We start from the raw sequence: 144,179 nt of genomic DNA, 5'->3' as shown, positions 1-144,179 counted from the left end.
CTTGGAAGTTTATGCCATGGTCCAAATATATACATTTGCCATGTAATAATGCTCAATGATGATAAAGTGCACAAATGAAAGCTCATTTCATCACTATTCATACTTCACTTCTTGCTAATCTTTCTTTTGGCTAACATTTCTTCTATCAATCAATTTATCAATTGTCTTATCAGTTAGTTAATCAGTCAACTCGTCTATCATTCTATCTCTCAATAAATCAATCAATACCGTACTATCTATTCTATCAAATCAATCAAAAAATTCTTCATCTAATATCAATCAACCCTTCTCTACAACCAATCAACATTCTTCACTTCTTGCTAATTATTATTTTCTTCTATCCTATTTCCTCTTTCATCTAGTCTTATTATTCTTTTGAGAGATCATGCATGCCTTTCATACATAATCAATCTCTCGAGGGGCATCTTACCTCCATTCTATTGCCACTGGGGCACGATCTTTCATTTTTTCTTTGAACGAACACTCAAAAGCATATTGTCTCAAAGAGGGGCAAAATGTAGACACTGAAAATTATTGTAGGTCTTTGACGATATTTTTTACTAACTTTTCATCTAAGATAATTAAATAATTTTATTATTTAATTAGTACTAATATTCTTCTTGTTGGAAATATGCAGGAATTGATTATGTGTTGTTGTTGATGTCAACACTGCTCCGGTTGGTTGTCAACATTGCTTTGGTTGGTTACTGACCTGCTCTGGTTGGACATGGTTTTGGTAGAGGTTATCAGAGATTTTGCTCTGGTATGTTTGGATTGTTGGATTCGGTATTGGTAGGATATTCATGATGATTATATGCATGTCATATTCAGTTGGTTCATGATTTGGTACTATGGAAGCTTTTGATTATGTTATAGATTATCGGTTAATGTTCTTGGTCTCGGTTGATGATATTTGATGAAATGGTTAAGTGGTTTTGATCCGGCTTCTAGAAATGGTTCTTAACGTGTTGAATGTGTTCTTTATCATGTCCCAATTGTTTGGTCGCTTCGCATTGGATGACGTGAAGATTTGGTGATCCTTTTTGGGTCCGGTTGGATATTCTATGTTATTGACACTGCGGGTTTTTCCCAGTTGGTGTAACATGTTGCGATTGATCTTGGCGATATTTTTGCTAGATGTAATTGTTTGAGAATTTGAATTAGGTCTATTCTATGTAATGTAAATCATAATATTGGTTCGGTGGTTGATCTTTGTATCGTGTGATGTAATTTTTGTAATTATGACTTGAGGGTTGAGGGTTTAGCCTACCTTGTTATCAAGGTTGATGATTTGTATTTATAAGTGATATGTTCATGTAATTTGGGTATCGTGATCGTTATTTTGTCTGCATTATCTGAGAGAGGTAAATGTGTGAATAAGGATACATCATTCAGCAAAGTGTTGTGGAGAGTTTGGTGTTGCATGGCAGACATTTGTGCTTAATAAAAATTGTAACCAAGCATTAGGAGATGCTACTTTCATAGTGCATTTCCTCTGTATTGTAGTCCATTGAATATGTAAGTCAATGAGACTTCCCTTTTGTTTTGAGGAGTGCCCTCAAGGCTATTGGCCTTAATGCAAGTGCAGTCCCCATTGTAATATTTTCACATACTACTGCAAAAGTATTACCTGACTATGGATAGGGTTTCCCACCGTGGTTTTTTCCTTCACAGGTTTTCCACATCAAAAATATTGGTGTTGTGTGTTATGTACTCTCATGCTTTAACTTTCGCCGTGTTGTTTTAATTTTGCTCTGGTAGAAGGTTTATAATTTGCAATAATTGTTTAACTTGTGGAAGATTGATTCACCATGTTAGATACTTGATCAGTCCCAAAGACACTGAGAGGGGGGGGGGGTGAATCAGTGTCTAGCCAGTAAATAAAAGATTTAAACTTGTTTGCAAATTTATAACCCAAAGTAATATACTGGTAAGCAAATAATAATACAATAAAGAGAAACAAAAGTATAACCATCAATGCACACCATAACACAAATTTTTTTGGCGAGGAAACCCAGTAGGGGAAAAACCTCGGTGGGATTTGTGACCCACAATATTTACTCACTAGCCAATATGAATAAATATTACTTATACAATAGCGGCCTGCACATGCAAGAAGGCCAACAGCCTAGAGCTCATTGCTCAATACAAAATGGAGTCCCATTGACTACAAAATTGGATGATTAAATCCAATGACAATGTACTGCTCAAAATAGCATTTGCAATGCTGGATTCAAGATAGAAGAACATTTTGGGGGAGATTCAAGATCTGTAGAACCAACAGTTGAAATGATTATAAATGAACTGACATAGATTGCACCAGTACAAAATGTAGACCCAGTCACACTAGCATCATCAAAAAACTCAACAGTGACTGAAGAAAAATGACATGTGAATGTTAATCATAATAAACCCAAGTATGTAAGATTGAATCATTCAAAGAATCAAATAATTGGAAATAAGAATCAAGGTGTTGTGACTAGAGGAAGACTGGTAAATGAAGAGGTATGTTTAATTTCTCAAGTTGAACCAACTTCTGTTATTGAAGCGTGTGAAGATAAACATTGGATAACAACAATGGAAGATGAATTAGAATATATTGAAAAGAATAATACTTGGACATTGGTTCCCCGACCTAAATACAAAAATGTAATTGGAACTAAATGGGTATTTAGGAATAAACTTAACGAGGATAGTGAAGTAATCAGAAACAAAGCAAGATTAGTTTGTAAAGGTTATTCAAAGAAAGAAGGAATTGATTATAATGAAACCTTTGCACGGGTAGCCAAAATTGAGGCAGTTAGACTATTTCTTGCATTTGTAGCTCATAAGAACTATAAAGTTTATCAGATGGATGTAAAATGTGCATTTTTGAATGGAGATCTTGAGGAGGAAGTTTACATTGAACAACCTAATGGATTTTCATTGACAGATGATAAGGATATGGTTTGCAAGTTAAGGAAAGCTTTATATGGATTGAAGCAAGCTCCCAAAGCTTGGTATGCTAGATTGGATAAATATCTTTTGAAGCTTGGTTACACAAAAGGTAATGCTGACAGTAATTTGTACTATAAAGTTACCAATGATGACATTTTGGTTAATGAAGTATTTGTTGATGATATCATTTTTGGAGGTGAAGATGGATTATGTAAAGACTTTGCTAACAAGATGCAGGAAGAATTTGAAATGTCTATGATTGGAGAGATAAAAAAAATTCTAGGTTTGCAGATTTCGCAAATAGATAAAGGTATATTCATATGTCAAACAAAATACTTGAAGGAAATTTTGAAGAAATTCGGTATGGAGAACTCTAAACTGGTATGTACTCCTATGACTACAATTGATAAATTAACATTGAAGGATGGTTCGGCTCCTATTAATCTGATAAGGTACAAATCTATGATTGGAGGTTTACTGTATTTGAAACAAACAAGACCTGATAATGAATGCAATATGTATTGTTTCAAGATTTGAAAGCAATCCTAAAGAAAATCATGAATCGGCAATTAAAAGGATTTTATGGTACCTACAAGGCACAACAAATCTTAGTTTATGGTATCCTAAGAATGAAATTTTCAAGTTATGTGCATACATAGATTCTAATTGGAGAGGAGATGTAGATGACAGAAAGAGTACCACTAGTAGTGCATTCTTTCTTGGTTTATGGTATCCTAAGAATGAAATTTTTGAGTTATGTGCATACACAAATTCTAATTGGGCAGGAGATGTAGATGACAGAAAGAGTACCACTGGCGGTGCATTCTTTCTTGGCAGAAGATTGATTTCATGGATCAGTAAGAAGCAAACTTGTACATCATTATCAACAACAAAAGTAGAATATGTTGCAGCAGCAACTAATTGTACTCGGGTATTATGGATTAAGAAAATGTTGAAGGATATAAAGGTAAAATTCAAAGAACCAATAATTATTTATTGTGATAATTCAGCAGCAATTGATATATCAAAGAATCCAGTATTTCACTCTAAGACAAAGCATGTTTCTATTAAGTATAATTTTCTAAAAGAGAATGTTGAAGCAAATGATGTGAGATTAGTTTATGTGAATACTAAAGAGCAAATTGTAGATATCTTTACAAAGCCTTTGCCCAAGGAAACATTTGAATATCTCAGAGAGCAGCTTGGGGTAATTTCCCCACTGACAGAGACTTGGATGTTGAAGATTGGCATCAAACTGGCAGGAACTGACAGAAAAATCTTTTTCTAGCTTTGATAGAGTAGAGCTACTGCTCAAGGGGAGTAGTTAGTTGTATGATATGTTTTGATTCTTAATTGCTTTGGCATTTGATGTCAAAGGGGGAGAGATATCTATGGAAAAACTATATTTGGGAGAGATGGTCATTCTACTTGGAGAGATGTACTTTGTTTTTGGTTTATGTTTTTGGTTCAGAAATTTGTGACAAACTTTGTATTGATCTATCTTTGGGAGATTTATTTGTTTTTGGCATTCTATTTTTGGCACTTAGATGTTTTTCCATCTAGTGTTGCCATCAATGCCAAAGGGGGAGATTGTTGGTATTATGGATGACTTTATCATGTGTTTGGTTTTGTCATTGATGTCAACACTTATCTTCATGGAGATCTACATTGTTGGTTTGGCACTCTGGTTATACAGGTTATGTGTTCAGCGGTAGATTAAATTGTTCACCGACAGTGATGATAACTTGTTATCACCTGGAGATTATGTGGTTATGTCGAAGATATGGATTGGATGTTTGGATTTTGTGTTATGCTTATTGGTCTAATCGGGTTACCATGTTTGCCTTTACTGACAAATAGGACTAGGTTAGGAACCGATACATGATATCTATTCCAGATCAGTACGACAGGTTATGGAGATGGTTTATTGATTGGATATTATATTGAGCCGACATATTGTATCCAATCAAGACTTATTTGTAATTGATTTAATTGTGATATCTTTAGTGAGTCGACCTTATGATCTGGTCTAAGGTTTTGTATAAATAAATGTAAATCTTATTTGTGAGATATGGTAAGGAAATAGTATGAGTGTGTGTGAATATTGAAGATAAAAAATAAGCAGATTCTTATACGAATCACGCAGACATTAGCTGAAGGTTGAAGGAATGTTATGAAGGTGTTCAACACTCATGTTTAGAGCTTAAACCGGTATTGAATCCAGCATTGCAAAAGCTATTTTGAGCAGTACATTGTATTGGATTTAACCATCCAACTGTAGTCAATGCGACTCCTATTTTGTGATTGAGCAGTGAACTCTAGGCAGTTGGCCTTTCTGCATGTGCAGAGCCCATTTGTATACACTTACTATCTGCAGTAGTATCACCGGAAACACACCCCCCTCATTTTTCCTTCGATCAATTCTAACAATTGGTATCAAAGCAAGGTCCTCTCTGTAGAAGCTTAACCACTTGAGGAGATCTGATGGAATCAAGTTCTTCATCTAATTTCTACCGGAAGGAGAGTCCTAGATTTGATGGTACATATTATGGAAGGGGTGAATGAAGATTCATCTGAGATGTCTTGGAGCTGAGATATGGGAGATAACACAAAAAGGTTATACACCTCATGATCCTAGTTCTGAAACTTTAGCACCTGCTGATGAACAAAAGAATGATGATAATGATGTCAGAACAAAAGAAGCATTGTTAAATGCCCTATCAGATGAAAAATTGTTGAATGTCATAGAGATGGAAAATGAAAAGCAGATCTAGTTGAAGCTTGAAACTCTATATGAAGGCAACCAAGCAGTAAAGATTACAAAACTTGAAGGTTACCAGATGAGATATGAAAATTTGAAGATGGAAGAAGATGAGAGGATTAGTTCTTTTATGGATAGAGTGAATGAGATTTTCATGGGAATCAAATGTTGCGGTAGAACAGTTAATGAGGATGAGGTTGTTTCAAAAATTATAAGAGTTTTACCTCTGGCTTACAAAATGAAAGCTACTGCAATAAATAAACTCCGGACATTGCCAAATACCCCTGTTACCAGAGATACATTACTTGGGAAATTGACTGCTTTTGAACTTGAGGAGCTTGGAGATCATAATATTATTAAAACATGAACTGCATTTAAAGCATCTACCTTCGGTAAGCAGAAGATAGATTGGAAAAAGTTATATGCTAAGGAGATGGAAGACGTTGAAAGAGAGGACAAATAACTAGAATAATTGGAAGCCCTAACTGCCAGAAGAATCCCTAAAGGACCGGTTGGAAGTAAGTATGAAGGAAAAGTTCCATTTAAATGTTTTTCATGCAATAAGATTGGTCACTTTGCTTCTAGATGTCCCGAAAGAGCTTCAAGGAATCATGAAAGATTTTCGAGGAATTATAAACCTAATCCTGAATATCAGATCAAACCTAAATATAGAAGGAATAAGGATAAATCATGTTACTATGTTGGTGATGATGATTTTGGTACTACTGATGATTATGATGATGATGATGAACCTGTAAGTGTATCCTGTAATGGAAAAGATTGGGTCTTCATTGCTATCAAGGATGAATCTCCAGAACCCGTCAATGATACAATTCACACTGAGGAGAAAGCCCTAACAGCTAAAATTTAAGAGAAAGATGAATGGGTTATAGACAGTGGCTGCTCACACCACATGACTGATGATAAGAGGAAATTCCAAACTTTGCAAGAATTTAATGGTGGACTAGTCAAATTTGGAGACAATAAGGCATGTGAGATCAAAGGAAAAGGAATAATATCCCTGGATGGTAAGACTAATACTGATAATGTTTACTATGTTGAATGTTTGAAGCATAATCTCTTTAGTGTAGGACAAATGGTGGATAGAGGTTTTCATTTGCAATTCAAAGATGGAAAATGCAATATTATCAATAGATCTGGATTGGAAATTGCATCTGGAACTCATACCAAAGGTAATATCTTTAATTTGAACTCCGGTGAGAAGACTTGCTTGATTGATAAGATTGATGAAAGTTGGCTATGGCATAAAAGGATGTGTCGTGTGAATTTTGATTGCATAGTAAAGATCAGTTCAACCCAAGTTGTCAGAGATTTTCCCAAGATCACCAAGCCTTATAATCTGGTATGTAGAGAATGTCAAATGGGTAAGCAAGTTAGAACTTCTTTCAAAAGCATACATGATAGATCTAATAAAATTCTTGATCTTATTTATACTGATTTGTGTGGTCAGGCAAGGACTAAAATCTTTCAAGGAGATAGATACTTTATGTTTCTTATTGATGATTACTCTAGAATGATGTGGGTTGCATTTTTGAAAGAAAAATAAGAAGCTCTAAAAAAAAATCAAAATATTTAAAGCTATGGTTGAGACAGAATAGGTTTGAAGATAAAATGCTTAAGATCAAATCAAGGTGGTGAATTTACATCCGGTGAACTCAACATTTTTTGTGAGAAACATGGAATTAGAAGATAATTATCTGCACCTAAAACTCCACAACAAAATGGAGTAGTGGAAAGAAAGAATAAAACTATCTTAGACGCTGCAAGGACAATGATGATGGAAGCCAAACTGCTTGATATCTATTGGAGAGAAGTTGTCAATACTGCAGTCTACACTTTCAACAAAATACACATAAAAGGTGATACCAGTAAGACTCCTTATGAATTATGGTTTAATCATGCTCCTACTGTCAAGAATTTCAAAATGAAGTAAATGCTATATCATAAGAGATGATGGAATAGGGAAATTTGATCCTAGATGTTATGAAGGAATATTTTTGGGTTATTCTACTAAGAGAAAAGCATATAGACGTTTTAACAAAAGATTGCTTAGGATAATGGAAAGCATAAATGTCAGAGTGGATGAGCAAAGCAACAATCAAATTAGATCATATAACTATGAACCAGAAGAAGAGATTGTCACATTAGAATTGGTAATGCAAGAATCAGTTCAAAGCATTGATCTAGTTGCTCCGGTAATATTAGAAAATTCCACAGTAACTGTTGAAGAGCATAAAGAGTCAGAAAGTCAAGATAATCCAAAGACTCCCAGGTACGTGAAACTTAATCATTCTGAAGATCAGATCATTGGAGATAAGAGAAAAGGTGTGATGACAAGAAGAAAATTAGCTGCTGAAGAGGTATGTTTAATTTCTCAGATTGAATCGAAATCAGTTATTGAAGCATGTAAAGATGAGAATTGGATGAAAGCAATGGAAGAGGAATTAAATCAGATAGAAAAGAATAACACATGAGAATTGGTTCCTAGGCCTAAAGATAAAAATGTTATTGAAACTAAATGGGTATTTAGAAACAAATTAAATGAAGAAGGACAGGTTGTAAGGAACAAAGCTAGATTAGTTTGCAAAGGATACTCACAGCAAGAAGGAATTGATTATGATGAAACTTATGCTCTGGTTGAAAGGATTGAAGTAGTAAGACTATTTATTATCTATGTTGCACACAAGAACTACAAGGTATATCGAATGGATGTCAAATGTGCATTTCTAAATGGGGATCTTGAAAAAGAAGTCTACATTAAGAAGCCTGATGGATTTTCACTATCAGAGGACAGGGACTTGGTTTGTAGATTGAGGAAAGCCTTATATGGATTGAAACAAGCCCCTAGAGCCTGCCATGCTAGATTGGATAAGCATCTTTTGAAGCTCAGATTTAGCAAAGGTAATGCTGATAGCAACTTATATTATAAGATTGAGTGTGATGACATATTGATCATTGAATTCTTTGTTAATGATATCATTTTTGGAGGAGAAGAAAGTTTATGCATGGCATTTGCTGATGACATGAACAATGAATTTGAAATGTCTATGATTGGTGAGATAAAAAATTTCTTAGGTCTGTAGATCACTTAGACTGATAAAGTTATTTTCATTTGTCAAACTAAATATGTGAAATAATTGCTAAAGAAATTTGGACTTGAAAACTCAAAACCAATTGGAACCCCTATGATAACCAACTACAAATTGTCAAAGACAGATGAATCTCCTAAAGTGAACTCAAGTAGATACAAATCAATGATTGGTGGAATATTGTACTTAACACAGACCAGACCGGATATAATGAATATTGTCTGCATTGCTTCTAGATTTCAGTCTGATCCAAGAGAAAATCATGATATTGTTATTAAAAGGATATTCATATATTTGAAAGGAACAACAAATTATGGGTTATGGTATCCAAAGGATGATGATTCCAGATTATGTGCCTATACAAACTCAAATTGGGCAGGAGATGTTGATGACCGAAATAGCACTACAGGCGATGCATTCTTTCTTGGAAAGAATTTAGTCTCATGGCTTAGAAAAAACAATCATGCACTTCATTATCTACTGCTGAAGTTGAATATGTAGTTGTTGCAACTAATTGTACTCAGATCTTATGGATGAAATAAATGTTAAAGGATATAGAGGTAACTTATCATGAGCCTATTGTTATTCACTGTGATAATACAATTGCTATTGATATGTCAAAGAATTTGGTATTTCATTCGAAATCAAAACACATATCTATAAGATATAACTTCTTGAAAGAAAAGGTTAAAGCAAAGGAAGTCAAATTGGTATATGTGCTCACTCAGGAACAAATTGGAGATATTGTAACCAAAGCATTACCTAAAGATACTTTTGAATATCTCATAAATCAATTGGGGGTAACCACCCCTCCAAAAGAGACTTAGAGATGCAAAGATGCATCAAACCAGTGAGCTTATCATAAATATCTTTTGATCTGGGTTGATAAGATGGTGCTACTACTCAGGGGGAGTAGTCAGCTAATTGGTTCAATACTTTGACATCAGTCCTTTGTCATTGATGTCAAAGGAGGAGAGATGTCCATGTGAAAAATAGATAATCATATTCCAATTTGGGGGAGTGATCAGTCAATTCTTTTGGAGAGCGTTTCTTGGAGATTGTTGGCATTCCTTGGCACTTGAATGTTTTTCACATTCAGTGTTGCCATCAATGCCAAGGGGAGAGATTGCTGGCAATATGCAGTAATTGATTATGTGTTGTCATTGGTGTCAACACTATTGCGGTTGGTTGTCAACAATGTTTCAGTTGGTTGTTGACCTACTTTGGTTGGACATGGTTTGGGCAGAGATTATCAAAGATTCTGCTCCAGTTTGGGGGAGCGATCGATCAGTTCTTTTGGAGAGAGTTTCTTGGAGATTGTTGGCATTCCTTGGTGTTACTACTTATCAGATTGCCATTAGTTTTATGTCAAAGTTATACTATATACTCTAGTCGGTTATCTATTATCGAAATATTCAGTCGGTATGTACAATCTAGTCGGTTACAGAAGAAAGCAGTCATAGAACGCAGTATACACCGAGCTGTCTACCGAGTATCTTTACATGTTTACCAAGCAGAAAGAAGACACACCGAGTTGATTTACACCGAGTGAAACATGTTACCAGATTCATTGAACCTGGACATGCATATGAAAACGTGTTACAAGATCGAGGCACATCTAACCGTTATCACATTGGAAATTGCACTTAAAGATTGTGTATGATTTTGAGGTTATCTAACCAATAAAATATTTTACATGATTATTCATTCAATAAATCATGTTTGTAAGATCGAAGCAATGAATTGGATCACCGTCATAAGAGATCTATTTATACAACATGAGTTAAGAGTTAAAGGTGTGTGCATGAGTGTAAGAAGACTGTTACAAAGACACAAAGGTCACCGAGAAGGTTTTTAGAGAACAGCCGAAGAACAGAGTAAACAAAAGGGTTTACCGAGTTACTATATGGGTTACCGAGATATGCTATAAGCAAGGTAATCTATTCTAAGCACATAGAATCTGCTATAACATTTTAGATGTAAAGTTGCAGATATTTGTAATGATTTTATTGTAATATTATGAAGTTGAAAGAGAAACCTTTAATAGGGTAAAAGACTCTAATCAAGTCTATAAATTGTAAAGCCTCTAACCAGGTGCAACATTTAGATGAAGTGTTGTAAAATCCTTTAGCAAGGTAGATCTAACAGATCTTGTTACTCCTAACAGGGTAAGCTATCAAAAATAGCTAAACATGTAGCTCTAATTGAGCACCCTTTATTATTGCAGTAGTGAAGTTGTGGGTGCCATCCCCACCGCAGTTTTTCTCTCTAACCAAGAGTTTCTGTGTAACCAAAATATATGTGTTATGGAGCGAATCATGTATGATTGTTATCTATTTGTTTTAGTTTTATATTATGTTACTGCACTATTCGGTTTATGCATAACAGTAAAGATATTGTTGAAGAAATGTTTTGAAGTACTGATTCACCCCTCCCCTCTCAGTACATTAGCTTTCCATATTGGGCCTAACAATCGGTATCAGAGCTCATATCTTGGAAAAGGGTTTAACTGCCTAAAGAGAAAGATCTTATCAATGGAAGGCTATAAACAATCTCAGAGGATTGTGTATCTGCAAGAAGAGATGGATCATGTTAATCAAGTGATTGCAGACATCCAAAGGCAAATGCAAAAATCTTTGAAAGTGAGAAGAAGATTATCTGATGATTTGCAGGACTCTCAAGAGTTAGTGGAACAAATTGAGACATCATCTGAGAACAGTATATCTGAAGAAACTGAAGAAATAATTGGAGTATTGAAAGAAAAGAACAAAGCACTGGTTGATCAACTAAAAGCAATGAAAAGAGAACATGAACATTTCAGCACATAGATGATTGAAAATCTAGATGCATTGAGAAAAGTTGAGGATAAAGTAAGAGATCTAGAAAGAGAGAAACAACAACTTGAAGTCTTAGTATCTGATAAGAATGATGAAATCACAAGGATGACTGGAATTCAACAAAACCTATCAGATCAACTAGGTTATGCACATCATGAAGCAATTCCGAAGAATGATGAGAATCAAGCATTGAAACTTGAAGTATCAAAGTTAACCGATGAACTTGAAACAAAGAAGAAATCCAAAGAAACACTGAAGAAGAGTTATGAAGCATCAAAGATGTTGGATGAGCAACTGAACACAAGACGACCCAACAAAGATGCAGGACTCGGTTACAAAGGAAAAGACTCTACCGAGAAGGGAATTCATACTACCGAGAGAGGAGAATCATCAAAGCAAGCTGGAAACAGGAATAACATCAAAAGAAAGAAGCCTATTTGCAACTACTGTGGAAATCAAGGTCACACTGCCAACATATGTCAAATCAGAAAAGGTAAGCAACTGAATGTCACTAAGTCCAATGGTTATTGTTACAATTGCAATAAATATGGTCACACATCTAATCAATGTAGGACAAAGTCTATTAACAATTATCAGAAGGCAAAATTCAAAGGGTTTTGTAAAAACTGCAATAGATATGGACATAGTACCGAGAAGTGCTGGTTTAAGCAAAAGAACTTTATGTAGTATGCACACCGAGCAAATGCTAGAGGTTACTGAACTCACACAAATCCTTACCGACAGTATTCTGCAGTACCATGGGATTACAATAAAAGGATATGGTGTGAATGTTGTGGAAGATATGGACATATTAGTGCTAACTGCTTTATAAGGTTTGGAATGAACAACCGAAGATCATGGAGAAATCCTGGTATGGCATGTTTTCATTGTCACAAAGTGGGACACTTAGTTCGAGATTGCAGAGATCAACCTAGAAAAGACACAGAGGAAATAAAAGAAAAATTAAAGATGATTTGGAAAAAGAGGGAAATTATGTCAAATGAAGAAAGCACCTTACCTACCGAGTTAGGTGCTCCTATTCCAAATTAATCAGTAAAGGTATGAAGGGACTGCATTCTCTAAAGGTTAAAATCTTAACAGTTCCTATTCTATTATGTACTAAATTTAAAATCTGCATAGTTAAGATGTAATAGTAAGTTTGAAATTCTATCAAAGTCTTTGAAGCACTTTACAGGAAGTCTGTCAAGTCGGTAAATGAAGGAAGTTTGGTTACTCAGTTAAAACGGAAAAAGGAGAGTAAATTGGTTAAAGGTGAACCGAGTGCATTTAATGTTTTTGACCTAACCCGCACAGAGCCCGATAAGGTATTTTGTGTACTTAAAAGCATTTTCGCAGTCATTTACACTTACCAAGTTTTCGAGAAAGCAGAGCAAGCGATTCAAAGGCGATCAAACCTCCTACAAAGCAAATTCAAGGTATTTACATCAAATCTCAACACATTGTTAAGCTGATTTACCAAGCGTATCGAGTTGCCATTATCTGCTAAGTATAAAGCGTCTATCGTTTGAAATCCCAAAACCCTAAGGACTCTTTGTTAGTTGTTTTTTTATCTGAAATCTTCAAATGGCACCCAAGATCCAAGATCCCATAGTTGTTAAGAATGTAGAGAAGCCCTCACTGAAATACTCTTTGACTCCCAAAGTCGCTTCTGAACTAGATGACAAAACCGCCTTTTCACTCATCCCGGACAGAGTGTTGTTAGCCGAGGATGTGAGATTCTTCACCAAATGGCGTGTTGAAGAACTCGGTCATGTTGAAATCAGAGACACCTATGAGGAGCTATGTACCGATGGTATATTGAACAGCAAGTATGAGCACATCAAAGTAAAGGGATTAACTGAAGCCCTAACCTATCCTCGTGTGTTCAAGCCCTAGTGGGTCAAGTTTGTTCTGAGCAGAGTTCACGATGATTTCACGTGGCTAGAAGAGCAACCATTCAAGATTACCAAGGAAATCATTCATTTGATTACCGGTTACCCTATCTATGATCATGCATGAGCCCAGAAGATGATATCACAGAAGGAATTGATCAGTTTAACCGGAGTGGAATCTGATTGCAGAGGATTGAAACTGAATAATGTCACTAATGAAGAATTAAAATTCGCCATTAGAGTAATGGGCTACTGTTTCTTCCAATCGGCAAGGGAAAATAGTGTTCCCTGTGCAGCAGTAGACTTGGCATACAAAATTGTGAAAAAGGGAATGAAAATTGACCTATGCAAGGTATTGTCGAAGAACCTATTTGAAAATCTGAACACCATCAGGAAGCCGAAGAAGAATAACTCGGCTAATACTCTAAAGTTTGGATCACTACTGGTATGCATGTTTTTCTACTTTGAAAAATTATTTCCATCAGTCGGTAAAGTTGTTTGGGAGCTACACCGACCAATCACCCATCAGATTAATGACTTCATTAAGAAGTTAGGAGATAATTTCAATGATATCATGGATGATTACTTCAGTAAATTTCAAGAGAAAATGCATAACAGATATAAGATACCACCCCAGCTAGTAGATAAATACAAGAATGATATATGTTTTGAAGTTGACACCAATTACTGTTATGTGAATGTTGTGGAACTGAGGACTCAATCTTTGTCACCAATGGGTTACAAGATTGATTTTGACATCACAAAATAGCAAATTGATGCACTTCTTACATTGCCTAGACATGGTACCGAGCTAAGGTATGGTACCTATGAGGAAGTAAAGGAAAAGGTAAAGATGAATATTATAGTACCCAAAGCTACAAGAAAGGCAATAAAGATGAATAAGGCATTGTCTAAGAAATTCAGATAAGACTCTTCCTCTACACCTGTCAAAGGCACCATTGCCATTACCGAAGAGGAATCTGGAGCCCAAGAGGCAGCTATAACATTGAGCACTGAATTGCCTAAGGGTAAAGTGTTAAAGAGAAAGAAATAGGACACATCAAAAGTCTCACCGACTCCACCTCTAGTAAAGCGACCTAACACTAGAGCATTTGCAGCCTCACTGAGTAAGAAGACAAAGAGTGTTAATGTTCCTAAGGTAACAAAGACATACAAGAAATCTACTCGGAGACTCATTTTGGCAAAAGAGTCTAGTGATACTGAATCAGAGGATGCAAGCAAATTCCAGATTGTCAAGAGCAAGAAGGTAAATGTACATAGTGTTGAAAACTTTTGTGCTAATCTGAAAGAATATGGTGGATTTGGAGGATTTAGATATGTTAAGTATGAAACCAGGAACAATGATGAAAAGAGACAAATTGAAGAAGCTGTCATCTAAACACTTCTAAAGTTCCGGTTAGCTCCATTGGAACTAGCTAAGTCACTTCCAAATGAACTATATCTGCATATTGATAATAGTGGAAGTATGCAATGGACTCAGAGAAACAAATCAGAGAAAGAAGTCTAGTCCATCTCTTTCCTGATATGTTAGTAGTTGAAATAAAGGAACATTTGACAACCTACAATTCAAAGTTTCTTGTCAAACAGAGAGTCTTAAAATTGATGAATGGGCTATATATTGACGTAGAAAATGAGACAAAAGCAAAGTGGCAGGAAATCTTCAAAATCAAGGATGTTGGTGAGCAAGCTACAGTTGAAATCATTGATGTCACCAAGCACGATCCTGATGTCACCGAGCAAGATCCTGATGCTACTGAACAAGACCCTACTGACACCATTCAAATAGATGAAGATGTCATGGATACAAAGGCCCCGGAACAGGAAATGATAGAAGGCACTACATATGCAAAACTTGTATCTAGTGAATCTATCTTGGAACAAGTTCAGCCTTATCCACTGGTTAGAAACTCCTCAGGATATAGATCAAGGCACTGAAGGTCACAAATCTACAATAGGCAAAGGTACTACTCAAGAGAAGACATCTCAAGCACCTTCTAGCACTGAGAATGTTGCAACTGAGACACCAAGTACCGAGACACCGAAGGATTCTACAGAGACTAAAAGAACCGATCAAAGTGTTGCCTCTATCGAGCAACCTACCGAGGGTAATCAAGCCTCACAAGCAATTGTCTTAATTCCATCGGTGAAAGGTAAAGAAAAGAAAGTGAAGAAGCATAGTTTTAAACTTGATTTGTCAAAACCAATAGTGTTGCCCAATGTTGATATATCAAAATTGAAAGGGCAAGCACTCATTGATTTCGATGAACTGTACAAAGCAAAGGCCGAACAAGAGAAGCAAATGGCCATTCAAAAGAAAAAGAAAGTACTTCAGAAGGTAAAAGAACTCCTAATAGATATGCTACGTGAAGCTACAATGTCAATAGATGCAGCCATCCACATTCAACTAGATGAACTCCTAACAAAGATAGAAACATCTGGAGTAGATGCATCGGAGTATTTGAGCAAGCTGAAAGACAAAGAGCTCACTGCCAAAATGGTAGAAGAGGTACAAAAAGCTATCGCTATTGGCAAAGTTAAACTTGTCAAATTTATTGTTGAGTTGACTCCTCAACTCAAGCACATTCATTATTTATTTCAGAAACTCTGCACATTTTCTTTATTCATTAAAGACCTTAAGAATAAAACAGAGGCAATTGAGAAAGAGATCACCGATCTCTCAAGCAAGTTGACCACAAAGCCAAATTCAATTCAGAATTTTTATACAAAGCTTCAACAACTCATGGCTCAACAATTGGACTTAAGAAATGAAGAACACAAGATCAGGATGGACATAATGACACTTCAGACATTATTCCTTCCACGTCTTTCATCAGTCCAAGAATAGATCAACCGAGCCACATACCTATCTACTACTCAAGAGGGAAGCACTCTAGATGGCTTAATATCGCTATTGGCTGATATTCAAGCACAAAATTCTTTAATGGACAGTGTAAACGATGCACTCTCTATCGCTCTCACCCACGCCCGGACCAAGTACAAATCTATTTTTGACCAGTTACCACCCCCGGATGGAAATTAAGTTTTGATGTTTGTCAAAAAGGGGGAGTAATATGATAGTCTTGGGGGAGCAATACAATATATTTGGGGAGTGATACAGTATTGAGAGAATGATATAGTATTCGAGTATAGTATACAGGGGGGGCATACCGAGTAGAGTAAGCAGAGCATCCAAGAGCAATATACAGAACAACAAGCAAAGCACAAAAACCGATCACCAAGCATGCAAAATCAGAGTTATGTACAGTATATCGACAAGGGGAGTATATCTGATATAGTATTTTATTGACTATTGTATATACTGTCAGTATAGTCATTTTGCAAAGTATATAGATTTTTGAGTTATAACTTTGAAAGTAGTTTTTGTCAAACATCTCAACTAATGTCAAAAGGGGAGATTGTTACTACTTATCAGATTGACATTAGTTTTATGTCAAAGTTATACTATATACTCTAGTCGGTTATCTATTATCAAAATATTCAGTCGGTATGTACAGTCTAGTCGGTTACAGAAGAAAGCAGTCACAGAATGCAGTATACACCGAGCTGTCTACCGAGTATCTTTACATGTTTACCGAGCAGCAAAGAAGACACACCGAGTTGATTTACATTGAGTGAAACGTGTTACCAGATTCATTGAACTTGGACATGCATATGAAAATGTGTTACAAGATCGAGGCACATCTAACCGTTATCACATTGGAAATTGCACTTAAAGATTGTGTATGATTTTGAGGTTATCTAACCAATGAAATATTTTACATGATTATTCATGCAATAAATCGTGTTTGTAAGATCAAAGCAATGAATTGGATCACCATCATAAGAGATCTATTTATACAACATGAGTTAAGAGTTAAAGGTGTGTGCATGAGTGTAAGAAGACTGTTACAGAGACACGGAGGTCACCGAGAAGGTTTTTAGAGAACAGTCGAAGAACAGAGTAAACAGAAGGGTTTACCGAGTTACTATATGGGTTACCGAGGTATGTTATAAGCAAGGTAATCTATTCTAAGCACATAGAATCTGCTATAACATTTCATATGTAAAGTTGCAAATATTTGCAATGATTTTATTGTAATATTGTGAAGTTGAAAGAGAAACCTTTAACAGGGTAAAAGACTCTAATCAAGTCTATAAATTGTAAAGCCTCTAACCAGGTGCAACATTCAGATGAAGTGTTGTAAAATCCTTTAGCAAGGTAGATCTAATAGATCTTGTTACTCCTAACAGGGTAAGCTATCAAAAATAGCTAAACATGTAGCTCTAATTGAGCACCCTTTTATTATTGCAGTAGTGAAGTTGTGGGTGCCATCCCCATCGTAGTTTTTCTCTCTAACCAAGAGTTTCTATGTAACCAAAATATATGTGTTATGGAGCGAATCATGTATGATTGTTATCTATTTTTTTTAGTTTTATATTATGTTACTGCACTATTCGGTTTATGCATAACAGTAAAGATATTGTTGAATAAATGTTTTGAAGTACTGATTCACCCCTCCCCTCTATATACATTAGCTTTGCATATTGGGCCTAACACTTGGCACTTGGATGTTTTTCACATTCAGTGTCGCCATCAATGCCAAAGAAGGAGATTGTTCGCAATATGCAGAAATTGATTATGCGTTGTCATTGATGTCAACACTGCTCCAGTTGGTTGTCAACACTACTCTAGTTAGTTGTTGACTTGCTCCAGTTGGACATGGTTTTGGCAGAGGTTATCAGAGATTTTGCTCCGGTATGTTCGGATTGTTGGATTCGGTATTGGTAGGATATTCATAATGATTATATGCATGTCATATTTAGTTGGTTCATGATTTAGTGCTCTGGAAACTATTGATTATGTTCTAGACTGTCAGTTGATGTTCTTGGTCCCAGTTGATGATATTTGATGAAATGGTTAAGTGGTTTTGATCCGACTTCTATAAATGGTTCTTAACATGTTGAAGGTTTTCTTGATTGTGTCCCAATTGTTTGGTGGCTTTGCATTGGTTGGCGTGAAGATTTGGTGATCCTATTTGGGTCCGGTTGGATATTTTGTGTTATTGACATTGAGGGTTTTTCCCGGTTAGTGTAGCGTGTTGCGGTTGATCTTAGCAAGATCTATGATGGATGTAATTGTTTGGGAATTTGAATTAGGTCCATTCTATATAATGTAAATCATAACATTGGTCCGGTGGTTGATCTTTGTATCGTGTGATGTAATTTTTGTAATTATGAGTTGAGGGTTGAGGGTTTAGCCGACCTTTTTATCAAGGGTGGTGATTTGTATTTATAAGTGATATGTTTATGTAATTTGGGTATCAGGATCGGTATTCTGTCTGCATTATTTGAGAGAGGTAAATGTGCAAATAAGGATATATATCATTCAGCGAAGTGTTGTGGAGAGCTTGGTGTTGCAGGGAAGACATCTATGCTTATCTGAAACTGTAACCATGCATTAGGAGATGCTACTTTCACAGTTCATTTCCTCTGGATTGTAGTCCATTGATTATGTAAGTCAGTGAGACTTCCCTTTTGTGTTGAGGAGTATCCTCTAGGCTATTGGATTGATTGCAAGTACAATCCCCATTGTAATATTTTCACATACTACTGCAAAAGTATTATCTGATTGTGGGTAGGGTTTCCCACTGCGGTTTTTCCCTTCACTGGGTTTTCCATGTCAAAAATATTGGTGTTGTGTACTCTCATGCTTTATATTTCATTGTGTTGTTTTTATTTTGCTCCAATGGAAGGTTTATAATCTGCAATGATTGTTTAACTTGTGGAAAAGTGATTCACACCCCCGCCCTCTCAGTTTTCCTCTGGTTCATTCTAACACTTCTAACAATAATCAAATAATGTTTAATTATTTAATTCTTGTTTTTATAAACCATTAGTTAAATAATCTTCATTATTAAAGTAATGTTCATCATTATCTCTTTTAAATCGATTAACCTCTATTTATTAATCGCTCAACCTAGTTGTTCTTCTATTATTAAATAATTATTTAAATTATTTGAACCCTCCCTTAAATTAAACAATCTTCATTGTTTAATTACCCTAACTAATCTTTCCTCCACGATTAAATAATTATTTATAATTTATTTAATCCCTAATTTTAAACCTCCCATTGAACTCACTAACTTTCCAATATATCTCTCCACTTATCACTTAACTTATTAAATCTCCTACTCTTCCACTTGCCAATTTCACTTCCCATTTAACTCTTCTGCTTGGCAATTTTACCTCCCACCTATCTCTTCGACTTGCTAATTTCCCTCACACTTAACTCTTCCATTTTTTTATTTTATTTTCTACTTGAATCTTAATTTCCTCCGCTTTTAAATGACAGCTTTGCATTAAAAATAAATAGTTTCTTTATTTTTTTCAATTAACTCATTTTCTCTCCTGCTTTCTTCCACTTCCAAATGGTAGATTTGAGTGCCATTCAATACTACCATTAATGTTTTGAAATTTAAATCAATCTTAGTCATTGATAAAATTTAAGTCTTCTATGTAAACCAATCAAATCCTCATTTTCAATCTAACCTCGCATTCGATATCTTCATGTTATCAAATCATCATCTCCCTTTAGAATTTGTCTTGTGCACAGTAATAAAAAATTGAGAGCATATTTACAAGTAGTTAAGAAGAAAAATGGAGGTCATGGATTCAATGCTAGGTATAATCTATTTCAATTTTCATTTGATTGCATTTTGAATTCATTTTTCATCGTTTAATTAAGTTATTTTGCTTAGAACTTGGTACAAATGGATTACCATTTCATTTCATTAGTCGAAAAATCCATTTGTAGTTGTTCACCACTGTTAGAATTTGGTTGCAATTGTTCACCAATGGTAGAATATGGTTGCAATTATTCACCAATAGTACAATATGGTTGCAATTGTTCATTATTGGAAGGATCTGATTGTAGCTATTCACCAATGGCAAAATCGTGTTGTCGTTGTGCACTGGTGGCAAAATCATGTTGTAGTTGTATTTCAAATTACATCATTTTCTCTTTAAAAACGTTTATAACTTGCTTGAATATCATACTCAATAAATCTTGCAAATATTAAAATAATCTGTATTGTAATTGTTTCATCTTCCTCTTCAATGCCACTGTGAAATTCTCTACTAGGATTCATATCATTCACAAGTGTTGTTGGGTTCAATGGCCAAATATTAGTTCTTTTAAATCTTGTCTTGATGTTATCCATGGTGATGTCTTTTTTGAATGCTAAGTTGCATAGGTAGGCAAATTCAAATAACTCTACAATGCTTTTACATCCAATCCAATCTCTCACATTTAAACATTTAGTTTTTTAAAGAAAATATACTTACATCCAAATGGTAGAGTTTGTGAATTGTGTGAGTTGACAACGTAAGGAGACCAATTCCTAAATTTTTGGCCTCTTTAGTTATGGGAAGTGCCACATAGCTGCCATGACCATAAAAAATAAATAAGTGCCTTATGTGAGGTGAAAATTCATCAAGCACAAACATGTCAAAGTGAGCTAATTGAGGAACAATTTATTGGTCATCCATGCATGAGGTTGGGATTCCATACAAACCCTTGGTTCACAATCCACAATATGATTTTTCAATTGCCTTTGACCTTTAAAGATGTAGAATACAATACTTCTGACTTGCAACATTAACACAAGATAATATGATGGTCCATTCTCTACTTTTTAACATTATGTATGACACACTTCTTGAACCCTTTTTGGCTATTTCTCTCATACCATAGTTTCTCATAGCTTGAAAATCGGTTCCATCACAACTCTAAATCCGATATGAGCCATACTATTTTCCTTTATAACTTTTTGTCAAGTTCTTATGAAATGCAATTATAGACACTTAAATTTGATTAAATTAATTTATTCAAATTGAGTTTCCCTTAGTCAGTTGTATTAAATAAATAATCCCTATTATTTAATTAAATATGACATCCCTCTTAGCTAAATTAATCTAATTAATAAGACCATGTCCAATTAATTGATTAAGTTTTTCAATTAATTAATTCCTTCTTCTTCTTCTTTTTTGATAGGTAATAGGTCGTAGCTGCAATATTTTGAATTATTATTATTATTATTATTAGATTGACCCAAGACCTTCCCCATCCTATAGAAGGCCAAGAGTCACAACTTAGAATTCCATTTTAGATGTCCCTATTGGGAATTGAACTTGGGTCTCCACAGTGAGAACCTAGTGTTTTAACTAGTTAAGCTCAACCCCTTGGACAATTAATTCCTTTTTTACCCTTCCTCTACTAAATAAAATAATTAAATTATTTATTTATTTCATGTCACCTTTTTCCTCCTTTTATTTGAATTTAAATAATTCAAATAATTTAATTGAGTCACATGTCTTCTAACCTAAACTTCCCATCTAACCATTCTCCTAGCCTAACCCTTGGGTTCCAACCAACCCTATCCACTTAACCAACCTCATCCCTTCTAACACCCCCCTCACATGGGTTTGCATATTCCCTATATTTTTAATATATTTGAAAAATAATTTTGTTTATTTGGGTGTTTATCTCCCAAATAGAGGACACGTGTCATTCTTCCCCTTGACACTTGTACATGTCAAAGACACTTGCCATCCTTGGTTGAGCCACTTGTTTTCTTTGAGGACAAGTGTGGAATCCCATTCCACATGACACCTTAAGGATTTCCACTTGTCCTCTTTGAGGACAAGTGTCTCATTTCTCGAGCCCTTCCTCTCCATTCCAAATCCTATTTAATCAGTTCCATTTCTATGTATTTTATCCACTTCTTCAAATTCATATTGTTATCATGCCAATTTGCATACTCACATCCCACCATCATTGTATCTATTTTAGCTTAATATCTTGCATTTTTCACATCATCATGGAGCACGTCCAACACCCGTGGAAGCACAAAATTGAGCATACATCAAACCGAATGACAATACAATCAAAGGACGAAATGGAGTTTGTGTTTTGTTTTTTTTCGACAATTATGCTCTATTTATTCCTTTTTAGTGTCCTAATCTTGAGTGTTTGAATAATTTGTGTTTACTTTAGTTGATAATGGTTATTTAAATATATTTAGATTTGCATTTACATTTTTACTCACACACTCATTATCCTTAGCATTGCTAATTGTGTGGTTCATGTATGATTTTGTCCACATTTTGTTGATAGGAGCATTTTTAGATGTAGTATAATCTATAATCATCTACAAATCTAACATGTTAGTTGGATTTGTTGTAGTGCTTGTATTTTTTAGATTACATTGAAGTATAACCCCTCTTTTAAGCTTTGGCAAAGGTCCTATTCTCTAAACTCATTTCTTCTTAGAATTTTTCATGGTGAAATATATGCAATCTTCTTAAAACACATTGTATGGATAAAATACATAAATAAAACATATATTAAATTTTTATTTATTTTTTATTAGTGAGTAGTTCATTTTATTGATAATAATATTTAGTTACATTTTTTGCGGCAGTGTTGAGATTTAAATGATGAGACACCATCCCTAAAAACCCTTACAAAAAACGTACTATGATAATACCTCTCATCCCTAGAGCAAAAAACAACTAGACCATATTGCTTTCTCACAAAAAAACGTAAAGATGCCAAAATATCACACCATTATGGCCTTGCCTGTGTTGTTCAAAGTCGAATCCCAACCATCTAAAATGACCATAGCACCTGCATCTTCCCTGTGAGTCGACGGTTCTCCTATCTATAGTGTTTGCACCCTCCTCTTCTTCGACGAGCCCCTTGATCTGCCTCTTTTATGTTTTGATGAAGAAGCATATGTCTTTAAGGCTAACTGCATCTCATATGGTCCTCATTTTGACAACTCCTCTTCAATGGCATGTGCTTCCATAGACTTCAAAGATGCCTTCACACCATCCATGACAATTCTTGTAGTGGCTCTCCTCACTTCTTTATTGCATTTAGCGCTCCATAATAAGTAAGGTCACAACAAAGGGGTGAATTCACTAACTTGTTACCATTCCCCACTCAGGCATACAAAACCTTTTCCATCCCTTAACATCCCCGTGAAGTTTTCCAATCCCCGACACCATTATCCATAGACATAATTAGTAAATATCCAATGTGCCACCTCTTTGGATTCCAACCTTGGACACCATGCCAGAACCATGAAAGTAGTGTCGACATTGGTTCTATATAAAAAGTTTGCTTTCATATACTTGTCACCAAAGAAATTTTTTACTCGAGTTAGAAAGGTCCTTTCTGCAATTTTAAACACATTTGATAGTCGTTCGTCTGATATAGGACCCCAAAATGCCACCATCGGCCTCGCCACATGTAGTGAAAATTTTGCCTCCATTACTCATTGTAGAAAGCTCCTTCAAATCTATAGTTCTCACCTTCAAACACTGTAAAAAGACCTGGTTCAAACCCTTAATATAAGCTAGTACATGAGTTCTTAACACCACAAAACATTAATACATATTTGCTCAAGCTTTCTTATCACACCAAGCAAATTGAGTTCAAATCTTCCTTAGATACAGTTTCCTTTAAAGTCCCTAGCTTTTCAGGGGATGAATAAAGGGAAATTTTCCCATACTAACAAGAGTAATCTCTACACTGGTACAACAATTGATTTATCCGTCCTGACCACCTCAAAATTATGTAACTATGGTAAAGGATTGTGCAATGTGATCTGTTGTCCTCATTTTTGTTTTCAAAAATGAAGGACCACTACGGTGAAATTTTTATGAAAAAATTGAAAATTTTACTCTATGGCACGCTTCTCGATGCAAAATTTTGACTAATCCTTGGACTGGCTTGATCCTCAGTCCATTCTCGAACTACATTTCAAATTTCATCCAATTCTAGGTTCGTTTGCTATGCCTTTCCTTCAATTTCGGGTTTTAAAACTCAGACTGCAGGTGGAGAATTTTCTTCAAACTGCAAGTTTTAATGATATTCATTGTTATGGTCTTTGTAGGGGAATTTTTGATCAATTACATGTGCACTTTTATTTTAAATATGTCACTTGTAATTTATTTTAAGTTTCCCCTTTAATGTTTTTATCTTTTTATTGTTTTTTGGTCATTTTTAGTTAAAATAGGGATTTTTTGGCTCAACTGCAAGTAAACTTGCAGTTTGTTCAAAAAACCCCTACTTTAATGGTTTTTACATGTAATAGGGATTTTAAATCCCCATTACATATGTGCAAGTGCTTTTAACTTGTTTTAGGGATTTTATTTCCCTTTTACAAGTATTTTTAAACTTGCAGTTTGCTCCAAAAAACCCGATTTTGCCTTGCAAATGCATTTTTGACAATTTTAAACTTGTCATTTGTCCAAAAAAACTCGATTTTGGCTTGATGAGTGAAAAAGTGAAAAATTAAACTTGCTATTTGTCTTAAAAAACCCGATTTTGGCATGAAAGTGGGAAAAGTGAAAATAAAACTTGCTATTTTCTCTCTAAAACCCGATTTGCTTCATTTTGGACAAATCGAACTTGTCATGTGTCTCCCAAAACCCGATTTGCATGAAAAATTGATTTGTTGAAGATTTCAAAGCAATTTTTTGTGGAGATTTTTTAGGGAGGAAAGGCATTTTTGCTTCTACCCTATTTTCATGCAATCATCAACATCTTTCATGCCAAATGGAGGTTATATTGACTGGTTTTTGGAGCTAAATCAGCAAAAATGTGGTTCTTTAAACCCACATTTTGGGCGCTTTTTACTTCATAAATTTGCACACTCCTAAATCGTTTTGTCCTTTCCTACTAAGGCGTGGAGGGTGAGAGGTTTTTCGTACCATATGATGATGTCGTTGGAGTTTATTATGGTGGCCACGTGATTTCCTTTGGCCACGTTTTCTCCCTTTGGCAGCGTTTTCAATCATTTGGATCATTGCTTCTTCTTCTACCTTAGGCGTTTTGCTCTAATGCACACTCTCATTGGCATTTTGGTCCTCCAAGTTTAAGATTGCTGCTATATTTGGGGCATTTTTACAAAAAACGTGATAAGGGTTTGACATTCCAGATTGCTCCTTTTCACCGGTTTTGCTTCTTCATTTCAAGAATTGTTGCATTATTGGAGAAGCATTTTGCATTTTTTAAGAAAGGTATGTTCTCCTTCCTTTCTTCTCTTCATTTTATTATTTTCTTGTTTTCTTTATTTTTCGTTATTAGTTGCATTTTTTGGCATGTGATGTTCTTCCCCAAAAATTTGGTTTTCGTGAAAGAAATCTTCCCCTTCAAATGCAATTGTTGAATTGCATTGTTTTTCTCAAAATTCCCTCTTAACTTGTATTCGGGATTTTTAATCTCGATTACAAGTTCGCTGGAAATTCTTGTTCTTCACCTACGGTTAAGGAATTTAATCATTTTTGGTTAAAATTCCAAGCTTGAAAAGTGTGAAATACCCCTCTCTTGCAAATTCGGGTTTTAAAAACCGGATTACATGTTGAAAAGTTCTTCCCATTTTCATGAAAATGACTTTCCTAGATATTCCCATTTCTATCCATTCATGTTCCCCATATCCATACTTTCCATTTCCATCATTTCCCGCAAGTCAAAATCTCATTTTTCGTCCATTTCTCCATTTTCAAATTTACAAGTGTACTTGTATTCGGGTTTTAAAACCTCGATTGCATGTATGTCCTTTCCAACTTGTATACTTGCGAAAATTCTCCCAAGATCCGAAATTGGTCAAAGTCAAGATTTTCCCATTTCTACATATCTCCCCTCTTCCTCTCACAAAACCGTAAAATTTAGAGATCAAAGTTTTACCCATTTAAAGAAGGAAGAATGATATTTGCAGCTGATTATGATGTTGCCTTAACTCTTTTAAGTCTTCATCACAGCATTCCAGGTTCACAATCAATGTCAGATTTGTCGGCATCGCCAACTCCAAAGAAAATGAAATACATATATGACAAATACCAGAATGAGGTTGCACCTTCCCAGGTTTCTTCTCCTTTGGATCGCATCAGGGACACGGAAATAGGGCATGTTGATATGGCAGAATTCATCAACAGGGTAGAAGATCCATAGGATAACAACTTGCAGCGGCTGTTGGACAACCATATCCATCATGCATCTTCTTTCCCAGTGGCTGCCCTAGAACCTGAGTTTGTTCTTGCATGCGCCCATCATTTTGACAAAGAGTCAAGAGTCATAAAAAATGATGATGGTGAAGCTATAATTCGTCTTGATGCGGATACAATCGAGAAGGTCTTCAAAATACCTCCTGAACCTATTTATATGGAAATCACCAAAGAAAGTGCAGTAGAGTATTATGTGAAAAGGGAAAAAGATTGCAAGCGACACATCAATAGATGGATCCAAGAGCCACGTCCTTCCTTCTCAAGATGGGCAAAGTTGTACCATTGTGATTTCAAGTGGGAGATAGGAGACACCATCACTCTTCTCACCAGGATGATGGGCCTTGAGCACTCTAATGTCTTTGAGCCATGGATGTATCAATTCATTATGTTCATACGATAGTCGCATCACATTTCATGGGGTGAAATCATCAGCGATGCTTCGTGCGAACAACTTGCAGCAGTTCCTACCACTATGACCTTCTTCATGAATTCTTATTTGGTATATTTAGCAGCATCACTTAGACACTTTCCAGGTCTTTCTACCAAGGGTGATCGCTCACTTATACCAGTTTGGGAATATTATGACCAGTTGCCATTGAAACCTAGCAGACTGCATTTCAGAAGAGTCCAAGATGCATTCTTTGGATATTTCATGTGTCAGTTTGACATGGATCTCAGAAACAAAAGAGTATCAGATGAGGCATGGGTCAAGGTGTCTAAGTATGGGTGTTTGTTCCTACAATTTCCCACCTTCACCTATATGAGGATTGGATGCTATGATGGTCAGCCATACATGCTTCCAAGATACCCAACCGATAAGATAATTCTTATGGAGTTGGGAAGACAGATCATGGTTGTTCGTACTTTTCAGTCTGCTAGACACAAGGTAGGAATGGGGATCTCTAGCACAAACCCATTGAAAATTGGTCGATACTCCCTTGTCATATCTGTGAAGGCTAAGGCCATGGAGGTTGAATTGCAAAAAATCAAGCTTAAGAGGTTCAAACCTAGAGCTGATTTTGATTATAGAGGTATGAAGGAGAAGATCAAGAAATCCTTTGTGCATGTTCATCGCATTGAAGACATCTGGGTAGATCTCTGCACGGAAGCCGAAGTTCTGAAGATGGATTACTGCAGGCTCACTGTTGAGCAAATTATTGACTTGAACTTGGCGGATATCCCACAAGGGATGATCGATGACGGGCATATACTTGATCCTGAATACATTTCACGAAGGGTTGAGGAAGCTCCACTTCCTTTGATTCAATGGTCACACAAGGAGTGTGTCTCCATCCTTGACAGATTTCAGCCTATCTTGGCCAACACTAACGCATGGTTGAAAAGTAATGTTGTTAGACTTATCAAAATCAAGGTTGGTAAAGAAGATGATTCTATAGGGCCTCTTGGACGGAAGTCTGAGATTCAGGTTGATAATAAGGAGGGTGTTTCATCTTCAGGCACAAGGATCAAGTTACGAGTTAGTCATAAAGTAGTGCTTCCTCCTGAGGAGACGACTACTTGTGGGAAGGAGAAATCACGGTTCCATGTTCGGGTGATCGATCTGGATAATCTAGAAGAGGGGCAGCAATCTGATGATGCACCTAAGTCTCCAGTTTCAGACTCACCTCACGAAGTCATTCCTCCAATTTCCATTGAGACGCCTCTTTCTCCTCCTGATTTGCTCGTAGATGAGTCTCCTCATAATGCAGTTCCCATTTCAACATATGAGCCTTCTCCTGATCAACAATGAGAAAGTGTGTTGAAAGTTCCTGAAGATAATCCCACTTGCATTCAGTTATCAGAAATTGATACTTCCACTTCTAGTTTTGAAGAATTCATGAGGCAATCTTCATGTCCATTAGTAACTGAGCAAACCGTGGTCGCCATTCAAACAAATATTCCTCCCAGGGTGACCAAGGTAATTCAAACAAAAACTGCTCCTCCTTTGCCTACGGCTGCTACTAGAAGTGGGTTGATGACTTTGCCTCCATGGCTTAGTTCTTTCACCCCGAAAAGAAAGAAGCAAGAGATCTCACCTGATGCCTTTGACTACCAGCAACTCAAACAGTCCAGATCCAAAGTTGCTAAGAAGGCGAAGACTATCTCTAGGGTAACTATTGATAGCAACAAGATGAAAGTAGCTGAAATTGTGGAACCTATTGCAGATAAACCACTTGATGAAATGTCAGCTGCTGATTATAAGGTTACAAGGGTAGAATTGGGCAAGCAAACACATGAGGTCATTAAACATGATGCTCAGTTTTATGTTGCTTCACTAGTGCAAAGGTGTGACGATCTTCTTGCAAAGAAAGACAAGCTAGAAGAAGAAAACCGACAGCTCATGGCAGCCATTCATAAAATCATAAAACCTGCTGCTGAAGGGAGTAATTCCATAGGTTCTTTTGGTTCCCAAGAATCAATTCATGGAGTGGAAAGGGCTGCTCAGAAAGTACAAGCATTAGATTCCTGGGTTGATCAGCTTCATGATCAATGTATACAAGTGGTAAAAGACATTTTTCAAATAATGTCTAAGTTGGAAACCATTGAGGAGAAACTAGATCAGACTTCTAACACTTTCAAAAAGAATCTGGAAAGTGTTGAGAAAAGTCTGGCAATCTGGCGTACCATGCCCCAACAACAGCTGAGTATTTTGCAGGAGCACGCCATCATCTCTTCCAGGGTCATGTACTTGGAATTTGAGGAACTCATGGAAAACAAGACCCTTGTTCTTAAATCCCTCATTGAGGAGATCAGTGATGCAAGGAGATTCCGGGATGAAGTCTATCGAGGTATTGTCTCGCATTGTGAAAGGGCCTCTTGCAATATAGTAAGTCAGGATGGAGAGCTGATTCTAGAAGAAGAAGTTCTTGCTGATTTACAAATGAGGATTCATAATGAATGGAGGAGCGAACAATTCTTGACAGCTTCAATTCAAGCATTGATGAAACACCAAGCCTTTTTGCACGAGATCCAGTCTATCCTGGATAAAGACAATTCTGCGCTCCTCCACTGTCATGACACTATTGTGAAGACTATGGTTGTTGCTAAGAACACCCATGAACCGAATCCCGAGGAACTACAAGCAAGCATCCAGAAATTTCAAAGATTCGTGTCTTCACAAAATGCAACTTAAGTGTTTTTCAACACTTAGTTGAATTTTCCCTCTTTTGTAATCTTTAGTTGTAATTTTGTTTCGACAAGTTACATGTAAAAGTAATTTTTGTAAAATGCAAGTTACACATTACTTGCACTTTTGTAATTACATGTAAAACAACTACGAGTTGTGTCCGATTAGGACTGTAGTTGGAATAAGTCTTAGTTAGTTAGAGTAACTCTTAGTTAATTAATGAAGTCTCAGTTATTTATTAAATGAGTCTTGGTGGTTGAGAGAATCTCTCAAGTTAGTTAGGATCCTCCCACCTTTTTCTCAAGGCTCCTCTTCTATAAATACTTGAGAGGTCCATTGTAATTATCATCTTTTGGGAAAGCAAGCAAAAACTCTGCCAAATTTACAACAATAAGTCTTTGAGCTTATGTATGTGGATTGAAAGTTTTTGAAGAATAATAAAGAAGGATTACTCAAGTTTTGAGTCTTTGAGCTACATGTTTGAGTTTGAATCTTTTATTTCTTCTATGTCAAGTGTTTCTAAAGGAGCTTAGTCCAATCTGATTTGAAGTCTTTGAGCTGCAAGTAGAGAAGATTAATTAAAATAGGAAACTCTCTTGAAGGAGCAGCAAGTCTTTGAGCTTGCGTCTATTCTTGAGAAAAAATTACTGTTTGATAAGAAATAGCAGCAAGTCTTTGAGCTTGCATTAGTTCTTGTCTTTGTGTTGAAAGAATAGATTATTCCAGTCTTTGAGCTATTATCTTTTATTCGTTGTAAAATTTAGTATAGCAAAGGGTAGATAGGACTTCCAATAGTCAAGTCTTTGAGCTTGATATTGTTGTCCTGTCCTGAAGGAAGTGATGGGAGTCTTTGAGCTTTCAGGAAACTTCATTTCCTTTCTCTCATTTTACTTGAAAGTGGTTACTGTTGTTCATATTCAATCGCTATCCTTTTATGTGAAGAGAAAAGGATATTGTCTTTCTTGAAGAAAGAAGGAAGACTGTTGTCCCATCCTGTTTTTATTTCAGTTTTAGTTAGATAGGGGGAGCCTTCCCTTAATTAGGAGAGTTTTTACTCGTGTGCTGTGGTTGAAACCACAATTTTGTATATTTCCCCCAAGTGTACAAAATTTTCAACCAACATAATCAACCTAGCAGTATATAGATATTTTGATTGTCGTTCTCTAGCCTGCAAATTTAAACCACCTGACAAGCATTCAAATCCTCTCACACAACACTGTTTTTATGACCATTTACCACAGTAGACAACTTGAATAGCCACCTCAACCATATGACCAAAGCTAACGACTAGGATAATTTCAAACTATTGTCATCTATAAATGAATCAATGATGCATTTTCAAATTTATGTCACCTTCACTAAGCTCAAAGGCATAATTTGCACACTTATCTGCCTCTTGGTTATCTTCTCTCCAAACATGAGATACTTTGAATCTTTGGAAGATGGCTAGAAGGTTTTTAATACATTGAATATCCTAGTCGAGTTTCCAATTGTTTGCCTTACCCCTAATGATAACATGCACAATTATTTGGGAGTCTCCCTCAAGATGAAGCATGTCTACCCCCAACCTCTTTGCCATTTGCATTGCTAGAAGTGCAAATTTTACTTCTGCCTCATTGTTGGATCCCACACCTAGCTGTTGACTAGCACTGGTTGTAACTCTATCGTGACAATCTCTCGTTATAGATCCAGCACCGAGGGGCCCGAATTACCTCTAACTGCACCATCGAAATTGATATTTATCCAACCCTCTTTTGGAAGAATCCATCTAACTTGGCTTGTCATCTATTGAGGAGGATTAACCCTCAGAAGCCCATTAACGAGCTTGTAATATTACAAAACTAGTCGTTATCACAAATAATTAATACAAACTGGTCTAGTAAAAAATGTGTTGACTAGAAATATTGTTGTGACACCATATAAACAATTCCGATTTATTCTTTGTGTGACGTTTAAGAGTTGGTTTTTTAGGTGCAAAATGATTTATGTACTCTTTAGATAAACTTAGTTGATTTATGTATGCTATCTCCAAATAAAATTGGTTGATTTCTATATGTACTCTCTAAATAAACTTTATTGATTTTTGCAATATTAATATAAATAATCATAATTTATACAACAACAATTGGACCCTATACAACTATTAGTCTCTCCCCCCTATCAAAATTTATGGCATGCACCCTTTTTTTTACTATAACATGAAAACATGTTCAAATATAAGTATAGGTTTGAGTTTATAAACAAGGGTTGTCTACTATATTGATCATTTACAAATTAAAACCTACATTTGCAATTTTATATTTCTACTTCCTAACTTTTTTAGTCTCGTTAGTTCTAAAAAAATAGAGAAATAGTTAAACATTCTCGAAACAAAAATTTATGAAAAAAAACCTACCAAAAACACGTATGCAAATTGCTCTTCCAACTTTTAACAACAAGAAGGATTAGATTATATCATTTATTTTTAAAAAGATGCATGAACATAGACTAACAAATCAATAAAATTTATATCTTTCCTTACTACAATTCAAAAAAGAATAAAATAAAATATTATTTAGTATTTATTTTAACATCTATAGGTCTTAATGTCTACGGTGTTTCACTTAGAACAATACCATATTAAATATTTTTTTGAGTAAGAAAAAAATTAAAATATTGCGCATCTTCCATGTTTAGTTGATATAAACAATAGTCATGTGATAAAACTGTATTTCAATTTTTCAAAATAAAATAAAATTATATAGTTCCTTTCCATGATAGGATAGTATAAAATACTTTATTCCTTTAATGAGGGGCACACATTAAGAAAAAAATGTATATAACTGAAGATTATGAAAGTTACTTTTCTTTTTCAATTATACACTTCTTTGTTTAGAATTTATATACTATTTTTCTTTGTTTGGCAATTTATATACTATTTTCCTTTCAACTCTTTGGACACTTCTTATGAACAACAACTCCCTTGACTCTTACAGGCAAATATTTTATCCAAGGGCTTTATGTAGTTCTTTAATGAAAAAAATCATAGAAATTGTTTGATACATAAAAGAAAATCTATATGATTCAACAACAAAATGTGATTGAATAGACAAATTGAAACTTGAAGGTAATATTTGAATAATGCTCAATATAGTTGATGGGAGCACTTGTAATTTGGTGCTTCTATATAACCAATAGTAATGTAGGAGCAACCAATCTAGAGAGAACTATAAATAGTGAAAATTGTAAATAGATATAGTAAAAAAATGATCACTTCCATATTTGATATTTCTACATTTTTTGATCCATGAACTTGATTTTTATTGACTAGATTTTGTTGCCATGGATTGAGTGTTTTGAATTTTGATAGGTTGATTATTTATTGTGCGCTTGATTTCATTGATTAAATATTTTTATTTACATTTCTTTTATTAAGAACTTGCATTTATTGTGTTTGAACTTATGATGACTCTTACATGTCTATTCTTAGAGAGCGGAAGAGAAATTAAATAATTCGCATAAATGTACAATTGAGAGCAAACTAGATTGACAAGTTGGAAAAGAGTGATAACATTTAGATAATTTTGATATTAATACTTGGAAATGTGTTCTATGATAATGTGTATATAGTTACATTTTATATATGCCATAAGATATTTAAATTTGACAAGTACTTTTTTTTTTTAATGGTAAGTGCTATCGTTTATGGGGATAGCGCCCTATATTAACATATAAAGATTACAAAAGTTTGTCATCAAAGTCTGACAGTAAAAACAAAGAAAACACCACTACCCATCCATCACCCTGAATACATAAACTTGAGCCTAAACATGCACACCAGAAGGCAGAGCCGGACTTGGACCAAATACAAATCATGCACCACCATTAAAGGTTTGCATGATGACCCTAGCAAATTCTCTGACATTAATCACAGTTTCAGTAGCCCCATCCGAAAACCACCATTCCTCTGAGTTTGTTATCCTGCGAAATGGAGCCATATTCCCATTCAGCACTGCACACCTAAAAACTTCCCAAGCGCTCTCGCCGAATGTTCTCATCATCTCTCTTACCTCTTGCTTCTCTAAACGCCTATTTTTGACCCTTATCCTTTCACTGTTGTCTGAATCTTCACTCCCTTAATTTTCAGACTCCTCCCAGTCGTCCTCTGAATCAGTGGGCAAAAATACTTCCGGCTGGAAGTAGGTCTTCAGTATGCTCATCCATTCATTCTCTGGAAAGCTTAAGATGGAGTTGGCAATGCTATTCCCATTCGCGGGTTTGACAAATCCACACAACAACTCCACGACTCTCTCCTTAGACTCAATAACATCTACAAGAGGCATGAGAACAACTTCATACACTATGGAATCACACCAATGGCAGTCAAAATTGAGCGTGATCCCAAAAAGTCCCTTAATAGCGTCATAGGCATACTCCTCTGATATAAACAAGCTGCAGAGTTGAGCATCCAATGTCTCTTCGCAGTTCATGCATCCAATGTTGCCAAAGTGTGCTATGAGAGAAACCGAAATCAAACACGAACACAACCAGAAGCTTTGTGCCACAACTAACTACCTTTCCACACAATGAGGTCGAGACTTGAAGAAAGCCAATTAATAGGCACTCAGAGATCTAGATGTTTCCACTTGGAGCAACGCATGCCAAATCTTTCAAGATCACTCATTCTTCAAAAACCTGTCCTTCTATGACTCTTTCCTATCACATGTTGCTCAGAGCACCATCGATGCGAGTATGAGAAGACAACCTGCCGAAATTTATGCGAATCCACTGCCACCTATCCCAAATTTTCAAGCCTATCTACAAGGACATTATCCAACCCCATCACATTTATTTTCCAATAAGTCTTTTTTGTTCAGATCCGTAATCTCCTTACTTATCAATGTTTAATCCACTGTCACTTCTGCCATGTCCGAATTGACACCAAGGTTAGCAAAGAGATCTACCAATCGATTACCTTCTCGGTGGATGTGAGATATTTCATATGGACCAATTGCTTGGAGTAGAGTGTTTATGCGTGGAAGCCATTTATCTAATTTCCAATTTAGTAACCTGGAGTTAGTAACACCATTTATAATTATATGAGAATCTCCCTCTATCTGCACATTAGATAAACCTTTTTGTTTGCATAATTGAAGACCAGCCTCTAGAGCTCTTATCTCTGCTTCATTGTTTGTAGAACAACCAATATATCCATAGGCACCAAACAAAATATTCCCTTCATCGTCCCGAATGACTGCTCCAAAACCAGCTTTCCTGGGGTTGCCTCTGCAGGCCCCATCAAAGTTTAATTTTACCCAGTTGCTATGAGGTTTTTCCCATCTGACTTTTTCCTATTTATTTTCTTTTTGGGACAATGGAATATAGTATTTTTGAAGGACCAATTCTTTTCCATTTTCAAGTCCCAATCATTGAATATGAATTTCCTGACATTCCTTGACTTGCCACAAATAATTTCTTCTACAATTGTCTTCAGGTTATCAATGACTAATTCAATTGGTCTAGATATTTCTTTGAATATCCGTTTGTTTCTTTCTTTCCAAATGTGCCATACAACCATTGCAGGTCCAATCAACCACAGAGCACCCCACTTTGTCTGACTAAAAATAGGCCAAGAAACAAGGAATTCCTTTAGAGATTCATTTCTAACTGTGCACAGATTAACCATACTCAGGAACCAATCCCAACACCTTCTAGCAAAAGTACAGTTGAAGAATACATGATCCATCGATTCTTCCCCAGCTTTGCATAACACACACCAACTTGGCCCATGAATACCTATGGACTTAAGCCTGTCACCTGTGAGGATTTTCCCATTCAGAGCAATCCATAAAAAAGCCTCTGCTTTAGGCATTACCCTGTTATTCCAACACAACTTGCTTGGCCAATTCGGATTGATAACTCTATGCCTTTGAACTTTGTAGCCCAACTTAGCACTGTACTCACCAGACTTAGATGCACACTAGAATATACTATCTTCTCCATCTGTGGCTATAATCGTTCTGTTTCACAAAATACCTTCAAGCATTTTACATAACTTCGGGTTGCCAATTGTTATCTATTTCCAAACCTTCTTTCCATGTCAATCCTCATCCTCAAAATAATTAACAACCTGCACTCCTATTGTGGATTCAATTGTGCTAATCCAATCCTGGTCTTCAAAAACTTTTATCAAAGGCAGTTCCCCTTCCCATGAGTCCCTCCAAATTTTTTCCTTACACCCATTACCTACTTTCCAATAAATATGGTCTGTGATGATTTGCCTACTTTTCCAAAGGAAGTTCCAGGTGGAAGACCCCTTTTCTGTGTCTTCAGTTGTGAAAATTCGATTAGGTTCATTAGAGTCAAGATACTTTTTTCTGGAAAATTTTGCATCATAGTTTATTGGGGTTTTTATACATTTTCCAAGATAGTTTCGCACCAAGAGCCAAGTTTTGAGCATTCATTTTTCTTAGCCTCGCACCCCCATCCTCTTTCAACATACACATGGTGTCCCAGTTTATCAGTGGTATCTTCCTTAGGTCTTTAGCCCCGTCCCAAACAATTTTTTTAGAAGACCATCTAATTTTGCACCAACCAGACTAGACATTTGAAAGCATTGGATGCTATAGATTGGAACCGCCAATAACACAGATTTTATCATAATCAGTCGACCTGCCTGTGTAAGCCATCTATTCTTCCATAGCTTCGACTTTGTCTTGCATGAGTTTAGAACATCTTCCTATATCTGAGTTCGTTTGTTACCCATATTAATTCTGATCCCAAGATATTTAATAGGGAGTTCAGCTATACTGTAACCAAGGAGACGAGCAATGCGATTCTGAGAAATTTTGCCTATATTGAAAAAGAGTACTTGCGATTTTTCTTTATTCATTTCTTGACCCAACAACAAAGAGTTTTCATCTAAAACTTCCAAAATTCCTTTGGCTTCCATCAATGAAGCTTCTCCAAACATAATTGTATCGTTTGCGAATTGTGAATGGGTAATGGGCTCAAGCATATTATGGACTCGAATACCTCTCCATTGCCCAGCCGCTTGCTTCGTTTTAATTAGTTTCCCAAGTACCTCTGCCATGAGAACAAAGAGGGATGAGGATAGGGGATCCCCCTGTCTCAACCCATTGGTAGCTTTGAAGAAACCACATACTGCTCCATTTACTAGTAAAGAAAAATTAACTATGGATATGCAGAAGTCTATACAGTCTATCCAGTCTTTTGGAAAGCCGTAGCATTTTAGTACCTTAATAAAAAATTGCCAAACCACCTTATCATATGCTTTTGTAGCATCTAACTTTATGATCATACCTTTGATTTTCTCCTTGTGTATGGAGTGCATGACTTCATACACAAGAATAATATTGTCCGCTAATTCTCTTCCTAGAGTAAATCCGTTATGGTTCTCTGAGATGAGGTTAGGTAAAATCTTCTTCAATCTAATAGCCATTGCCTTCAATATGATTTTGTAAATAGTATTGCATAACGATATGGGCCTGAAAATCATGCATTGAAGTACACTCCTGTTTTTTTGTGGATTAAGGCAATGAGTGTATTATTCATTTTCTTATACAAATTTTCCTTTTTTCCTGAACTCTTCCACGACCAAGCAGATGTCATATCCCAAAAATTCCCAACATTTCTGGTAGAATTCAGCAGTCATCCCATCTGGACCCGGGGCCTTATGTGGATGAAGTTCGAATATTGCTCTCTTAACCTCCTCCAATGTATAAGGTTTGCTTAACATTTTCGCCTCATCCTCAGAGACCAACTCATGTAAATTTTTTGATAGCCTAACATCTGATGCATTACATTTATGATTGTAATTGCCCAAAACTCTCTCGAAATGTTTTAGTGCAGTTTGCTCAATCTCGGCCTCCGTGATTCTCAACACCCCATTGTTATCCAAAATTGAAGTAATTTTATTTCTGGCTCTTCTGACTTTTGATGAAGCATGGAAGAATTTTGTATTTTGATCTCCCTCTGCAATCCATAACACTCTTGACTTATCACACCAATAAACTTCTTCTCTATTCAGTAGCTCAACATATTGTTCCTTAAGTAGTTTTTTTTTTTAGAAAATCTTCCCTGACCATCCCAACTTGCATAACTCTATTATTGATATCTTCCACTTCTTCTTCAATTATGAGTTTTTATGTGAAGATATTTTTGAATGAAATCTTGTTTCATTGTTTAATTTTGTTCTTAATAAATTGGATTCTCTTAACAAATCGGAAGCTAGGGGAACCCGAAAATGTATTGCTCTCCAACCACCAATTCTTAAGAAGATCATTAAATTTTGGTTCCCTCCACCACATGCTCTGAAATTTAAAATAATTTCTATTCTTGGGTGACTCATGATTGATAGACAAAGAAACAGGTAAATGGTCCGACCCAGCTCGTGGAATAATGTTAGTATCAATGGAAAAATTGCCATTTATCCACCATTCCCACACGAAAAAATGATCCAATCTTTCAGAAATTTTAGAGAAATTTAGTCTTTTGTTAGTCCAAGTGAACTTACCATTTTTGGGAATGACATCCACCACCTGACAATTCGAAATGAATTCTCTAAAGTCCTCCATTACTTTTGTGCTCTTTCTGAGACCTCCTTTGTCATCAATATCTAGTATTGCGTTGAAGTCCCCAACCAAGATAACTTTGTTCATCTCCAGAGATCGCATTTGGTCATGTATCTCCGTCCACACTCTTAATTTCTCTTCAGTCTTAATCGGCCCATAGATGTTAAACAAAGGAAAGCCAATACCTCCAGATTTACAAAAAATGTTGCAAGCCATCCAAAACTCATTGGATGCAATTGGATCAACCTCAAAGACATCAGAGTTCCACAAAATTCCAAGACCCCCTGCGGTTCCTCTGATATCTTGAAATAGTCCATCCCATTTGTAACAATACTTAATAAATTCAGTCACCTTCTCACCACTCAATTTAGTTTCCTGTAGCAAAAACATGTCTGACCCTAGCTTGCTCAAAGATATTTTGACCAAGCATCTCTTGTCAGCGATAGATAAGCCCCTGACATTCCACAACGTGATTCTCATTTCATCCCAAGGGAGGGACTACCTCCCTTGGTACTCTTCGTGTAGTCCGAGACATTGACAATACCTTTTTCCTTTGCTTTTTCTTCTCCAATCTGCCTGTTGCTCTTTCTCCCTTTAACCCCCTTTGCTCTGCCCAAAAGAGTATTTGCAGATGAACTAATGCATCTGGGATCGAGGTTGTTTAAAACATCTTCCTCATCTTCCAGATCTGAGTTACTTGCATCAGTTTCAATTGTGTAATCACCAATAGCATTTTCAGTCTGTATTCCCTCCATGGATGAAATGATCCGATTCAGATTAGTCATTCTTTCTGCATTGTCCTGTATTGGATCCATCTGACGGGAATGTGAGTTAGGTTCTGATTGTGTCCTGTCAACCGACTTCGTTTCACTTGACTCTGTTGGCATTTGAGGCACCACATCCTTTTTGTTCATCCAAACCATTTTTTCTTTCCTCTGTTCATTATTATATGCCCCACGCACAAAGATTCTGCAATTTTTGGTTTGATGAGTTTTACTTCCACATTTTTGACATACACAGATTTCTTTCTCAATTTCAATGCTTTGCTTCCATACCCCATTTGCCGTTATTAAATTAATATGAGATAGAATTTGTTTGTCTGCAACAATTTTCAGCCTCGCATGCACATGAGTCATTTTCAATTATGTCATCATCAATCTCCAAAAGGGTTCCAAGTGATCTGCCATTTTTTTTCTAAACTCGGATCCCCCCAATACTCGATTAGAAGATTGAACAATCTAATCCACACGGGGTTATCATATATCGCAAGTTTTAATGGATCAAAATTAGGAGTCCAGGGCTGAGTGTATAGCAAATGACTATCAAAAAACCAGTTTTTCAAGTTTAGGGCTTGATCCCTTTCTTCTTTTTTCGCGAATATTGCAACAAAGAAACCCTTTGGCAATAATTTCACCACTATATGTCTTCCCCAATTTTCCTCCACCCAAGGAGTGATACATTGTCTAGGTTTCTTCAGGGCAACAATTCTGGCAATAATCGCATGATCTTCCCAAACACATTTTTCATCCACCACCTCTTCTGTTAAATCGATGATCACATGTCTCGTTATGTTTTTATCTTCAGTCATTTTTTATTGTGGACCTACAACCTCCTCAACTGTAATTCTTTCATTACTTTAGATATTATGAGTCAGACCGCAGTCATCCCAGTCTACATCCAAAATATGCTATTTTACCAGTTTTTCTATTGATTGCTCCTTCCTTCGATCATTGTCATGTCCATCACCATAGTTATGGTAACCATCATCATTAATCCGTAGTTGGTCTTGCACCTTTTGATGGGTTTTGCCATTCAGATAACACCCTTCGCATTCTGCCTTCTGATCTTCACTCGCCTTCTGCGCCTCGTTCGCCATCATGGTTCAGTTTGACAAGTACTTTAATAGTTGTACATTGTTAGATAATATCAAAAAAGATATATGTATTAAATTTGACAAATACCTTATCAGTTGTATAATGTGTGAATGTTTGACAATTACAAATTAAATGTTAAATTGCAATACTTGTATTTATATTAGTCCATATTGAATCTAATACATATATATATTAATTAGAACATAATTTATTAAATAACATTTAATAATATATGTATATATGATTTTTTATTCGAAGATTATAAGTTTTAAAGTATATATGTATTGATCCATATGTCACATATTTGATAATATTTTGATTAATATATGAAATGAATATTTACATAATATAATATTAATTTATTATACTTCTAATATGAATAATCAGAATTGCTTGTAACAACAATTCTACACCTCTCTACCTTATTTTAGCTCCAGGCGCCCCCCATGTGACTGCCCTTTACTCTCGATGGACCTGCTTTCCCGCCAGAATCAGAAAGTGCCGCCTTCTGAATGCAAATTCAAAAATCCAAATCTCTGCTACCACTTTCCCTTTGCATTCCCCGTAGCACCTCTGTTGAAAACAAAAAATGGGGAAAAATGTAGGGCAGGCTGCCCCGTTAAAGCCGAAAATGGAACAGAAACAGAAACAGAGTCCGGTTGGGACTTTCAAGATTGGAGGAATCAGTGTGGAATTCCCGTACAAGCCATACGGCTCTCAGTTGGCTTACATGGGCAAAGTAGTTGCTACTCTAGAGCGCGCACAGAGGCAGGGCCATTGTCACGCTCTCCTCGAGTCGCCAACTGGAACTGGCAAATCCCTCGCATTGCTCTGTGCAACGCTTGCGTGGCAGCAGCAACACAGCTCCAAGATCGCCAATCTCCAAGCTCAGCCTCCACCATCTCAATCTCTTCCAGCTCAGCCCCCGCGTCCGCCCCCGCCTCCACCTACTCCATCCCAGGCTGAGAATGCACTTGTCATGGGCGGTGGATTCATACCAGAACAAACTCAGTCAGGTAAATGATTATATTTTATTTAAGATTTTGAGGTTTTTTTATAGTACTGTGTATCTGGTAGAGGTGTCCGGAATCTGCTGTGTAAATAGTGGTAACACTAAATGTGTTTATTTCAGAATCATTAAAATTTTCCCCAAAAACTACAAATTCATTTAAAATTATTCAAATTTTTCCCACACATATATTTTCGGGAAGCTCTACGGCAAATTTAAAAATTTGCTACGCCAGTTTGTTTTGCTTGCATTGCATTTTTGATCTTTAGTTTAGGGTTTATTGGAGTTTTTGACTCAAAATTATTAATTTTTTAATGTCTGAACAAGCGCCTATCCATGCAATTTTTTTCGAAGTGAAGATACAATTTGTTTTTTCAATGCAAATTTATTCGATGCTCATTCTTTACTTTGTATTCCGCTCAAGATTTAGAAGGATCGTTGTACACGTTTTTTAATGAACTTCAGCAGCCTACTTTTAAGTCCAGCCCTGATCGCTACAACTCTGAAACCATTTGAACTGTACCGATTAAAATTATTCGATAAGAACAGTCACTTAACAAAAATTTTCATCTTGAAATTCATGTGTGCAAGTTTGCAACTGTGAACACATCTAAGTAATAAAGCCAAACCAAGCATCAAGGACGCTCCTTTAATGTTCATCTGCACTATCATCGATACCAGTGCATCAGAAGCTCGACATGTTATGCTTCATTTTAATTTTCATTTAACCAAAAAGGTCTTTTGCTCATTTCTTTCATTATCCTCCAAAATAGAGGAGCTCAGGGTTCTTATAACGCATAAACGTATCTTGAACAGAGCCTAACAACTAAATGCTCACTATCTTGATGTCATAGGGAATTTGGAGACATTGGCACCGCAGACTTGAAATTGAAGAGTGCTCAATTTGAAGAAAGTTATTTTGTGGAAAATTTATATTTGTAATTTTGTTGATATTCTGAAAAAGAGTCAGAGCTCATCATGTCCGATGCTGTAGAGAAGCTTGTTTTAATACATGTACGAATGTGCTTGAGTTTGCAATTATAATGAGAAAAATATGCTTTCACTGCCCGTCTGCATGATCTTTAAACAATTAAGCCAGCGGGCATATGTAAGGACAATGAAGGGCATAAGCCGAAAGCATTTCAGGAACACAACAATTAGCCCAAACATATGAACTGAAATCCAAACAACGTTACCAAATCCATGGACTATCATAAGACTGAACTTAAGGGAATCAGAAGCTTCAAGTCATCAGGGATTTTGGATGCCGAACAAAGAGCTAAAACTGTAACCATATGATCCAGCTATTATTGCTTCTGTTGAAGAGCTCGACATGCTACATAATTTCACTGAAATATTGGTAGTTGTAGGCCAAGCAGTTGATATGAGGTGTTCCTGGAACTGAATTCTACTGATACTCTTTCAATCTTTAATTCTTTGCCGAGACATTGGATTTTAGCTCTCATGACATTACTTGTGAAACTATGGTATCATTAGCCACAACTAATTGCATATAATATCAGATGTTCGCACTTCTGGTTGCTGACATCATACCAAGTACTTTAAATTATTTCTCTAAAGCCTATCTTGCATCAAAATCAAGGAAAAATCAATCCTAGCCTATTAAGACAGTGGTTTGTGATCTGGTTCCAAGTATATATGCCATAGCTTTGGGAGTTTTGCTGAATTGCTATATGCCGAGGGGTGCTGTTTTTTGTTTGTAATTTTGATATGATTTGTCACATGGCATTGATGGCCAGAGCCTCTTAGGCAGCAGGGCCAGAAATGACGAGGTTAAATTAAACCAATATGTCCATCACATCCATAATTTATATAACCAATCATGGAAACGGCGAGTCAGGAATGAATGCAGCTGCATGCAATATTTGATCTCCCAAGAAAACGTGTCCAGAGACCTTGATTACAAGTATAGAACAAAGAGCCATATTAGCACATAGCCACAGCTATGAATTATGTGTATTAATAACCACAATGTATAACCATTCCACTAGAAATGATACATCTGAAATATTCACCCTTTTTAATTCTTTATTCTGATATGTCTTTTGTGAGGCTTGCAGGGGTCGCAGCAGCAGCAGGGGAATCACAACAGGCTGCTTCTGGGGTTGACAATGGAGCAGAGAGAAAGCCAAAAGTCCCAACTATCTTTTATGCATCGTGTGTACTGTTGCAATGAAGTGTAATTTGTACTTAGGGCTTAAAAGCAACTTTGCAATCTGTTGATAACTGATATTTTGATAATTCTTTTGTAGGAGGACTCATTCACAGATCACTCAAGTTATACGTGAGTATCGCAAAACAGCATATCGAGTGCCAATGGCAGTGTTAGTAAGTATGATAGTCATTATATTGAACAACTAACAATTTCATTCCATTTGCAACCAAATTCTTTCTCTACATACATACATAATCATATGTAGACACAGACATACACACGTAACGAGCTTCCACCACTCCAAGTAAACCTTAATTTGGAGACAGATTCCAGCTTGTAACTACAAGTTGATGAGAATCTACACTTGAAAAATAGTTTTCAAACCATATCAAATTTTAAATATATATTATTTCACATAATAGTAAAATATTTCTCATATGCTCATATTTTAAGCGCTAAATGCAATGGGATTGCAGTTTGATTGGATAGTATTGTCAAGAAATTGGTATACTCATACATGACAATGGAGAGTAAATAATTTAATGTTAAATAGCAAAATGGTGCAGTAAATATTTTTACATATGGCTTCATCTAGGTAGGCCACTACGGTGCCATCTTTCAGTTACATCATTATCATATTTTTTGCATAAACTTACTAATGGAGGATGTTTTAGAGTAATGTTTGTGCTCTCACATTGAACTTCCATTCTCATTCGTAGTGTCCATTTATGTTTCAGATTAGTCCATAGATACAAGTCATAACAAATTTTCAGTCATTATAATGCAACCCTTTCTGTAAATGTGACATGCCACTTTCTGTGTACAGCTCTTGATGAAGCTTAAAAATAAGCCAATGTGATCTTTGTAATGCAACTTTTTATGATGATTCCCAGGTGGACTTCCATTTGAACTGAAAGGATCAAGATCCAACCTTTGACTAACTTATAAGGCCTTGCTAGACACTTTTAAATAGTAGGAGTGCTAAAACTATAATAATCATCTAGCAGAATAAGGACTCACCACAAGTATAGTTTCAATCAACAGGGTTAGTTGAGAAGTTTCAAGCCATATAACCAGAAGATGGTATATCATGGTGGTTCCAAAATGCTGCTCTTGATCCTAGCTATGCGAATGCTCCATGCCTTAGATACACTATCATCATAATAACACAATGTAGGCATCCTAATGCCAAAGAGGGCACATGTCAGGACCCATGTTTGTCTCTTATTCAGTTTACTGCTGTTAAATATTTCAACTAAAATATCCATCATTAGTAAATTTAGCTAAATGTAATAGCAAATGGAGAGGAACGGTTTAATGGCTGGGATACCAATATTTATAAGATGCCACTAAATTCATTCTGAATTTGAAGTCGACGTTGTTGTTTCTATTCTGCATTAAGTTCAATATCACAAATGGTGAGGAAAGGTGGCATTAAAAGCAGAATAACAATTATATCTGTGATTCCTTGAGGGAATTAATTAGTGCTGTAGAGAGTTTAATTTTTCCCTCTTGAACCACTTCTTTCAGATTGAAGGACCATCATATCACCATATTATGTACTTCTATGCTTAAACTGATAAAACAACATTACAATAAGATAATGGCTGCCGGATGAGATGGATAATCATCTGAATGAATTACATGCAATCAGAATATTAGATAGAACAATCAATCTTTAATATTAAATGACATTTCAAGGGAGAAGTGCTAATGAACTAATCTTGCCACCACATCTATTGATGTTTAGATGAACTCAGTACCCCTGCCACATCGGGAAATCAGCAACGGGAAGTCTTGTAGACAAGAAAGCCCAACATGCAGGACAACCTCCATGTCTAAAAGGCTAGCTCCTCATTACTATACCTACTTCTGGTTGGGGTTGAAAAAGGTAAGAAAATCTAAGTACAGAAAGCATAAAATGGTGATTCACTAGAAAGAAGACTTCAATTGACAATACTCCCTTGGGTATGAAAAGCTTGAAAATTGGTAGTCTATAGAGCCTAAAATTAAGTCCATTTGCAGAAAGTCGAAGGCAATAACATCTATAAACTACAACAAATGAAATGCAAAAACAAATACATCCATTTTGTTTATTTAGATGAAAAATTCACAAATGACTAGCAGATCTAGACACATGTATTAAAACTAATCCAATGGTTACAAAACCTGAAATCAAGCATATTCCCAGAAAAATGAAAGACTACCATCTGTAAACTACAATAAACGAACAAAAAAGAACACATCCACTACATTTAATTAAATGAAAAACTCGACATGTTCATATGCTGCAAATGCCTAGCAGATCTAGTCACATGTATTAAATCTAGCCCAAAGGAAAATGCGAGACAAGGCATGTAAAAGGTCTTTGTAGGTATTAGCTCAATGAGCTTCAGTACAATTTGATTTCCAAATTTCTTTGTTTTTAAGCCCCAGAGGAACCTTTGTATGTGTTGAAAAGTTTATGATTTTTCATATTTATAGCTGTACAAACTCATTTTGATACATAATTATATCCAATATAAGGAGTTGAGATTCTTTGTATCCCACTTCTTCAAATTGTTTATGGATGAACTTATGATCAAGCTTTGATTTGGTTTTTGTTGACTATTAGTCAATGTGTTTAATAGCTTTGTAAGAGATTAACAAAGAAGTGTTTGTTTAGGCACATCACCCTTTGATTTTCAGTCATTTACTTTTGTAATGTGGAAAATTGGATCTAGCTATTTGCAACATAGATGGGAGAAACCACTAAATCAATTTTCACTTGGGAAACATTACATTCAAAAGAGGGAAGGGAATCCGCTAGATTCAGTAACAAATCAGATAAGGACTAAATACTAAATGGATTGAATTAATTTTGATTTTCCTCTTTTGTAAGTTGAAATGCTGATTTAGGGTAAAGTGCTGAAATTGGAGACAAAAATGAGAAAATAATGAGCTACAAGTTCGGGATTTTGTTGTGCACTTGCATTTGAGTAATATAAGCTGATTCGGATCTACCCCGTGAAAATGCCTTGAAAAAGCAGGGACCATGGCATGGCAACACGGTCCTTCGATTTTTCTGCACATCAAAAAGGGTTGTTCCGTCTTTGTGTTTGAAGCTTATTTTGAGAAGTATAGCTGCGCACTTGTTTCCTGCACATAGAAAGAAAGGGAAATAGGTTGGGAATAGGGCTTGCCTTAGGTCAAACCCCGGTTTTGGAATTAACCATGAAATGAAATATTGCAAATATTGAAATAAAATGATGGAAGGATATACCTCAGATCTGCAATGAATGATAATGATATTTTGCTTCTTGAATGTAATCACATATGTTGTATGAAATGGCATGAACATGACAAAACCCTAATCACACACACATTCTTGCAAATGAATGATGTAATGATGCTCTACAATTGATCAATGAAGAATATGCAATCTTGAAGGCCTCTAGAAATGCTTGATGATGAATACTTCAATGCTCGAATGCTTGATTGCTTGACTATAATTCTCCCAATACCTGTCTTATGTTCAAATGAGAGGGGAAATCCTCCTTATATACTTGCTCGTCGTCAAACATGTTGATTTTCCGACATAGGCTGACACGGGGAAAGGTTTCCCTCTCAAATTTGAGATAGGGCCAAGGGTTTAAATTAGGGTCCAATTGAGGAGGACTATGGCGTGGTGCCATGGTCTTGGTGAGGACCAAGGCACCACGCCTTGGTCCTACCCCAATTTTGGGCCCGGACAAGGGGTCCAGACATGGTAAAATGTGATATTGATGCACTAAAGTGTGTGGCACCTTGTCATTCAAACAAAGAGCTAAATAAATAAATTGTGGGGTTGTGTTGAAGAAAATAGAGTTGTAGCTGCTACTATGCCATTGAGGGGTCCTACCTGTACTAGTACTAGTGTTTTCCAATAACCATGATTTTTTTTCATCTCGTTAGGGGTAGTCGAGCCTAAGGGAAAAAATAGAATGACTAGTAGTATTGATGTGGTCAACATTGTGGTAGACTTGTTCAATGTGCAAAATGAGGATGAAGTAGACGATGGCATTGGATTCCATTTTGTGTGGAATGTTCTCCTTATTATAAGGCGGCGATGGAAACAATAATAAGAGCAACATCGTCATATGTACCATCGGAGAGACACAATTGAAATCAACAATCTTGGATAAGAAGTATTCCAAGATTAACATTTTAATAGAGACAGTGAAGGCTACTTTGTCCCTAATGGATGTAGCATCCATGGAAGTGTCCTCCTACTAGCACTTGTACTTTCCAATAGTCCCGATTTCCTACAGTTTCATCTAGTTCAAGGGTAGTGGAGCCTAAGTATTGATGTTGCCAACATGGTGGTAAACTTATTCAATTTGGAAAATAAAGATAAGGTAGATGATGCTTTTGGCAAATTCTTCTTTTCCAATGTCATTTTGTTTCATATGGCTTTCTCTCCTTATTAAAGGTAGTTGTGGCAAAGATAATAAGAGTAACACCATCATATGTGCCACTAGGCGAGATACAATTGAAGACAACAATTTTGGATAATAATTATTTCAAGATAAATAATTAAATGGAGAAAATGAAGGTTACTTGGTGTGGATGTAGCATAGTCATGGATAGGTGGGTGAACATTAGGCATTGCCCACTCATTAACATCATGGGCACATGTATACAGGGTCTTTACCTCTTTAAGGTTGTCGATTGTTTGGGGCATCACAAAGATGCCGATTTTTAGTTCCAAATTCTTTGAGATGCAATTGAGGAGGTTGGCCTAGAGAATGTGTTGCAAGTCGCGACAGATGTAATCCATGTGTGTACAACACAAACATTTTTGATGTACTCCTTTGTTTGTGCATGCCATGAATAGTGCACTCAAGGACATGGGAAAAATTAGTTAGATCAAAACGAACATTAATGATCTTAGAGATGTGTAGATGTCAATTTGCAGCCACCACATTTCACATGCACTCTTCAAGACCTTCTCCAAGAAGGAAATTTTGAAATTTGTAGAGACTAGATATGCATCATATCATTGCAACAAATGGTTGTGACAATTGAATGGAAATGTTGGTCCGATTCAAAGTCAAAGCTGATGAAGAAGGTGAAAGAGGTGGTGAAGGGTGACACTATTTTGGCTGATGCAAAATACATTGTCTCCATCATTACTCCAGTCTTCAAAGTCTTTAGATATGACAATATTAATGCACCTAGCCATAGATAGATGTGTTGACAGGTGTTTTATGGCCACACCAACACAGAATAAAGTTTCCAAAGGACACTCTATCCTCTCTTGAGCAAAGACCCCTCATATGCTAAAATTGCGAATATCATAGAGGTGACTCCAAGGTTCCTACTGCGAACATGCAACTTTATGTTGGATATGAGCTCGTTTGGCATGATGTGATATGTTGGTAACACAAAGAGACTTACATTTGAATCGTTCTTCACTTCTTCTGCAATGCTGGTTGGAATTTCTTTAATGGATATTGTAATCTTGTGAGGCTTCTTCTTCAAACAAACACAACCGAAATGAACTAAAATTATAGGGGAATGGGTTATAGTATCTATTCTACTCCTAAGGACAATGATATGAATGGATAGTTCTGTAATGGACGAATTCCAAATAAACTAAGTTCTGCTTCGCCAAGATCAACTACAACTCCACAAGAATTGGTGCAATCTTCCAAGGGTTATGCAAAGAATTTTCATATCATAATGAACACCATCATAACAAACAATGCACATTCAATGATTGAAGTTAAGCATCCATATAAAAGGCTTAGGGTAACTTTACATTGCAACTTATAATCAATAACATGCAAAAAGTACGAGCCATGGAAATTTATCTAACACCATTACATTCTCCATTGAAATCAAAGCACTTTATCTAACAATTGAGAAATTCGAAGAACATCATGCAACAAGTTGAAATAAACATGAATCCACCATATCTTCAATGAAATCAAATTTTATTTCTCCAAGTCTTACAACAATGTCTTCTCCTTCTCCTACTCTACTTCTATTCTAAGGAGCAAGAGCTCTCTACTTGAACTAATGAGCTATCTATCTAATGAATTACAAATGAGAAGGCAAGGTCTTTTATAGAGATCCTCCCATAAATGAACAACCAAGATTGATTTGAAATCAAGGGCTGAGATTACAAGATGCAAAACCAAAATTAGGGTTTAACAAAAAATGAACCCTTTGTGGCGCCAAGTAGTGGGTTTGGTAATCAATAAAGCATCGTGCCTACTTTGCATTAAATGACCCATCATTCCAGGCAAAGCGACCACTATGCATTAAATGAACTACCACTCCATCAAGCATTTATTAGATTCTCGCCCAAAATCACATGCCCACTATCCCTCTCCTTGGCGACGAATCTATTGAATTTGGTCATGACGGTTTGGAAACACGTGATTGGTCGGAGAAGATGACAGGATGCCATCTTAGCATGTTGGATGCCATGTGGACTCGGTGACTCATCACAAGGAATATTCTATTTTGCATCATTTTGTGTTCAAGGTTCTTACTTCGATTAACTTTATTGAAATTATCTTTCCTCAATCATTTTCTTCCTTCCATGTACTTGCTTGGGAATTCACCTCCTTGGAATATCTTTCCTAGTCAACGATTCTGTCATTCTTGACGTCTTTCATACTTGAACTAGATCTTAGGGACTTTGAATGCTTTCCTTGAACGTCTAGAACTGGAATTCTTCCTCCTTGTTCTTAACTGACTGGGATCTTGGACTTCCTGAGGAAATTCAAGATAGTTGTAAATTCTTCTCATTTGTACTTGTTTGAATCTTGAGGTCTTTCAATTGGCATTCTTTGGAATTGGAATTCCTCCTCCAAGAACTTCTCGAGATTGGATTTCTTCTTGAACTTGGATGTCATAAACTAGATTTGCTCATCTTGGACCTCCGTACCTCATGACGTCCTGATGTTGTCTTTGGATTGGATAGATGAATTCTTGATGTTTATCATTTTTTGACTTGTCAAGAATGCCATGTTTTGTCAAAATATCTCCTTAGGAACTTCAATTTTATGTCTCCAGTCACTTTTCTTCTATAGGTGCATTTGAGATAGGTGGAAGGATTCTCCATGCCTTAGCCAATTTTACATGATATCCAAGAATTTTGTCTTGAAGGAAGGAATTTCCAACACTTTGTTAGTTTTTCACTTTCTTGGAATTTTGCATATTTGGGTGCATTTTGGCCTTGAGGAAGGAATTTCGTTGAGGAAAAATCCTCCATGGCATGGAATCCATGTTCTCAACTTGTCCTTGGATGCAAATTTGCCATGGTGGAGGAATTTGTGAAAACTAAAAATTCCTCCTTGACCTTGTTTTGGTGCCATCCTCTTGTTGTGGAGTGCATTTCTGAGGGGGGGAAGGAATTTCTTTGGAGAGGAAAATTCCTTGATGATTTGGTTTTGGAGCCTTGGAGTTCTCCTTGAGCTCATTCTTGGGGTGGAGGAGGAATTTCCTCCTTGAGGAAAATTCCTCCACGACTTGATATTTGCGCTCTCCTTATATCGTTGGGCGCAATTTGGAGGTGGAGGAATTTTGAATTGTTTGGAAAATCCTCCATGCTAGGTGAAATGTGCCCACCTTCCTATCTTGAATGCCATTTTTGGGTGGAGGAATTCTTCCATGCCTTAGAATAGATTTTCATGCCTTTGCCACTTGAGGAACTTAGCCAAATTTTTGATCATCTACCTACTTTTTCAACTTTTTCGGATTTAGAACTTGGATATTCAGGAATGTTTTGCCATCAGTGTCCAGTTAGCTGCTAGAGATAGACTTGCCAAAAATAGACTTACTAAAAATAGTAAGTTCTTCTAAACATCAAATCAGGGCAAAACAGGGCACAGGGACACTAATAATAGACTTACTAAAAATAGACACTACTAAAAATTGGAAGTTTGTTTAAATGCAAAATTAGGCCAATTTGAGATATAGTGAGACTTACTAAAAATAGACTTACTAAAAATAGTAAGTCCTTAGAATTGGCTCAAATTTGTTGGTAGCTTCCTTGAAGGGTTCTTACCTCATTGCTTTGTTCAAATTTCTCAAAACCCTAAGTTACTAACCTCATTTCTAAGTTTGAAGGGTAAAAACCCTAAAATATACTATATAAGCTTAGCCAAATTTGCTCAAAACACTTGTAGACTTGGCCAAAATTTGGTTGTTTCTCTTTCATTTCTTCATAACAATTCTCAGGGTTGTCCTGACACTTAGCCAAATATCCATCATTCCATTTCTTTGCACGTGCATTCTTTGTTCTATCACTGCAATCTCTTCCTTGGATAATGATATCATCCACTTAGTGATGTCCTCCTCTTAGCATCCAAAGTCTCGCTTCCTGCAATGCACCCGAAAAAGACAAGGAAACATTGTAAAGTACAAGTATCAATCAAGTTCATAGTTAGCAAAATGCAAAGTTCGAATGATAAAGCAATAAGCACATTGCATTTCTCAATACATCAAAATCCTAATTCTCGACTTGTTGACAATATTAAGGTTGTATCATGTCTAGGTTGTATATTCCTTAAGAGTCCATTCCTTGCTTAGTCATTTCATCACCTCCAAAGGCAAGAATCTAGACCAACAAGACCTTACAACTCATTCCTCAGGGACGGGAAACGACATAGACTACAAAAGATTTCGTTTATTCAGCAAAAAGAGGGGGTCCGCATTTGCAATGGGGTGATGTGTGAAAACGTCACAACAAGGTTTATGAGTGCATTGATAGCATGCTTGGCCAAATGAAAGTTGATGTACAAGACAAAGATCCCATATTGTAGTTCAAAAATGAAAATATTCAGCCAATCATTTATTAGAGATAGGAGAAGCTCAATTCTCCCTTGTGCATGGTTGCCTATGCATTGAATTCGAAGTGGTACATGTAGAGGCCTTGTAAAGTTGCCCCTATACAAGATGTTGAGGTGAAGGTTGGGTTCATGGAGGCTATTTAGAAGATGTATGATTCTATGGATGTTGACATCATTTATATTGAGTGGTCAAAGTTTGCCACTTTTAGGGGATATTTAGAAGAGGCCAAGTTGGATAAGGAGACTATGGTACAAGAGGACCCAATTTTGTGGTGGACTATACGTTGGTCTACTTTTTTGACAACCACACTAATTATTTGTTTGTTGTCTTAGGTTTTAAGCTTTTTTGTTGTTGAGAGGAATTACTCTACTTAGAGCTTCATCCACTCTAATGAGAGGAACAATTTGACCTCTTGGAGGGTGGTGAAGGTTGTAGCTATACATAGTGCATTGCTTCTCTTTGATCAAATGTGCTTACATACATACAGAGTCTAGTAGCCCAATGGATGTAGATTTAGAGGAGTCAATAGAGGTTGATGATGTTGTTGTACAAATATTACATACAAGGAGATTCTAGTGTCCCAATGAATGCAGAGCTTGAGGAGCCAACAAAGGTTGATGATGCTGCTGTATGGTGTTAGTTGGTATTGGTTTGGAGGAGGTTGACCTCGAGGAGTCTAGTAGTTCAAGTTATATTAGGAATTTGGTATGAACTTTTGGGATGATTGGAGGCATTGGGCCTTTGGTCAATTATTTGAATTTTGAACGTAATTAGCATTTTGAATATTATATAAATATATTGGTAGTTGGCATGTTTATTGTTTAATGCAATGTGTTGAGTATTTCAAAATTTCATTTGCTATTCCTTATACATTTTTTTATAATTAATTTGTCGGCTGCTATGTATATTTGCACTACCATCTTTTTGCTATCCCCAAATCTAGGGCTTTGTTCCTGCTATCCTTGATACCAATCTCCTCATTCCCTTGTCTTTAGACTATATGGGACTATGGAAATTGCACTTCTTTTGAGCTTTCCACCTTATAGGCTCTTTCTCAATTGACAAAAAATTGGGTGCATGTAATGCATTATAGGTTTAACAACTTATCTTGACTCATAATTATTATCAATTTGAGATATTTATTTTATTGATATTGCTAGTACTTGTCATATTCTAATAAAACTTATTGTGTTAGTTCCACACTCCAAAAATATTTTAATTTTTCATCTTGCTGTTTCTAGGGTTTTTCAAAAACTTTTCATAAATGAGTGCTACATCATGTGGTGTACTTTTACTTAATATTTTGCTAGAGAAATTATTTTGACATTAGTGGAGTGGAATGAAATGGTTTTGCTTCAAATGATTGAAATAATTTAAAGAGTAAGTACAAAAAGCTTGATTTTACTTTTCTAAATGAATTATCCATGAAACTGAAAAAACCTAAAGAAAGAAGCATATAACCTTTGGAAAGAATATCGAACAGGTAAAATTATGTTAATTGTATTTAACACAATCTTAATATGTTTAGGCAATAATATGAATCACCAATATGCAACTATAGTTTGCTAGCTTCATATTGACTTACATCATTCTTTGATGTTCTTTTCCATTTTTTTAGAACTATATGTTCCCATGAATTTTAGCTCTACAAAGATACATATGTTGCATTAATAGTTTACTTGACAAAATATTGTTAGAGTGACAAGACTACTTTTGCAAATTGACTAGCTATGGAACATATTTTTGCTTTTGTGCATCTAAAATAGGACAAATTTTTTTCTTTCTTGTCTTAGAAATGCAAGTGTAACAGAGGAAATTTGCTACCTCAAGAATGATGAATCCTAGAGAACAAATCGACCCTTCGATACCTCACTCAAATTGGCGCTAAAGGTGAGCCAGGGGATGAAAATAACAAACGGAATAAACTATCCGCAATCCGAGGCTCTTAGACGACTCTGCCAAGCCTCTGTCCAAAGGATGAGCGCACGCGTTTGGGACACCAGCGCGAGCGCTGCCGTCCTGTACAGACAAGGTACAAAGATCGTACATAAAGTATTAAATGTGATTATAATGCAATAAAACACAAAAAACGATAAAGCTAAGCTAATGAATATAGAATACCAAATGATTAGGACAAAATAAAAGGAGAGAAGGTGAGAGAAATTCACAGTCGGTCCATGATTTGGAGCCTCTTGCAAAGTAACTATTCTTCCACGATTATTCACCTACACAAACAAGAGAGAAAATGTTGAGGGTTGTGTTTTGGAGCCTGCCTAAGCCGACCCCTGTTTTAGTGTTTCCACCGCCACAGACAACCCAAATAAAACCACGGGGAAATAAACGATGAAGATGATGGAAAGACAATGCAAGATAAAAGAGTGATAATGCATAAAATGGATGAAAGAGAGAATAAGTAAACTCCCCTTTCGAGAATTGTGAAGATGGTGCTGCTAGCTATTTAGAGAGCTGCAACAATGGTGGTCTTTGAGAAAAACTATGAACGCTGTCCGAAGAGATTGCCAAAAGCTCCAACTTGAAAGAAGTGATAACAAAATACCAAAAGATCCCAAAAATGCCATTAAACCGGAGAGATATAGGCTTTGGACCAAAAACCGACGTTGTTGGACGCATGCACAAGCGTTATGTTTCCTTCCAGGCAAGCGTAACGCTCAAACAGCCACTTGTGGACTGTCAGATTTGTGGGACGCTAGCGCGCCGTGCGGACGTCTCTGCGCCATGCTATATTCCCAAAGGCGACGAGTCAATAGAGCTGGTGAAATATTAGTTTGAAACTGACAAAGCGATTCCAAGTGGACAAAAGGACAAAGATGGCGGTACACGACCTTCGATGACATGGAGGAAAACGCCATTCGTTGCGATGAATTGTGCTAGGTGCGATTTTTGATATTACAAAAGGTATATTTCATTTTCTTTCAAAATTCAGGGCCAAGTTTTGTGTAATCATTTTATAAATTAGTGTATGAAATTGTGCATTTCTTTCTTGGAAAGTTGGCCTTTTGATAATTGCAACAAGATAATCCTCCACAATCTTGTTTGAAACAGATTTAAACACATTTTTCTTGCCTTTTGAAGTTCATTAAACAGTGTATCTAACATCACACCTGTTTGTTGTTTCAAGGGATAGGATTTTGAAAATTCCTGACTTACAAATAGGAAACATTAGACTAGGCATGCTTTTGGTAGATTTTGTGATGACAAATGGCTCACAAGACAAATGTCTTTGGATTAGTCACAAACTCAATAAAAAAATGCTATTTTGTATTAATGTAATTGAGTAACAATACAAAGAGTAGAGTACAGATACCTTTTGGATGAATGAGTTAAAATGGCACATGTCCATGAGGTCTTCAGTTAACTCTTTAAATAGTCTCAATCAAGAGATGAGTTAACTTAGTTAATTGAGATTGATGTAGCTTTGATTAGATAGAGCTGACGCCTACTGCATTCAATCAAGCATTGACTAGGCAATGGCGACACTTGATGACCTTAGATAAAGTATTACACATATCATTATTTTCTACCTAGATGAGGGATAATAAATACGTTGTAGTGTTGTTACTGATGGCAAAGGTGCAGTCAATGTTGTCATTGATCTCAAGGTATCCAGGGTTGAAGGTTTAATTACTTCTAACATGACATGCAAAACATCCAAAAGATGAAGTCAAGTATGTTTGATAGCTCTCTTAATGTTATCTTTATGCTTCGGTTTTAGTAGTTCTTAATTGTCTAGCACGTGTTCTGTTGCCTAGAAATGTCTCTTTTAGGCTTCTAAGTACACACACCTAGGTGCACTGTCATGGTGGTTGGCTTTGCATTTTGTCGTAATTGAGAGTTTTGGCTTGTATTTTGGAAGTAAAATCGAGTTGGACATGAATTATGTTATTCCAGAGTTTTACAGGTTTTGGTCAAGTGAACAAAAAGTTAGAGATGACAAAGTGTTCATAGTGTTAGCTAGTTGACTATGCAAGTGTTTTAGATGAATGCGCTGAAAAATTGTAACATTTAGCAATTGAAGGAAGCATGTGGATGTTCATTGGGGCTAGTAGAATGTGTGTTGGATAACAAATAGTGTGTCCTCTGGGAGTATTGTGTGGGCTTTAGTATCTAGCCGACTACACGTATGATTGCAATACTTGTATGTGGCCGATTTGCGGATATCATTAAGTATGTTGTAGGCCGACATAAGATGGTATTATTATTGGGATGCATATATATTGATGATCAGATTCATTCCAATTTATATTAATTATAGAAGGTAAACTTGTAACAAAAAAAGACAAAGTTTAGCAGTCTAGAAACTTTCCCAAAAAAGACTCAAAAAGATTACTCTAATTGTTCCTATTCACTGCTGCTGCATTAGAAGACTGCGTATATACTATATACTGAATGACTGACACAAATATAGAGACACATGGAAAATGACTAAGAGTTCCTACTTGCATTGTAGCTGTACCAATCAGCCTGAGCAATTGGGGGTTCAATCTCAGAAAGATCATCATTTGACCTGACAGCTTCCATGGCTGAACATTCCCCTTCGTTCATATAATACCCGCCACCTTTCTTGTTTTGGTTAACTGCTCTAGCTGGTGCCTTCCCTTTGGCTTTCTCTTTGCTTTTGATGTCTTCATTGTACTCTTTGACAAATTCTTGAAGTCATTTTACAAAAGGCTTGTAATCTTCTTTGGTATTGACCCATGTGCACCCATACAACACCTGATATGTTGATCCATATTGTGCCATCTTCTAGTAATTTTTCAAATTTGAATATGGAGATGTTCATGGCAACAGTCACTTGCATTGCAACATTGAAAATAACGAGTCTCTTATATGACTCAGTAAGCACCCTCTTTACCCCATTAAATTTATCCTCATTCCTAATCTTCCAAATTCTTCATAGTAATTCAACATAAAGAAGAATCTAGAAATAATTAAACTCCCTTTTCATATCAATAATGTAACCAAAAATGATCTCAGATTGAATAATTTTATCATTCCATCCAATCAAATTAGCAGCAAAAAGTTTCCAGATTTCTTTGGCAACAAAACATTCTTGAAAAATGTGTTTAATGCTTTTTGGTTCCCTGCACACAATGCAGAGATTATTATTTTTCATAAGTCTTTAACAGGTAATTTCTAAAACAAAAATAACCATTCAAAGAAGGCCTTCTTAGGCTCCACAATATTATTCCAATTGCTACTAAAGACATCATTCCATTCTTTGCTATTGAGAGTAACCTGTCAAACATATCAAATCATCATTACTACAAAGAGCATTATAAATAGACTTCGCATTAACACAGAATAAAATACCAAGGTATTCTATCCTCTCTTGAACAAAGAAACTTTGAATGCTAAACAAAGTGATCAATCAAAGCAACTCCAAGGTTTACAATGCGAACTATGCAACTTAAATGCTGTGGATAGACTCAACGAATATGATGTGATTTTGTTGGAATCACAAGGGGACTCACATTTTGCTTGAACTTTGTTGGGACATGGAAACTAACTTAATTGTGGGAACAACTACACAAAGATGGCGCAATCTCCTAAGGGTAAGCGAATGATTTTCATATCACCCATGCACACCAACATTATGAACAATGAGCATATAATGATTGAAGTTAAGCTTTTAATCAAGTTCACTTTAACCACACATTGCAATCTGCAATCAACAAACTCCAAGTGGTATGGACATTAGGTTCACCATTCATCAACAATGAGATCTTCCATCCATCTAACAAACGTTTACACTATGAGAAGTAGAGACCATGCAACAAGTTGAAATAGCACACCAAAATCCACCATGCCTTCAATGAAAATAGTATGTTTATTACATGCTTTGGAAACGATCTCTTTTCCTAACAACTAGTAACTATTAACCTTTACAAATGAGAAGTTTGACCCTTATTTAGAGGACTCTTTACAATGAATGGCTTAGATCAATTTGCGATCATTGGCTGAGATTTAACAATAAAACCTTGATTAGGGTTTGTTACAAAAAAGTCCCTCTTGATCAATGAAATAATCACAACGAATCGGATACATGTCCATCTTTGAATGTCCATCGATGAGTGATTAGGTTAGGTACATGTTGACGTGTATTTTGTACACTATCAAACACAGAATAAAATACCCAAGGGTACCTTATCCTCTCTTGAATAAAGCCTCTGATTGCTGAAGATATCACGGAAAAGGATCAATCAGGATGACTCCAAGGTTCTTCGTTGTAGGATCTCTACGTGTGGATAAGATCTCTGTGGTATGATGTGATTTGCTGGAATCACAAGGGGACTTACATTTGATGATTGAATGTCTGATCTGCTTTGAATATTGCTGGAACACAGGATCTTACTAGCTTTGATTAAAAAAAGGAAAAAAGGCGAGGGCGAGGAAAGGATCTAATCCTAACACTAGGAATGTAAGAGCAATGATTGATCTTTGATGAAATTCTAACTAAGTCTTGTTTTGACATCCTAGGACCATCTCCACAAGGTTAGTGCGATCTTCGAAGGAAAGCTTTATGATGTTCAAATCATCACTGCAGGCATAGACACCATCAGGTTGATGCATATCAATGAAGAAGCGACAATTGAAGTAAGCTTAAGCTGAATGATTCCAGTTGACTACACAAGGCAAGTTTGCAATCAACAAACTGCTAGTAGTATGGATATACGAATTCCACCATCAATCAAGCACATTTCTTCCACTCATCTAATAACACGAAATCAAATATGAGAAGTATAGAGACCATGCGAATTGTCGAATCGACCCATAAATTTCACCATTTCTTCAATGAAGTTACAAGTCTTTTACAACAACATCTTGGCAACAATCTTTGCCTTCTCTCTCTACTCTACTCTAATTGCTATTCTAATCACATTCTAACTACTCTCTATTCACTAACTCCTTTCTATTGCTTTCTATCTATTGCCTTTACAAATGAAATGCCAGGGCTTATATAGTGCCCTCAATACAATTCGATGGCTTAGATCAATTCGAGATCAATGGCCAAGATTTTACAATGAAAACCCTAATTAGGGTTTGTTACAACCATTACATAACATTTAATGCTTAACCAATGACAAAATTGTATTGCTTGGACACATGTCCTCTCTGGAAAATTCCACCAATGGATAGCTGGGGTAGGTACATCGAAGTTTGTGCCACCTTCCATGAGTTAGGTACATTGAATCTGGACATGCTGAGGTGGACCCATCCGACTGGAGGAGTGATGACTGGGATGCCACCTCATTTGACACTTGGTTGATACTCAATTTGGTAACGTTGAGAAGTTAGCCTTAATTAATTCTTCTGGAACTATCTACTTCTTCAACGAACCCTTGCTCTGACTTCTTGTGTCCTTGATTTGCAGGATGATGATGTACCTCGCCTTGGAATGCTGGATTGGAAGAGGTCGCCCTTATCCTGATGATGTTGGATCGAAGAAGGTCGTCCTTGTCGATGCTTGACTGGAGGAGGTCGCCCTTGTCCTTGCTTGATCTTCTTGGAGGAGACCGTCCTTGATCTGGCCTGATTTTACAACTCCGAGATCTCCATTTGATGCCTACACAAAATATTAAAGTTAGTCTTTTGAGCATCAAACCTTAAAGCATGAAATTTAAGACCTTTCAAAGGTAAAACTTAAGATATTAATTTGAAAAAAGTCATGATAAATCAAGAACTACACATTTTCAAATTAATAATGAATAGAAATTGGATTTTCAAGGCTTAGATTTTACAAAATTGCAATGGGATCACAATAAGTCTTGAATGAGATCTTCAAAAAAGTAATTCTTCATACCTTCCTTTGAGTATTTAAGTACAAAACCTTGAAAAATGAAGGAAGAGGACCGGATTTTGATGGACAAGCTTAGATTATAGTCCTCCCTTGGATGAAGTACACCTCCTTTAGCCTTCAAAAAAAATCTGGAAATTCGCCTTCAAATGCCTTCAAAAATCTGGAAATTATCCTCCAATCCAGCAAGAAATTCGGCTCTCCAATTTGCTCCTCCAATTCGCATTTTAAAACAATGAATGAATGATTTGCATTTGTCCACAACACTCCTCTCTTATAGAGCGCTCACCACCCTACTCCTCCTAGGCCGACTTGGCAAGATAGGCCTAGAAATAAATAAATTTGCAAAAAAGGAGAGGCCGACTTGGCAAAATAAAACAAATAAGACCTCAAGCGCTCCATTTTCAATTTTAATTTAATAAAAAATTAATTTTAAATGCCTTTATAATAAGAATTTTGATTTTCTAAGGCTCAAAATTAATTTATTAAATGCCAATTTAATTAATTTTTTTTTTTTCAAATATTTCGAAGTTGGTGATTTTGGCATTTCATGCGATTTGAAGGATATCAACGTTGGAATATGGCAAAAAAAATAATGAATGCCAATAAAAGTGCTCTGGTCCCTTGGTGAGGGACAGGAGCACTTTTGCCAATTGTCGTCAAAATATGCAACTCTTGCATCTCAATTCCACCTTGAAGCATTTTAATCGCCCTGGTCCCTTGGTGAGGGACAAGAGCACTTTTGCAATTTCAAGCTTGTCTGTCCTTTGCTAGCCTTCCAAATTATCTTCAATGGGCTAATCATGTCTTATTTCATTCATTTCAATCACAAACTTGCCTTGGCCTTGCAAGAAATTTGCACTTTTTGGAAAATCGCTCTGGTCCTTCAGTGAGGGACAGGAGCACTTTTTGCCTTCATGGTATATTTCCTTGTCTTTTAAACCTTCAATCGCATCTAAGGCATAAAACATCATTTGTCCTTCCCATCCAAGTCAAGTTTTGCCATAAAATATCAAACAAAGAGGAGAAACTTGAAAAAGCGCCATGGTCCTTCAGTGAGGGACAGGAGCACTTTTTGTCACTTTGGTTGATTTACTCCTTTGTGGACCACTTAAATTATATTCAATGGATAAATCATGTTTCCCTTGACCTCTTCAAATCATAAAATTGTCTTGATCCTGCAAGAACAGTGCAAATTTGAAAATCAAGCTCCGGTTCTTCAGTGAGGGACAGGAGCACTTTTTGTCACCATGATCAAATTGCCTCATCTTTCACCTCGAAATTCCTTTGCTAATGAAAATTTCATCTTACTTCACGCTATGAATAAGAGTTAATGTCCAAAAAAGGTCTAAAATTGTGCATATAAAGAAAAGCGCTCTGGTCCTTCAGTGAGGGACAGGAGCACTTTTACCTTTCTAGACAAAAACTCCATCATTTCATCGTCTTTGATCAAGTCTGGATGCTCTATCACGTTCATTTCGTCCTCCGCCATGCCTTTGATGTCTCAATTTAACCAAACAAGGTCAGGAATGACTCAAATAAGCTTTTTCGCCCTGGACCCTTGGTGAGGGACAGGAGCACTTTTTCACGTTATCCTTCAAAATTCATTATTTTCATGCCTTCAAAATCTTCAAAAACACCAAGTCACGTCCAATTCTCTTTCTTGGAGACCCTCCACAAAACAAAATAGAAAAGTCAGTGACAAATACGCATAAAATAACATTTTCGCCCTGGTCCCTTGGAGAGGGACAGGAGCACTTCGCCTTGGTCCCTTGGAGAGGGACAGGAGCGAAATTTGCTCTGGATCCTCAGTGAAGGACAGGAGTGAAATTTGACTTTTTGAACTCTCTATCAGGATAATTTTTATGGAATATAACATTTAAGTATAAGGAAATGTCACTTATACTTTAAGTTATGTTCCATATATACTTTCAGGATGTTTGAGAGTGGTTTCAGACCTCCAGGAGTTATATTGCAAAATCTAGTTTTTTGAGGTTTTTCAGTTTCCAGACTTAGTCAAATTTCAGGATCAGGACATTCCAGACTTAGCCAATTTCAGGATCAGGACATCACTCAAGCCGGACTTGCTATCCATGTGATCCCCTTGGTGACACTCAAAATGCAAAGGCTAACTGACAAAACCCTAAAAGACCCAGAAAACAAACCCTAAAAAGAAAAAAAGCAGGGGTCCCCATTTGCAATGGGGCGATGTGTGAAAACGTCACAACAGTACATTAAAATAATATTTGATGAATTGCCTTGTGTCACTTGTTCCATCCCTCTTGGATGAATCAGATTCAATGTATTTGGACGTGCTGTCTTGGAAGAACTTGATTGGTTGGTGATGAACAAGACACCACCACAGCTACATCATCACAAAGTGTTTGAGATTGAGACATATCTCTTGATACTCAACATTATCCAAGCTTGATGCAATGTTATAGGGCATATTCGCAAATTGTATCATTTGTAAGTTATCTAACTTTGATTGACTCTTCTATCTCTCCTTGATCACGCTTGCTCTTTGATGCTATAACTCATGATATCTTGAACTTGTTCTTGCATCCCCTTGAAATGTGGAACATGTTGCTTTGGAATGTAGACTTTGACTTTGATCTTGTTGTAGAGTACTTTGATCTTCATTTGAATACTTTGATATTGTAATGTCTTATGCACCTTGTTGCAAAATCCTCGTGTTATGCTTGCTTGGATCTCGAACATCCTAACTTCTTCTCGACGACCTTTTGTTTTGAAACACACCCCTGAAGTAGCATGTAATCCCTTTAGTCTTTGACTTGAACTCCTCCATGTTTTTACATTTGATTACCCTCCTTGTGTTGCATCTCGATCTTGATGATGAAATCTTTCATCTTCAATGTTCTCCTTCATTGTCGTATAGACAATGATTCTTGGATTTCCGGAGAAAATTCAAGATTGTGAAAACAATTCTTCATTACCATTGTGCGATCTTGAACTCCTTGATGTTTTCCTTGATGGTGATGCACAACTTCATCCATTGCTTTGCGAAATCTTGATTGATGCTCTCCTTCTTTGATGAGGGCAGAATTGCAAGGAGTTGATGCATTAACATTCTCCCTTCTTAACTTAATAATTTTCTCTTTTAAAACTTTGGGCGGATCTGCTGTTTAAGAAGAAAATTTCACATATGTTTTCTTTGATGTTGCTCTTGATTCATCCCATCATCTTCTTGAATATCTCGGCCTTGATTCTTCTTGATAGGAGTGGCATTGCAGCATGGAGGTGGATCAGTGCCCATACTAGTAAGATTCTTTTCATGTTGCAGTACTTCAGAGTGTTGAGTTCTTGATATCTTTGCAAGTTGTATCTTCCTTCTCCTCAAGTTTTTGATCATCATGTTTCTCTTCCTTATATCAGACCTGCAAAACAAACAAATGTTGAATCAAACATCTATGAATGAAAATACCATCAATCTCTTCCAACTCCCATCATTCAAAACCCAAGGAATCCTAGAAATGAAAGTTCAGGCTTGGAAGCGTCAATGTTGCAGGTCTGAAAATTGATGGAATGCTGATAAAATCAGAATGTTTCCTCCTTCCTTCCTTGGTTAGATTGATTGCATTTAGTTAGGTCTGATTCAATTTGCTGCAACCTGCCTCAATTTGTACCCTAGGCCAGATAAGACTCCAGAAACTTGGTAGAATGTCTTCCACATTCAAATGAATCAGCCCTTTCAGGTTCGCTTCAGCATGGTGGTCAGAAATTCGCTCCAAGATGAGAGGAATCGTCTTGCAAAAAGATCAGGTAAAGATTCCTAACGCCTGTGACTTATCATTCAAAACCTGTGCAGAATGCTTATGTTTTCAGGTCTGCCACTCGATTCTTTGGTATCGGCTCCGTAAATTTTCTCTGATCTGCTCTCTTATATTTCGCCTAAGTATGCTCCTTATTTTGAATCAGCTCTGCCTTTAATACCTTAATCTGCTCCTGGAACATTTGTTTGAGATTTTTGATGTTGAAATGAACATTCAATCTTTATTTTATATGATCTCTGCACACTTTAGAATTCATATGTATCCCTCTAGGTTGGCTGGGCTAAGAATCAATTTTTTTTCTTTTAGTTTTTGGAATCCCCTCTCAATGAATGCTAACCTAGGGCTTTCTTGAAAGATCCCTGACTAGAATTCTTATCCAAACTGTTGATTGTTTACAAATTCAAATTCTTTGACCAGCGAAAAGAGTTTTTGGAAGTTTATTGTATCTTCAAATTTTTTGTAGTTTTTTGGATTTTTGACAATACATGGAAAATAATAAATGCAATACAATAAATATACAACTGATAATAGTTTCCAGACTTCTGATTATTAATTGCAGCAAGTACAAATAAACAATAAAGAGAATTCTTGATAGAATTAAGCCATTCAAGGCTTACCAGGAGTCCAATGTTGGGGTTTGAGGGTGAAATTTGAGCTTGGAATGAAGTAGTGACTGGACCAAGCACCTCCAGCTGCTGCTAATGGCTGCAAATGACTTTATTTAACTCTAGGATAATTACCAAAAACTAATATTGAAGAATTATTCAGACCTAGTTGGAATTCCAAATTCTTGCCAGGCAAGATTCCCAAATTATGTTTCTTTTCCTCAATGATTTGCTGCTGCTGCCCAAATCTGATATTTCTTTCACACCAAACTAACTATGATCAATTATTTATACTCCAACAATGAATTCACACACAAATGGAGGAGTCAAAACCCCTCAGTTTATTTAATGGAAGCTAGAGGCTTCCTTAGGTAGTACGGCCAGCTACCTGGAGAGGTACGGCTGCCATAAATGCAATTATCCTGCTGCAATAACCCCTTAAGTGGATCAGATCTGTTATTAATGCCAGTATAACCTGTCACAAGCAATAAACCCCTGGATTATGACCCTGAATGGCCAATTATGAGGTTCCACATGATGCTGCCCAACTAGAGATGTATGGGTTTCTGTCCAAACACCTGCAAATTGGAGATTACTACCCCCAATCTAATCTCAGACCTCTGCAAATCGTGCAGACCTCTGCAAATCGTGCAGACCTGCTGTAGATGGATAAATTCACAAAATAAAAATAAACATAATGATCTCCGAAAACCCTTCTCCATCACTTAATCCTCTTGCCCTAATTCGAACCCCTTAAAGCATATTTTTAAGATTCCAAATGGAATCTTAATCCTCCAAACGTGTACGCCCAACTTGAGGGGTTATTTGTCATTAAAGAGGGGCCAATTTAATACTATAAAACAACCTAGGTAAATGTGCCAAGGTAATTTCATAAAGTTGTTTTACAATAACTTGTAACTTAACCTTTTCTATTTTTAGAAAAAGTGCTTTTATAACTTTAATATATAAAGTTACTTTATTAACTTACCAAAGTCATAAAAATGACCAAGTATAAGATTCCCTTTGGCAAATAGATCATCCCCAAACACTAGAATTCACTTGTGGAGATGGGTGTTAGGTGAATTTCCCTTCTTGATATATCACTCAGGAAGTGGGGACATTACATTTCTTCACCTTAGGTGGGTTTAAAGGTACCTTATGCATTAATCACAACGCATTCAACAAATATTTTTGCACAACTTTGAACGCTGATATGAAGACAATTGCAAGTCGGTCTGAGGTCTAATTCTCTAAATTTGTTTCTTTTTTTATGGTGTTGAAGGCCAGGTCGGCTAGGAGAAGAAAATATGAATCCTGCCTAGCTTGAGGGTATAAATACATGGTATAGTTGTTGCATTTACAACACAAATCACATTTGTAATAATTAATGATCTGCTTTGCACATTAGGAATAGTGTGAATTAGGGCTGATCCTTTAGGATTTAGGTCCGAGTTGTGCATCTGGGTCTGATTTCTCCATTGCTTTAGGTCTGATTTCTCAAAATGGCAGAGTTCGAGACCAGTCTTGCAATTTTGAATGGCGGAGTTTGTGCCTTGTTTTGCATTGCACTTGACCTATGGCGGAGTTTGAAGGGGATCTTGCAATCCGACATTACTCTTCACTCAACATAATTCCATCAAAGCATAATGGCGGAGTTTGAGACCAGTCTTGCATTCATCTCCCTTGAGTGGCAGAGTTAAGAGAAATTTTTACCTTGAACCTCATTTGTGGCAGAGTTGGGATCAAGTCTGCCATTAAATTGACTTAGTGCAAAATTTGAAAACATTATGAGCAGACTTAGCAAAGAGCTGCACATAGACTACCAAGGGCAAAACTTCACTCCATGCATTGATCAAAGCAAGGTGGGGATTTTGTGCAACAAAACTTCAAAGGATGAAAATCCAATGTGAAGGGTAAATGTGAGATTGGGCGATATTGCAAGGAAACCTTGCAATTCCACACCAAAATGATCAAAACACCTATTTATTCCCTCAAGTCATATTCACAACCAGCATTACAACCTCTTTCACTCGACAACTTTTGATGACAACTTTTGCAATTTTCCCTGCAACATGACAACATTTGCAAGAATGACAATTTTGACAACATTTGCATGATTGACAACGTACACTTCCTTAACCTTGTCTTGACAAAATCACCTCATCCCACAAGCAAAGGTTAATGATGCCTAATAAATTGCTGCCAAGCTAACAAAACAACAACCCTAAAAGCGAAAAGTGGGGGTCCCCATTTGCAATGGGCGAATGTGTGAAAATGTCACAAGCGTATTCATAATTAAATTGACATCATTCCATCTATACTTAAGAAATCTATTTTCATTAAAAGAGGGGATCCTAGGAAGGTAGAGATGAGTGCATGATTCCTTTAGGACGGAATAAATTCTCCAATTAGAGCTAGGAAGATCAAATTCTCGACTTAGGCCCAAGACTTCAATTGCCCATCCATCAAGATGTCATTGGAAAACCTAACACCCTTAGTATACCACTTTCTAGAAGAGAACCCTTGTAATAGGGCAAGCGGTCTATCTTTGTGGAAAAGACTCCACCATATAGACTTTTCACCACAAATACTACCATCTTCAACAATGACCCCATTGTGTCTGTGGTTGTTGATAATGATGGATAAGGAAAATTGATAATTGACAAAAGTTGTGCAAAGTGTCTATTCATTGTGCGAACTCAATTGAAGGTCTCATGCATGGCATGAGGAAGTTCTGAAGCAAATCAAATCAGGAAAATGCTAAGACTCAACCTTGAAGGTGTCTTGATGTATTTGAGATTGGTGTCTCATATATTGGGTTGGTGCTCAGATTTTGGATTAGGGGATTGGTATCTCTTGTAGTTTGGCATCTACAAATGTAATTGGGGATTGGTGTCTTCGATAAGTTGGTGCCTATTGAATATTGTAAGTTCTTTGATATCTTTTGTGATGTTGGATTTGGGCAGTGGATCCGAGCAACTATTCTCATCGTGGTTTTTCCCTTTTGGGTTTCTACATAAATCTTGCGTTCTTTGTGTTGATGTGTGTATGTTTCTTGCTTGGATATTTTTGTGATGCTTGAAGAAGTTATTAATGATAGTTAGTGTTGAATCAATTTGGAATTGGTATATAATAATTCACCCACCCTCTTAGTATTACTATAAGTAAACTTAATTGCTAGGTGCAATATTACACTTAGGATACCGTACTAGCCTAGGTGAAGTATAATATTACACCAACAATCTTAGTATGTAATAATCATTGGTCTTCTTAAATATCTTCTTTTTTCAATCTATGTTTCAAAATTTCTACATCAAAATGCAAAAACAATTGCATGTGAAATCATATATAAACTTATATTTTGTCTGTGTCAACACCCATATCGTGCAACAACTTGCATTGTCAATGTGAGAAAACTTGTGGTATTTGTAAAAATGGCATTGAACTAGAAAGTGTAATAAGCAAGACTTTGATGCCATGGTAGAAAAGTATAATGTTTATTTACGTTGACCCATAACCTTCAAAATTCATTGGAAAATTGATGTGCTTCAATCTATGATTGAAGAATAGTTTATTATAAAAGCTACACCATGTTGTTAACTTAGACAACCAAGAATATTTGGTGTTAACGTTGGTATATAAACCAAAAGAATAGAAGTCATCCCGAAATTGTGAATTGTGCATACTCATGATTTTTGCCCAAAAAAATTGCATTTTTCATATAAAACTAGAAAACATCAGCCTTGCCGATTTAAACTTCAAAATGTTGTGGTTTTCATTAACAAAATTGCTTATACATAGATTTTTTCAATTATATCACCATTATCATCATTTTCAAGGTTGGTCAATATTTTTTGGAAACTCTTAACTTGAAACCAATTTTGCGAAAAATCTTTTTCTGGTTTCTTGGGTTTATTTCTGAGATCAATTTTTGTTACTATGGTATAAAAAAACTGTAATTTGAAAATTCAACTTTTAGGTGTTGTCATGCAAATTGCAATCACTTATAATTGTTTTTTTAAGTAAAATTGTACTTATAAAAAAGAGTTTTGGGAATATAAATGAGACTTTTTGAGAAGCTCTTATTTTTTATTTTCTTTGTACTTGAGCAATTGATAGTTAGAGAGGTCTTAATACATTGTTAGTTTAGATAGATTTGAGATTGTACTACTGTATTGTACTTTTGAGGTTGATGAATTGCAAGTCAAATTTTGGCTTACATTGTGTTGTGATGGATAAAGAATCATGCAAAGTGACATTGACTAAACTCGACATCAATATTATTAGTTTATTTCGATCAAATTATTTTCAAAACAATTTCCAGAACTATTGTGGTTACCATTGGCAACAAATGCACAAAATCCATGAACTCAAGTTTACTATAAAATTGATGTACCTCAAATTGTAATTGGAGAGTCGTCTAGTAGAAAAGTTATACCATGCTGATGAAGAAACAATGATTCAAATTTTTTGATTGATATCAAAGTTGAAGTCTTCATAACTGGTTGATTCAATATAGCCAATAAAGCCTTTCTTGTTAGAATATAACGAAAAAATAATTTCAACACCAAGCCACATGTCAACATACTGTCATTGTGATTATTATTCTTAACTTTACAATTGTGTTGACATTATGGAAGAAGTTAGATGAACAACAAAGATCATCTTCATCAATTTAAATATTGTATTGGACACTTAAGTGCTGAAAGTTTTTGATACTTTTAAGTTATACCTAGTTACTAAGCTTTCTATGGCATGGTTGCCTACATGCATACATTGATGCCTGTATACATACATGCACACAAATATGCATATATGGATGTATATATATATTATAATATCAAGCATTGTAAGTTATCAAAGGTAGGTAGAGGGGGTCATTTATTTCTTGATTATAATCTTTGGATAGCATACTATTTGCATATAAATTTTTTGATTAAAATTTAGGAATCTATTATGGGCAGCAATCTAGAGAGGTGAAGCAGGCCAAAAGAAAGATATAATGTCGTAAAACTACCCACCAAATTTTGCACCAAACAACCTAGATATACTAAACCAAAACGAAAGCATAAATAGGATAGGGCTACACAACACACCTTTTTTGTGTGAATGGAGAACCATATTGCTAGAATTAATTTTCCCAGACGTAGATTTCTTATTAAGAATATGAGTCCAATTGATCTAGTCATCCTCATTTGGATTAGAAGGGTAGTGATGTGGGGACATAGTTGTCTCCATGGAAAGATGTTGAACAAAGAATCTTTTGTTGGCCTTGTTGTGACTTTTTCACACATCGCCCCATTGCAAATGGAGACCCCCTACTTTTTAGACCCTTCCAGTCTTTTGGCTTTGTTTTTTTGGGTCTTTTCGCAATAGTCTCGTCAATCTCTCGGCTTTGTAGGTGTTCAAGGGTCATTTGGTCAAGTTTGCCTTTCGTTTGAGCAAATTCAGTTAAGTCTAGGACTTGTTTTGTGAATTTTAGGGTTTTTGCCTTCTGTCATAGATTTTAGGGGTTTTTGTTAGGGTTTTGGGAAAACTGAACATACAACTGTAATCAGGACCCTTCAAGGAACCTCCCAGTAAAATTTGAGCCCAAACGGAGAAACTTTCTATTTTTAGAAAGTCCCTATTTTTAGGGATTTTTTCGGGTCCCAAAATGTCTTCATTTTGCCAAAAATCAAACTTACTATTTTTAGTAATTTCTATTTTTAGTAAGTTTCTATTTATAGTAAGTCATTCTTGCACCCTGTCTAGGGGTCTAATGCTGACACTTTGAAGGTTTCTATTTTTGGAAAGTCAGTACTGGCAGGGTCAATTAGACAAGGCGACAAGGATCAGACATTCGTAGACATTTCTAATTCCGGTAAGTCAGACAGCAGATAGAGAAAGCCAGAAATTGATCAAGTGTTGGAAGCCTATGCCTAAAATGGAAAGCTTTGAAATTCACCAAGGTTCGGGAAGTCTTTCCAAAATTGCAAAGTGAATTTTTTTTTCCATGATTCCATGGCATAGTGAAAATTCTGACCAAGGATGCAGTTGGGCGCCAAAATGGGTCAGGCAAGGATAGATGGACAAATTCCATGAATCCATGGAATAGTGAAAATTACGCCCAAGGATGCAGTTGGGTGCCAAAATGGGTCAGGCAAGGATAGATGGACAAATTCCATGAATCCATGGCATAGTGAAAATTCTGCCCAAGGATGCAATTGGGCGCCAAAATGGGTCAGGCAAGGATAGATGGACAAATTCCATGAATCCATGGCATAGTGAAAATTCCGTCCAAGGATGCAGTTGGGCACTAAAATGGGCTTGGCAAGGATAGATGGACAAATTTCATGAATCCATGGCATAGTGAAAATTACGCCCAAGGATGCAGTTGGGCGCCAAAATGGGTCAGGCAAGGATAGATGGACAAATTTCATGAATCCATGGCATAGTGAAAATTCCGCCCAAGGATGCAGTTGGGCGCCAAAATGGGTCAGGCAAGGATAGATGGACAAATTTCATGAATCCGCCACATAGTGAAAATTCCGCCCAAGGGAGTGCTTGGGCGCCAAAATGGTATACCCATGGAAGGTGTAAAAAATGAAAAAATTCCAAGGCACAGTGAATTCAACGCCCAAGCTAAAAGTTGAAATTTTGCCTAAGGCATGGAATCCAAGGAGTCAAGGAGGAATAAAAAGCAAAATTACCTTCGGGCAAATTTTTGAATTTGCTATTTTTAGACACTGAATCTCGCCGGAATGAGGAAATTGTTATAGATTCGGAATCGTGGCACAATTCTCCATCCAATGAACTTGGCTCCTAAATTTTAGGAGGATCCCTAAAAAATAGGGATGTTGAAAAGAAGACATGGACAATTCACAAAACAATGAATTCCTTCCTCAGGAGGAATTTCCACCCCAGCTTTGTGGAGGGCGCCAGAATGAAGAGTGCATGGAGAAATAGGCAAATTGCAAGAGTCCTTGACCAAGGCATTTCAACGCCCAAGTGAGAGGAGTGCCAAATAGAGGGATGCAAGGAATCCATGGAATTGAAAGAATTCCCCACCAAGTGTAAAATGCCGTCCAGGAACACAGGAGTGCGCTAAAATGATCTTCTCATGGACAGTGCACAAAGAGATGAATTCCTTCATCGGGGAAGAATTGCACCCAAGAAGAAGAAATTCCAGGAAAGGTGAAAAATTGACTAAGTGTTTGAAATTTCTTCCTTTAGGACATAGTTCTTGGAAATCATGAAAATTGGCTAAGGTATGAAGGATTTCCTTCCTCAGGGTAAGGAACAAATTTCTATCCAAAGGAGAATTCCTCCACAACAAGAAATCACATCCAAGGATGAATTGAAGATAAAATTTCTAAGGCAAGGAAGGAATCAGGGATGAACTAAACAAGAAATCCCCCCCCAAGGAAAAATTTGAAAAATCCATTCATGGGCATCAAATCACATCCAAATTTCAAAAGTTTTACAGATTTGGATTCGTAGGAGAATTCTCTTTCTCTTGGACTCGAAACCCTAATTTCTGCAAAATTCCTAAAAAAATAGATTTTGAAAAATCATTGAAAATCTTTTCCAGAGCAAGGCCAGTTCAAAAACTTCAAGAAAATACTTCCAGAGTCAGAGATTCTCTCTCTTGAAGTTTTTCTCTCTCCAGGGTTTTTTCCACCAAGTGGCAGTTGAGTCAACAGACGTTGAATTAATGAGGCATCTCTTTGCATGCAACCGTCACATTTATGGCATTATGGCAGATTCCTTCTGCATGCGACCATCACGTTCAGGAGATGATGGTGCATTTATGGCGTCATGGGCAATTTTTGCATGAGGGCACATTCATTGCATAGTGGGCACTTTTTGAATGTAATGGTTAATTAATGCTTTATGGGTGCCATTTTTGGCAAGATTGTAATGAATTGTATATGGGCATGATGGGTTATTAATTGGAGATTCCCACCTTGTTGCATCTTGAGTGGAGAATCTTTTAGGGAAAACCCTAATTAGGGTTTTGCATGTAGCCAGGGCTTGAGGCCTATATAAAGGGGCGACCTCCCTCATTTGTAAAGGGAGGGAGCTTTGTATGAAATTGTTGCGATAGGTTTTGAGATAATAACAGTGAAACATTGTTCTTTGATGGTGTCCACTTAAGTTATTTTTTCAAGACGTGCATGGTTTCACCTTCCTCACTTAGATTAGAAGTAGTAAAGCGCTTTGATTTCAATGGAGAATGTAATGGTGTTTGATGAATTTCCATGGTTCATACTTTTTGCATCTTGCTGATTGTAATTTGCAGTGTAAAGTTAGTCCGAGCCCCCTAAATTTGTGCTAAGTTCGATTGTGGATAGTCGTTTGGATTGCGCCGTTTTTTGGGTATTAAAATGTACTTTCTCGATTTGAAAATCCTCTAGCATCCTTAGAAGATTGCACCGGTTCTTGCGGAGTTGTAGTTAAACTTGGCGAAGCAGAGCTTGGTTTATTTGGAATTTGTCCACCAAAGCACTATTCATTGTTATCACTACCCTTAGGAGTAGATTTAGATCCTTCTAAACCCTTTCCCTTTTACTTTTAGTTCATTTTAGTCCGTTCGAAGCAGCAACATCGCAGAACTGTCATATCCGATGATGGAGTTCTAGCCACAACAAAGAAGTGAAAGAATGATGCAAACATAAGGCCCCCTTGGATTACAAGCAATCACATCAGCCAACTGAGTTACATCCACGCATTGAAGGAACCTTGGAGTCGATTGTTTGAACTTCTTGCAATCTTAGCATGCAATTGCACTTTGATCAAGAGAGAGTGAAGTGACCGTTAGGCAACTTTATTCTGTGTTTGACGTAGTCATAAAAAACATGTCAACGGGCCCTTGCCCCAATAATCGAAAATTTTCTATCTCGTGCTTATTGCCTTAGATTTATTGCTAGACCATGTTGACCCTTGACCCTAACCCTAAACGAAAGCATAAATAGGATAGGGCTACACAACACACCTTTTTTGAGGGAATGGAGAACCATATTGCTATAATTAATCTTCCTAGACATATTCTTCTTGTTAAGAATACAAGTCCAATAGATCTAATCATCTTCATTTGCATTTGAGGGGGAGTGATGTGAGGACATAGCGTTTCCATGGAAATATGTTGTATATGGAACCTTTTGTTGGTCGTTGCCCCAATGGTTGAAATTTTTCAATCTCATGTCATCTTTGTTGCCTTGAATTTCTTGTTGGACCATGTTGACCCTTGACCCTAAACTCATCACCCTAAATTTTTTTTGAATCTTTTATAATTATGGTTTTTTTTTTGTTTTTTGGCTCTAACTTTTTATTGGGCCCATCATTGACAATTGATAAGAGAATCCTTAAACATGCATCCTTGGGCCTTTTGTGCTTTGCCTTCATTTTTTTGTCATGAGCCTTAAATTTTAAATAAATTAAGTGTGAAGGTTTTTCAGTTCAATTTCCAAGGATTGGGCTGAATTTTGGGTTGGTGTTTCGCTTCTTTGCATGGCTTTAATTTGAAGCCTCCTTTTCTCTCTTACCTTGTCGAGATTTTAGAATTTCTTAGCTAGACATGCCTCTAGTCCCCCTCTTTTTCCCTTACTTGTGTTGAGATTTTGGATGTTCTCATCTTAGCATCCCAACATGCCTTTTCTTCGAGACTCGTTTTTGCCTTTGTTGAGATTTTGAACTTTCTCATCTTGGCATCTCAACATGTTTTTCCTCTAACCCCCCCTTTTTCTTTAACTTGTTGGGATTTCGAGGTGTTTTTTACCTCTTCATTCCTTTGGCATGCAAAGTCTTAAAACTTGGCCATTTGAACAAAAGACCCTATCTTCCTCCTTCCACGACCTAAGATGCCATTAATGGACTTGAAATGGATGCAATTAGATAGGGGAAGACTTTAAAATGCCTCTTGGTACTTGGACTCCTTAGAGACATGATTTGTATACAAAGACATATGGTTGCTGATGTAAAGGGCATGGTGTCAAGTGTATGGCCATGTTGAGATGATACAAGTAGACGCGAGTAGCTTGTGCAATTGCCAATGACCATGGTTCTTCCCCGAAGATTTCTTGATGCCGTTGAAAGACATATATGTGTTGTCCTTGTTTTTGGATTTTCAAAAATGTGACAACCCCTACAAATTTTTGTTTAAAATGCATCATTTTTGTCTCCAAGGCACGTTTTACAAGGTGCAAAATTCACATTTGTTAGTGTCAAATCATCAAGGGTTGTCTTTGCCATCATTGTGAAAATGAGTCTCTATGGCCCAATTACAAGTGCAAACTTGTATTTACCCTTACACATATGAAGTTGCATATTTATCCTCTATAACGACAAGTTAATGCTCTTGTTTTTCCACACATGTAATGAAGTCTTCAAAACCTGCAATTCACTTGTGAGCCCATTTTTGAATCAATTTATCCCTACCCATGTTAGTCTTGTTTGCACACACAACCTACCAAATCAATAAATTAAGGCATGGACCTTATTTTGCAAGCAGATTCCAAGATTGGAGGATGATACAAAGGGAGAAAAACAACATGACGAAGCCACACAAGGAGATGGATAAGTGACATGAATGGTTGAGAGCATAGAATGCTTTCAAGACAGAGATAGGCTTCTTACTTCAACCTTTCAAAGAACTTCTCTCCTGAAAAATCAGTACTACCACAAGCAAGAATATGAGATTGAAGTTCGCTGGTTAAAGACACAAAGACTATCAAAGGTGCAAGTTCTTGTTCTAGTTCAAGATGTCATTTATCTCGATCACAGAGTGTCTTGTAGTAGCATGAAGATTTTCAAAACAGAGGATGATGTAGTTAGAGTTGTGTCTTCAAACACATAGAATAGTTTTAATTATGCATTTGTAATTTTGTTTTGACAAATTACATGTAATGTCAAATTTGTAATTGTGTTGCTTTCACTTGCACTTTTGTAAAATGTAATTACGTGTAAAGCAACTACAAGTTGAGTTAGATTAGGATTGTAGATGGAATAAGTCATGGTGGTTGAGAGAATTTCTCAAGTTAGTTAGGATCCTCCCACCTTTTTCTCAAGGCTCCTCTCCTATAAATATTTGAGGGGGTCTATTGTAATTGATATCTTTCGGCAATGCAACAAAATTTTGCCAGTTTGTATGTACAATCTAAGACTTTGAGCCTAGTTGTAAATCAGATTGCAGTCAATTAAAAGAGGCAAATTGCTTTCAAACTTTGTGTTGATTCAAGGTGTTATGTGATGACATTTTCTAGAGATTGATTGTGAGTTTTAAGATGTTATACAAGAGGGATTCAAGCTCAATTTTGCAGACTTTGACTTGTTTATTGTGTTTGGAATTTTAGATTGGTTTTAAGATTTGATACTGCAGACTTTGAGCTGCTTGTCACGTTTGAAACTATTGTGGGATGCTTAAGCAAAGGGGTAACTTGCAGACTATGTGCTATTTCTATTTTCTATGTTTGCGCATAAGAGGTGCATCATGTGGTTAGACTTTGAGCTGCTACATATTGTGGTTAGTTACCGGAAAATCATCTACAAAGGTTGATAGGACAGTAGAAGTGCTGAAGACTTTGTGATAGGACAGTAGAAGTGCTGAAGACAATGTGCTTTCATTTCTGTTTTCCTATCTCGGGGAAGTGACAAAGGTCTTTGTGCTTTCATGGAAACTTTGCTTCCCTTTATGTTCCAAAAATCCTACAAAAAAGTCTCATTTTTGTATTTGCTGTTATTTATTTTCAATTGCTATTACTTTTCTGTGAAGAGAAAAGAGTATAGTTTTTCTTGAAAGAAGAAGAAAGACTACTGTCCCACCAATATTAGATTAGTTTAGTTTGTAGACGGGGGGAGCCTTCCCTAAATTAGGAGAGTATCATACTCACACACTGTGGCTGAAACCACAATTTTGCACATCCCCTAGGTGTACAAAATTTTTAACCAACAATATGTAGGATTTCAAATCAAGAAGTAGTGTGGAACAAAGGTTGTAGAGCTGAAACAAAAGGGAAGAGTTATAGGCCATTAGGGCTTCCTTCCAACAATGGGTTTAGGGCATTTTTGCATTTTAATTTTTTGGGTTTTCTCCCAAAGGGTATGTTACCACATTGTAATCCTTAAGGAACATTTTAATGTGCAGATTTGTCATCTTTTGAATGTCTCCATGTACATTGTATGTGTTTTGGATGATCTTATTGATCTACTTGGTCACATTTGCTGATTTATGTGTTAATTTTGACTAGTTTGTCAACTCGAGGGTGGAAAAATTCCTTGTAAAGCTTTTGTAGGGCATCTTATCAAATTGACTAATTTGTCTACAGATAACTAAGGTATGTTTAATTGAACGTTTTGCAATTTCATTTACTTGCTTGTTTGCATGCACACATCCTAGCTCGTGTATCCTTATTATTACCTTTATGAGGTATCATAGAGTGTTGTTTAATCAATGTTCCCCTTTGTTTCATAAAACTTGAGACTCTATTGTCCTTGCTAGATAAGTCATCTATCTACTTTGTGTTCAACTTCCCATCTCACCAACACATTCAAAACAATGAAAATTAAACTTCTTTTTGTACTATGTTGAATTTTTATCTTTTACTTCCATATCCAAATGCGTGCAATATCATTAGGGTTTACTAACGCAACATTTTCAAAATCTTTATGTGGTTGCGTATTGTTGTCGCTGATTTCAGCTAACTTGAATCGTGAAACAACCCCTACGAAACTTGTCCATTTCGTAGCCCACGTCCTCCAAGATCAGTTGACTTACCTCGTAAGTTGTGATGTTTTGCATCTTTGCTTTGCGTCATTTTCTGTTTTCATGTCTTGTCCTTTGTTTTATCCCTTAACTGCACTTTAGATTTTAAAACCCGAAATGCAGTTGTTTTTTTGAGTTTTTGTCCGCACATAGGGTTTTAAAACTCGAATTGCATTTTTGCCTGTACGTAGGGTTTTAAAACCCAAAGTGCATTTTTGCCTGCACATAGGGTTTTAAAACCCGAAGTGCATTTTTGCTTGCATGTAGGGTTTTAAAACCCGACCTGTAGCCTTTGACCTACATGTAGGGTTTTAAAACCCGAAGTGCATTTTTGTTCTGCAAACTAGTGCAAGTCGGGTTGGGTTTTAAAACCCGACTTGCTAGCCTCTTTTACTGTCACATTGGTTTTTAAAACCCGATGTGCAAATCATGTCCAACCCCCAATGACGGTCGGGTTTTAAAACCCGTCCTGTCCGTCTTTTTCTGCACATTTTTTAGGTCGGGTTTTAAAACCCGACCTGCAACCTAGGTTTTGCCCAATTGCAAATCGGGTTTTAAAACCCGACCTGCAATCTTGAACTGCAACATTAGCAGATCGGGTTTTAAAACCCGATCTGCTAGTATGACTTATCCTAGTGTTGCTAATTTTTTTGCCTTTGATGTCTAAGGGCAATTTTGATCTTTCAAACATCATTTCGAGACTTTGAAGCTGACGATCTGATGGTGAATGTCGATTTTTGTGATGAAAATGTTGCAGATTCAGGTAGATGACCGATCCTTCTCCGAGTAAATCTGGAGGGAGGAAAATGAAGAATAAAGTGTCCTCTTGACACTGGTTAGTTTAAACTCATGTAGTAGCATTTTCTTTTACTGCAAATTTTTATGTAGATGCATATTTATTTTATGCACAAATTCTAGATATTTTGGACTCTGCAGTTGAATTAGTCAATTGTGCCCACTTTTTTCTCCACTCTTTTCCTATAAAAGGAGGAACCTCATTTGTAAATATTTATCTTTTATATGCTTAGCAACACTTTGCCGAATTGTTGATTCAAGTGAGACTTTGAGCTCTTTTGTTGTGAGAATTAATCAAGTAAATAAAGAAGACAATTCTCTTTGTTTCCAAACTTTGAGTTGGGCAAGAAATTGTGTATATGAGTGAATGTTCTTTCGTTCATTGCTTATATATGTTCTTTAATTCCTTGATGGTATTGGTGTTTGGTTTATGTTGTTAAAGGAGCACTCTAATTGTGATTGTAGACTTTGAGCTATCTTTCATATTTGGAAAATCTTATTATGATACGGTGATTAAGTGGGAGGCTTTGTACTACTGTTGATTATTTTTGGTTAATGAAAGTTTCACCTATAACTTGAAGACTTTGAGCTCCAATTTATAATAGTTATTAGATTGGAAATTGGATTGTACTCACATGAGACTTTGTGCTTATGATGATTTAGGGATATAATTTAATTATTGTAAGCAAGTGTAGTTAGTTTGTTAGTTTGTTAGAAGTTTTATCAAGTGAAGGCATATATGTTAATTCTGAAAAAAGAGAATTATACACCTTGATCTTACGCCCAAATTTATTTTCAAGTTGTTGAAATACCAAAATTCTACTAGGGAACCTCCCCTTGATGAGAGGAGAGACTTTGTCTCAACATAGCTGTGTGTGAAATATATATTTTGTCATTGGTACGCTAGTGACAAAATATTCACCCAACACGTGTTTGCTTTATTTTATGAAGGTGCAAAAGCCTTATATTGTGAAATCAACATATAAGCACTTAGTGATAGACAAATAGGAGGGTTTTGTGCAATGAGTGTGATTTGTTTTAGGGCTTATTTTCATTCCTTATATTTACCCTTAATGCAACACCTCAACGAATACCCCCTTGGCTTGGTAGAGCCTAAAGTTCAAGAAAGCATTACCCACATTAGCAATTAATCCATGTTGTCCTTGCCTAATCATAAGTTATAGGTCTTTTGCGTTGAGTTTGACTCCCTTGGCACTCATACAAGGGTTAGCTTTAGGGATTTGGGAGTCTAAGACTTTGAGCACCAACATCTTTAAAGTCATCTCTAATATCTATCAAAATCGTAAGACATACAACATTCTTTGAAGAAGGGAGCAAACAACCAGCTAGAGGAGGAGAGGTTGATTTAATAGTGAATGCCTACGTAGTTGGACATGTAGAATAAGCCACTCTAGAAGAACTAGCATCTAGCCTTGCATGAGAGGACCGCACCATGTTAGCAAAGAGTGGAAGAGAGTAGAAATCGTTGGAGTAGATTGAACTATTGTAGGAGCAACCTCTAAAGGAACGTTATTGTCACTAGTAAGGCTAGATGGAGTAGTAGATACTATATGTATATAATTATTGTTCATATATTTGTTCTCTTCTTTTTGTTTTTTGATGAGTAGGTGCTGCCTAGAGGGTAGCTCCAATATAATCAAATTTCTATGGGAAGAGTTAAAAAATAGTAGCACCCATAAAAGTGCATTAGACCCTTAAAAATGAATCACATCTTTTTGGAAAATTCTTTCTTTTTCATCTGTACCACTTTCCACATGGAGGGGGGCAAAGAAGATTGATCATTTGTTACAGACGTGCGACCTCCCCAAGAGGAAAAGTATATTTGACATGATCAAAAGGGGCACCATTTGTGAGTTCTCACTTTGAATAGGGCATAAAGCCTTTTGTATAATTGAAAAGGATTTCTTTGGTGTCAACTTGGGCTCTGAAGGTTGTTCAAGTTATCTCTTTTCAACTTGATTAGTTGTGGTGGAAGATAGAGGGCTCTCGAAAGGTCCATCCATAGTGAAATGTCGTAGGACAACATCTTTCCACCATTTAATTTGATTGTTTGCTTAGAGCTTGGAGCATTTTGCAGCGATGTATCCTATTGAAAAAGGTCAGCAACATTGAAAGGCCAAACCTTCATAGTCCAATGTTTGAGACCAATTGCACTCAACGATTTTAAAAGTAATGTTTGTAGGTTGAGCCTTCAAAGTATCAAGTTCAACAACAATGCGTGTGAAATTTGTGTGTAATATCTATAATATATCATGAACAACCACTAAGAAGCTACCAAGAGTTTACCAATAGTCTTAAAACATGCATCAAACCAAAAATGGAGGTAGAGATTTGGAGGACGAATCCATAGAGGTTTAACCATGTAAGACTCGATAGAAGGGCTGAAATTATAATGCCATATTTTGAGCATGAGGAAATTTTGGTCCTAGATGCAGTGTTTTCCGTAGAGTATGACATTTTGATCTCTCTACTAGTCAAAACAACAATAAAGAAATAAGAGGTGCATGGGTACATTTCAATGTTACCATTCAAGAAAGGCTTCCAAACATCAGTGATCCATTTGTGTAGGTTTGGAAAAGTAGGCCACAAATGATTGAATTTGTTGTTTAAACCATGTGTTGCGAAAAACGATTCGCTATGTAATGTTTTTGATACCACCCTTGGAAACAAGGATAGGAGTTTTGATATCATAGTTGAGGGGTTTGTTTTCCCCTTTGCACAAAGAATTTAAGGTAGTTCCTAGAGATGGGAAAAGAGTATTTAGATTAGAAATTGACACAGCCTAATTGAAGCCAAGTAACACATTATTAGGTTGTATTTCCGGCCTTAAGACATAAATAGGGGCCCCACAATTTATATTAGGGCACGAAAAATCCTTCGGAGCAGTGTGCGAAACATGTCATTTTTGCATGAACAACCCTTGCTCATCATAGAATTGAATGAGCTAAAAATGTTGGAGTTATTAGGAGAAGAATTGTCCATACAAAGATGAGTGAATGGATTCTTTGAAGCCTTGAGCACAAGAGAATTCAATAGTATTTCATGTCTCAACATGTAGGATTGTAAACTTGACTACTATGTGTTCTACATTATTTTGAGAAAGTTAATTTAGTTGAAAATAGTTTATATGAAATTTTTTTTGATTAACCCATTGGTTGTATGAAATACAAATACCTCACTTTTAAGAATTAGTTGTAGAAGTACCTACTTGTCACTTTTAAGTGTTGGTTGGAGAAGTACCTACTTGTTTTGAGGTCTCTGCAGTTGTAATTTGCATTAGGACTGTGATTTAATTGATTGTCTTATTCCCTTTCAATTTGATTAGATATCGAACACTCAAATTTGCATACTTTGCCATAGTTTTGGTTGATTATATGTCCCAATGAATTGCAAGAAGATTTAGCTTTGATTTGTGTGCAAATGGTTCTATCCTAATCATAAACTTCTTGGTTTAAAGCAATTTGTATTTACTTCTGAATATATGATTTCAATTTTATTTCGTATGTTTTGAATTTTTGTTGGACACTCCACAGGCATCACGAAAGCATTATTGTACCAACAAACGTGTATGTTCAAAGAAGAATGTTGATGAAGAATGGTAATATCTTGAATTTCATGTTTAACCACTTTCGTTTGAGTTTGCTCATAAAGAAAATTGAACCATTATTGTCTCTGCTGGTATTGCAGCAAACTTTTACTAAGGGACACTGAACAATCTTGTCAGCAATTTAAGTAAGTTGCTACCTACCCGAGTTTGAATTTGAAAAGGAAAATATTAGTTGATATACTCAAGATATGACGATGTTGTTTGATATTGTTTCTGGCATTAGGTATGCATACAAAGTCAAGTATCACGAATCTCTTAAGAAAGGAGGCTGTAATGAAGTTCATGACATTGAGGACCTTGTAAAAGTCGGGCATATGGTGAAAGGTAAAAATATTTTTCAAAAATGCACCTGTTTTACGAGATTAGTTTGAAGTGCAACTAATATAGGGCTTTGTTATTTGCAGGCTGTTCATATTTTGCAGCTCGAGATATGGCTTTGTCAGCTCGACTTGTTTTTTGTCCTTACAGTTACATCTTAAATCCCATTATTCGTAGAGCCATGGAAGTGGATGTGAAGGGAGATATTGTTATTCTAGACGAAGCTCAGTATGCCTTCTGAACTTTAGAATCACTTTGTTGTGTAGTTATCAAAGATTTATAATTGCTCTGCAATAGAAGTACAAAATGGTGTGAGGATTGTTAGCCTTGATTCTATGCCATATCTTGCAGGTTTAATTATTCTCTTTTATATATATATATATATATACACACATGTGTCTGCAACTGTGATGTCCCCGTCTAAATAATCAAAACTTGATAACCTGCTCTCAATAAAATATATATATATATAACCAAATAAATAAATAAATAAAATGAACTAAATAAAATCTTAATAATAATAATAAACATTATTTAAAAAATAATTATCAGATAATAATAGAAATGTTACAATATTACAAGTGATACTATCGGATAGTAAATAACTTCAGTACCGATGCATAAACAGGCAGCGAACCAATCTATATTTTCTATCAAACCAAAGACCACCAAAGACTCCTTATGGGAAAGAGGTAGAGGTCTATATAGTTGTTCGATTAGTCAAGAATATATGTGGCAGCGACACAATCTGCCAAAGATAACAGCAACCACCGTGTGAAGAAATGAGAAGATGTGAATTAATTATTAAATCGATATTATGAGAAGATGCGAATTAATTATGGAGAGAAGAGGTATGTCTCTCGAAGTGCATAAGATGGAGATCGAACTCATTCAGTCAAGTGAAGGAATTGATATTAATTCTCATATTCGTATCATAGACAATTCTGCTCTTTGGGGCATTCAGGGTCATTGGCATAAGTCTCTTGGACATAATTCAGTTACCTAATTCAAAGCTTTTATTATAGACAACACCATTGTCGCAAGCACATATAACAGAGATCAGACACAACATCGTTACAGATTATTGCAGAATAGTATATATTAATATTAATATCTGAGGCAACGACATATTAACACCATTCCCTCACCTTGCATTAACTGTATCCGTTTATGTCAGATATAGTAGTATTCAACACTCAATATACCTATATCATTCTGTGAATAATATCATGACTAATACATAAATCTTATCAATTGCATATTCTATACATTCAAGTGTCATCATAAAACATAATTCTTAATAATATTTGAGACCTGAAGGAAAGAAATCTCTTGCAATTGGATTCTGTAAATAGTTGTCCCTATTTCGTTAGTTTGGAAATAAAGGGGACATCACAGCAACCCAAATATATTGCCTCTGTTTCACTTGATTTCTATTTTTTTGCTATTTTAGTTATGTTAATAGTAGAATATAATGGAGACCTTTGACTCTTATATACCAGGTTTTATTGTATTTGCGTATTGATCTTCTGGCTGCAACTCTGCCACTGCCAACATGTATTTTGACAGTAGAACAAAAACATTGGTCATTTATGTACTTGCAGTTTTGGTTTTGGCATGTTGCTTATGTATCTATGTTTGAGTAAGCTCTCCTTTGGTATTGCCACTACACCCTCGTTAGGTTCTTTCCTTTGGCATTGCCACTCTTCTTAAGTTCTCACATCTTGCATTAATTAAATCTTGCCACATTCCCAAGTCTTGTGGAAATCGTTTTTTAAGCAATAAATTTTCCCCAAATTGTGAATTGCACCTTTATTTATCTGTTGCCTCTATATATCCCTATTTAGTTGGTTTATTTATTTCTTGATTTGTACTATGTGGGCAATGGATGCATTGTATTATGAAAACATGCCTATGAGCTATGCTGAGAGTTGAGAGAGTTTATTCCATTTCTCTGAACTATTTTAAGTATGAAATTCCAAGCACTCTTCTTAGCAATTTGTTAAGACTTTGACAGATTTCACAGAGGCAATTCTATTTAAGAGGACACCAAAATGTTATTAATGAAAAGAAGAAAGACGAAAAATCCCTTCAATGAGAACATTGATGTACAAATTCTTGCAGTAAAATTAACAAGTAAAACTATAAAGGTGAAGAGGTGTACTGTCATGGTAGAGTGATGCCTCCAGTACAGTGCTATGACTTTCAAGTCTTAATCATTTATGATTTATATATATAATAAAATCCATAATTTTTCAGTGATGCCTGCAGTACAGTGCTTGCAAACTCCTATTCTTTTATTTTGAATTGCTACTGGAAGCTGGCTGCTTTTTTGTACCCTGGGTTGTATTTTTTATATCTTCATAAATATATTTTGAATAGATCCTAGCAGAGATGGGATGGGATTTGGTAAAACTTGTTGAACAATTCCCTTTAGCGGTGGACTGCGGAGACTTTGATAATCATTTCAGTTGACATTGCTCATGTACAGTAACATAGAAGACATGTGCCGTGAAGCAGGGAGTCTGGATGTGGAAGAAAATGTTTTGGATGGTAGGTTAATATTATAATATATAATATCTTACCTTTAGGGGTAGAGGTCAATTATGCTTCATATTGAATATTGTATTATGAGTTTGCATTTTTATTTTGAAGAACACAATCAACTTTTAATTTTACTTATGCTTGTAACTTTTTGACAGCTCTGCAGTCAGAACTTGGCCAGTTGAGTTTGATAGAAGGTGTTGTAAACATTTATCAGCCTTTGCTTGATATGGTCCAGGTACTTAATTCCTTATGGCTTAAGACATCTCATGTGGTGGATGTTGAGTATATTAAGTCCATTTTAAATGGTTTTCAATAAACAGGGACTTCTACATTGGATTCGACAAAAATCGAATAACTTGGTGAAACGTGAATTTGAGCGCTACTGCTCATGGTAGGTGATTTGTTCCATTAGCATTACTTATACACTCCTTTTGAGGCTCTGAAATTTTATTTTCATCTACAAGGTGATCTTCATAAAAAAGAATTAAAATGTTTTTTCACATTAATAAAACCTATCGATTGAACTGCTGTACAGATGCTCTAAAGCTTTGTTGATACTGTGACGTCCATGTTATATTAAGAACATTGCCTGGTAACAGTAACATGCCAAAATATAACTAAAAATTTAGCCATAGTGGTGCACTTAGTGTTTTTCAGATAATATAGCCAGGAATCTATAGGGGACCTTGCTTGAGCATTTAAACGTAAAACAACAAATACATCATAAATGGTCATACTCACTGTTCTATGTAACAACAAAATGCCAAGAGGCACAATCCACTAAAAAGATGTAAGAGCCGAAACATCCATCCCTCAAAAAAAATACTAGAACTGAAAACAAGATACCATTATAGATTAGTAGGGACCAAATCTGCCATAGAGACACCCCAACTTCAAACTCCTCCTATCGACCCTTTAGCATGTTCCCCTAGATTCTTGGAGTTGACCCAAGCTGTCAAATTCTCTTGGTACTATTGACGTGGAAGTTACTCACACCTCAATTAGTCCGAATTTTAAAACTTTGGGTCTAACAATTCCAAATACTTCTGCATTACCTTTTAGGGTTAGGTCTGCATACACTCGACCTCTCTTGATCACCATGCGGTCTTTTAAATTGTAATTTAATAGACACAACCGCACCAACTCATGCGCCTTTCTGGCTACAAGAAATCCTGTTGCCTTTACCAATCCGCTCCTGCTGAGGTTCTTCATCTCATCTGTAGCTATGGGTTCATTTATTTGACTGATAAGGTCCTCTAACTTGCAGCCCCCTAGGTGGGTATCTAGTATAAACTGACCTCGGGTAGTACTTGCAGTAATTTCCACTCGAACTCTCTCTCGAATTTAGCTTTCCGGGAACTCATATGTTTGCTTTCTATTGTTCCTAATGAAAGCATTCAATTACTACTAGGCTAACTACCAAACCTATCTAAAACTTATATTTATTGCTATATTGTGTTAATTACCTGTAACAATGCTTAACTTTGAAGCTAGGGTTTTGGGCACATACCTGTGCAGCTCTTAGAATCACCTTTGGATGTAGAAGATAATGCCGATGGTCGCATAGATTTACCTCCTGTCATGTACTCTAACCCATTGCTTGAAAATTTAATCTTGCTGGATTCTTTACTGTTGCTAATTTCTATTTATGGTTCATGAAAAGCGGATAATTTACATCTAAACGTGAGAAAATGATGCGACGTCCTATGAGATCATCAATAACGGGCAGGAGATTTAAAAAAAATGACATCTTTTAATTAAATCTGTACCGCACATCAGAGTGTATCTTCTACTATCTGTGCCACACGTGTACCTAGAGGCTTCTTATTCCGTTTCATGATAATCTTATGGGTTTGATCTTTTATCAAAGTTTTGCGGACTTTTACACTTTTCCGCATTGGCTTTGTTTGGAACTGATTTGCATAATCAGTTTGAGCACCATACTTAGATCTGACCTTTTCCATCTTTAGGGGCTTTCTGAATGTTATGCTTGGCCACAAATTACTTTAAGATATCAAGCACCTCCTTGTTCAGGTTATCTTTGTCATGAGGGAAGAAATGAGCACTTTTGGTCTTGCATTTGTACACAATTGTGAACCCTTCTTTAAATGAAATCATGAATCTGTCTTTAGGAGTGTCTAAGATAGTTGAAACCTGTAAAGGTGAGCCCTCCTTTTGCCTTGGAAACCTTCCTTATTTTTCTTTTTCCAGATGAACCAAAAAAACTCATTGGTAAAAACAAGCCAAAAAATGTTAATTCCACAGAAAAGGAATGAACATAACCAGCAAAAATTTCAGACCAGCTAAAACCATGTTTACAATCCCAACCAATAGACTTACCAAGAAACATAGACCAAGAAGAGAAAGCAGGTTTGCACTCAAAAAACAAATGTTCAAAGGTCTAAGGCAAGTTACACCATTCACAGATTCTAGCAGGGATACAAGAAGTCTGAAATTCAGAATTAGCAACAAGTTTATTAAGAAGAAACAACCATCTGAAGCAAGCTTTTTTTGGCTCACCTAATTTAGATGAAATATGCCCCATCCTAGAAGACCAAGAAAGATTTCAACATATATTAAGCCAACTAAACATTGCTCTCATATCAGTCAAGAAATTATAGATTTTTTGTGCAGAAATTTGATTAAAGATATTACCGTCTTTCCACTGGACCATACGAATGAAGTCTGAATCTTTACTCAGAGCATTCGGAGGACCAGCACTAAGAGAAAGCATTATTCAAAATGGAGAAATTCCTTTTTTCGGGACTCAAATATTATTCCATTTTCAGTTGTTCCCAACTCTTGAGAGCATTAGTTTCAAGTATATCTTTAAAGAGATGGATTTCTTTATTAGCTCAAGTTTTTGTTGAGCACCCTTGAGCAAGTGCTGAGGGCTTATTGTTCCAAATCAAGTTCCACTAGATAGATCTCTGATCCACAAAGTCTACCATCTTGCTAAAATAGAATCCCAATAATCCGAAAGCTTCTCCAAGAAAGTCCAGACTTGATCCAATCTTGAAGTGTTGTTGATAGGAGGATTTCCCATCCAAGAGTTGAACCAATAGTTAGCATGAGACCCATCTCACCAAAATCCCAAGTTAACTTGGAACTAATAACATTACAAGAAATAATCATGAACTTCCAAATGGATCTTCTACTAGGAAGATCATCTTCTTAAAAAAACTAATAGTGTGTCAAGAACCTAAATATTAATGATGCAAGAGGGAACACTAACTTAGATCTCACTTATCGAAAAACTGCCAAGCCAATTTAGCCCTTAGCTCCTTATTTAGAAGTTACAAACTTTTGATCCCACACCACCTTGAAGATTACTCTTGAAATTTTATCCCAACTCAAAAGGTGGAATTTATTGACATTCCCAAATATCTTGCCAAAGGTTCTAAAAATGTTAGAATGGGTAGGACTAATAAGAGGTAGATCAAAACTACAAGTAGTATAACTTAGATTTCATAGTAAGATAATTAACCATGTTGAACCACTTACCACTCCAAGAGGCCAGCCTACCTTGAGTCTTCTCAATTATTTGCTCCCATTGTTTTTCTCTACAATATCTTGTGAACAATGGGATACCCAAATATTTGCTTGGATCATAGAAGATTTTGGATTTTCATATTGAAGAGAGCAAAAGACCTAAGCAATCCACCTAGGAGAAATTCCAAGATAAACAACCAAGCCCTTGTAGAGAGCAAAAGACGTAAGCAATCCACCTAGGAGAAATGCCAAAGGTCAAATGTAACAAGACAAGGAAAGAGGGCAAACCCTACCATAGGCTTTAGCAACATTCAAATTAATGATATTACCTTTGAGCTTATTCTAATTGAGAGAGTGAAGAATCTCATGTTGGAATAATTTCATTAGGAATTTTCTTCCTTGAACAAACCCCTCTTGTTCTTGAGAGATGATATTGGGAAGAAGCTCCTTGAGTCTTTTTGCAATTGTCTTCAAAGTTGTGCTCCACAGGGACTTGCCTCTACCTTGGTACCCCTATCCCCATCCTTGAAACGTTTCAGGGACTTGGGGACTCAAGGGACTTGGGGTTCCATTGCCTAAGTCAGTGCCTTATATTGCTAGTGACTCAAACTCGAGCCCCAGTTTTGATATAGAGCTACCAATTGCATTTTCTTATTAGAGACAATCATATATTTTCTCTGTTTTTGTCATTTTATAATTGAAACTTGGAGCCTTTGGGCGTTTTGTTATAGTTCTTTTATAATATGTATGCACATTGACAATGAAAGCATTTGAATTTTATTAATTTGTTTGTCAATGCTAATGTGAAATCTCAATTCAAGTCTAATGTTATGTATTAAGCTTCTACAATGTCTATGATGAATGCTTTAACAATGTTATGATATGAATATTTGAAATTTCTCTATATTTTTAAAAATCTCTCTAGTTTTTAATAGCTGTCACCTATTGTCCCCTTAAAAATGGCCCAAAAGTACCCTTGTACCAGAAATACATCCCACTCTCCCTTGTCTTCCCCGTCCTCGAAACTTGGTGGAGCACAACTTCAAAATAATCTTGTTGATCATATTATACAACATGGTTGGCGAAAAAATCGTTGAGGACAAGTTTGGCTTCTCAAGGATAAGCGCCACATAAGTACATTTATAATCCTTGAGCACTTGAGCAAGTCATGCACAACCTCAATAATCTCTTTGCCCAATAGATCTTAGAAGAACTGAAAGAAAGCCATCTACAAACCATTTGGATAAGGTGTCCTATCCCCTTCTAAAGCAAAGAGCATGTGCCAGACTTCCTTCTTGCATAAAGGTTCAAGAAGCCTATATTTTGAGAGTCATTATTCAAACTAGGTTATCCGATTTAAGAGCCTAGCTGAGAGATACATATTCAACCCAAAATATATGCTTGAAATTTTTCGAGGTTGATGCCCAGTGACATTGATTGAATGGAATTACTTCACATTTCTATCACCTTCTTGGATGTAATGCACAACTTCTAAAGAAATATGAATCGACGAGGTTAGAAGGTCCCCATAGCCAAAATATATGCATAAAATTCTTGTAGCTTGATGTGTAGCCACAATGATTGAGTTGAAATACTGCACATTTCTATTACATTAGTTTGGATGAGTGTTCCTCCTATTATATGTATTTTGATTGATAAAAACCACTCGAGGTTGCCAAATCGGGCATGAGTACATGAGTATGATATGATGGTACAACAAATAAAATTTTGGGGGCTAGATATGTACAAAAAACATATACAAATCATAAATAAATACATATTTGTAGGTTAATAGTAGGAATTAAATTCAAAAGATGTTGTTCTTGGTATGCAGTGGCTTCGTTCTCTAGGTGAGATCAACTTGAACTTAAAATCCATGGAGTGAAATTTCAGGATGATTTTGTAATGTCTCCATTTTGGAGGTAGAATAATTAATTAATTAAATTAATTAAGATGTCCCAATTAATGATATTTCTTAAGGATAGCTTGATCGACTATTTTAATTAAAAAGTATTAAGTTAATTATTTATAAAGTTATCAAATAAATAAAAATTTAAAGGTAACTTTACATTTAATTAATTTAATAAAGTGACTTAAATTAATTTTATATCATAAAAGTCAATAAGTGAAATAATATTATTTTAATATTAGTTCTAGAAGCTTCTTGAAAAGATGGAAAAAAAAGTATAAAAGAAGGTCAAGCTAAGCTTCTAATAATGAAGAATTTGATATTTGATTTGAGATTGTTTGGTGACGAGACCAGCTAGGGTTTCTACCATTTTCCAGCCATTGGGAACAAAAACTCTCAATTGGTAATGCGTTTTTGAGGTTGTGAAAGATATCCGAATTATCGCTAGTGGTGGGCTTCATTCAGAAGTTCAACTTGAGCATATTGAGGATTCATATCAGTTATTAATGGAGGTCAATCTTGCATACCATATTCAGATTTTTGCTTGTATGGCCTCATTCGTGCATTGTTTCTTTGTGGGTATTTGAGTATTCATCTTGGGAGAGCTTGGCAGTCATTTTGGAGTAGCTATCAGGTTGCTGATAAATAATTACAGTGGTCTGTTATACTACAGCAAGGTTGCCATTGGCAACATATTTTTGTTCATATCTCATCATTGAAGCATCCTATGGTTTTGGGCATTGTTGCATTTTGATCCTCTGGTCCTACCGATCGTTTCAAGTGCCAAGAGGTGGAGTTTAATCGCTGCATTTATTTATCTAAAATACTGCCAGGCAAGAACAGGGGTGGCTGGGTGAAAGCATCATTTGTCCTAAGAGGAGTTCATTTGGCTTGGTTGTTGATGGCTACATCTTCTTCATCATAGGCATTGCTATAACCAGGTTCTTCATGATTTTTGGAGTTGATTTGCATTGTTATCTAGTCTTGCTGCTATAGGTAATCATTTATATCAGATTTGGCATTGTATTGAACATTCATTGTAAGCCCAGAGTCTTGGCCATTCATATCAGCATTGTACTTGATGATTGCACTCAATAAAGGAGGGATACGTTGCATGCCAATTGTTTGATGTAATGCTTATATTGATTGAGCTTTAGATTATCATATGAAAATGCATGCCAAGTGTTTGTCATAATTCTTAGTTGCTGTAGATGCACATTTTCAGTCACTTATATGTATGTAAAGGTAGAAAAGGGTTGGCATAGCATGCTGAGACTTTGATGCTCAATCTTGCATCATTAGAAGTATTCAAAGACATCATTTGCAGCATTAAAAATCATAGCATAACAAACAAAAATTTATATCAGCAAGTACATTTCATGTATACAAACTGTTTGACAATATCCCTTGAGCCTATCTTCAGCATTTTGAAGCCATAGTCAGCAAGGGATATTACAGATTTTAGGATTATAGTGTTGAGCGGAATGTCCAAAGAGAGATTCGGTGTTGCTTGATGCAAAATGTTGCATGGGGTAATTGACTAGGAGCAAGGAACAAAGCCCGAGTAGGAAGGTGAGAATAATTTCCAAACTTATGATAACCCCCTATTTGATATGAATGAAGAGTTATCACTCCCTAATCCTTTATTTGAGATCCATGTTGACATTAAGGGAAAAAAACATTTATCTTAACGATGATTTGCCAGCTACGGTGGTTCATGTTGGATTGAACCATTATGGCATGGAGGTTGGCCTTGTGAACTCACTGCAAGGAGAGGAGTACTATGTTGATTTAGAGGATGGTGGAGAAGTGAGCCCTTGTGTGGAGACTTCAAACATTACCAAATTTTCCCTAGACGAGGTTCACATGATGATGAGTGTAGCGCAGCCCCAACCTGGTGGAGCCACATTGGGGAAAATTTTCTATACCTCGGACCATCAATGAGGGTTGTTGGAAGCAAATGATGATTGGAGGAGTAAGCCATGGGAGGTTTTAGTTCAAAAATGCAAAAATAACATTGCTGTTACACATGCATACAATTATCTTATGAGTCCATTTGTGTTATTGCAAGAGGGGATTCTTTTGAGTTGGTGACTCATGGATTCTTTTGAGTTGGTGACTCATGGAGGGGTGTTTTTAGCCAAGGAAATGATCAGATATTTCATTTGGTTAATGATTGTCAATGTTGTAATGATTGTTCTTCTTTCCATGTGATGAATTTTGAAAAACTTGAACTTCAACAGATCTTTGCAATTTTAGACCATGCGGCCTCTTGACAGGATTACTTTATGGTTTCAAATAAAGGAAGTGACTAGCTAGGCTAACTAGGTTTAGTGTTGGATGGGCGTTCATGCACCAATAGTTGTTATTTCTTATTATCAGCTTGAACTCATGGTTGAGACAGCATATTATCTTACAATTATAGCCATTATGTTGGAGTGTAGGAAGCCAAGAATGAGAAAGTTAACATTAAACTCCAATGGTGCCACAAATTCATGATTGTGGGGAGCAATTTTTAAAGGAGTTGATTGAGATCTTGCAGAGTTTGGTTGCTCTTTTTATAGGACTCAAGAGGTTTTATTTGCTAGTGCCCAACAATACACGCTCCAAGTAGGAGCTACAAACCTCCTAGGTTGGTTTGGGATCTAGGGATTTCATTGCGATTCAAGACTGATTGGTTGTGAGACTGACAATTGCTTGAGGGCACGGAATTTTGGGGAGGGAGGGTTGTAATGTCCAAATTTTATGCCATGTTGTTTCGTGAGCATTGGTCAATTTCCAAGGTTTTGCCTAAGTTTCTAGTTGATCTGGGAGAACTGCAAAATTTCTTTGAGAGCTTGGTACGGGTTTTTCTTGGCTTCTAACAACATTGTTGTAATAGACGATGTTCTAGTTTGTGGTGACATACTTTGTAGCATTTTTGGTATTCTGGGTTATTTTCCTTAATTCTTGGATGGCATAGATACCAAGAATACCAACGTTTTTCTTGGCTTCTAACAACATGTTGTGCGAATCGCACACCCATCCCCGTCTTGGACAGGGACCCCCCCAGTTTTGTGCCTTTCGATCCTGCCCTGAAATTTGGCTAAGTCTGGAATGTCCTGATCTTGAAATTTGACTAACTCTGAAAAACTGAGGAAACCTCCAAAAACTAGAATTTGCAATATAATTCCTGGAGGTCTGAAACCACTCTCAAACATCCTAAAAGTATATATGGAATATAACTTCAAGTATAAGTGACATTTCCATTCTTATACTTAAATGTTATATTCCATATGCTCAATTTCGGACCCAGAAGCCAAAAGTTGAAGAAGTGAATAGTTGCCGAAAGGTGGTTTAGGTCCAGATTTCACTAAAACGCCCAATTTCGGACCCTAGCTCCGAAATTTAAAGTTTGTTATAAAGTCGCCAAAGTGCCCCTAGCTCCGAAAAAAACTTTAAACACCCATTTTCGGCCCTTGGGATCGAAATGAAAAAACGTGATTTTGCAAAATATGTTTCAAGGTCCGAAAACCACTTAACAGCATCTATTTTCGGACCTTGGGAGGTAAATGGAAAGTGCGTCGATGTTTAAAAAATGCGTTTATAGATCCGAAGTTTTTTAAGGGAATTTGCAAAGCATGTTGATGGTCCGAAAATAATGCAACTTGCAGAAAACGCCTAAGGATCCGAAATTCGTAGAATTTGCAAGAAAGGGTAAAGGGTCCGAAGTTTTTTTGCAAAAGTGTTAGATGGTCCAAAAACGCCTTAGTATTTAAAAACATTAAAACCTCCGAATTTGCAAAAACGTTAAAAATCCGAACTTCACTTTAAAATTCGCAGAAACGTTGAAAGGTCCGAGTTTCACTTTAAGTTGGCAAAGTCGCCCAGAGGGCCGAATTTCGGACCCTAAGGGCAAAATTTGAAATTTTGATAAAGTTGCAAAAAAAAAAAGTTCAAATGCTCCGAAATTTGCAAAGGGTGGGTTTAACTCTGAAATTTGTAAAAACGCCTTGAAACTCCAAATTTGCAGAAGTGTTTAATGATCCGAAAATTACCCTTCAGCTGGAACAAAAAACCCCAAGCGCTTCGAAATTCGCTAGAAGGTTAAAAGTCGCGAAATTCCAAACAAGCCAAAGGGTCTGAAGTTTTTGAAAATTGCAGAATAGCGTCTAAGTTCTCCGAAATTCACCAGAAAAAGCATGAGAGTTAAGAGTTTTTTAACAATTTGCAGAAGCTCTTCAAACCTCCAGAGTCGCACTATAAGAAGTTTTCAAAACGCCCAAGACTCCAAAGGTAAAATCACGCAAAAGTAAATCGCCCAAACACCATCAAGACCAAGGATTAGATTTCACATTCGAAGAGAAAGGAGAAGCATTTTCAAGATACATCTCACAAAGAGCTTCTCAAACCAGATGCCATTAAATTTAATATTTGTTAAATTAATTAATTATTCAAATTGATTTAATGAAATGAAATTGGTTGATTGATCGCAAGACGTCATCAAAGAACCAAGAGAAAAAACCTCAAACGCAAATCAAGGATCGCAATCCAAGGCCAAGTGCTGGAAGCTGGAAGAGAAAGATGCAATGCAGGATCAAGCAATCGAGCATTGGGAACCATGCCACTGAACAAAGATGAAGTCCACCATCGGTACCAAAGACCAAAGAACACTCTGAATGCTGCAAGTTTATGCATTATCAAGAAAGTGCATAGCTGGATTTAATTCAAGGAATTCAATTCCTAAAAAGCTGAAATTGCTTTATTGTAAACTGCCTATGGGTCCCGTGCAAGATATTTTTGTGGATAACTATTCCCAACCACCAAGAAGACCGGATAAACCTAAATTAAAGCCAAAAGTGGTTGGTAGTTGAGATATTTGTTGGTTGGATAACTGAGAATTTATTGGGCATGGGTTAAAGCTGCCAACTTCTGGAAGACAGATCAGGACCCTTGGATACAATCCATCCTAGCCTTTGATTCAAAATTGTAATATCTATAAAAGGCAGAGGCATTTCTTTTGTAAAGGGTTAGATGATTAGATAGTTAGATTTTAGAGTTAGAATATGTTAGATCTTAGCAGTAGCATAGAGATGCTGCAGAAATTGTTGTAATAGGCAATTGAAATCAATATATAAATATTGATTTGGTGTTTATTGTCTTGTTTTCATCCTGTTTGCATGGTTTCTCTGAGCATTTTAGATAGATCTTTCTATTTTGGGATGGCAGGTATTTGATAGATTTGGGCTTATACCACTGAGGATATACTGATTGTGTATCCTTTTGTGTGGTTAACCTGAGCCTTCGATTGTGCTTAGTTCAATTGCAGGTGTTCGTCTGAGCTGCGCCAGAATTGGGTGCTTAGCCGTGCGTCTCCAGTTTGAAAATCTTCCAAGTCCCTTCGAAGATTGCACCGTTCCTGCAAGGTTGTGAGCTATTCTGGCCAAGCAGGAATTGGTTATGTGGAATCCGTCTACCCACATACCCGTGTTGTTAGTTTTAGATCTCCTAAACCTTTCCTTTTGCTCTTTATTGCGTAATTTGAGAATCACAGCAGACTAGCTTGTTGTAAATCGTAAGTCCCCTTGTGTTTCCAGCAAAAACACATCAAGCCACTGAGAGATTCCGTAGTCAAGACCTGACAAAAGAAACCTTGAGGTAGTCTCCTTTGATCAAACTTAGAAAACAGCATTAGAGACTTCCTTATCTCAAGAGAGAGAAGGATAATCAGTCGGCTATTTTATTCTGCGTTGGCCGTATGGAGTTTGCAGCAATGCGATTTCAGACACGTTAACACAACATTGTTGTAATAGACGATGTTCTAGTTTTTGGTGACATACTTTGTAGCATTGTTGTAATTGCTGGTGATATTTGCTTATAGTTTCAGACTTGTATATAGCTTCTTTCTGCCATCGAAAGGCTTCTGTACATCAATGGAGGTGTTTTTCTTGAAATTAATCATTAGTGGGTGGTCCTTGAAGCATTTTGAGAGTGTTTTCAGAAGTAACATTGCTGCTCCAGCCTATAGCAGTTGAAAATTTGGAGCTGCTGTCACTCTGTTTGGTAATTAACTTGTAGCAGCCCTTCATTCTGGAAAAATCAGATTTGTAATGCTCATTTTGATGGGTAACAGTCACGCTGGAGTAGTCGTGGATGTTTTGATGACTAATGGGAATTGTATTTGGTTGGCATGTTGTTAAAAAAGAGGGGCCATTAAGTTCTAGGCATGACTAATGATACTGTAACAAACCTGTTCCAGTCTTTCATGGCAATGTGTGATTATTCTGGAGTTCGCTGAGTGGAGTTTATTGCTTGTTTGGTAAAGGAATTAGGTGTTTCTCAGCCGCCTATTTTTTCTCAGACCTGTAACAGTCAACATTGTGGCCATTTACATGGTATTTTACCATTAGGTATGCTATATGTTCTATTCTCTCGTGTATGGACCTCTTATAAATGATATTCTAGCAAGAGTTTTGTATCGGCTATTGTAAGAATTCATCATTTCCTCATTACAGAACTTAATGACAGCTGAGCCTCTTATTGCAAACTCATATCAGAACTTGTGGCAGTGATCATCTTTCATTTGCATGTTCAATTGCTTGTTTCTTGTTGCAGATTTCATTTGGTAAAAATTTCAAAAAAAATTCAAGGGGTAGGTAGTCATTACATATTCATGCCACAATCTTTCTTTTCGTGAGGGGGAGTTAATCCCATAACACCTTTTTAAACTCCCACCCTCCTATTTGGCTAAAATAACTACTTAATTCGTTTTTTTCCAAAGATTTTTTATTGAACTATTTAATTTAAAAAAAAAATTATTATTGTGTTGGTAAACAGATTTGTCACTGTGATTGTGCAAAATTGTCTGTGTTTGCCTTGTGAGCAATGATGAACATTTACAATAGTTGGAGAAATCATTGTAGAATGCCAATCTTCCTTTGTGTTTGAGAGGGGCGACTCCCTTGTATGATAAATGTATTTTGAGATTTTGGGGTATTTAACTCGAAAATGCTTAAAGAAAGTAGAAATGATAAATGGGGAAATGTAAACTAGCTTTTGAACTTCAACATATTGAAGTCAAGATACCAAGAACATGATATGTTTGCCACCTATCTCATTCACATATGATAATTAGGAAAACAAAGGTTATTATTAATGACACACACGACACATCAACAATAACACATAGGAAACAATTTGAATGCACATGCAAAACTTTGTTTTCTATTACTTTGCTTCTAAGTTGCCGAATCGGAATCGGAATCGGAATCGGGTGCGTGGGTATGATACGTTGGTATGGCAAAAGAAAATTTGGAGGCTTGGGTACGTTTGGGTACTTCTGGACAAAAAATATAATAATTGTAAATAAATGTTAAAAAATAAATATATGGTAATAATTATTATTTTATTTATACTTAATAATGTTGTATAATTTTAAATCTATAACTACAATTTTTAAATTATATATATCAATTTATAATTTTACCATATAATTATGAATATATAGTTTAATAAACACTATGTTAATATAGTATATAATAATTTAAATTTTAAAACTATTATATAAATTATAATCAATTGTTAAACTATTTATAACTATATATTAAATATATAATAAATATAAATGAAACTATTACGGGTGGGGACGGATTATAATTATCGCCAATCAAATAGGATTAGATGAAAATATTTCCCGACCATACCACGTCAACTGAGTGTGCATTACCGTTGGCTTTCCCAGACTTACCAAACACGGAGGGCTATCCAGCATCGCTTATTATGATTCCCGTCATAGTTTTTTTCCAGACATAACAAACACTAAGCGTTTTATTATTTTGATTCCTGACATTGGTTTTCAATTCATATATTTTATTAAATATAAACGAAATGCTGACAATTTAAATACTATATTTGCAATCGTAGACTTCGTCTGTAACAAAGCAAGGGTTTTATTTGTAGTGCAGACCGTAAGAGATAGAAGTGTTTGTTAAGGTTTTCCAAAGGTCGGGCTGGCAAAAAAATGTGGCAACAAAAATTCCGAACCCCTCAAACAAAAAGCGAAAAAAAACCCTCGAATTCCGATGTCCGACTTGGATTCGTAAAAAAAAAAGGTGACGAAATCGCCACATCATTCCAAATTCGTTGGAATTCTTGGTTGGAAAAGTGGATGCGTTTCCAGGGCTAAATGAAGGAACCCTATTGGATTCCACAAGGATTCCAGGACGATTCAGATTCAGAAACGAATCGTACTTGGAATCTGCAGGAAAAATGGATGTACCGGTTGTTAGGGTTTCAAGCAGATCCAAAGCAAATATGAACTAACAATTATATGCAGATTTAAATACAAAAGATAAAGAAATAAAACAGGACACAGATAACACAGAGATTTAACGTGGTTCACCCAGAATGGGTTACGTCCACCATACACAGCCATCCAATCTTTCTTATTATCCAGCAAAAACAGTACATCAACCTTACAATGCCTTAAGCATCCCAGCCGCTTATAACATGCGTTTTTAGGGCAACAAACAAAGTCGGCCTTTTTTAGGGTTTTATTACAATGTCGGCGAGGATACGTGCTGAGTGTACAGTACTTTGCTGATCAGTCGCCACATTTCAACAATCTCCCACTTGGAAACTGATCAGGCTCCACACCGAACAATCTCCCACTTGGAGACTGATACTACACAACACCACTGTACATGCAAAATCCGCTAGATAAAACACTAGGACTTGACTGGTATAAATTCCACAATTATCAATCAAGAAGACCAACATAAACTGATGGAGAAATCAGCTTCTCCTGGGGAACTGCCTTTGTGAACATATCGGCAGGATTCTCACTTGTGTGAATCTTCTCAAGCCGTAACTGACCCTCCTCCAAAATAGTCCGGATGAAGTGGTACCTGAGCTGAATGTGCTTTGTCCTTGAATGAAAAGCAGAGTTCTTCGCAAGATGAATGTCACTCTGGCTATCAGTATACAATGGGCTATCCTCTTGTGTCTGACCCAATTCTTTCAGAAAACATTGCAACCAAATCATCTCTTTGCTGGCTTCTGTAGCAGCAACATACTTAGCTTCAGTGGTTGAAAGTGCAACAACCTTTTGCAGCCTAGAAATCCAACTGACTGCAGTTCCCCCTATAGTAAAAACATACCCTGTAGTACTCCTCCGTGAATCAATATCACCCGCCAGATCAGAGTCAACAAATCCACTTAGAGCAGCATTAGATCCTTTGAAACATAATGCCTTCGTAGTAGTTCCTTTCAAATACCGAAGAATCCATTTCACAACATTCCAATGTTCTATACCCGGATTACTCATAAACCTGCTCACAACTCCCACTGCATGTGCAATATCTGGCCTTGTGCATACCATTGCATACATCAGACTGCCAACAGCTGATGAATACGGGATGTTAGACATTTTATTAACCTCTTCCTGTGCCTTTGGGCACATCTCCTTAGTCAATTTGAAATGACTAGCCAAAGGTGTACTAACTGCTTTTGCATCCTGCATGTTAAATCTTTTCAACACCTTTTTTATATACTCACTTCGGGACAAATTCAAAGTTTTATTTTTCCTGTCCCGTGTAATCCTCATACCGAGAATTTGCTTAGCTGCACCCAAATCCTTCATAGCAAATGACCTGGCTAATTTCTGTTTAAGATCATTTATATGTTGCATGTTAGACCCAGCAACAAGCATGTCATCAACATAAAGCAACAGGATAATATAACTGCCATTATCAAATCTCTTAAAATATACACAATGATCAGAATGACATCTATGATAACCGTGTTCAGCCATGAAACTATCAAATTTTAAATACCATTGTCGGGGTGCTTGCTTTAGGCCATACAGACTTTTCTTCAACCTGCACACCAAGTTCTCCTTACCTTTGACCTCATATCCCTGTGGTTGCAACATGTAAATTTCCTCCTCCAAATCTCCATGGAGAAAAGCTGTTTTGACATCTAATTGTTCAAGATGTAAATCATCTGCAGCCACAAGACTAAGTACAGTTCTAATTGAAGTCATTTTTACAACTGGAGAAAATATTTCATCATAATCTATACCCTTTTTCTGTGCAAAACCTTTTACCACAAGTCTGGCTTTATATCTTTTCTGACCTCCTTCCTCCTCCTTCAGCCGATAAACCCATTTGTTAGGCAAGGCTCTTTTTTCTGCAGGTAAAGGGACTAAGTCCCAAGTCTTATTTTTCATCAAGGAGTCCATCTCCTCTTTCATGCCTAGCTGCCATTGTTGTTTGGCATCCACCTGCATTGCTTCTTCATATTCTTCTGGTTCACTAGAATCCGTTAATAAAATAGAATACAAAGAAGGAGAAAATCTTTCAGGGGGTCTACTTGTCCTCGTAGAATGTCTAACACTTGCAGGAGTTTGTGGGACAATCTGTTGTTGCTGAGCATCAGGTACCTGTGGCATTTCATTTCCAGGAATCTCATCCAACACCACATATTCTTGTTTGTCCTGTTCATGCTTCTTTTCCTGCATCTGTTCTTTATACATAACCTTCTCATTGAATATAACATCTCTACTTCTAATTATTTTCTTATTTTCAAAATCCCATAACCGATAGCCATATTCATCTATCCCATATCCAATGAAGGTACATTTCTGAGATTTAGCATCAAGCTTGGTTCTGTTTTCTTTATCAACATGGACAAAAGCTTCGCAACCAAAAGTTTTTAGAAAAGAATAATTTACCTTTTTACCAGTCCGTGCCTCCTTTGGAATACCACCATCCAAAGGGGTTGAAGGTCCTCTATTTATCAAATAGACAGCAGTATGTACAACATCTGCCCAAAAATGTAAGGGCAATCCAGCATGCAATCTCATGCTCCTCGCACGTTCCATGATGGTCCTATTCATTCTCTCTGACACACCATTTTCCTGTGGAGTTCCTGGAACTGTCTTCTGCTTTTGAATCCCATTTAAGGAACAGTAATCTTCAAATGCTTTGCTGCAATACTCACCTCCATTATCCGATTTGAGACACTTCAACTTTTTTCCTGTCTCATTCTCAACCAAAGCTTTCCATTTCTTAAAAGTTTCAAATACATCTGATTTTTGCTTTAGGAAATATACCCATGTTTTTCTGGTCGAGTCATCAATAAAAAATAACATAATAACAAGAGCCACCAAGAGATGATACCTGAGCCGGTCCCCATACATCTGAATGTACAAGCTCTAACTTCTCACTCTTCTTCTCTTTCCCAACCTTGAGAAATCTGACTCTTTTCTGTTTACCATAAACACAGTTTTCACAGAACTCTAAATCAATCTTCTTTAGTCTTGGCAATAGATTTTTGGAGTGAAGGATTTTCATCCCTTTCTCACTCATGTGCCCAAGCCTATGGTGCCACATTATCGAATCTGTTCTTGCAACATTTATTGTTGTTATCCCTGCAGTAATTTTATCTGTAGCAGTTAAGGTAGAGTAAGTGTTACCAGTACACAGATATAATGTGCCTACCTTCGCACCTTTAGCTACTACTAACGATCCTTTAGTGACCTTCCACATACTGTCTGAGAAGGTAACTATGCAACCTTCACTACCTAGTTGCCCTGCAGAAATTAAATTTCTTCTTAAATTAGGAACATGTCTTACCTCCTGCAGAAACCAGTCATTACCATTCTGCAACTTGATCTTTATCTTTCCTTTTCCAACAATTTGACAGGGCTCATCATCACCCAAATATACCTGTCCAAAATCACCTTGAACATAATCTAGAAAATATTTTCTATGGGGTGTAGCATGAAATGAAGCCCCAGAATCTATTACCCAGGAATCATTAACATTATCCAAACATAAGATTAAAACATCTTGTAAAGTATTACTTGCAATATTAGCTTCCTTACTGTCATTTTCATTTTTGTCTCCTTCTTTGTTTTTCCGAGACCAACAGTCTTTCTTTAGATGACCAGGCTTTCCGTAGTACCAGCAATCTTTCTTTCCTCTAGATTGAGAGCGTCCTTTCTTTGACTTCCCTCGTGACTTCTCATTCCCAGGGCGTTTTCCTCTTTCCTTTGATCTTCCTCTGTTCTCCACATTCAAAACACTACCCGATGATGTTGGAGTCTCACCTGTGCTTTTCCTTCGCATTTCCTCACTTAGGATAACACCAACAATATCATCAAATACCAAAGTATTTTTACCATAGACAGAGTTACTTACAGCCATAACCAAGCTATTCCAACTTTCTGGCAAAGAACATAAAATCAAGAGAGCCCTAACCTCTTCTGCAAAGGTAATTTTTACCGAAGACAATTGACTGGTAATTGTATTAAATTCATTTAAGTGCTCCGCTACAGATCCTCCCTCCCTCATTTTCAAATTAAACAAACGCTTCATAAGAAATACCTTATTCGAAGCCGAGGGTTTCTCATACAGCTTAGCCAATGTTGCCATCAAATCTACAGTCGTTTTTGCTTCTGTTATATTGAATGCTACAGACGATGCAAGGCACAATCGAATGGATCCCAGTGCCTTTCTATCTAAAATGTCCCACTCTTCATCTGATATTGTGGTCGGTTTCTTTGCCTTTCCTTTCAATGGCCGCCACAGATCCTTTTGATACAGGTAATCCTCCATCTGCATTTTCCATAACTGATAATTCTGGCCGTTAAACTTTTCGACCTTGAATTTGGAATCCTCCATTGCTCCCACTCAAATCTGAAAGTCTTGCCAATTTACAGAAAACCTCGCTCTGATACCAATTGTTAGGGTTTCAAGCAGATCCAAAGCAAATATGAACTAACAATTATATGCAGATTTAAATACAAAAGATAAAGAAATAAAACAGGACATAGATAACACAGAGATTTAACGTGGTTCACCCAGAATGGGTTACGTCCACCATACACAGCCGTCCAATCTTTCTTATTATCCAGCAAAAACAGTACATCAACCTTACAATGCCTTAAGCATCCCAGCCGCTTATAACATGCGTTTTTAGGGCAACAAACAAAGTCGGCCTTTTTTAGGGTTTTATTACAATGTCGGTGAGGATACGTGCTGAGTGTACAGTACTTTGCTGATCAGTCGCCACATTTCAACACCGGTAACTTAGCTGTGCTTGAACAATACTATTCGAAATCCTGTGTACAATCTCTCATGTGAAGAGTTGGAAACCTTACAACATCTTAGAGCATATATATAGGTAACTTAGGTTGGATAACCACTTGGGTTATGTGGACTAAGAGGGGGGGGGGTAGGGATGAATTAGTCCAGATCTTAAAACATTTGATCTTAAACTTTATCTTTCCAAAACACCGTCAACTTATCTTTAACCTTATCAGCATGAATGAAAAGTAGAACAATGAAACACAATGCACAAGAGAACACTAGATTTACATGGAAAACCCAAATAGGGAAAAACCATGGTGACAGTCAACTCGCAATATATGAAATGATTACAAATCTGTTTTAGGCTCACTGCCAAGGAAGCATATTGCCACCTAAAAGACTTGCAGGTTGAGATGCACTAACCGAGGGCAAGATACACAAGGACTTGCAGGTTGAAGCTCATTGCTCCAGGGCAAGATACGTAAGGACTTTTAGGTTCAACCTCACTACTCTAGGGCAAGATACAAAGACTTGCAGACTGAAGATCACTTCTCTAGGGCAAGATACAATATCACAACATTTGAATCAGTAAGATAAAGTCTTCTCCAAATATGAAGCTGCGCTTGAACCACTATCACAATTAACCAATTGCAACAATAATAACCACCATACTTTCACTGTCTTCGCATCACAAAACTTTGCAAATGATATGATCATGAAAGAACACTCACACATACTTTGATTTTCACATTCACATCACAACAACCACATTTCACAACTCCATTTTGATCTTCTATATATCCCATCTTCATTGCAAACATCAATTAGGTCAGCCAAGACAAAGGATAGGCATAGGTCCTATTAAGCCAACCACCAAACACAATTGTGGCGAATGCGGTCCAATCCAAGAGATAAAGAGGACCTTAAACATCATATTACACTTCTCTAAGTAGCTCCAAATAATACGCATGTTGGTGCACATCATCCAAAGATGACAACTAGGTAATGTGTAGATAAACAATGTAGCACATAACTAGTCGACACAAAAACATAGCATCCAAATGAATTGACTCAATGCGGATTCTATGATGCCAAGGGTAGGACTCAAATACAACTTAATATAGTCTCCAAAGTCGACATTTATCATTATGATCATAGCACAAGCTAGAAAACAAAACTTTGACGGGCCAACCACAATAATTACCCAGAAAGACAACATCAGACACAATGTAGCACCAACTTGAACATTCAACACCATGTAGAAGACATAAGGACATTCCTAGAACATCTAACAACATTCTTGAATACTATTTCTCATTGTCACATCTACACATGTTGGCACAACACAAATAAATACAAAACACTTCATTGCCAAATAGCCAGGAAACACAATCTTGAACATAACACTTGAGACTAAAACTGAGACAACCCGCAAACATTACAAGCATGTCCTCCAAGTTGCAACACCTGTAACATCAATGCGGAGAATTGCGGAGGATTTTTTGGACCATTCAAATCCACTTTTGACAGACAATCAGATTGTCAACGAACAATAATCACTAGCCACATCAGCTGCAATACCAAGAACTTGAAATGGTAGTAGTGCAATGTCTACAGAGCATAAACATCATGTCCAAAGCTACAAGACCAAATTCTCAAATGCTAAGGAATGCAAAGCATTCTTCCAGCTAGACTTTAAATACTCTTTCTTGCATATCACATCTCATACTGCAAACATTTTAGAAACAACACTAGCCTGCACCAGAGTGTCATGGCCAAAGAAAAAACATCCTAACCATCATCATCATGTTACAAATCCACAACTTATTACCATTAACACATCATATTGAATGTAGACACCAGACACCAAGAGGTGCACATCCATAACCCAAAGCAATTGCAATCGGTAATAACTATCTCCTCATATTTTACCAAAACATATATGACAACCTAATATAGATTGCAGGTTGACAACAATTGGCAATACTACCAACACTCTCCTCATTGACATCAACAACAACACAACAACATCAATGACCACACAACAATTGCCCATCATCAAGAAGACATAATCAAAGACAACACATATTGTTAGACACCAGGTTGACATCAATGACAACACATGTTGCCAATAGGTTATCTACCATATCAACTTTCTGTAACCACTTTTTGTAACTACTTGAGTAATCACTTCTTATAACTACCTAAGTAATCACTTTTCATAACTACTTTTTGAAAACAAGTTAGGATTGAACTAACTTTTCTACAAATCAAGTCCAAATTCTAGCTTTTATTTAGAAAGCATACAAGTCATATTACAACAATAATGACCAAAATTATTACTTGTAATCATTTCAACCGAAAAACTATACAAAATGCATTAGAATAATTTCAATCTCATTTTGCATTTCCTCTCGGCAACTTAGATGAAGTGGTTTGAGGCGATGTTCACTCCTAATGAAAAGGAGACTTTGCTTTGAATGCTTCGGAAAGTTCGGTGATGGCAAGTGCGACAAACTTGTTCCTAGGGATGACAATATTAGTCATTCTCAATTTCTAGATACCTTGACTCCTATGAATATCATGCATTTCAAATTGCATATCAAACAGACAAGCACTAGAAGCACTCAAAGCCATAGAGATGCTACTGCACCTTTGCATTGTGTCCATGCTGAAAACTTCTTTATTAAACAACTCCTCGTTAACCATATCCTTGAAGTTTTTTTGTACCATTTGGGTTTAATTCGTCAAAGATGTATTAGGGCAGATTGAGAGGAGTTTATTCTATGTCTTTGTCTTTACTTGATCACAAGTTATCTTATGATTCTCTTATTATGTTGAAACTTGACTAAGGATTATTAATTTCCATTCAACGCCCTACAGCCAAGATTTCAACTAGTTTTCTTCCACACTTGGAAATATCTTCTTGGTTGAGTATGTGGGTGTCTGTTTCTGTCATTTCTTTGAGATCTTTAAGCATCTCCCTCCGAACTACTTCCTCCTTTCTAATTCTTTTCAACTCTTTTTCACCAGCTTCTTTCTTGATTCCCACCTCATCATAAATTGCTTTAGCATTTCTGATGAAGTCAAATGCATCTGTTTTCACTTTTTCAACCCATTTCTAAGATACCCTTCCATATGCTTGATATTTATGGACATTTTCTTTCAATCTCTCTTAGGGCCAGTGACTGCAGATGGATGGTCTACATCTAATGGCAGAGTGATCATATCCGCAATGGACTTTCAATAAGAGTTCAAATTCTGCACTTGTTGCTCCAATTGGTTCTTTGAGTGTTTCTCCTTCTCTATTCTTTGTACCAACTTTGCAACAAACACTTGAAAATTATGGATATTGCCACCATAAGTCGAAGGACGAAGGTCAACCCTAATTATATCAAAATCAGCTTGGGTGGCTTCATTCACATCTTTTTCCAAAATGGGTTTATGCTATTTCCTTGCAGACATTCCTTGACATTGAGTCAATTATCAATCTTGAAAAGACCTTTATCTTCTTTTCCTTCTCAGGCCTTTGAAACAAATTGGAAACCACATTGAATTCAGGAATGATCAGTTCAACCATCTCCCTTTTCTTTGTTAAACTTTGTTCTATCCATGATGGAGAAGGATCCTGTGAGGACTTTGGGATATCGGTATGTTAAGAATGCGGCGGCTCAAGTGGAGTAGAAACAACACGTTCAAGAACTTCTTCTGTGGGGAGAATCATCTCTTCTAAAGATGGGGGTTGCATATCCAATGTTGGATTGTGCACTACATGTGAAGGAGAGATATTAAGGATAGAAGGGGACATTGTTGGTATGGGTTCATTAGCTTCAAGATTGTTCCAAATCTCTGTTGGGTCTTTCACTTTCACTTCCTCTTGAGCAAAACCCATTAGCCTTTCTCTGGGCTCAGATCTTTTCTGTTTCATCGTCATCACTACATGTGCTTTGGAGGTTGCTCTTCTTTGAAGGGTCTTTGTCGCCACCATCCAGATTTGAAAATGTTTTGAGGGGCATTATTTGTGGAATATTATTTTCATTCATAGCGTTTTGATTCAAAATTTGTTTGTTTTTCAAGTTTAGTGCAAAGAAAAAGCATAAGAATTCAAATTATGGGAAACAAATGAAGGAAAGACAAGTTCAAGACATGACTGTTGATGTAATATCGGCGGGAGATGTCTTTCCCACCGATTCTCTAAAGCAATATCGACAGTATTAGTATATTGCCGCCAATATGAATAATGTATTATTAGGTAATTGACGGAACACAAAAAAAAACCGATTATGATTTGTAAGAAAATGTTAAGTGATAACAACAGTTATGAGGTGATAGTCATTATCGGGGTAATGTCATTAAGTAATGATAATAATTAAAAGAGACGAGACGCTTCCATTCATATGTCTTTCCATCTCTTCTCACAAGTATATGAAGACACTTGATTTGTCTTCTCAAATCATTGAATACGGTTTTTATGACTAGTATCCATAGTTGAGCCTGCTTCAACCGAGTATTTGACTTTGGCACTAAATCGGGTTGCATGGATTGGAGTGACAATCAAGCACCGTACCATTATTTGCATACCTCAAAGAACGATCAGACACAATGGACTAATTAATTTCTTATTTGGCAAGATATTATATCATTTGTGTATTCGGACCTAGGAGAGGTGCCTTCACTCATTCAGTAAATTGGTCTTGTGATTGGCCAAGTTGTATAGCAGATTTTTCTGCCTTGTTCAATATATACAAGAGATATAAATTGTTGCTGGGTTTTTTCTCTCAAGGAGGGTTTTCCCAGGGTATAGACCGTGTCTTATTGTTCATTATTGCTTTATTCCTGCTTAACTGAATTTTGATAAAAAACCAATATGGTATCAGAGCCAGGTTTAAGAAAAGGTCTGATCAGATTTGTTTAAGCAGTCAAGTAAACTTTTCATCTAAGGTTGCAAATTATTTCAGACTTAAGGGCGGATCTTTGAAGGAGAATTTGTGCGGAAAAGGAAGATGAATGGTGTCAAGGTAGAAGATAGGCTTGATGGAGCTTCAAACTACAACTCTTGGAAACCCAGGGTACTCATTGCATTAGAGGAGAATGATCTTCTTGATTCGTGGAAAGTGATATGTCCGAGCCTTCTGATGATACTGAGAAAATCTAGTGGAAGAAAAATGGCACGAAGGCTAGAAAGATCATGATAGACTCTGTAATGAATCACCTAGTACCAATCATCTCCAAGTTGAAGTCTGCTAAAGAAATGTTTGATACTCTAAAACGTTTGTATGAGACCAACAATACCAGCAAAGCCCTTGCTTTAAGACAACAACTTCACCATGTAATATTGGATAAGGAAGATTCAGTCATATCATTCTTTATGAAGATTGCTAATTTGAGAGATCAATTGAGCGCTATTGGGGACATAATTGCAGTCAGAGATCTTGTTATGTTGGCACTAAATGGTCTTCCCCAATCTTGGGAGCCCTTTATCCAAAGCATCAGTGGGAGATCTAAGCTGCCCAAGTTTGATCGTCTTCAAGCTGATTGTATTCAAGAAGAGTCCAGGTTGGCAACAAGAGGAATTGGGCGAAACTATCATGATGTAGAAAATCAAGTTCTTGCTGCACATACTTCTAAAGAAAGAGGCAAAAGAAGAAAGAGGGATAGAGACAGAGAATCAGATTTTGCCCCAGAACCGAAGAAGAAAAAGGATCTCTCTCACATTCAGTGTTTCAGGTGTGACAAGTATGGTCACTGCGCTCGAGATTGCAAATCTACTACACAACTTGTTTCTACTGCATAAATTGCCATGGGGACATTTGAGAAGGAGCCAAGCTCTAAAGTTAATTCAGAAGGTTTCTTATTCTAAAGTCGATCAGTTACTTCAAAGAGAAGGAATTAACTTTCAGAGGGAGTCTGACAAACCAACAGAGGCAACCTTGTACGAGGAGGTCAGGAGGTTGATGCTAGTACTTGGAGCTTCAGAGGGAGTCACATCATAATCAAGATTCCTTGTAGTGTATATTTCTTAGAGACGGAGAAATATGAGGTGAAATCCCTTGTAGTGTATATTTCTTTGAGACAGAGACATATGAGGTGAAAGCCCTTGTAGTGTATATTTCTCTGAGATGGAGAAATATGAGGTGCGAGCCCTTGTTCATCTTTGAGACTGAGATGAGACGTCATGTTGAGAGACTCCATGACGACATCACGTTGAGTGTCTTTGTGATGAGAACTTGGGCATATGTTTCTTTCCACTCATGGGAGTAGCCATGGCTGACGTCATGTTGAGTGACTCCATGACGTTATCAAGTTGAGAGATTCCGTGATAAACATTTTTCCACAAATGGGTTTAGCCATTGTGGGTATCATGTTGAGAGACTCCATGACATGAATATCTGGAAAGATATCTCCCTGGATAAGAGGGAGTGTTGATGTAATATCGGCGAGAGATGTCTTTCCCACCGATTCTCTGAAGAATATTGATAGCATTAATATACTGCCGCCAATATGAAGAATGTATTATTATGTAATCAAACACAAAAAAAAACTGATTATGATTTGTAAGAATATGTTAAGTGATAACAATGGTTATGAGGTGATAGTCATTATCGGGGTAATGTCATTAAGTAATGATAATAATTAAAAGAAACGAGACATATCCATTCGTATGTCTTTCCATCTCTTCTCGCGGGTATATGAAGACACTTGATTTGTCTTCTCAAATCATCGAATATGGTTTTTATGATTGGTATCCATTGTTGAGCCTGCTTCAACTTTGGCACTAAATCAGGTTGCATAGATTGGAGTGACAATCATGCACCGTACCATTATTTGCATACCTCAAAGAACAATCAAACACAATGGACTAATTAATATCTTATTTGGCAAGATGTTATATCATTTGTGTATTCACACCTAGGAGAGGTGCCTTCATTCATTCAGTAAATTGGTCTTATGATTGGCCAAGTTGTATAGCAGATTTTTCTGTCTTGTTAAATATATATAAGAGATATAATTGTTGCCGGGTTTTTTGCCTCAAGAAGGAGGGTTTTCCCAGGGTATAGACTGTGTCTTATTGTTCATTATTGCTTTATCTGTGCTTAATTGAATTCTGATCATAAAAACAACAATGACAACAAGAAGATCAAGCATCAAGTCATGCAGGGAGTAATGCATTGCATGAAAGACAATATGAAGTAAAGGACTTCACAACAATGCAAAGGAGGAAAGCCACATGGAAACACACTACAATATGGATGAGGAAAACATTTAAAGAAAGATTCCAAGACATGGAGAAGGATAAATGAATGCAAAGGATTCCACACAACATGAAGTCAGGAACCATACCAAGGAAATCAAAGTCAAGAAAATTCAAGAGAGAAGAATTTCAAGATTTCAAGGATGAGGATGAGAATGCAGAAAAAAGGCATCGCAAGAAGGAAAATTCTCGAATGAGAAGATGGAAAAGTCAAATTTGATCAAGGAATAATGAAGATAGTTTCGAAAGAGTTGATCAAAGTTAGAGACTTGATCATAATGATGCAAATTGGGAATATGAACTATCACAATCAGTCAAACAAGGTGATGATGTTGAATGTCAAGATATATCTACGTTGAGGTGGTGCCCGATCATCATCAACCAATTCGGTGATGCCTCTTTGATGTCTTGATGTATTGAACCTGACTCATCAAAGGAGCGACATTGCATCAAATTAATCTAATATACCTTATCTCATCTCTCATTGGGCCTTTTCTCAAAAGGATAAAAATTCAAAGCAATGCAATTTTCTCATTGGTCAAAGAGGAGTTAGTTGTAACTAGCCTTAATTAGGGTTTTATTGTTCAAATCTTGACCATTGATTTCAAATCAAATCCGGCCCTTAAATTGTAATTCAAAGTCTATAAAAGGTTTGTCCTTTTCATTTGTAAGGGGGAATAGAAAAGAATAATAGAGTACTAGGAGTTAGAATAGTAGTGGGAGGAGGAGACAAAGATTGGTTCCAAGGCTATGTTGGAATAAACATATGATTTCATTGAAGATATGGTGGATCGTTATGTGTTGTTTCTACATGTTGCATGGTTTCTACTTCTTCAGATTTAGTTGAAGTTCATTGATTTTGATGGAGAAATGTGATGATATGTGATGAATTCCTTGGTGTTCATACCATTTCTAATTTGTTGATTGCAAATTTCAGTGCATGGGTAGTTTGAACCTCATTATTGCAATAGTTTGATTGTGGGTGTTCATTTGGATTGCGCTAGCATTGGGTATTTGAAGGAATGTTTACAATATGAAAATCCTTTGTTACCTTTCGAGATCACATCAATTTTGTGTGGTTGTTATCATGATTTAAGGAGTTTGTCTATCTAAGCATCATTCATTACCATCATTGTTCATAGGTCTAAATCAGATTAGATTCTCTATCTCTTTCCTTTTGATCTTTGTTTGGTAGAAGTTAAGTTAGTTTCCAAGTTCTAGTTGTTTTGCTGAAGAGTAAGTCCCTTTGTGATACCAACATATCACATCATTTCACTAAGACTATCCAATTGCATATCAAGACTTGACTAAATAAACCTTGGGGTAGCCTTACTTGATCATATAAGATTTTCTTGTTCAAGAGATGATAGAATACTTAGTATTTTATTTTGTGTTTGGGTGTCATAAAAAACACATCAACAACTACTCATCAAATCCTCCCACTATCAGGTATGTGAACCTTGGGAATTAAATGATGAAGCTGCCATATCTCTTGATGAGTGCTGCTGCTTCTACCAATATTTTGAGTGCTATGTTACCTTGGAGTTCGCTCACTACTAGCATTGTGAAAGCATCATTGACTCCTCTAACATTCTTATGGCTTTCCTCCAACTATATTTGCGGGTGGAAATCATACATTTGTGGTGTACTGTCAAACACACCTTTGGTGTTGAGTCCTAACCAAGCTTTCAATGGGGTACACAAAGTAGGAAAACATATGTAAATGTTGGTTTGCTCCAAAATGAATCAATTGATCGTGTAGGTTATCATTGATGATCTCGCCACGATTGCTGAATTGTTTTCCTAATGATATGATATGATAAAGAGATACATCCATATCTCAAATTCTACAGAATCTCTGCTTCCCATTAGTCGATGAAGCAACACTATCACATTGGAAACATCATCAATGAAAAAAAAGCGATGAAGAGTCTTGGGAAGTTTAGATTTTCCTCCTCTAGGTGTTGATATCGAAGTCTTAGCCAAGTTATTGAGACAATTACTCTTGTTCTCATTGAAGCACCTTTGAGCTATCTGTATGTCAATCTAGGTAAACTGTTGGCTAATCGACAACCTGAGATTAATTTCGATGGAAATCCCATCCATCTTGGCTTATTACTTGCCATCAATTGTTCTGATCTCCCTAGTTTCAAGATTGCATCCCATCACACATTCCAACTCTGGGTTGGGGCATTGAACGACCACTAGAAACTCGAAGGCATGTGCTAACCCACTCTCAAAGGTCTTGCATGCCAAATTTGACCGATTTTCTTTTGTCATTGATTTCCAAAATTCTTGAAGGCTGATATGACCAAGTTTCATATCGAAGATTTCTCAGAGAGTAGTTTCAATCATTGAGAGAAACTCATAACATTGATAACTGTATTTCATGATGTAGGCTGTTTACATGACTAGTACAAATCTCATCACTGGCTATCATAAAGTTGACTTGGTTTGGAAAATTGTTGTGGGACATGTTTGACACACTTCGAGTTTTGAACTCACCAATATCTTCCGTGGCCACTGTTAATATGAAAATCGTACATCATCCTCCAATTATAGCATTTTATGAGAGATGCTTCTTTGAGGTATTCTCGCAAAAGATTCAGGCGTGTGGTTTGCACTATGTATTTTGCAATCATGACATGCTATAAGAATATATTTCTTTGAATCTTTTTGTCAAATAACTCATGAACTCTATCTCTGTTTTCAAATTCTCTGCATATTTTTGAAAGAGCAATGCTACCACAACATTTGGCAAACTTGTTTTTTGTTTTGCTTGGGTATATGTCATTGCATTAATATCGGATGTCTAATACAATGCATATATTATATTATTATTATATTGCAAGCCTTTTTTTCAGATTGTGTTATCTAGCATCAATATTGGATGTCTAATACAATGCATATTATTATATTGCAAGCCTATTTTCAGATCGTGTTATTTAGCATCACAATAATACTATGGTGGCGGAATTTAGCTTTAGACTTGCCAATTGCATTTACTTTAAAAGTCTCTGAAGCATCTTCATTACCCGAGTTGATTTCTCTCCGTGCACATATTTACAAGAACATAATATGCAACATTTTTTAGATCCAACCCAACAAGTTCACACATCCACCACAGGTCTAAATGACATCTTAATAATAAGGATTAAGGCATCCTCAAAATAGCCACCATGGGCATGAAGGTCAACCACGGGCACCTATTGATCAATTATACATGCGATGCAATTCAAGTGATTGAAGTATGCACAACTCTCATCCACTAATCAGAACACAAACAAAGCCTACAATGTTAAGCTGTGTTTGGGAATGCTTCATTAATTCAAAAACTTCGAGAGCTTCCTTGCAAAATCCATTTTGTGCACATTCTGCAATCATTTCATTTCATTCCTTGAGATGACATCTCTTCAATGCATTTTTTCGAACAGTTCAAGTGCTTTGCGTATGATTCCACAACTCATGTGCATGTGTAGTAGCACATTTTGAACTATAATATCTGATCAAAGTTTTCTATTCTGTATACTTTGAAGGATGTCACTACTTGGTTCAAAGCTCCCAAATTAGCACGAGCAAGGAAAATGTTGGTGTAGGTTGTGCAATTTAGCCTCATTCTTGTCCAATGCATTAGTGCGTAAGTTACTAAAGCCTACTCAAAAAACTATATTGTGCAATCACTAAACTGCATGAAATGAAATTTCTTGAGGTGTTATTTAAACACTTTATGCGTTGTGTCTATGCTTCACGTTTTGCATGCAAGTCGACTAGCATGGTGGGTGCAAACACATATTTAACAAAAAATTCTCATTCCTTTATGATTGCATGAATGCCCTTGCGTTTCTTAAACACTTTCTTTTTGGCGCAAGTTTGGGGGATGCTGGGAATTGTTGTAGAAAGTTTCTTTAGTCGCACTTTGCATTTTCTTCGAAGTTTCTAAATCGTTTTCCAACACATATTTTGTGCTCGCTTTGCAATCATCCTACTCCATGAATAAATAAGCTTTTGCTTAATGTTTCTAGGTAGATGATTGCAACTGTTTTGTAATCATTCTAGCATGACCAACCTTCATCAACTTCATAATTTGCGCAACCAATATGCGTACACGTATTTGGTTGGCTCCGAACAATATAGTTGGAGAAGTTGTGGGCATAAGAAGAATAGTCAATAGAGAATCTCCTACCATCTTCGACGTTTTGGCAAAGCGTATTGTTACCAATAATATCTTTATTGCCGAAGGCTTCAATAATTATTCACGTTGATGTTTTAAGAAACTTTGTCAACTTATTAAAATTATTGATGACACTTCATCTACTCTTGTTATAATTGCTTATCTTTCTCTTGCTTTCATCTGTATTTTGAAAACAATTGTCCACTTTTATTTTCCACATCGAAATCCTATAGTGAGTCCGCAATTTATGCATTATTGCCAATGACTTCTATATCGCTATTCTTTTCTTTCCCCATTGGCCTTTGTAAGGAGGTTGTTGAGGGAAATTGCCGATAGGACTTACATAGCTCAATTTCAATTCCTTCGACATTTTTGACATTAAGTATAACCCCTCCATCGATGTTTGGGAAAAGTTGTTAACTAATACGAAAAGCTCAACATTAATTTGCATTTGTTTGGCATTTGGATAGAAGTGTCAGACTTACGAATTATTGATGATGAACTCTATATCACCATTCCACATTTTCTTGTCAGCATTTTGTTGATCATCGCCAAGTTAAGAATTTTGATGAAAGGACCAATTAGTAACTAATTCCCTTTTGTTGTCAGCATCTTTGATGATAGTGAGATGAACCCTTGCTGGTTCAACTCTTCAACCTGCTGTAATTTGTAGATCTTCTTTGTAATTTTTAATTATTAAGATGGTCTTTCGAAAATAGACAAAAGTTGCAGAAGAGGGTTTCTTTAATTTGCAACACATATTGAATAATACATGAATTTAATCGATTGAAATAATGAATTGGAGAATTTAGAAGCATACACGTAGGCCCTTAGCCAATTTATTGAAAAGAAAGAATACATCAGCAACTTACAAAGTTCTGATTTTTATTCTGGAACAATTCAAATCTGCTTTTATTTAAATACTAAGACACCCAAACAGTGAAAGATGGTGCCATTAAATGAGCAAGCTGTGCGTTTGGGAAAAGAAGCCTCCAAACCACAGAAGAATCAACAACAAAACAGTAAATAGGAAAACCCTACAACAAATCTGCCTTGTAAGAAGCCAAATCTGCTCCAATTCAATTCAATTTGACTTTTGAATGAAGCCAACCAAGTTGCAACAATTCGATTGATCTTTCACAATCTCAAAGCTACTGAATTCTGAAGAATGCACGCTCTCCAAAACAGGTTCAAACCCTAGCCGCCATAGCCAAGTGCTAAGAAGAAAATGTCAAATGCTCAATATCAAGAATGAGGTTTAATTTCCATCTTGGCTGCCTAAATACCCAAAAGGTGCGATTTTTGGCAATTAGGGATTAAAAAATAATAACTTGCTTTTAGGATTCCCAACTTAACCCTAAAAGCAACGCCTAGCTGAGGAGATAATAAATTTCCACTTAAATAAATTTAAGTGATGCACTTTATGATTTTATATTAATATTTCATTAAAATATTAATTGCCTGTGGAACCACTTAAAAATTCATATCTCTCTCATTATTGCTCTGAAACTGAATCTGTCAGAAGCTAGGGCCATAGTTCGCCATGCCAATGAAAATAGGACCATGTCTATTTTTAGCAATTTTCCCTAAAAAATAGGAAATCCTCATAAAGTGTCAGAAACTGATGAAACGAAGATCAGAACTGAACTCAACATTGAACTAGAACAAATAGACAAACCACTCCTCAAGATACTGCATTACTGACCCCTTTATCCATACTCTGTTAGCCTACAAGGGTTCAAAAATAGGCTAACTCCTCAATCCCAAGTCCTTGACTAGGATGGGGACATTACAGATAGTCATAAGTTTGTTGGGCTCTTTACTCATTTTCTTAACTTAGCAAAAATGGCTAATTTGATGCATATCATTGGTCTTCAAAAGAGATTCAAACATTTCATTGATTGTCTTTCGGCCCTCCAGATGTCATTGCCAATTTTAATTAAATTGGCAAATAAGTGTCGGTCGATAAATAATTCTTTTTCCATCTCTTTAACAACTTCAAGTAGATGTCTTGAATTTTGGAATACTCTATTGCCTTCATTTGCCAAATCAATTGCTTTAATATCGCATTGATCTTTTTTCTGCGGATGTGTTTTGTTTGGTGTGTACCTCCTTGTTTTTGACTATATTCATATATGTTCTATATGCACAAAGATCACACGTCCACACAACCAGCACATGAATGGTTTTGAGCATCCTCGATAGCAAACATGAGAATCTTGAATTTACACCTGCTAATTGCATTTCATGAGATGATATTTCTTGTAGAAGTATTGTCAAATCACTCATATGCCATGCGTATGCTACCGCATGCAGGGAGAAACTTGCAGAAGAAAAACAGTGATAACGTTTGACAAGTTTAGCCTTTTACCTTGCTAGGATGTTAAGGACACCATTACAAGAAAAATCCAGAAAGCTAATTGAATTTCAGGTTAATAAAACTCTTAATTTAACTATTTTTGAGGCTTGGTTGATGAAAATCAAAACTTTAAAATTTATCATTTCGTGAAGTGGGTCAACACAAAAACTAGCAATCATGTTTGAAATAGTGTTGGTAACTCTCCCTCAAACTAGGTCCCTTCAAAACTTCACAGTTTTCAATTTCTTTGTTTTTGCTTTTTTTTTGTCAACACAAAAGTTTGAATTTTGCTTAGTTGAAAATCGGGGCAGCCTAATGCAGTTATCTATTTATATGTTATAGTACAAGTTTATATATATTTTCAAACCGATATTATTTATTCCAACTTTTATTTTGATAACTAAAAGGTTTAATTAAATAAAATAATATTATTATTTTTTCACACACAATTATTATATGATTTCCTAAGTGATGTATCTTTTTTGCATCATAGCAATTATTCATTATTCAATTAATTATTTGTAATATTAGAATTGATAAATAGCATTGTGAGAAAAAGTGAGGGCAAGAACAAAAGTGAGAGTGTTAGCCAAATCTTCAATGATTGAGTGTGAAATGGTGTGCGCAATGAATGCTTATATGGTTCTTAATGGCCTTAATTTGGACTTGTATGCAACAGGGAATGTGCTAGGTGCATTTCTCCTTGATCCTACTAAGGGCATTGCCCCTAGACCCCCACAGGGGGTACTGCCCCTCAACTTAGTTGAGGGCACTGTGTATAGATCTTTTGACTGTTATCCCCTTGTTGCCTCCAAATCTAGGCCCTTGGTGGTCCCCTTCCTTGAGACCCATCCCTACATCTCCCTGTTTTGAGACTATGCGGAACATGGGCAGAAACCCATGTCCCATTCAAAGCACAAGGAGATAAATATCCGAGTAATTGGTTATTTGTGGTTGCTAAGCTGTTCCTGTTCACTGCATTCCTTTCCTTGTATATTGTTTGCTTTTGTTGTGACTACAACACAAGAATTGGTGTTTTTTTCTTGTTGCTGCAACTCCCATATTTGAAAATGTTTATTCTTTGTTGCTGTGAGACTACATACAAAATGCATAATAATATGGTGGTTGTTGTCTTTAGGGTTTCACAAGTCAAAAAAAATGTCCCAAAATATTTGCTCGATGATGAATTTGATTTGGAAATGGCTTGGAATCACCATGTCAATACTTGAATTGCCTGATTATGCAATGCATTGTTTTCATGCAATTTTGAATGCCCAAATCTGAATCTTGCTAGATTCCATAGGTGATTAGGATTGGTACCTGATTCCAGTATGAGTCATATTTTGAAACATTGCATTTTTCAGCCAGTTTGACAACAGATTTACTATAAGGAAAGAAGACCAAATGGTGAGAAAGGAGGGCAATGTCGATTTCTGGAAAACTGCCTCTATTGATCATTTCCAGAATTAGATATGAAGTTTTCTTTAGTTACTTGTCTATTAGTTACTGATGCTATGGTGATGTCTTGTTTTTGTCAACAGCTGGACTGGTGATAAAGCCTTAAGGGAACTTCAGGCAGCTGGCATTTCACAAGACCATTTTCCAATTTTAGAACAGTGCGCCACTCAGGTTCTATGCAGACTGATTATTTGTTTTGTGTTGTAATGGTACAAGTTATAGGATAAACTTGAGTGTTATCTTTTAATGATACAAAACTGCAGGCAATCAAAGCTGCTTCAGATCCAGAGAAAGATGGAGTTCATTTGAGTGGGCTCTCAGCATCGACACTTGAGGGTAAAATTAATTGTTGGCATGTATCACTTGTGTATTATTTTTCCTTAGAGACTAAAGGCAACATGTCTAACATTTCTACACATTGTATACAGGTCTCTTCTCTTCACTTTCTTATTTCTTCTCTCAAAATGGCCGAAGTGCATTTGATTATCAACTCTGCCTTCAGAAATATGTCAAACGAGATGATGGTGAGAGTTAGTGCACATAATATAGGGCATAATACTTTTTGTCTGCTGACAGTATTATTATGTTATTTCATTCACTTTTGACACTTTAAATGTGCTCAGGTATGTCTGTAAAAGGCTGGACACATTCTTTCAATCTATGGTGTTTAAATCCTGCAGTTGTCTTCAAAGAAATAGCTAAGGCTTCCTTGTCAGTTATTCTTACATCTGGGTAATGCTTTGTACAGACAACATTATAGTTTATCTTTATTTTAATCTTTGATTGTAGATGAGAAGTGATTGCATTGTGTAAAATTAAAGAATTTTGTCTACTTGTATTTGGTGGCTCTATGGATTCTCCTGTTGCCCTCCTCTTTATAGATACTGCCTTAGACAGCCTAGTTACAAAATTTGGATTTATTGAACAAAATCTAATTGGATCTGGATTTTATGGACTGGTATGGTCTGAACTTTTCAATTCCTATAGAAAATATACCATTTGTTTGAAAATATGGAATTCCAATTTTTTTGTCCTCCTGAAAGCATCATACTTTACAAACCTGGTAATTATGTTAGATAGTTAATCTCTAATTTGAGATTCATGTTGAAGTGGTCTCAGATAGCCTTGAATGTTATTTGTGGAAAAGGACATTACATATTCACAAGAGATATATGTTGTAACTGATAACTGTTAAGGGAAAACTCCGTGCTTCTAGCACCTTTAAGTGCCATTTATGAATTTAATTGTTCTTTGATTTATAGTTCTGAGTACTCACTTTGTGTATTTGACATTCAAAACTAAACATAGGCAATTGCATATGTTGTAAGTGGAGCTTTGTTTGCAATATCTGGACTGCTGTAAATTGTAATAACCTTGATGTTGCCATATGTGTGGCAGGACTCTTTCACCTTTGAATTCATTTGCTTCTGAACTTGGAGTTCCATTTGAAATCTGCATGGAAGCTCCTCATGTCATCAACATGGATTCTCAGGTCTGCTGTGTATTATGTTGAGTTACTCACCTTTAGAATCAATAAGCTAATAATCACAACACTTATTCTAGTTTGTCTTTACAGGTTTGGGCTGCCAGTGTAGCTGCAGGCCCGCAATGTGTGCCTTTAAATGCCAGCTATAAAACAGCAGATGGCTATGAATTTCAGGCAAGCAATTAAAAAAAATAGAACTTGAATGTCCTCTCTGAGTCCTATGGTCCTCATAATGCTAATCTCTTCTTTGGTATGGCTTTAAAGGATGCACTTGGAGCTGTACTGGAGGAGATATGCAAGATTGTTCCAGATGGCACTCTAATTTTCTTCCCTAGCTACAAGTTGATGGACAAACTTTGCAACCGGTGGAAGGCAACTGGCCAATGGATTCGCCTGAATTCGCAAAAGACAATTTTTGTTGGTATTATAAGAAAAATATTGTGATTGAAAATGACTGCATATGTGCTAATTTAGGGTACAATGGTGGCCAATGTGCATTTATACTTAAATCAAATGGCCTTGAAATGATGAAAGATATTTTTTACCATTTGAAAATACTTTCAGATTTTCAGCATACATATCTTTTATGTAATATCATGTTATGTGCATAAAAGGGTTTCAATGTAAGGACAGGTTACATACATAAAGAAGGGTCTTTTTATCTATTCTGTGTAAGAGAAACTGGAATATCATTCCTAACGTTTTTGGCAAGCTCTTTTTTGATTTGAAGAACCCCTTTTAAATTTGGGAGGGTAATCATCCTAATTTATATTTCAAACATTCTTGGTGAATTTTTTTGATTTGGAAAACCTCTTTTAAACTTGGGAAGGTACTTATCCCTATTTACATTTTAGTATGATTTTTACTTTTAACACTTTATAATTCGACATGGAGATTTGAACCTGGGTCAAGTACCATTTCTTTCAATGTCAGTAGGAAACTTTTACAACAATTTATTTAAATTAAGAAAATTAGAGAATGTTTAGGCAGATAAAGTTGCCTAAAGTTTTATGTAATTAAGATGTGATTGGGGATTTGCCTTTGAAATTATTGCTTAGTCCTGATCATTTCAATTCAAATGAGAAACTTTTTCCAGCTCTGAAGAACTTTATCATAATTCCCTGTTGCCTGAAAACCGTATAACATCATATGAAATATATGCAACAATTGTAGCTATTATAGTTTATTTGATCTCTTTTTCTTAAATAGAGTTGTTGAAGGTACATATGTTTGACAAAGTGGTTTGTTATAATTTGTACATCATGATTTATTTTGTTTGTAATTATTTTTCTCAGAACCTAGAGGAAATCAGGACGATTTTGAGCCAGTGCTCAGTGGTTACTATCGTGCAATTTGTGGAGAAAAGAAAGGAATAGTTCGTAAGGTGAAGAATGCTCATAAACAAGTGCCTAAATATGGTAACTCTAAAGATGAATGCCATCATAGGTCGAATGGAGGTGCTGCATTTCTGGCAGTTTGTCGAGGAAAGGTTGCTTCTTGCCCCTCATCTTTGCTTTGCAAATACTTGTTGAATTTCTTATCTTTTGATGTAACTTAACCTATGACATATTTGTTTGCCACTATGTTCCATGACATTTATGGGATGGGGATGGTGGGATGCATTTTTGGGATGGTAAGGGGATGGGAGGCTTCTTTTAAGGGGACAACAATTAAAAAAATAGGGAAAATTTATTAAAAATAGGAAATTTCAGTTATTCATATATAAGGAATTCATCATATACGCTATAGAACCATATTGCATCACATTAGAGTCTGAACTTAGAATTCACATGGGAATTGAGATGCAAATTATCAAAATTTCATTGCTTTCACTGTCAATGTGCATATATATTATATGACAGTTGCAACAAATTACCCAAAGACCACAAGTTTTTCCTTTCATAGTATAAATGTATAACCTTGGTAGGTTTAACATTTTTGTCCACATGATCTGGTTTGCAATAAAGATCAGTATATAAGTGACATGACTATATATCTGTCCTAATTCATGGTGCTGATATAGGATCTCTCAATTAAGTAGATGATGTATGTTTCCAGCAAGCATGTCTCATCAAAACATGTCCTAAACATGTGAGTGACTTGTATCTGGACTATCTATTCAAAGACCCAAGGCAAAATTTCCAAAGTTACCCCGAGTTTTCGGGACGGGGACGGCAGGGGACGACAGGATGTGTTTCCGGGACGGCAAATTTTTTTGCCAAATTTGGGGACGGCGGGGGACGGCAAAGGGGACGGCTATATAAAATATAGGAAAAATTTAAAATATATAGGAAAATTTCAAAATTCTAAATGTTCATAAGAAAACATGGATAAAGCATGCATACATACATTATATTCATACGAAAACAATAAAACATGGATATAGCATGTGTATGATACTATGAAAAGTTGAAAACATTTTAGAATGTAAATTCTGAACATACAACATTGTTAATACTCAATAGACAATATGCAATTATGCATTCATAAATCAGAATTTCAATTCATTCACATTGTCAATATGCATATCAATAGACTCGGAGGTTAAATTTTCCCTACTTCTATTGACGCAGTTTCCCCCCATATTTTTCAATGGGGGTTTGGGGGCAGCGCCCCCAAGGTGGGGTCAAGGGGCATCGCCCCGCGAGGCCAAAAAAACTTATTCTTTAATAAAGGCGTTGGGTGTTATTTTTCTATTGACTCGCCAAGTTTGGCAATTTTCTAATCTCTGTGTCAAAATGCCCAAAGGCTACACTGCTGCCATATAGTTTCATTGTCAAAATTATGAATTAAATTAATAAATTAAAAATTTAATTAATGTTATCTTTTAATTTTTTTTAATTTTTAATAACAATTTGAATTAATAAGGGGCCTATATTAGAAAATTTAAATAAAAAATTGAAAATACAACTTTTTAAATTTTTTTAATATTTTTTAAGGGCCTTAGATATGGGGGACGTTTGGTCGTCCCCGGGACGGATTAGGGATGTCCCGGCCGTCCCCGGGACGGATTAGGGACGTCCCAGTCGTCCCCAGCCGTCCCCGGGACATACAGACGTCCCCCAGAGCTAGGGCAGACGTCCCCCCGTTTCGGGGACATCCCCTCAAAATACAGGGCAATTTGGGGACGGGGGGAAATGTCCCCTGGCCGTCCCCAAGTCCCCGAAACGTCCTCGGGACGGGGACGGGGGTTTCAGGTCGGGGACGCGTCCCCGGGTAACTCTGAAAATTTCAGGATCGTCAGTTACAGCCTTATGCTTTTTAACTTTTTAAACATAAATATTTATATTGTATAAAAAGAGTAATAAAAATCGGTTGCTTGTGATAACAAATACAGACAATATTAGATATTCACGACATTTTGACACATTAAATCCAAGGGAAGAGTTTAGATATCATCTTTTGATCTTTGTCAAATCGATTATTGATCATTGAATATCTAGAGTTTCTATTTTCTAATACATCTTGACGTTGATAATGAGCCGAATGACTGAACCAAGTACAAAAGAAAAGATATTTATGGCAGCCCTGAAGGCTTGGCCATCCCCAGAATGATTGATGATTGGGTATGAGGACATTTTTTAGCAGCTCCCTTGTCCCCAAAATGTCTTGGGGAAAGGAACAACTAGAAAAGTCCAAAGGACATGTCCCTAGGTTACACTGATTTGCCACATTACTATAGAAGTAGAATAGTAATTATTTTGCCATTACATTATCTAACTTCTCATGAGACATCCTAAATATAATTTGAGAGTTTTTTAGTCCACCCAAAGGAATTATCCAGCATCTATATTCTTTTTGCCAAATAAATTCTTGAACACCAAGAAACAATGATATTTGATAACATTTTCAAACAAGCAATGTTTTGTTAGCTATTAATGGTGTCAGCATCCTTTTGCTTACAAAAGTCACAACCCATTTCAAGGCATGCATTTCAACCAGGTTTTGTACAACGATATAGGGGTACGCACTTGGGCTATTTCAAGGAAAGCTTCCTTTGAACACATTTAGGTAACTTTCTAGGAGCATTCATCAAGCTATGGACATTCGACTACGAGAGCAACTTTAGTCATAAATAAGGTATTCGAGAGTTTCTTGCTTAAATTTGTATTTATTATTTATATAGGTGTTGATGTGTGCTTTATGCACATACGAACACAAAATAAAATACCAAGGTATCTTATCCTCTCTTGAACAAAGTCTCTCAAATGCTATGCTTCGCGATCAAATGAGACAACTCCAAGATTACAAAATGTTAGGTCTTGACGTGTGGATAAGTTCAATGGTTGATGTGAATCGCTGTTTTCACTTGGGGACTTACACAATTGTTCGGATTTGGAGATCTTATCATGGACTTGGAATAGGTTTTGCCAATGACTTAGGATTTTGCAACATAGCTCTTGATCTAATCTAACAATGATTTAAAAAGGACAAAAGGAATAAGGGTTTGGGAGTTCTATTCTAAAACCTAGAATGCAAGAGGCAATGAATGATTCAATGGAATCCTACTAGGCAAGGTTTCACCATCAATAAACAATTTGACACAAGCTTAGTGCAATCATCTAAGGTAAATTTTATAGATGTTCAAATTATCACCATGAACATCAATACCATCAAGGTAATGCATACCAATGGACATGCAATTATTGAAGTTAAGTTCAATTCCAAATTCCAGTTGACCACACAAGGCAATCCTACAATCGGCAAGAAAGCTAGTGGTTGGATTAAATGGATTCCACGCAAATGCATTCAATAACTCTTTCATTCAATCTACAATACTTGAAAGCAAATTCTAATCTAAATCTTGGAGGCAATGAGAACCACAAATGCATACAACACTTAAACAAAATTACCAAACTTCAATGATTGTATTCAAATCTGCAACATATAGGCGACAATTCTAAAAAGTCATTCTCTTACAAATGAGAGGCAATGGGGTTTATATAGTCTCAAATAGAATGAAGGGCCAAGATCATGCCAACAGTGCCCTACATTTGCCCTAATTATGGTTTACATAAAAAAAGAATCACCAACACAAGACTCAATGGGATGACGCTTAGTCATCAAAGAGGGAATCTTCTAGAAGATTCCGGCTTGCATCCCTCTCTCTAGCAGCATATTCCAAGAATCTAGCCAAAATTGAATCAAGCTCCTCCATGGTAAATACTGGGCAAAGCCTCTTGTTGTGCATCCATCACATCTAACGCATTTGAGAAAGAATCAAGGGCATTCAACTAATCTGGCGTAAGCTTTTGCAAACTATGGATGTGGATCAACAAGGAAACCAAATCATCTATTTGATTCATGTTCAAAGGATCCAATTGGTTGAAGTATATGAACTTCATCTTTCCTCTTAATTCCTCCAAGTGTAGACCATTAGAAGCATTGATATCTACCCCTAACAACTCTTCAATAGATGTAAGGATTGTGGATTGAATCTCATGGATTGATCCTTCCATCTCGGCACAATCTTGTCTCGCATGATCATAAGTGGACTTCCGCATGGCCAATGAACAATACCATCCCTGAAAATCATAAATATCTTCCTCGCACACAAGTCCCTCTTGGATGAGTGTGGGCATGGGGATTAGCTTCAACACCTTGAGGCGGGGAATTGTCTTCTCCTGCACCGGCTGGAAATCATCCCAAATTCCTTCCAAATATTGTATTTTGAACATGAGCATTGACAATTTGTCAAATGCCTGGACAAATTGAGCTAGGAAATCATTCGCTTGTTTTGTAACATCTTCAATCCACTTTCCAAATTTTGTATGTGTATTCCTCGCTGCCTCATGATCAAAGGGAGATCCGCGATCAATTGCAATAGGTGAGACAAAAGTAGGATCCTCGCACCTATGGGAACTCATCCTTGCAATGTATTCCTTGAGTCTCTTATTCTCATCCTTATACATATTTTTCTTTTCAATCGTCCTATCCAATCATGCCTTGATTGCTTGGGCGGTATCATAAAGTTCCTAGAACTCTTGTTTCTTTGTGGTTCGTCCAAGGTCAATCATAGTGATCTGATAATCCATGGGAGCAGCCACATCTTTGGTCACATCACTCATCGAGATAGCCACTTGTGCAATTCACACACCTGTTTCATCTCTAGCCACATTAGAGAATATATTATCCTTCATCTGCTCCTCTTTGTCTGTCCTTGCTAAGAAATCATCAATATCTTCAATGGGTTGTGTCCCTATCATCTTCTTTTTCTCCATGCGTTGTAGTAACCAATCGGGAATGGTGGAAATTCCCATCCCATCAAGGCACATCTCTCAATCAAGTTCCCTCAAAGCTGAGATGACATCATCATCCGTTTCCTTATCCTTAGTCAAATTGAACACATTGTTACCCAAACTACCATTCAATTGGATGGTGGGAGATCCTGGTTGTTCTTCATCTTCATTTTGTGGTGCCGATTACACTGTAGCATGCAACTCCTAATTGTTTTCTGGTAAGATTTCTGTATGGGAAATTTGTTTCGACTCTCTATCCTTTTTTGGCATGTTAATCTCTTCCATCGTCGAGGAACTTGTAGTGGATAAAGGAGTGCTAGACTTATGTTTTTTCTTCTTCGATTACTGACTAATAGTCTCCGTACCCTTTGCTTGGGATTCTCCGGGCATACCCTTCCTTCTTTTGGGAGCATGACTCTCCTCATCTACATGTATCCTTATATCCATTGGTGTTCTTTCATCATCATTGAGGGAAGCTTCCTCGTGTCTCATCTTTTCATAGGTAAAGGTGACATTCATTTCTCTTATCTTGTTGACATATTCGTCCACCCATTCCGTGGAGTAATCATTCAATTCCTTCATAAGAACATTCAAATCCACCACCTCTAGTTGTGTCCAACTAGGCAATAGGATAGGTTTGTTCTTTTCATTTTCATACTACGTATGAGTATGAATACTATCATTAGCTATTCGATCCGGAATGGAAAAAATTTCAAATTTCCTCATGAAATCCGCTGACATCTGGGACCACATTCTCTTCCTTACTAAATGCTCATCCATGAGATTAGCCCAGTAATCCTCAATGTTGATCTTATGTATAAACCTTTCTCCCTTGATCTTCACAATATTCTTGAATGGATTAAATGGATTCTTGCTCTTATAAATACCAAGGCGATAGAACTCAAGTTCTCCAATGACGGAACTAGTTGTAGCTGTAGTGTGGCACACCTCCAAAGTCTTCCCTAATGCAATAGGGAGAGTTATCCCTGTTCTGTGCTTCTCCTTTTGGATAAAATGAAACTCCAAAAGTTGTCTCACCACCTCAAGTGGGATCATCCTGTTTGTCGGATACTTAGGAAGTTTGTAAGGTTTGGATTTGAATCCCTGAATTCGTAGGTATGTAAAGGTAGGAAATTGTATGTACATGATCCATATTTCTCAATAAGTTGTGTTGCCTCCTTGGACAACCGTTTGTGGATCCTGCCTCGCAATAGCCTTGTGATATACATGGTGAAAGCATCATTCACCCTCCTCTTATCCTCAATCTTGTGCATATGAAGTTGTGGATAACATTCATAAACTCTGTACTGTCCTGGCCCATTCCCGACTTCACCCGTGCAAATGAGTCCTTTGTATACAACAAATCTAGCAAGCAAGTATACAAGGTAGGGAGTCATGTTCAATGTCTTGATCTTCTCCACATTTCTCAACTGGAAGTCGAGATTATCACTAATAATCTTGGCCCAATTAATTACTGTTTCTTTTGGTATGTCTTGAATAAAATAGTACATCCAACCCTCAAACAAGGCATCTTGAGGTGTCCCCATCACTCAATTGAGCAAAAATATCCAATCACTATATTCATCCTTGAAGTTTGTACATAAGAGCCTCTTGGGTACCTTAGAATGATGACGCCAAGGCTCAATGATCCACTCTTTTTTCACAACTGTCATGCACGCTTCCGCTTTCTTCAAAAACTTAGCTTCATATTCATCCTTAGTCCTTTCTCACATGTCCACACTCTTGGGGATTCCAAACACTTCCACGATTTCATCCTCGACAAGGTATGCAAGCACAACCCCCTTAGGTGACTTGATCATTCGGGTAATCAGATCATAGTTCCTGGCACATTCCACAACAAGTTCATTGCATTGTACGGATGGTGGGAGCCAACAACTTGATATATTCCACCCTTCATGATATTGGCGGAAAGAGTAGAAGGAAGTTGATTCTTCAATCCGAACATCCTTTGCCGCATCCACTCCATGTCTAGGAATTCCATGTTTGTGTCCGTAATTTTCTTCCATCAGGATGCCAACTGAGACTCCAGATAGAAACCTTCTTGCACTATCCTTAATTGCTCCTTCCTTGCAGCGATCCCGGCCTTAGCCATGGTACCTGTATGAAGCTCGAAGTCAAATATCATGAAAAAAATAACTTGAATAACTTGTTTCCAGAATTTCTTTAGTTCTAATTTTTAATGATTTTGACAAATTTAAAGACCTAAAATCAGAAACTTTACCAATTTGGAACACAAATTCTGAAAACAATATAAAATTTGATCAAATTGTGTTCTAAAACCCTCACAAAACCCCAAATTTCAGACTTGTGTAAGGTCTGATCATGGAAAATTAAGTCCGAGGACAAGCTGGTATATTCAGAAAATAATAAGTATGAGGTCCAAAAGTATACCACAAGTCTGAAAACACTTGGAAAATGAGGTATAAAAGTCTGATTTTCTGATTTCTAAGTTTGAGTACACCCTTCCAAGGTCCAATAATGGCTTCCAAAAGTCTGAAAACACCCTGCAAATGATAGAAATCAGTGTCTGGAAGTGGTCACAGCCATGTCATGTACTTGCATTTGAATTGTTTTACCTCGCCAAGGTTGAGAATGGTCACATCTGGGCACTATTATGTGGCTGGAAATAATGTTTCAGTCTGAAGACAACTCAAAAAATGAAGTTTTAGACCTGCACCAGCAATGGTGTCCACATAAAATGCCCCCAAACTCTCCAAAGATATTGTCCAAACAAATTGGCTAAGTGCATTGATGGCTGGAAAATGATTTTCAGATCTGGAAATGAAATATTCAGTCAATGACCAGCAATGGTGCTCATCTATGGTGTTCCAACTCTCAATCAATGGCGGCTAGCCAACATTTAGACAAAATCTCCATGATTCCCAGCCATGGCGTCAAGCAAAACATTCACAAATTGCTCCCAAATTGTGAAGTTCCCAGCAAACGCAAAATCGTGGCATTCAAATAATGGCGCTAAACTTCACAAATTGCCAAATATGGGGGCTCAATCAGCCACTTAAATCACTGTAACTCCTCTAGTAGTGGCGCCTAGGTCTGATTGGGCGAATTGCCCTCTTCAATCTGCAATTCTCTTCAACAATGGCGTCCAAAATGACACTTGGGCAAAAAGCGCTCAGCTGGAACTTTCAACTTGCTTCCAATCAGCCACTTAACTGTCACATCAGCAACTTATATTATTATTATAATGTTGGCTGGGGCAACTTATACACATTTTCACCTTGATATTTCACCACACAAGCAATGTGGGATAAAAACTTGCCTTTTATACAGCTTGGGGGAAAATCACTTTGCCTTGGGATTAAAATTTATCGTTAAATAATTATTGCTGGGCGTTAAATAATTCACATCAAGGCAAAGACAATTAAATTTGATCACACTTGCCATTTTAAATCATTCACTTTCATTAAATTTGAGCCTGTTGGGGAAAATCGATTTTCATTTGGACACATCAAATTGCCTTATTTCATTCACCTTGTCCCAAAATTTCACTTTGGGGAAAATCGACCCTCATTAGGACAATAACAATTCATCATTTTACTTGCATTGTCTGAAAAAAATCATCTTGGGGAAAAACGTGGGTCATCTTGTTGACATGTAGCTAGGTTGGATCCCTAGTGAGGGCCGACCTAGTCTTGGAATTGCTAATTGGCCTTTCGGCCTTAGCTAGCAATTCTCCATAAAATGCGCATCTTATATGTTTAATATAAAGGTATTGGTCTGGCCTTAAATAAGTAACTTGTAATTAAATAGGATTGACCCTATTCTTGGCGTCAAATCAGTAAGGCCGACTTGAGGTCTTTTAGGTAGCCTTACCTCATATATATTCAATTGTCTTGTAGTCTTTCACATACAATGAACATATGCAATTCGCAGTAAGCGAACTTGTGCTTGGGGGTGACGATAAGACCTTATCGTCTATGGTTGGGAAGGCAACAATCTGATGTTTGCTTGTGGTGAACAAGCACAGCCCGGAAAGTCAACAATCTGGACTCCAAAATCATGTTCATTTCATCACTTTTGTCCACGCATCAAATTTTGGGGAAATTCGATCCCCATCTGGACACATTAACCTCATTCATTTCATCAAATTTGTTCGTAAACTGGTTTTAGGGAAAAACGACCCCCATTTGGACAAGGAATGTTGTCTTCACTTTGCATCGTTACACTTCACCTTTCATCCCTGAGGAAATCTGCACTTCATCAGGACAATTTGCAACACTTAGTCAAATTTTTTGGCCTTCCAGTGGAAATATGTGGTCCATCAGGACTTAGTTCGGGAAACTTTGTGAAAAACGCCCTTCACTAGGACACATAATGGGGAAAATCACGCTCCATCGGGACAAAGTCCTAAAACTCAAGGGAAAAACCTCCTTCATCAGGACAAACTGATTTATAACCTCAATTTCATGTTTTCACTTTTCCATCAGGACTTGGATGATTTTCACACCAAAAAATGTCTAGAGTTATCAAAATTCATCGTTATGCATCAGAACATTCACCATTTTAACTGGATTTTGAGAATTGGGATCTTTCGGGACAATGTGCAATTTTGACTTAATTTACCTACTAGGAGCAAGAAAATGATCCCTAAAGGAACTCTTTGACGCTCAAGCACAAAAATATCATTGACTTACAACAATTAGGCATATTTACGCTCAAATTCAAAACTTGTTGCAACCTTAAGACAAAATTTAGGATCGCTTAGACAATTTGACATTTTTATGATCCTATTCAAAATTTAAAACCCTAACTGCACCTTAGGCATGATCGCTTCAAAACTGAGACTCGGATATTGAAAGCTCAAAATTTGCTACCTGATTGCCAAAACCCTATACTAACAAGACACAAAAAGTAGGAAAGAGGGGGTCCCCGTTTGCAATGGGGCGATGTGTGAAAAGGTCACAACAATAGGTAACCTAAAATTGTTGTTGTAGGCCTTTGAAGATAGAGAAGGTTATTAGCCAAGGATATCAATTATAGAGCACATTTGCGAGAAGAAAATCTTCATGAGGGCCCTCATGTTCTCTTTGATTCTTATTTCTTACTTAGTTTTATCCCACCATATACTTACGTATTCCTTTATGATATATGCCGTTTTCTAGTTTCTTGCCAAAGATCTTGATGGATTGACGCATGCATTTGAGGGTTATCTTTCATGATCATCTACAACAACGACCCCTTACACAATCATCCAGGTGCCTTTGTTTGTTGGATCTCCATGGTGCAACCCAAATAGTCAATGGATTTTCTCTAGCTCATCATTTGTCATCATTGTGGAGGTGCAATGAACCCAACCATTAGGCAGGAAAGTACACTAATCAAAATCTCTAGAAAATCATTAGGTTGATCTTCCTCTTCGCTTGGCACTTAACTACCTCCTTTTGTATCTTCTCTTGTATATTGTAATTGTTTTGCGGCTTCGATCACTAAAGGTGGCACAATCTTGAGGAATCACAATTTTGTATAAATATGGGTTATCTCCCTTCTTTAATTATCTTTTACCTCATGATGTAATACCTTGTCTCTATTATGGAAGTAAGTTGAACTTGGCTCATTGTACTTCACCTCTAAGCACGAATGGGAGGTTGAAATTTGAAAGGAGAGTCAAATTGATCTGTTTTTGTTTTTGTTGTATTACCTCTTTTCCTTTCATTTCTCTAAACTTTAGCTTGACTTGACTGACGAAGAGAAAGGGTGGATTTTTCCTGTTGAACCAACCAACCAACCAACCAACGGCCTTTAGAATAGTGCCCTCCCCATCTATATAGGTAGGGGCCCCCCGTTGGGCCTATGTGTGGAGGTTTGGCTCTCAATTCCAACCAAAGAGTCCTATAAGCTCTGTATCTAGCCTCTCACTATGGTTGCTAACCCTAACCCTTTTACCTATTGTGGTTAGTGTAGATTAATATTAGTGCTAGAAGTAAGTTGTTGCATCCTTGCACCAATAGGGTAGAGTAGCTTAGATTAGACAATCAATATAGGCTTGAAAAGGACCAAACCTTTTGCAGAGATTCCTATTGTGCTTTGGGAAAAATGATTGAATGTGATGGATTTTTTAGTTGTTGGGGTTTGTGGATCCAATGCTAAGCTGAAAGACAAGCACAATCAGTAGTGGGACCGATTGGGTTTGGTGAACATTGTCGCAGACACCCCTGTTCTCCCCTCTACTATCCTTTGGTGGAGGTTGTGCCTCTCTACACGCTTCACTTGCCTTGATCCATGAGTGCGACCTGAAAATTTCCCTCGCCTCTATTAGGTGAAACATGTTTGCCACTGTGGGAGCTTGAAACCACCAACAATGAACTTGCCATTCTTGAATTGAACACACACAAATTCACTTTGAGAAATTCTTTTATCAGCAATTTAAAATTTACTAAGATTTGAGGTTTTTCAATCATCTAGGAGATGCTTGATGCTCAATTTGACTGGTATAGTGCTTTCCATCTTTGGATAAATGCATAAACAAAAGTTGTCAGTCAAACTCTTGCCTGCACTGTTGTGTTGTACAACAATGTGCATCCACATTCATTGGATAAAACCCTTCATTCAGTACACTTATAATGTAGCTCTACACAGTTCTGTGGGGCATAATCCATTTCAAATGTCTCAAGTTCTAGCAAGCCATGATGTGGCTATCGCACCTATCACGTTCATTGGCACATCAACAAATTCTTAAGCAACAGCAATAGAAGTACAATGAGTGCCATAGTGCACAATCTACACCTTATGAATTCGAAGTTGGTGATAAGGTCTGGTTGCATCTTCCAAAAGGGTGTGTCAAGAGTTCACATTTGGTGATCAAGCCTTTGCATTACGGGCCTTTGACCATTTTTTCAACCATTTGAAGAACTGCTTTCATTCTTTGTCTATTGTGATACTTGTGCCTTCATCTTGTTTTCAGTGTGTAACTCTTCAAGCCACACTTTTGACTTTTCACAAACCAACAATGACCTAACATCCTTCAAACTATGATACTAAACACATTCAAACACACCAAAAAATCATATGATCAAGAGGACCACAACATGCACCCAACATGCCACATATTAGATGTTTCGAGTTATGAATATAGGGCAATATGATGATTAGTCTATGTGGCACAACTTTTGGCAACATGTAGTTTGATTTTGGCACCTAACAAAAGATGCAATGGTGGAGGGCGTTGCTTTTGAAGAAAGGCTAAAATGTTTGAGTCAAGCCTTACTCTATCTCTCACCTTGGTGGTGCAGACTAACCAACAAGGACCACTGTCAAACGGCATGGTGCCAAACTGCAGTACCATCCTACCAATAAATTGGAACCATTTTAGAATTTGAACTGTCTGATAACCATCGCTTATAATTGTATAAATATGTGTTTATACTCAAGCTTGAGGAGGGATGCCAAGGAAGAAATCTAAATCCAGCTTGACAGATCAGCAAGGACACTCTTTTGAGTCTTTGGTCACAGAAAATTTCTCATTCCCAGTCTTGGAACTTTGTAACCATATGTATTATCCTTATTCATTTTGAATTGAACAGTAGTATTTTGGTATGTCATCATCTTCATGAATTTATAATGGTTTTGCTACCTTGCAGTCTATTCCACATTCAATATAGCTTTCCAGCATGGAGTTTGGGGGTTTTATGTTCATCAGCATTTAAAGGCTAGCCAATGGTCCCATTACCCATACGTCCTGATTTAGCAAGATAGGGGCCTCATTGAAGAGCTCCTCCATTCTTTGGGATTTTTTTGCTTGTTTGGGATGCGTTTGTGCTGGTGTGTCAGTGGTATGACAGTACTCTCCCTCCAAAGATGATTGACATTGACAATCCTTGCAATGGTATCTGTGTGATTGAACAAAGTTTGATGAAAAAACTTCAGAATGGAGGGTCTTTCTTCTTGCATGGAATGACAGATGGAAATGTATTTTTGATAATCTTTTTTAGGGCTCTCAAATTACCAATCAACAAGTTGAAGAGGTTGTGGATGTTGTCTTTCTGAGTGCTTTTTGATTAAATAGCTTTTGGTAGACTACTAAGAATGTTGTTGATATTAGCCAAGGCTACATGGATTTAGAATTCCTTGAAATTTGAGGGATTTAGGGGTTCCGCAGCATTTTCAGTATTAACAGTAATACAAGGATTTTACATTGGAATTAGATCAGCTTTGTAATTCTCAGGATTTTCCAGAGAGCATGTGAGTGAGATGGGGTTTCCAAACCTAATTGGTGTTGGATGATAGATAGTTGCAAGGATGTCACTGTTGTAACGAGTTGGGAATCTGGGTAGGCTGAGTAGTAGAAGGGGAAGGGAATGCAAGGCTTGGAGAAAGGCTTGACAGTGGAGGAAAATCTAAATGGGGTTGACAACAAGACTGGATTCCTTCATAGAGCAGGAATCTAATGGACAGCAGCACCCACTTTTGTTATGAGCACCATCAGTGGAGTTAGTACTTGCCTGGATTTCTGTTTCAGGCATTCTGGAAAGTCAATCTCTTGTGATTCTTCTTAAAACATAAAAGTTATAGCACCTCGTGGTTCAACCTGGTGACCATTCTTGAGTAGAGCAGCCATAGGTTCAGGTTATTTTATCTTTCTTGTGAAGTCCTGAGATGCTTATGATTTTTAGACACCTACAATTGCAGTAATATAAACATACATTTATCAAATTTTCCACCAGTCTCGTACTTCTCAAATTCTACTTTGTGTTTATGTGGATGCTCCAGAAGACAATGTCTAATCTGAAATTTCTCTTGAAATTTTTGCAGTGAGTGTACCTTACATTTCTGAGTTGCACAGAAAAGGAATTTAGTATTTGAACTTTGGTAGGGTCTGAGATTAGATCCAGTTGAAGGGGACATTGTATTGTCATCTTTGACTCATTTGGATTTGCAATCATTTGAGTTTGGATTTAGAAGATCTAAAGCTCAATATGACCATCAGCTATTGGAAACCAGCTTCCCATTGACACTGTAGAACTTAAGACATGAGGGAAATGACAGAATGTATTAAATGCACCAATTCTCTAACCCATGGATCTGTTAGATGGCTGCCTTGATCACTCCAAATGTGTGATTTCTATTGTATGCCTTCTCCAGAGCCATATATGGAATTCCTTCCACATGCCTCTTGACAGTACAAATTTTCTAAATGGTATGCTAAGAGTTTTTAACATGGATGCCTCATCAATGCCTTACAGAGCTGTCAACTGAGGAAAAACAAGCTTTTAGTGGGGTTGCTTAGATTTTGTTTTAGTTCGGAGTGAATCTCATATGAGATGTTGAAGTGTGTTTTTTATGTTGATGACACAAATCAAGCTTTAGTAAGAAAATTGGTAACTGTCTATGATCATGGATTGACATGTTACCATCATGAGTTCTTCCCACAGAGTGATTAAGTTGGCAGGTGGTGAAATGGTGTGTTTACTATGTGGATTGGGTTCCAAGTTGGATGCATTGGCTGCTTGGAGGATTCAGGATTGATTTCGTAGGAAGGAAATAGTTGTTTGAGCTTGGTGTTTTGTAGTCTGCAGGATGACTGGGGGGTGTAGATTGGAGGCCAGTTTGAAATATATGAGCCACACTGCCTTTGAAGTTGCTTTCGGCATCCATATGGATTCAAAGAGACAGCACTGAGTTTGGCATGCCACACAAGTATAATGTGAAAGGTCTTGCATTCATGCCACAGCCATAAGCCCGGGAATGCTTAGAAAGAGTAATATTGATCTGGAGTCAACACATTCGATGACTGGTTTGCAAAGTGTTTGTCTGATGGGGGCATTGGAAGGAGGAAACATCCTCAGACAAATTGGAGTACTTTATACACTTGCATTCTATAATAAGAAATTTAAAAGTGAGAGCTATCAGATATTGTAGTTTATTATATGTGTCTCTTATGTATTGTAGATTGCAGATACTTCATGACCTCCTTACATTGTGTATTATCATGATCTGTTTCCAAAATTAACTTCAATGAATTTTGTTAGTTGCAAATTTCAATTTAATGCAGTTATATTCTTCTAGTTCTGCAGTTGCCAATCTCATAATCACTGTAGCGTAAGAAAGTTCATCCGTGTTGACATCGAACTGCTCATTTTGAATTAAATAGTGTTAAATAACATCTTGAAAAATTACGTGCTCTTACTGTAACAATGCATCATTTTGCAGGTATCTGAGGGAATTGACTTTGCAGATGAGAATGCAAGAGCTGTTGTATCCTTCTTATCTTGTAGTTATTATTTAGTAATTTACAGGCAACTTTAGACTATAGTTGTTGCTAAGAGTAAATCTAAAGGACAAAAAGATAGAGTAAAAGCAGTGGATATCTTTATGAAACAACCTTGACTAGTGTAGGTTGTGGTTGGCATTCCATTCCCAAACAAGTAAGACCCTTCTTCAGAATCTTTTCTTCTATTTGATGGAACCGTTATCCTAGTCTTTTGACCTAAGCTTATGAATTTTTTCTTAACAGGAAAGATATTCAAGTTGAATTGAAAAAGCAATACAATGATACATACAAATCTTCAAAGAATCTTCTTAGCGGAGATCAGTGGTACTGTCAGCAAGCATTTAGAACACTAAATCAGGCCGTGGGTGAGTCTTCGAGCTATTACATGGAAGTGACAAATGTGCAGTATCATTCCCTGCATCGAGAGTTATAGTTTTCTCCTAGCTAGTTTGAAGAAGCGCGCCTGTTTCCTTCTTTATGTAGAGTATAGCTTTTCTATTGTGGACAATCAGTAATTCAAAATTGATTGCAACCAAGGTAATTATGTTTGCAGGGGTTCTTGGTAGTAAGCTAATTCTTTTTCCTTCTCGCAGGCCGTTGCATTCGGCATCGACTTGACTTTGGTGCCATCATTCTGTTGGGTAAGAATCCCGTCACCACATACCAAGATTCTGGAATATATTTTAAAGTTCTGTAGATGTCATTGCAGCAATGAGATTGTTCTGAACTAAACATGAGTTGTGCATTACAGATGAGCGTTTCAAAAGAGCTAGAAACTTAGAGTACATGTCGAAGTGGTTGCGAAGCTCTATTAGGCAGTTTGACAACTTTGGTGAATCTCTTGAGGGGTTACGTGACTTTTTTAGTAGATATCAGGTAAAGCTGAATTGATATCACAATTCTGTTAGCTGGATATATTACGCTTTTGCACATTAAAATGTTAACTTCTGGTTTCTACCATTTTATCAGGACCAAAAACCAGAAATACTCACTGGTCACAACTTAATAACAAAATGTTTACTTATGGACGATTCTGATCTTCTCATTTGTAAAGAAAATTCCTCTGTTCCAAATGTTAAAGCCAGTGCTAAAGAGGTTACTGAAAATGTAACACACAAAATAGAAGATTTCTTTTCTTCCAGACGATCTAAAAAGGACAACAGCATTACACAGAAAGTCAAAAGTGCTAGGGATTCAATAGAAAAGATTGATTATCCAGGTGATGCCAATACGAGGAAGAATGAATACAGCATTACTAAACCAGCAATTCAGGTTGAGGATGATTTTTCTGATGGTGAAGACCATTTTGACTCAAACCAAATCATTCAGAAACACTCCAAGTAAGTTTGCCTTTAGTTTTTCAGAGTTCTCAAATTCTACTTCGTAATGGATGTAACTGACATCTCTATATGTTGAATTTTTTTCATGATTGCCAGATACTTTAAACAATCTTCTTTGCAAGAGACCATTGGTATTGAGTCTTCTTTGCAGGAGACCATTGATATCGAGTCTACTTTAAAAATAGAGGACCCGTCTACAAAAATTAATTTGTCTAGTACCCATTTTTCATCTTTGAATGAGGCTGAATCTGTGCAAGTGTGCCAAGTTGAGACAGCAAGACAAGCAGTAGCTGCAAATGGTTCAAGTCAAGTTTCCCTTGCTTCACCATGCTTGGTAAATGGTTCTACATCTCTTGTTTATGGAGAGAGGTTTAATGCTTCAAACTTAACACCAAGCAGAGGTTCAGAAGGTGAGTTTGTCTCCAATCATTATACATCAACTTCCGTAGGTATGAGTGGAAGCAATAGTTGTAGAAAAAAGAGGAGCCCAATCAGGTGTCAATTGGACTGTGAGAGAAAAACACTACTTTTTGGCCAACTAACAGAATCAAATAATTTGCACCAACAAGATCAAGTAGAGTGCAGCATGTCACCACAAAATAAGGTTATTTCATGTCAGAAGATCGGAAACTTGTGCTCGGGAGGGAATGCATTGTCACCTTTAGACAGTCAATGTGAATCTACTTTCTTCTCTAGCTCTACTGCTCGTTCAACTGTGGTTGAGAGTTTGGACTGTGGTGATAATGGGGGTGGAGTTATGGTACAAACTGAAAGCATTCAGTCATCAGATTTGCGAACAACAAAGCCAGTGCCGGATTCATCGCTTTGTTCTTCACCAGAACACAAATATAAACTTACAGCAGTAGCAAGCAAAGATATAGCTGAAAAGACCTATTCAATATCGTGTAAATTTTGTGGTAAATTCTTTGGCTTGCCTGAAAAGCATTTTCGTGTTCGGTGTACCGTAGCTTCCTTGTCAAAATCTTATGTTAGTGGTTTAGCAAACGGACAGCAAGACCGTCAATCTAATGTAGACACTTTTCAAGACAGACCAGCTGTGACCCCGGTTATAATTTCGGACATTGCATGTTTGAATCCACTTTTCACAAGATCTGGCTCGAAGCAATGCTCTTTGACTAGTCGCTCTGCAGATGATAAACGGGAAAGTGTATGGGTAGAGCAGGACGGTTGTGTGTTCAGGGCTCTATTTTGTCCTCGGTGTGAAGCTTCTAAAATTTCAGTGGGCGTTCATGTGGTGGCAACAGATGTGTCTAATATGTCCTTGCTGGGCAAGGTAGATATAAATTTATAATGTGCTTTTTAAACTTAAAACGTGAAAAATATATACTTGTAAAATGAACTGGAAAGCGTACTTGATAAGAAATGCACCTTATTGTAATCTGGCATTATCTTTTGCAGGTTATTTTTCTGAGAGACCATGTAAAACTAATTGATGCTGAACCTTCAGTATCAAGAGAGGTTTAATTCCTACCTGTGTGTTGATCAATTATAAATTGAATATGCAGTACTTTTGTAAATGGACTTCCCTATAGAACTCTAGCACTCATTTTTGGTTGAATGGTTTCCTAGGTTCACGAGCATCAAAATAATATCAATGTCAGTAACGCTGTGGATGTTTCTTCAATCGAGGACTATTCTTATAATTCTAATCCGAAGAGAGCAAGGTACTTTTCCACAGCCAGAACAAAGGTATGCAGAACAACTAAATTGGGCTTATCTAACATACAAGATTGAGATCTTTATTTTATTTTCCCCAGTTTATTTTGCCTCCTTAATCTCATTTTATCATCATCGCAGTTGAAGCTTCCGAAGAAAGATTAGAGTTCGAAGAGAACAGACACTTAGATGTAGAAGCAAATGCCCTTGCATATCATGTGCTAATTTGCCGGTAAACTTCCTGGTTCGTGAATGTGAAAGAGTTTTCAAGGAGGCACAACTGCAAATAAATGTAAATTTATCTGGATGTTATGGCGAATAATAGTTGAGAATACCAGCTTCTCTACCCTGCCATACACGCAGTTATCATATTTGTATAATATCATTCAATTATTTCTTATCGAATAATTTGGAGGTTGTTGCAGTTAATTTTTACTTCTGCTAGTGTATTTATCGTGGATAAAATTGCGTGAAAGATGTTATTTATTTATTTATATTTTTTAAATTTCTAAATTTTTAAATATTACGTACATATCAAAAGTTTTTAAAGATAATAAATGAATTTTTCATCTCCTTCATATTATAAAAGAGTAAGGATTATAATTTTTTTTTTATGTACATTATATTATTTACTTTTTTTTTTAATTAATTATAAGGAATAAAATATTTATAGGTGTATCATGTAGCAGAGAAGACATAGATTCTCAGAACCATAAGTCCAGTACTGGAGAAATCAATTTACTATATAGATAATTGAGAATGTAAGTGACTCGTGTACAAAATTGATCCCATGTATTATATACAAAATGGGCCTTACATAGTGTACACATACAAGAGTGAACCATGTAAGTTGAAATGTTTTGTTGTGACCATGAGTGAACAAAAAAAGGAGTTGTTGATCATGCATAAGGTTTTTACTATTCAATCCAAGAGGTCCACCCAAGGGGGGCTTCCATATAGATAATGGTCCTATTCCATGGTATTGCTCCCATTGTTGCTAACTGGGCTTGAAGTATGCCTTTCAATCTTCTTTCCTTCATTAATATCGTTCATAAAAAGTTACCAATGCATTGCCGAAGGGAGTTCTTTCCATGTTAAATTTGGACCAAGTGTAACCATGTAGAGTTCAGATGTAAAGACCTTGGTTGTCCTGTCCTTAATGAACCTCTCAAATTTCCTATTTGCAAGTCTTGTAACAATGGAAACTTGCAAGTCAACATTGTGAAAAATGAGTCTCCCTAGAGACTTAGTAAGCAACCTATCATTTCCTTGATACTTTTCCTCATTCTTAATATTCCAAATAATCCAAAGAATTTCACAAGATAAGAGGGACCAAAATAAATTGTTGTCCTTTTTTATGCCTTAAATGTGACCAACCACATCATGATAATTAGAATCAGCAGAGAAATTAATTCCAAACAAGTTCCAGATTTCCTTAGCAATAATGTAGTCAAAAGAGAGGCTTGGTATAATCAACAACCCTACAAATGCTACAAATATCAATATCATGTTAATTATTCTTAAAAGGAAGTTTATGAAGTGTAAAGAGCCACTTGAATCATTTCTTTTTAGGATCAATGTTACTACCCCATAAATGAGTAAATGCTTTTTGCCAATCATTATTATTGCAATCCAGCCGCCACAACATTACAACATAAAGCATCATAAACCATTTTAGCTTTGGTCCTCATGAGTGGAGTACTATCCACCTAGGTGAAGGATCAATATCTATCTACATCCTTAGCACACGACTTAGGGAGTTGGAGATTGAGATAGGCCTCCCTCAATGTGGAATATGTCTTCCAGTTGGAAGCATGTAGTTGATGCTTCTGACAAAGCTCAAACAAAGACGTTAATTGGCCATACTAGAGATAATATCATTAAAACAACAAACACCATTAAGAGCCTAGCTTTTTGTAGAGCATCCTTGAAAGAGGGTGAGAGGTCTACCCTTGTGGAATAAGTTCCACCATATAGATCTTTCACCAAAAACAATGTTATTATTATCGAGAATCCTATTATTAGAAATCAGGTGTGTAATGTGTTCCTAATCCTTCCATATTGCCTTGTAAACATTAGAACTAATTGAGGATATGTGGAAACTACCAGCAATGAGGTCACTAATGGGGGACAATTTCTAGGCCTTTGCTTACCTAGGGGCAACAAGCTTTATATAATTTCCAATTAAAACCTTCTAGGGTTCTTCCCCTTCTTGAGCATGAAAGATCCATTTGGCAGTTAGAGCAATCCCTTTTATCTTAAGTTCCTTCAATCTCAAACCACCCATCTTCTTACCAAGACAACACCAACTCCATCTGATTGAATGCCACTTCCTGTTACCTTTCCCATCATACCATATGAAATCTTAACCATCCTTTGAATATCATTAATCTAGTAATTATTAAACATCCAGATTGAGGCACAGTACACGCTATAAGAAGATAGTATCTTCTGACAAACCTGAATTTTGCTAGCAAGAGAAAGGTGATAGTTCTGATACTAATTGTTAAGTACAGATGCCAAGCTAACAAGATGAGAGGGGGGGGGGGGGGTGAATCATACAAACTTAATCTTCCATAAAAACAACAGATTCAATCTCGGTAACATATACTTCAACAATATAACCAAAACTACTAAACATGCAAACTTATAAGCATATAAACATCATGACACTCATAACACCAGATTTAACGTGGAAACCCAAATAGGGAAAAACCACTGTGGGATTTCGGACCCACTAAGAAATATGCTCGGTTAAAAGCAAATCCTGTTAAAGATTACATTCACATTGCTAGATGTGACCCGGTTAAGGGATTTCCCTTAGATCTGTTAGGATCTTCACCTTGTTAAAGGAAATCAAACACTCAATCAGAATGTCACCTTGCTAGAGGGTTTTACAAATAAGACTGTTAAGTCCACTCGGTTAAGAGATTTTCTGTCACTTTACAAAATAATAGTAATAAAATATATCTGCAACTTCACATCAAAAATGCTAAAGCAGATTCTTATTTGCTCAAATACAATCTAGTCATAGGACTTATCTTGTCCCTCTGCTGGGCTCTATACTCTGTTAATCAAATAGGTCTTCAAGCTTCTGAGCTTGGTAATCACTATGTAGCATCCCTGTGCTTACACTTGCTCGCATACATTGTTTATCAACAGTTCCTTATTTATAAACAATTTGCTAACCGCTTAATCTCCTTGATCACATATCCCATGATCAATCATAGCCATCAAATCTTTAAACTTGACCAGGTTCAATGTATCCTTCGATCTGAAAATGTTTTACCTCGCCTTGGAACTTGCATACATTTCATGGAACTTGTGCTAAGGTATTGCGGTTCAATTTGAGCTGTAGATCTTTTTGCCGATCTTCTATTGCCATAGATTCTTTTAACAAACTTCATGCACGACATACCAATCATTTAATCTATTCCAGCTCATCAGCGTCCTTCATTAAATAACGCTTTTAATCATTTAATGCATTCTGTTACAGCTCGGTTGCAACTCGGTAAATACTAAACTTCACTCGGTAGACATTCCGCCTTCATTAACCGATAGCGATAACCTTAGGGTTTACCGACTAGGTTCCTTAGGGTTTACTGACTAGGTTCTTTGCTTGATAACATAGTATAGTATTAACCTTACAATTTACAACATATGCATGATGTTAAAACAATCTAAACATCATGATCTCATCATTGTCTGACTCGGTAATAGTTGCCCATTGAATACCTTATTCATCCCCTTATTCATCATATTCTTTCCTATGTCTTTTACCGACATCTTTATATTCTTCAAATCATACTTCTTAAGATATGGCAACATCATACTGAATTAGAAAATCAATTTCTTGACATCAATGACAAAATAATAATATTAAGACAGTAAACATCCTTAATCAGTTATATCCATAATCATCAACAACCTTCTCAATATCCTAATTGAAATGCCAACAATCTCTTTATGTTTGGTATAATGCCAACAAAAGGTACTACTTATTCCATTTGACTAGCTTGCTTTCCAATTTACCTTTAATCCATAACCACATTTCTCTTAGACATGTGTTAATAGAGAAGGGAATGCCCAGATATCTAACTTGTTTGGAGGGGCCTCCCCATTGATAGTTATACTTATTGAGCCATATGGGAGGGGTCTCATCGAATCCAAGAAGGGTGGATTTGGTTGCAGATATTGTAGCCCCCAAGACCTCACAAAACACGTTAGATTTAGCATTAAGGAGTCCATATTGGCTTATACAAGTTCTTGGAATAGGGTTGTATTGTTCACTAACTGGATATTAATTAGGTCCACTTTATTAGGCAAAGAAATGTCTTTAATCCTTGGACAAATGGTAGATTCTGTAAGTAGATAGTAAATAGCATGAGAAGCAATAGCAAACAAGGTAGGAGCAAGTGGACATCCTTGCCTAATAGACCTCCCTAGCTTGAGGGACTAAGCACTAGAGCCATTAACCTCAACTTGAGTAGTGGTGTCATTAAGAAGAACTTTAACCATTTAGCAAAATTCGTTTGGGAAGCCAAATGCTTCCAACATCATCATGAGAAAAATCCATTCTATATGATCATATGCCTTCTCAAAATCAATGAGGAACATAGCAACATTCTCGTTGGTTAATTTTTCTTAGTTCATGACTTCCCAACTTGTAATGAGGCTCCTAAGAATATACGTTCCCTTAATAAAACTAGTTTGAGAAATGCTTAGAAAGTTAGGCAGAATATCCACAAGCCAGAGTAATAATCTTGGCAAGTATTTTATAAGAGACATTCAGTAAAGTAATTGGCCTCCAATTTTTAATAAGGGATTTGTCCTCATCTTTTGGGAGGAATTTAAGATTGAAAAGAAATGAGATATTTCCAAAATCAGGACTTTCGAAAATCAAAGAGAAAATCCACGATATAATTGCCATTTCAAAAAATCAAGAAGATATTTTCAATTAAAAATTGGGAAAAGCAGATATTATCCTCATATAAGAAGATAATTAGGAAAAT

General features: G+C 36.5%; 1 protein-coding gene across 1 annotated transcript; it reads left to right on the top strand.

The window, feature by feature from the left end:
- Positions 1-40,657: 40,657 nt before the first annotated feature.
- On the top strand, positions 40,658-139,602 carry LOC131050048 (uncharacterized). Its single transcript, XM_057984186.2, has 28 exons — positions 40,658-41,222; positions 43,297-43,393; positions 43,489-43,564; positions 81,524-81,588; positions 81,678-81,722; positions 81,821-81,921; positions 82,002-82,143; positions 84,407-84,468; positions 84,618-84,697; positions 84,783-84,853; positions 118,260-118,347; positions 118,440-118,512; positions 118,605-118,700; positions 118,800-118,908; positions 119,575-119,668; positions 119,753-119,836; positions 119,927-120,083; positions 120,958-121,151; positions 136,090-136,134; positions 136,276-136,304; positions 136,394-136,515; positions 136,744-136,791; positions 136,902-137,026; positions 137,120-137,490; positions 137,587-138,784; positions 138,910-138,969; positions 139,081-139,200; positions 139,309-139,602. Exons 1-28 carry the CDS (start codon positions 40,796-40,798, stop codon positions 139,330-139,332), a joined length of 4,203 nt encoding a protein of 1,400 aa, XP_057840169.2. The 5' UTR covers positions 40,658-40,795; the 3' UTR covers positions 139,333-139,602.
- The last annotated feature ends 4,577 nt before the right edge of the window (positions 139,603-144,179 follow it).

Source organism: Cryptomeria japonica, chromosome 6, assembly GCF_030272615.1.
Source record: "Cryptomeria japonica chromosome 6, Sugi_1.0, whole genome shotgun sequence".
Classification (NCBI taxonomy): domain Eukaryota; kingdom Viridiplantae; phylum Streptophyta; class Pinopsida; order Cupressales; family Cupressaceae; genus Cryptomeria; species Cryptomeria japonica.
Note: the sequence above shows the minus strand (reverse complement) of the source record. Positions and strands in the feature narration are given on the sequence as shown.

Coding starts and splice junctions, on each gene's coding strand:
- LOC131050048 (XM_057984186.2), top strand. CDS start 40,796: ATGGGGAAAAATGTAGGGCAGGCTGCCCCGTTAAAGCCGAAAATGGAA. Junction 137,027..137,119: donor ACTTTTTTAGTAGATATCAG/GTAAAGCTGAAT, acceptor CCATTTTATCAG/GACCAAAAACCAGAAATACT. Junction 138,785..138,909: donor ATATGTCCTTGCTGGGCAAG/GTAGATATAAAT, acceptor TATCTTTTGCAG/GTTATTTTTCTGAGAGACCA.